Below are 138,402 nucleotides of genomic sequence, written 5' to 3'. Positions count from 1 at the left end.
GAGGACATATGATCATTTCTCTGTGGCCCCTTCCTGTCTGTCTCAGTGTTTATCCCACGGCACAGATACACAGATTAGAACACAAACCCAGCATTACTCAGAGGAGAAAAAAAAACTTTAAACACCTGACGGTCCAGCCCACATCTCCAGGTATTTCATTTAAGTGTTCCTAAGACTTTGTGGAGTGTTTGTAGAGCATTTAGTTCGGAGGCAACAGGCCTACATACTTTAAGTCTATGCTCTACATGCAACCTGTATTTTTTTTTTTTTTTTTTTAGAAATACCACTGTTTTCCTTTCTCAGGTGAGAAATGTAAAAGCACCTGATCTCAAACAGCTTTTGCTTGCTACCCACTCAAAGTTTACACCTCAACACACATCAACGCACTGAGTGAGTTATGATGCTTGGACACGCCTGTAAGACAGACAGACAGACCAGGAAAGAGGGAGCGGGTGTGTGTGTGTGTGTGTGTGTGTGTGTGTGTGTGTGTGTGTGTGTGTGTGTGTGTGTGTGTGTGTGTGTGTGTGTGTGTGTGTGTGTGTTCATGTAAGAAATTCACATGAGAAAACCTGGGCCCTGAGAAGGGGGAAGAAGATCTACAAGTGGTGGGGTGGAGGGTGTGATGGGGAATAGGAAAAAGGGGGAGGTGGTGGAGGAGGGTGGACGTGAGTGAGTGAGTGAGTAAGTGAGTGAGTGAGTGAATGAGTGAGTGAGGACTTGAAGGAGGGTAGGAGAGGATGAAGGGAGGAAGGAAGGGGGGGGGGTTGTTTCCTGTTGCCGTTTCTGCCAGCCCACATAGCCCGAGAAAGAAAGAGAGAAAAAGAATATCTGGGCGGACTGCAGGCCACATGACATTCTCTGTGAGTCCCTCGCTTTTCCTCCACGCCGAGTGATGTGCTCCCTCCCTCCCTTCCCGTTCCCTCCCCCTTCTCCCTCCCTTCCCCTGCCCTTCAAAGCTTTGACATGTCATCTCCCACCACAAAAACAGAGGTGGGAAGACTCGCTGGCGCTACTGCTGCCTCAGGGTGTCTGGCACTAAAGCTGCCTGCAAATACAGCAGGGAGAGGAGGAGGAGGAGGAGGAGGAGGAGGAGGAGAAGGAGGAGGACAGGAAGACAGAATGGGTGAGGGAAAGAGGAAGGAGATAAGGACAGAAAAGTCAAAATAGAGAGACACGGTGAGAAGCAGTATAAATTAAACAGGACTTGTAAAGCCGTGGGCATCAAGGTGTGTGTGTGTGTGTGTGTGTGTGTGTGTGTGTGTGTGTGTGTGTGTGTGTGTGTGTGTGTGTGTGTGTGTGTGTGTGTGTGTGTGTGTGTGTGTGTGTGTGTGTGTGTGTGTGTGTGTAGAGGAGCTGTTATTAAGGTGGAGAGGAGTCCGGTCTTCTTTAAAGTGACACAGTTGTAACCACACTGTCTGCTCCTCTTGCCTCTGTCTCACACACAGCAGCCGCTGAATGACGTTTATGAAGAGGGACTGAGAGGAAAAATCTCAAACTATAGGGGGGGGGGCTCTGGGATTCAGAGTCGGGACACAGTTCTAGTTGTGTGGCCTCTCCCAACATCAGAGCCACAAAAACACAATGATACCCATAAAGGCAGAACAAATTGGATGAATTGTACGAAGCCTAATGTAAAATGTACGTAAACCACAAACCCCTAATTTAATGTATCGTCTCTTATTCTACTGGAATCTCCTGCAGGACGCTGTAGTATTTTCTGCATGTAAATACACACCACGGACAGCCGTTTCATGTGAATAAATGGTTCCAGCCCAACATTTTGCTGCATGGATACCACAAAATGTGTAGATTGATTTAAGGAGCAATTATGCACTTGGCTTTTGGACCTCTGAGGCTTTAGGAATGAATTGGTGATTGGCTCTTCGACAAAGTAAGCACATCTCACCAAGCTAGGCCTCACCATTGGCTGAGAGTGTCAACAAAAGCCACAAGAGCCCGGCAAACAGGAACATCTTTAACGGGAGTCAGTTACGCACCTCTGGGGGACCAGCGGGTTCTGACCTACGAACCAATAGATGAGCACTGCGATGAGGATAAGGATAACAAGCGATAAAGAGATCCGATAATTAGATCACAGATGGAAATAAAAAGATTAATGTCTGTACAATAGCGATAACCTGCAGATAGCTTATGTAGCTTAACACAACTGATCCAACAGAGAAGGGCTGATCTCTCAGCTGAACTAAAAGAGCAATTTAATAAACTCAATTTATGAAGTTAATCAAAAGAACTCAGTGCCAGAACAGTAGCTGAGGACATGAATCTAATTTACTATACATGTCATTATTTAACACTGACTGACAAACCCTCACAGACATTGTGATTTACTTCACAACCTACAGTCGGCTGCTGCAACTCAGGCCTGTCAAAGCAAGTCTACCTGCACCCTGCCCTTGTTTGAGGAAGCAGCCACCTGACATCACCCCTAAAAGATGTTATAAGACATCCGCACAGCCTCCCAGTGTCTGAGAGCGTGGGCAGGGATGTGATCTACGCACAGCACGGCAATGCTGCGGCATATCGTGTCGAGAGGAACATGAAAAGTATATGTGCCGTGCTCCTCTCTCGGTCCACAAGGTCAATGCTCTCAACTCAGTCTGTGTCAGAGACAGAATCAGCAGCCTGAAGCCCCCAGTCTGCCCAGTCTGCATGCAACAGCAGACAGTGGTATTTCATTTTCAGAGAGCCTTGAAAAACTTTGGAGAAACCACACAAAAGTGCCACAGGGAACCAAACGGGAAAAACAACTCAGAAAACAAGAGACTTTGGAGGCATCCAGTCTCACTGCCACCATGAAAACCCCTGTAATGCATTCTGATTTATATTTATTTATATGGTCTCCATGTCACGTCAACTGTGGTCGCACTAATGCGGCCTTTAATGCACAATTTGTGAGCTATCCTGGTGTTTAAAGTGTTAATGTGAAAAAAAATTGTGTAATCTTATTGAATATGAGACAATAAGTAAATAGCAGTATGATGAATATTTGAAGCTTTGTACGTTCAAAGTACAAATGCTTCAAATGTCTTCTTGATTTATGTTAAAAAAAATTACTGATTTTACAGATTTTATTTTACTGATAAGCAAGCGCCTTACTTATTAGCAAGGGCTTCACCAATTCAAATGTGTGTAACATAAGAACACAACTTGTTTTTTGCTGCTGTAAAAATATTGCTGTCCCTTTAATTATGTTTTCAAGTCACAGTAAAGAAATGAAGCATAAAAAAAATCAAAGACATCATAATCTGTGGCATGTTTCCCCTTCTTAAGGCAGTACATGACCATTGTGTTGTTTCTGGATATGTCAGCCAGTATACATATTTATAAGGAGGACTGAAGTCTGCCTACAATATCTTCACTGAAGTGGAAACAAGTTTCAGTCCAGGGTTTGACTCAGGATTTCATTTCTTTGACACTAGCGCCGCCTGCTGGATGAGATGCACCCTGTCAATAATAGTAAAAATAAAAGACGATATAATCACGCAATTGACACAAAAATAAAAGACAGTAAGGATCACGTGAGGTGGTGAAAAGTTAAGCAACAAATGTTTACAGAGAATAGTGAGATTTAAGTCATCATTTAAAGTTATAACTGTCAATTTATAATATCAACATAATAGAGAAACTAATATTTCAAACCCCTCTTCTGCTCAAAAACATGTTTAACATGAGAATTCTCATAAACATCCTCCATCAGACACACCAGATGTTCATATTTAAGTAACTTTAAACATGTCTGGAGGAGATCTTGAATCAAACACTTACATGACAATATATTTACATACCCTAAGTGGCCTTTCTTTACTTTTGTTCGATTCCAAAAAAGCCTACTTAGTCCTTTGAATGGACTCGTTTGTCAGTGTTAAGATCTTAAGATGAGAGGAGGATAGCAGGTCTAACAGTGAGCCTTAGAGTTACTGTGTCAGTCTGAAGGGTGATGATATCAGACGTCTAGCCTGAACTCACCTCTATGGAGCGTCTGTGGGGCCCGACTCATCTGATAACACAGGATCTGTCAACAGGAGATTAAAGGCCCTCAGCTCTCAGCAAAAACGCTTCCTAACAAGGTTAGTGGAGTAGCGCCACCTACTGTCATTTATCGATCTGCGTTTAATGAATGAGGAGTTTCATCAGTTTTATTATTATCTTACTATTTCATAACACAAGACAATTATGTACAACAGTTCTGCTCCTGTCTTTGCAGCATTCTGCTTTTTCCTCCAAATCAAGCCTGTAAATGGATGGATGGATGGATGGATGGATGGATGGATGGATGGATGGATGGATGGATGGATGGGTGTTTCAGATGATAATTCACAACTAAATCTCATTATCAGTGCCCTTTAAAGAGTTCATACTGGACCCATGTGAGCGTCACACGTCCTTTAAACATGGAGCCATGCTGGAAGACACACACACACATTTGTCAGGTGAGATGCATCAGACATCAGACTCAACACCGACGATGAGACACGCAGATCCTCACTGCTACCCGTCCCACACCACTACCCTGCATCACACGGAGCTGCTGTGTCATTACGGCGAGCTCTTTGTGAGCGAACCATTTCATATGCAGATGCTGAGGCTCTGATTTCTTTTGATTTAGCACTCCACGTTTGCTGTGGGTTAGACTGTGTGCATATAATGGTTGTTCAGGTGTAATTGCCCTTCAGACCTAATTGTCCTGGGCTTTTCTTGCTTTTAGAAGCACCTGTGCACTCATCAAAGCATTTGATGTGTGTCAGCTTTGTTTCTAGAGGGCGTCCTTACAGCACACTGATTGTCAAGTAATTACCTCTCCAGACATTTCTATATCCAGAATGTTAAGAGGAGAGGGGGTCACCTTTCCATGAAGCGGAGCATTTTAATGGCTGAGTAAGTTAAGATAATGAAAAGGTTTAAAAACAGTGTAATTATCATATGAGATGGAAATAATTGACCCTACTGACGCATTGAGTAATAAAAAAGTTGAGCAAATATTCATTTAAAAATAAAGAAATGTTCGTTTTTAATAATGTCACAATATTTTACATCAGGTTGCATAAAATATTTCACTGCATTTTGGAGGTTAACCACCTTTTTTTTCATCAATCTTTGACGTCTGACCATCACTGTTAATAACATTCAGTATTTTCATTTAGCAAACGCTTAACCAAAGGTCAAAGGTCACATTCATTTTGCCCCACATAATTAGACCATAAATAACAGGTAATCCAACAAATCAACTAACTACTTATCTAACTAATTAACGATTAAAGTACAAACTTCAAAGTGCACATACTCGTATTTGTATTTGCACAGCAGTGCTCCGACACCTGACCTGCCTGCACATCCCTCCCATCACCCTCGGCGATATCAAAGATGCGCGCGCACATCAGAGAATATTTTTAAAGCAGTGGTAAAACAGATGTCTAATAAAAATGACATAAATAAAGATGAAAGGTGACCTTCTCTAATGTAAATAGTTAAAGTTTAATTTTGTTGAACATGTGGCGTCACTCTTATGGTTTGATGCTGCTTGTAAAACCGTGGACAAAATTTTGGATGAAAAGATCTAAAAATAGGATGATGGAATAAATTTAGTTCAGTGAAAGCAACTAAATCTTAGGTTTGTCTGCTATTTAATGTGAATGGAGGCAAATTATTTCATAGTTAAGGTGAAAAAGAAGGCTGACAATGTATAATATAAAATTCATTTTCAAATGCAAGTGCATAACAGTGTCTGGTGGGGAGGGGTCTAAACAGGTATAAATGCTCCCTGTAAACGGTGGGCACAGACACGGTAACACCGGACCTCAGCGGCACAGTATTATCAGCATTTTGGGCTTTTTTTTAAATAAATACAAGTTTGAGTGGAAAGACACGGAAAAAAATTACCTTGTGAGCAAAATACGGATTCCTGGAAGATGCAACTTGCTGTTGTGATTTTTTGTGCTTTGGTGCAAACCTATCTGGCTCTGTCCTCTGTTGGGGTGGAGGAGAGTGGGTTTCCTCTGGACTGGCAGGTCAGCTCCTGTGATCTATTTTTTTCAGCTGAAGTAACACTATATTATTATTATTATTATTATTATTATTATTATAATTTCAAGATGTTTAATGGGTTTTTTCTTAACAGAAAATTGCAAAAACAAAAAACTAAGCTATGAAAGAAATCTATAACAGATAAATTCACAAACTAATAGAACAGAAATAAAGGAGTAAAATGAAGTTTACAAACAAGAGTGCACAGGCTGAATTGCATTTCACAGAAATCTACTACTTTATACAGCCACCTTAATGCTTTGGATTTGCAGCAGCTTTCATCTTGACTATAATGAATATCAGGGTATTAACTGCTTTGTGATGTGACGAAAACGGACAATATTTATATAAAAAAAAACTACATGTACATATTGAATTCATTTCATTCAGTTAATTCTTTCTTCTCAGGACGAGTCATTGGAGCTGGGTCCAACACACCCGATGGCCAGTCTGATGAAAAAATCTAAAGCCCTACGCTTCTATGGACTCATGGGAAAACGCTCAGGTGCTCTGAAGTGATCCCTGCCTACGAAGCTTTTACCTCAGCTCTTAAATGTTTTTGCTTTAGCAATCACAATGCTGTATATGTCTGTATTTTAAAACTGAAAGTTTCATCGCACCTACACCTATCTACAAAAATACTACTAAAATGTTTTTAATCCCTCAGGTTATACAGGTAAGAAACCCTTTCAAGTAAACAGAAGTAAGTAGTGACTTTAACAAAATCTCTTACTCCAAATTACTCCTAAAAATACATATTGCTAATTTCAGTTGTTTGTATCACTGCATCATTACTATTTCATAAATCTGAAATGGCGTCTGTATTTGTAGGGAATAAAGGCGAGGCGTTTGTGGGCCTAATGGGAAGAAGCATCTCAAGCAACGGTAAGCAAAACATCCAAGAAAACAAACTCATTTCAAAATATCAAGGCAGCTTTACTGATATTCAAAATATCACCTGCAAATACACATTCAACAAAACTACATTTTAAAAAATACAAAGACAGTCCCATTAAATGTTGACTTCTAGTACTCCATGTACGTTACAGAACATTTAACCAGGATCATTCCGTCTGCAACCAACTCGATCAATGTTTCAGAGAAACCACCCAAACAAGGTACGACTATCAGTAGAAAAACCTGAGGTTGTTTTAATTTCATGTGCATTCTTACAGTGGCAGTCAATATTTATTTTCAGCAAATCAAAAATAGTTTCATCTGTTTTGTAGATGCATCAAAGGAATGGATCCAGATTCGGTATTGATGGAGCAAGAGAAAAGTACATGATTTATACTATTTCACATCAACCAAAGGCCTGACCATTCATCACTCAACATATCCTCTGTTGTGGCTTTTAATTAATGATTATTGTATTGTATACGGCGTCTTCATAATGCACGTTTCTTGAATAAAATTAAAATAACAGATGGAAAATGCTGGCAAAAAAAGGTGTGTTTTTTGCATGATAAAAGTAAACCTTTCATGTCACCCACCACACTGAACCATTAAAATGCACACAACATTTTAAATGCTTTGCAGAAAAAGATGGTTTTAAAACAGATTCTCAGCTGATAATTGTCTGACAGGGTCAACAATCACTGGACGTGGAACACATGACATTTCATATATAAACAAAAGAGAAATGTAAAGTAAAAAAACATTCTGCATAAAAAGATGTGAGAACAAACACTATTCTTTGACAGTCTGAAGGTCTAGGCTACTTGTGGCTAAATGAGGCTGGAGGTGAGTTCGTTCAGTAGCCTGAGGGTCTTGGTGCTCATGTGCCTTTGGGAGGGGTCCATTTCAGTGAGGTGGGGTCGATGGTTTTGTTGCTGTTGCCTCGCTTGATCTCCTTGGCTTTCCATTCATCAATCAAGTCCTGGAAGTGAGGAAAAGGTAACAAGCATTTAAATGTTAACGTATCCTTTAAACAAAAGTACAGTACACAGGTCAAAGTGACGGCGGCTTACCTGCCGCTTTAACACCAAGTGTTTTCCTTTCCAGTATTTCAGCATCTGCAGGGACTGCAGGGTGCTCACAATGTCTACCGGGTTGACAGCAGTTTCCTGGCTGATTTCTGAGCACCAAGCAAAACACACAACAGCCAGTGTTTAGTGTATACATCAGTGCCCTTATGGTTCAATCTTTACATGCGTTAATGTTTTCCCACCACCAAGTCTCCAGCCTGCTTGACTTCTGTCATCTCACTCACCTTTGATGGAGATCTCCTTGCCTTGGAAATTGTACATGTATCGGAGTAACACTTCCTTCCAGTAGCTACGGTAACTGATGAGGCCCAGGTCAGACAGAGGCCTCTCTGGCGAGCCCACCTTCTCCTCCACTTTGGACAGCAGGTAGCCTCAACAAATAACAAACAGTCAGCAAGAACAGTAAAAAAGTAACTGCATTAAAAAAAAAATCTGTTTTTGATCTGTCAAAACAAATTGGAAAACATGTCTTCATTGAATCTTATTTTGGAGATTTGCTACTTAACAGCATCAACTGAAGGATCATTTAGCACAAGAAAACAGGACAGAATAAAAGTGAAACTCATCAGTTCAAAAACTAAAAGGCAAATTGAGCCTTTTCAATTGACTTAAGTAGTTAATGAAGTTAATGAAGTATTCTACCTCTGAGATTAATCCTGCCATCTCATTTTAAACTCTAAACAAAATGAGTCAGAACTTCATACATACTGAAGTCAATGAGCATTTTGCCGAAGCCTTGCCTCATGTACTGTGGCATCGTGAGGATACAGGAAACATTGTAGTTGAGGAAGGAATTCTTCTCCTTAACAAAAAAAACAAACAAAAAAATCAGCAATGATCAGAATATATAATTCTCATACACATAGACCCAACCCTGATCCTGTTTTTCCATTTACCTTGGAGAAGTACCCCACTAAATGACAACCGGTGTTGTCGGCCTCAGTCATGACATAGAAGAGGAAAGGCTCCACGTCGTAGTACAGGGTTTTATGGTCCAAGAAGAGTTTGGCGAGTAAACACAAGTTCTGGCAGTAGATCTGCAGATAACACAGGAAACATCTTAATATTACAATCAATTTAAAGATTGTCAAAGAGTAAACAACGTAGCAATTCTAAGTGTGGCTCTGCCTGCCTTATTCTTTTTGCCGTCCACTTCAAACACAGATATCGCTCCCTTTCTATACACCTCGTCTCCTGGTGGATGCTTCCACACACACTTGGCCTGAGAAGACACACACACAGTATGAACACTATATTAAATTCATACAATTTGAGAACATAATGCATCACTCCATGAAAAAGCCAAGCTGAAATTCAGAATTAGTAAATTAAGTAGAACCCACCCTATATATGTGAGCCAAAATTCGTATTAAACAAATTACAAAGCACGATTAGTAAAGAGACATTTTTCATAAATAATCTGAGAAATATTCTCACAATTAAAAGTCCGTAAGTTCATCGCAATTTCTTCAATTTAACAAATTTCTTCAAACAAGAGTCTAAACCCAGACTCGTCTTTTATTGCCACAGATCAGAGAAAAACACCACATTCTTGATCTGATTAGCAGGAAGCCTAAAAATGGTTATTCAAAAAAATGACATCAATGATTTATCGACAATAGAAATCTAACAAGGGTTACTTTAATTTAATTTTAGTTAGTATAATATTAAAACTATTAAAATTTTAGTTAGTACACAGTACTATTGAAACTCTTGGGCCTGAAAATTAATGGCTTATAATACCACAGACTCTCACCATATGTCGTCTGAGAATGGTCTGGCTCTTCATGTACTTGAGGCAGAATTCGCAGACGTAGAGGCGGCCCAGACGTGCATATTCCTCCGGATAGGGCGAGTGGTACCACGTGTCAAGCTCGTAACGGCCAAACAGGATCGTTTTAATCATGTTGCTGCCCTCAGTGATCTGACCCTGGATGCGGAGCTTCTCCTGCAGAAAGAAACACAAGGTCTTAGCAGCTCGTCTCAGCATCAACTTGTGTTATCAGCCTGCAAATACTCCTGTAGTAACATGTGAAAAACTGGGTCTCAATTGGTTGTAGATGATAATTTCCCCCATGTGGTTTGACCCAATGTGGCTACAGAAAACATCAGAAGTTTAATACTTGTAAAAAGTAACTTACCAAATTGTATCATTAAGCTCCAAATATATATTTCCTTCACATAAAAGTATGTGATCAATACATAATTTCAACAAAATAATGTTTTTAAAGTTTATATTGATAGACACTATCAAGTTATTGTCCAGTTCTGGTTCTCTGTTGATAGAAAGAGGGAGAGTAAGGAGGAGAGGTGGACTCAACTTTGTCCAAAATAACTTTTCATAAATCCTTTAAATTCTGTTCTACAACATCGCTGAACTCAACTGCACACACATCTTGTTTACCACGCCTGTAGTCGGCACTCATCTGTAGAGTGATGTGAATTAGAACACTAGGAGGTGGAACAATGGTGGAAAACGTTAAGAATTTATTGTATGATCTGGAATTAAGAATTCTTTTTATATACAAAACTACATTAGTGCAAGTGTGACACTGACAGCTAACAGTCATTACCAGATCTTCAGATGCACGAGCCTGGGCTTTCCTGAAGAGCTCCAGGTCGTAATCACTCGTAATGTTCTCCAGCAGAGGCTCTCTGGTGTTGCCATGTGTCTGTCGATGCTCCTACAGAAAGAGAAACTGATATGAGGAATATTTTCAAAGCTGCAACAAACATCACAGGTTGCTTGTCAACAAATGAACAACTGCAGGTTGTGGAGGCAGTAATGTACCATGTGCTTTTCTTTCTGTTCCTTCTGAAGGCCAGCGTTCCGCCCCTTCCTCATCTCAGCCACCTGCTCTTTGTATTTGCTCTGTTTCGATGTTGGTGTCTGAAATTTGAATTAGGAATTGTATTCAATAGAAATAAGAGATCCATACGATACCAGCTACAATTGTAAATGGTATACATTGTGACCAAATGAAACAAAGCAAATACCTGATGACGAGTTGCGTGGCGTGAGTTACTTTCTTCTTGCGCCTTCACCTCTTCCTCTTGTTTCTCACGGCTGATAGCTTTAACCTACATAGAAAATTTATTATTTGCTATCATACCTAATGACGGATCATCAACTGAAATATAAAAACATTTACAATGCTGTTTTTGACAGTCACCTTGCATTCATCAGCAGAAAGATTGTGGTAAAGAGGGCAACCAGAAACAGCAAAATGCCGTTCATGTTTTCCTGTGAGGTGACCTGGACAAATTCAGAAAAAGAAATGGATTTATCTCATCACAAAAACTGAATGTAATAGTACACAATGGCAGTGACAAAAATTTAACTCTGTGTGTTGCAAGAAATGAGGATTCCTTGTACCGTGTATAGAAATTTCAAAGCGTTAGGAGATTTACCAAGCGAATTGCATCCTGGTGTAGGACATTTCATGTTAAAGTTGTAGGTCTCGTGACAACGACGGCGTTTAGGTCGATGGGAAAGGTCCTTATCAGAGTCTCTGTTGGTTTGATCTTTGGCCTGACTCTCATCATGAGAGGCATTTGGGCTTGATATATCCAGCTCAGATTCAGAAGAGGGAGCATTTCCTGTCGGTGTCAATGGTGGTGATTCATCGTGATCTGCAGTACGCTTCAAATCCGGAGTATCTACAAAAGGGACAGGTGTCAAACACCACATCAACCAAACCGCTAAAACTAGACAAACTAAGTGTTTATTATATATCCTTTACATTACATGTTGACTCACCCTGAGAACTTTGACTAAGGCGAGTAGAGGCTCTGGTGAGACGCTGTCTCTTGGTAATGTTGCCATCGCTTTCTGAACTATTGGTCTGTTCCCTCTCAGCAGAGGAGTCCGAGTCTTCGGTTCCATCTGAACCACTCCCAGCCATGTGTCTCTGTCAGGGGGGGAAATCATTATGAGAATCCTGCATGAATCACACAGCCATGGGACAACATTTCACAAGGTGACAAGTAGTTATATTGAGCATCATTCAGAATGAAAAACTGGACATGGCTTACAAAGCATATGCAGTAAGGTATGTGTGACAATACCGGTTAATTTTGGTTTAATAATTTGATAAATTCAGGACAATGGGATACAAAACAAGAGCTATTAACTGGATTAATAACCTGTAGTAAAATAAGGGTCTGCAGAGATGACAGATTGAGATTAGCTGGTGTGGTAGCTGCTGCAAAACGAGAATAGCGGTCACGGTTATTGTATGTAACAACGGTTTGATGAGAACTTGGTAGTTTTCATCTCATCAAATGGTATAATATTTGCAAGGCAATGCAGTAGCTACAATGCAAAGCAGCTAGCCTGGCTATCTTTTCGACAGCCAATTATTATTATTGTTAGCTTGGCGTGTCACATTAGCTAACCTAACCTGTCAGTCTGTGGCTAATCGGCTGCTACACCAAAGTGCGCTTGCAATTAACATAATTCAAAATAAAATTAGATGCCTTGAGTTTTCTACCTAAACCTATAACCAAATTATCTAAAATTATCCACACGTAAGATCCTATAGTAAATTCGGCCTTGCTTGGATTTACTATAAGCATCACTTTTTTATAATAATAACAAGTATTAACATTACATTCATTTAGCTAGCAGCTCGTTACCACCCACTCAGGTTTTGTTCACTTATATTTCACGCGGATGTTTAAAAAAGCATGAATGAAGACTAATGAGGCAGAAAATAAATGTTACCATTATCGCTGTTAAGTAAGAATGCCGTATGGACAATACAGTCCACGTTTTGACGTGCTAATTTGTCAAATCAGTGAATGGCATATGGTGGAGCATTCCCCCCAGTGTGGAAGCCATCGGTGCTAACGAGGCTAACGCTACCACTGCCCTCTTGTGCGACCTACAATTGTTCTTACCTGTCGTCGTCGAGGCATTTTCACTTTGATTAGTATTACTTCCCGTGAATTCCTTGTCACACACAAAAACGTTTTCCAAAATTTTAGATCAAAATGTGATAGAAAACTGTTAGTTGATCTTTTTTTCTAGCTGAAGTAGCAGAGCGCCTCCAGGATCTCGCGCCACATTCCCCGCACAGACCGGGCAGAGAATTGCATTTCCGGTGGCATCAGCAATAAAGTGAGCGCAACTCACCAGCAGGGGGCGACAGAAGCTCAGCACTAAAACCGTTTTGATGTATACGTTCAATTAATATTAAAAGTACATATTAATGATACATTTACTTTACATATTACATTAATAAATTTACATATCACATTAATATATTTACATATCACATTAATATATTTACATATTACAGTACATTACTTTAATATCTCATTTTCTTACCTCAGAAGAAACTCAGGTCCACACAAATTTGTCATTTGGCCTTTCTCACAAATCTTTGTGGTAGGTACTCTTGAAATTGAGACCCACAAAAAAAAAAAGAAGAAGTAACAGATGACTGTTTCACTGAAAAAAAGATAATTAATTGATACAATATGTAGCTTCAAAAAATGAACAACATTTGATAGTTTTCATTATTTGATTCCATGGCTTGTACTGGTTTTCTTATTCACCCCTCACCTCTCAGTCGGGGGTGGATGAAGTTTTGGAGAACCCAGAAAATACATTTGTTTTCCCGAGAGTTCCACAGACAACTATATACGGCAGGACAAGGGGCTGTAGCAGACAAATCTCCCAGCAGCTGATACCATCTGCTCTATATATAGCATCCAGGGCCTGGTCACAGCATTACAGCACAGAGCCCAAACGACGGCACATGTGGTTTACCCTCTGGTAGTTAAAGAAGTCTCAAGTTTTCTGCAGGAGTCAACATGAACAAGCCCAAAATTATCAGACCTGAGGAAAGGTAAGTAAATTCCTGTATACTTTTCATCCCAATCCTTTCAGTTATTTCAGGTGTTTCACGTTTGAAGACAAATGAATGACAACGAAAATTTCTATGTGTCTTAAAAGCCAACCAGCACACGCATTATGGTTTGACAGAAAGAAATATGTCACCATAAACTTTGTGGTTCAGAAACCAAAAGACGTCCAGGTGGATATCCAGCCAGACAAAATGATTTTATGGTGAGTTTAGACATAAGAGGTATTTTCTTTTTGTCTCTATTATTGAAACCTCCTGCTCTGTACATCGGTCTTGTTTTACACCCGTAATGACTCTGGGGTATGTGGAAAGCCTAATTTGTAGTTCTTAAGGTCTGATGAGATAATCTGTCTGGACTATACAATATTGCACATTGTTTATAGTTTCAAATGATTATTTGCCTTGATGATTCTGTCCTACCCTTATAACAGCTGCAAAAACATCACAGATGACGTGTTCTACAATGAGCTGCACTTTTTTGACAAAGTTCAGATCCATGTGAGCTTCCAATTTTTTCCAATTTTAACAAGCACAATTTAATGTTTTTATAATATCTTTTAAATATTGCATAATAAACACTGCAGGTTTATTCCTCTAACTCCTTAAAAGGACTCCAGAGAGAGAGTATATGAACGTACCGTTAATGTCTTGCTGAGGAAGGTGAAGTCCGACTATGCATGGCCTCGTCTGCAGAGGGATGAAGCTAAGGTAAGTGTGTATGTATGTGTACACATTTTCAGCAATGGAAAAACACACCTAAAAATAATATAATATCATCATGTTGACATCCTGCACCTTGAAAAGCGTTTGCATGTGGATGCTGCATCCCATCTCATCTTTACTTTTCCAAATAGATGTAATGAATGAATGAATAGTGGAGTCATGATGTTTCTCTATTTTTTGTAGCCCAGCTGGATTGCGGTGGACTTTGATAACTGGAGAGACTGGGAGAATGAAGAAGACGAGGGAAAGGAAGAGTATGACAGATATGTGGATGTGAGTACACACATTGTGTTTTATAATGAGGTCAGCTATTCTGATCACATTGAATGACTTGCAAGATTGAGTGTAATTTGTTAACTTTGCAATACGTATTCTCATTATTTCTCTGAGAACTTGGATTCAGGCCTGTGTCTGTGCACTTGGCTTTCCTTTTTCAGATGATCCAAGAAATGGCTGCCAGTAATAAAGGAGAAGCACCAGATATGGGTGATCTAAGTGATGTAAGAGCAGATTTTGGCTACTCTTAAAAAAGCAAACAACAAAACCATGTAATTATTTTTGAACATTTGATTACTGAAAGTGATCTATTTCTGTTTGTCTTTCTTTCTTCACATACAGTCTGACTAATCACTCTGTCCTGTGGTTGTGGCGTAAATAAATGATTGCTGAGAAAATGACGAAGACAACCCTGTGTTTGCTGAAGTGTGTGATCTATACTGATGATAATGTCGAATATATTATTTCAATTTACTTGATATTTTCTATGGGTTTACTTATTGACACTGTATACTGATATTTTTTGTTGATTTTAATAAAAATATTTTAACACTTTTGTTTGAAATTTTGTGAATAGGTGTTTTGTGTTTTGAGGTTACATGCTTTCATCAGAAAATGAACATTATAATGGATCAAGGTAGTTAGTGAAAGATAAATTGGCTGTTTATTCTGGTAATTCCAGAAGATAGCAGTAAATCAGCATTAGTGACACCAGCTTCATTCAGTATTTTTATTTTTGGACAGCTCAGTAAATACACTAACAGTAGACACTCAGAATATTAAACACAATATAATAAAAATAAAAACTAAATATTAAAATATTTTTAAAATGTCGAATGCAAACAGTAGATTCCCTTGAAGTAAACTTGTAAAACCAACTACCACCAGTTTTATTGTGTTTTTGTGTTGAATGATTAATTATATTTCAATCTATTTGAATATAAGAGGGTTGCATAACAGCATGTGTAGATCTGTATAACATTTACTGGAAGGTTTTTAACCAGTCGTGATTGTTCTACACACGTATGGTGGTTTATATCAGAATACCTCTGTCTTTTATTTAAGTTGTGGTATAAAGTCCATCTATTTTATTTACTTTTAATCAGACCGATTATGTCTTCTACTTGCAAAAATGTTTTTTTTTAAAAAAATATCTCGAAATATTTCAATGGATCAGTGTCAGTTTTCTCAGGTAGCTCAGCTAATTGATAAAAGCGCTTTAATGTTGTTTTTCTTCTGGGAATGCTGAAACAAACTGTACTATTAAAGTACAGTAATAATCGACATTACCTAGTTTGGACTGCGTGGCTTGCCGTAGTATGTGACGTCAGTGTTCACCGGTGCTGTACTAGCGTTTGGGGTTATTCCTCTGTTTTACCTCTGAAAACACTCCAGAATGGCTTTCCAGTGCCAGCGAGACTGCTATATGAAAGAGGTATGAGACCTTTTGAAGGCAGCTTGTTACAGCCGAGCAGAACATGGTCGTCTCCGGATGAATTTATTCGTCTGGTAGCTCACGGTACTCGCATTGCTAGCTAGTAAACCACGTTACTGCTGTTAGGTAACGTGACTTGATGCACACTGGACCTAACGCTAGGTAGAAACGGATTTTGCTGCTTCAGTGCAGAAGCCGAGTAGCCATCGGTGTAAACCTAGCTAGAATCTCATCTTAATGTTCCCAATCCTTTGTCTAAAATTTAACTCTCAAAGGTAATTGACGCGATTCACTGTGTTCCCTTTAGTTGGTCACGTCAGTGGTGTCCTGCTGCCCGGCTGAGCTCACGCAGGAAGTCAACGGGAAGAAAGAAACCCTCAAGGGCTTCAACATTAAGCTTCAAGATACCATCTTATTTCCCGAAGGAGGCGGTCAGGTAAGATGATGTTTAGAAATATATTTCCATGAGTATGCACATTAATCCAGTGCACTTTGCAGTTCTGTGTGTCATTACTGTCATACTGTCTTTTCCTCATGTTGTGTTCTCCTTCAGCCTGATGACCATGGGCTGCTTGGAGATGTCCCGGTTTTGAGGGTGATCCGTCAGGGAGCTGACGCCTTACACTTTGTGAGTTCGCCTCTGCAAGAAGGTCAGGAGGTGACCGTGAAGCTGGACTGGGACAGGAGGTTTGACCACATGCAGCAACACTCAGGTGAGTAACACTGAGCTAACGGGGTTATAGACTGCTGAAGGAAACTCCTCAGTTAGATTGAACAATGGCTGCATGACTGTGATTTTAATTTTGTCCTTTATCTTCTTCCTGACTTAGGTCAACATTTGATCTCAGCTTTGGCAGAAAAATTCTTTGGATACAAGACCACATCATGGTATATCACCGCTGCAGAATCCTTACCCTGTATGTATTAAGTGTGTATGTTTACCCCTCTTCTGTGTTTTTATTCTAAGGGAAATGGGCCGTCAGAGAAGCAACATTGAACTGGACACAACCTCTGTGAAGCCTGCTCAGCTCCAGATGCTGGAGGAAGCTGTCAATGAAAAGATCAGAGCCCACGTGCCTGTAACTGTTGAGCTGCTCTCCATAGAGGATGTGGATAAGGTGCATGTACTGACAGTTATTGATGCTAAACTATTCTTTTATTAAAATATTAATTTTACTTGATTGTTGATTCATAAATCTTTTCACCTGGTTAGAGATTTCACATGTACAGCATGTCACATTAGAGGTGTGTGTGTGTGTGTGTGTGTGTGTGTGTGTGTGTGTGTGTGTGTGTGTGTGTGTGTAAACCAGGTGAGGAGTCGAGGGCTGCCAGAGGATCATGCAGGGCCCATTCGAGTCGTTACTATTGAGGGAATAGATGTGGATATGTGCTGTGGAACCCACGTGTCTAACCTCAGTGACTTGCAGGTTTAATTTCACACATACAAGCAGACACACAACACCGTTACTGAGAAAATTGTTACAAATTTGTACAACTGTGAAGTGAACAGGACACATGTTTTGATGTGATGCCGACAGATTAAAGACTTCTGAAGTCATGAATGTGTCCCGGCACAATTTCTTTACACATATTTGTAGGATTAATTGTACCTCAAGTGATTATAATAAATGGGTGCTTTTGTACTTCCTTTCTCATACGATGATTTTTAGGTAATAAAGCTACTGAGAACAGAGAAAGGAAAGAAGAACAAAACCAACCTCATCTTTTTGGTAGGAAACAGGGTGTTGAAGTACGCTCAGAAAAGCTACAACACAGAGAGATCTCTGGTGTCTCTCCTGCAGTAAGTTTGAATCATTAAAATGTCAATAATTAATGTTTAGTTAATTCCCAAAATTTGAAGTGAGGAAAGTGTTTTCATTGTCTGACAGAACTGGACCTGATCAACACGCTGAGGCTGTGGAGAAGCTGCTGAAGTCTGTGAAGCTCCTACAGAAAGTAAGAGCATTTCATCGGTGATGCCCACTGACTGTGCTGTTTTGAGAACTACTGTATATGAATCAATTTCGACATGCACTGCATTAGACATTACATTTGCTGCTGGAGAACTCGCCCCATAATTTCTAATTGTCACAAATATCTTGGGCAGACTAACCTGAACCTGCTACGAGAAATGGCCTCACTCATCGCTCAGAATTTTAAGAACAACCCCCAAAGTGGCAACTTTTTTAGCCTCCACAAGTAAGCCTCTTAATTTCAGCAGGTACAGCATTGTACAACCTCTGTAGCATCAAATATTAACCCACAGACGTCACAAGAACAATGTTTAAAAGGCAAGAATTAATGTGTTTTACACAAAGAATATGATGTTTCTTTCATCCAACAGGAAGGATGGTGACAATGAGTTCATGAATATCCTCGCTAGTGAATTAAACACGGAGGTACGTCTAACCAGGCTGCTTCATTGGCTTTAGCAGGTAGCTGTTGGTGAAACCGTTTTATCTGCATTTAGAAAACTTTGGTTTTCCTGACTGTTGGAGAGGAGAAGGGACCTGGTTTGTTTTTACTGACTGGACCCAGTGGACCAGTGGCTGAACTGGGACCACAGTAAGACTCCACCGCCACATTTATCCTCTTCTGTACAACTCTTAATATGTATATTTGATATGTATATTTCCCTTGCTCCCCAGGGTGTTGGAGCTTCTCAAAGGAAAGGGTGCTGGGAAAAACGGACGTTTTCAAGGCAAAGCCAGCAGCCTGTCACGACGAGGGGAGGCAGAGGCTTTGCTGCAGCAGCACTGCAAACGTCTCACCTCAGGGGAGGAATGAACACAGCAATGGTTTATTTCATTTTATATCGTGGGAAACTACAGTTAATTGATCCTGTGGTATGTGGTCAAGAACTCATGCCAAGAAATCAATAATTGGAAATGTATATAGTATTGACTTCTGTTCAACACGTCATGTACATACAATTTATTTTCTGTACTGTAATTAATTCAGCATGACTTCTGGACTTTTTTTGTGGAGACAAAGTGAGTTTTCTGTCACCTGAGCACTTTAATCAGTCCCATTAAAAAAAAAAGATACTTTTAAAGGACCTGCTGTTCATATCTTCACTTTTTTTCCCCATTAAACAGGCAAACACTCATTAATCAATGTTCAACATATTTAATATATTTAAAAGATCTGTTATTTAATATACAAAAAAAAAAGCTGACACGGTTAACAGCTGACAATTTCTGCTGAGTGACCAGAAAAATAGAAACCCTTGTACACTGTAATACAATAAAGCACAGTAGTCCTGTAATACATACTAACTGGAATTAAATTCCCTCAAATACACCAAGTGAAAACATTAAAAACCTGTCAAAAGCTCCCATTTCTTCACACTATCACCAACATTTGAAGAATACAACACTTGTGTTGGATTGTATTAACATGTACAGGGAAGTCTATTTATCTGGGTGTCAAAGGCAGTGGTTTAGAAGCAAATCTATTGCTCAAGTCTGTTGCAGTGTAGCCAAAGTGTTCGTGGTAAAATATGATCATATAGTGCAAATATGCGAGCACCCCTTCCCATTTAATTAGACGTCTGTAGCATAAGAAGCAGGAAGATTATTCAGATTTACTGGCAGTCGTGCACAGTTCGTGTGATCTCGTGGCCATTTTAAGATCTTTTGTTGCGCTTCTTCCATAGTAGTTATTGTAGTGGCCTCACGATCTTCATTGAGATGTAGTTCTGGAAAAAGCAAAAGAATAAAGTAACTGCTTCTAGTCTGGACAAGAGTATATAAAACACAGCCTCAGGATTTGATGTCACCAAGCTCTCCTATGAGGGAAAGGAAGGAAACTTCAGAGTACCTGGAAGCAGCATGTGCTCATCTCTACCCCTTTGAATTCCTTTTTACTAGTAGATAATTTCAGAAAGACAGATACTCCCACATTGTACTTACTGGTAGTGAGTACAGCAGAATGGCGAGGAAGAGAATCACTATGGTGAGGATGATCAGTGTGATGAAGATACACCTGAATCTTCGCCACACAATGAACTTCATGGTCTTGCATGGATTGGTGAACCAAAAGAACGATGTTTCTGGGCGACTGATAAAAGGAAATCACGTGTTGAACTACACACAAATTCATTCACTGTCATTTTGTCAATTGGCAGAATATAAAAAAGGGACTGTTTCACATTCATACTTGGGAGGGTCTAGTTTTGGGTTCATGTTTGGCTCGTCTCTGCCTTTTCCAGCAGGTCTCTCATCTGCATTTGCTTCGCTTATAATCTCAAGTGTCATTTCCACTTTTCCCTGAAAACGCAAGACAGATTTAAAAAGCAAAACAACATTGAAATATTGAAGACCAGACACTTCAAAATAAGCATGTTATGTCTGCCGATCAGGTCCCTGCTTTCACTGATGTGTCAGCAAAATTATGCAAAAGCTACTAAGTAGATTTCCATGAAATGTGAAGATGAGTCCTACTTTTTAACACAAAATGGGGAGTTTAACTCTTTTCTCAATTTTTCAGTAAATAAATATCTTGATGGGGGGAAAAAAAACTCAAAAAACTGGCAATTGTTGCTCCAAAATAGACAGGATGACATTCAAAGTTAATTTACTCTAAATATGCAGACCAGCAAAGAAATATGTCGGGGACTTGCAGACTGTTTTGTGAGTCATTCTTTTTAAACTGGAAATGAGAAGTCGTCATAAAAGCTCCTACAGATTTAAGTCAACGTTCTTATTTAACTCATTTATTTCTAGCTATACTTTCAATCACACTTACACCAAGAACCTTCTCTCCATCCTTTTCAATGGAGCAGGGCCACCAGCCTCTGACTGAATGCTGAGCAAACAGAGACTTGGTGTTATCAGTCTTGTTCGGAGCTCCCATTTCAAAATCATCCATCATCTTTAAAGAGCACTTCTCCGGGGTCTTGGCTGGAGGAACAAGATTACACAAATCCAGCTCCAGTGTGCCTGAGACCAGAAAGTTAGAACGGTCAAGTTTTAGAATTGTGGTTTCCGGGTAAACCAACATCTCAAATCAGATTATATTGTGTTTCATTTGGAGATGAAACTTCGAATGGACGATTCAAAACAACAATGTACCAAAATCAAATAATTTAAATGTGATATGTAATGTATGAATCTGGTTGATAATGTTTGTAATTAGAGAGATGTTGTTGATTCAGGGGACGGGAATTTTACAAGCAAATGGCTTCTACCCTTTTTTTCTTTTCAGATGTTGTTGTCGATGTTCCAAAACTGATGAAAGTGAAGTCTGCTGTAATAACATGTCTGGAAAGGAAAAAACTGACTAAAAAAAAAAAAAAAAAAAACTTCTCACCAAGATAATCATCCAAGGAAAATTTGTCATTATCCCATATCTGAGCAATGAACTTGGGAGGAATCCTGAACTCTGTCTTGTCAAGACTCCAAAAGCGCTCCTGTTGAAAAAGAACAAATGTTATAGAGGTATATGTTTAACAAGCAGGCCTTACTGTGTTCCATCTCTACTGTATTAAAATGAATGATTGGGTCAGACAAGCCTCACCTTCATGGACACAAGACAGAGTTGTTCAGCAGGTAGGAAGTCGAATTCGAAGACAAGCCTCCAGTTAAAGTTGCCGTCTCCATCCAGAGACCTGTAGTGAACGTCAGTCTTCTGCTTGTCCTCCTCCATTCCTGGCATCCAGCTAGAGAGAGGAAGCACAAGGGGTGAGCGTTCATCAGTAACCCCTCTTACACAGTTTTTAGAGAGAGTTACAGAAATCAATGTGAATCAGTCAAAAAAGAGGATTTTACAAATGGCTGCCAATGACAGATAATCTCGTTTCAAGGATTCATAAAGTTGATTTAACCTCACCTTAATTTTAATTAGAAACAACATTCTGGAGCAAATCAAGGGCAAAAATTGAATAAAAATGTGTTCAAATCAAACAGCATCTATAAAATTCAAAGACCGTAAAATCTAATTTTGAAAATTTGTGAGCCATACCCTTTGACGTAGATGTCACTCATGCTTTCTCCTGTGATGCTGGTCTCATCTAAAGTCACTTCTGTAGTGTTCCAGATGATGGCGCGCAGGAAATACCTGAACACACACACACACACACACACACACTTAGTTTAATCTCAAGAGTATCTGATGTAACACAGGGGATGAAACTGCTCTGCACTTACTTCTTCGGCTTGCGTGGTGTGATATCAAAAGGAGGTCCAGGGATGCCAATCGACTTGGGGAACACGTCCACCCACATTTGAAGGCTTCCCTAAAATTAACAAACCACAGATGTTTTCCCAGAATAACTGCATCAGGGAAGATGTACATGTTAAATGTGAGATGTGGCATCTGACCTGAGACAGATTCGGTTGGAAGGTGCTGTAAAGGGTCCTGGTCTCCACGTGTTCAGGGACAAGCCCCTGTTTTCTGAGCACATGCAGACAGATTCGTTCTGAGGGCGGACCCAAGTGCTGATGAATTTCCTTACCGGTCTCTGAAAGGATAATATATATCGTCTCAATAGATCAGTTAAATAACACATGGCAGCAACTCTGATGTTTCATATCATTACAGCAACTACACTCCAGTGCAACACTGAAAAGTGCAGCCGTATGTTTTAATGTTTTACAGCAGTTGATGACTGCTGTGATGTATAGGTACGATAAGAAAAGTCAGCGTCAGTTCTCCAAGGGTGGTAATGTCAGTCGGCTGGTCCAGCACTTTGGTTCAGACAGAAATGTGATTGTACAATCAAAATATAAAATCTAGCTGGATTTCAGAGTTGGATTATGTCAACCTCATTGCCACTGCTGCCTTAGAAATTATTGACATTACCAAATTCAGCCAGTGTGTATTCTTTGCCATTGAAGGTAAGCGATGCACCGTTGTCTTCAGACCTGGGTTTGGACAAGCCTTTCATACGAGCCAGGTTCTCCAGAATCTGAGATGGCTTTAGTTGGTCCCGCCACTGGTTGATACCAGAGCTAAGATGCCGAGAGAGAGACATCAAAGAATCATCTCACTCAAATATCTACCATTTTCATAAATAAAATTAATTTTCCACAAGACCGTCCATGCCAAATTTTCCCTACATGCAGTAAGTTTGAGGGTGACCACAGTAGGAGTTATATCGGGACAGGAAGCGGTTCTCCAGGTCAATCACTGTCTCGCCGACCTTCTCATCACTGCTCAGGAGATCATAGTCAAAGACAGAGATCTTGAGATCCTTATCTTGGGGCAGGAAGCACGTCATCTCAAACATTCTTAAAAAGAAGAAAAAAAATGAAAGTGAGAATTACAAGATGGTAAGGTCCCTTTTATGATCAGATTTGTCCATTCATAGTGTTTACCTTCCAAACACAGGGTTGGTGGTGTTGGGCAAGTAATCATCTCTGTTATCTATCGTCTTCCTTCCTAGTGATATCTTTATGTATGGATCACACTGAGCAGGAGAGAAAACAGAAGTTGAAGCAGAAGATGCTGACTGGACCAGCCTGTACTGAAAAGTGTCTCACTCTGCCGTTGTTGTCTTTGGGCTGCAGGTCTATGGCGCGGACCACATAAATCCTGACTAAACACTCCTGAGGTCCACTATCTGGCAGCTCCCTGAACTGACGAGGAGGAGGAGCGACACCCGGATCGTCTGGAAGAGGGTACACCTTAAACGAACCCTGCAGACACAAATCAAGACTGGAATGTCATCCAGGGAACTGGTTCATTTTACAGCTTATTGAGTAGATTCTGCTCCTGTTACATTATAATATTCTTTAACAAAGCATTATTCATTTTTAACAGTTCTGAATGATGTCAAATTACCTTCAACTCCCCAACCATAGTGGGGTCTTCATCACCGTTCTCATTTTTGCCTCGTTGCAGTTTGAAAGTATTGCAGAAATCAGTCAGCCCTTTGAATTCTGGGACATTCTCCAGCTCACCGTCGTACACCTGAGAACAAACAACACACTGTAAGGCGTGACTTTTACTTCTGGTGAAAGCAAATTTAAAACAAGCTTACTTTGAGGGTGTCGTATCCTTTTTTGAGATAGGGGCCACATTTCTGCTGGTCTCCAATTGAAGCGTAGAATTTACTCCACCAATCAACAGTCTCTTTTTCCTAAACATTGAAATGCACCATTTTTATCATCATGCATATGGTTCTCTGCATTTGGAGGTTTCTTAGTCTTATTTATTTAATTTGCTCTCACCTTCTCTGCTTGCTTTGGAGAGAAAGGATGCAAGTGTAAAAAAGAAGATGAGGATCAGTACACTGACAGCAGCAACAAAAATGCAAACATACATCAGGAGAACTGGCAAGATGGTAAATGACGACGAACAGGCAATTGAAAAAGAAGTCTTAGCAGCAATTTGAGGACTGACAGTGAACCTAAAACCAAGGGCGTAACAAAGGGAAATTCAAAAAAAATGTTCTACTGAATTAAATCCCAGGGTTTGAGGCACTTTCATGGTTAATAGATAGATAGATACTTTATTAATCCCGGAGGAAATTGCATATGTGCTTACCGGTGCCGTAGGGTAGATGTTTTAAATATTCAGTCTTAATATTAGTAATAATAAATCAGGAGGTTCATAAATTCTCTTGAAACATAGTACTGATTACCAAATGATTTATTTTTTTGGTCTGGAAATTGAGATTTAAAAAAAAAAAATCCTTATAAAAACAATTTTCAGACAATGCTAAATTTAGATAAGAGAGTTTTGGGGCTTATTTCTTTTCTTACCTTGAGTTAAATAAGAAAATGTGTTTCATTCACATCTGTACACTGAATATGAAGCTACAGCCAGCAGATGGTTAGCTTAGTTTTAACCCATACGAAAGCCCTAAAGCAATAGTTATGTCTCCTTCAAAATGTGCATGACTGTATTTTCATACAGAAATAAACTCACAAACATCTTAACTACTAAACATGTTTGTTTTTCTTTGCTTCTACCCTTTGGTTTTTATACACATTTAAAAATGAATGCAGAACAGTTAAGTTGATGATCTTTAAAAAGCTGTTAGATGCGTTCCCCTCTAAATGCTGGCCTAACTAGCTGCTTGCAGTAACGTTATATTCATTGTGGATACAGAATGACATATTCTCAGTTAACTCTTGGCGAGAAATAAAATAAGCATGCACCAGCCAAAACATTTAGAATTTTGATGCCATCCTGGGGGGGCCTTAACATTTTCCATTTATATGTTACACCCCTGTGGTGAAAAAACAGAATGATTAAATGTGTTCATTAATTTAGAGGCAATTAAAATAAGTACGAATGTGGTTATTGTGACAATTTCAACGTAGATTAATTGCAGTGTAAAATTATTAAGAGACCTTTGTCAAGCACTGCATTGTGGAGTAAGTGATCTCAGCCTTACGGTCTCATTGGTGCCCAGGCTTGTGAATTAGAAAGCTACAATACAAGCGAGTAACCATACATACAAAATGGGAGGTAGGGGAAGCCAGTTTGTTGACAGCAGTTGACATGCTGTACATGAACTGTAAGCCAGAGTAATAAAGTTTGTCAAATTTGACTCGAGTGTCAAATTGTGCACTTCTTAGTGACAAGAGGCGACTTCACGCGTGTTTGATAAAGCCATGAAGGACACGAATGATAAATCACACACATGTCCAATGGTAGAGCTCACCTGTGCCTCTAACAGGGGTCTGGATTCTTCCATATTAATGGCGACATATTTGGAAGGTGAAGCCATCATCAGAGCCACTGTAAGTGAGGACAACATTAGAACAAGGATCTTTGTCTCTAGCCAAGTTGTGTAAGCACATTGTTACTTTTGCTTCCTTACTTTTGGAAGACATGGCTCCCTCTGCGGTGATGACATACGGGTCACATCTAAACTCCTCCAGACTGGTGATAGTGCACTGGCCAACCACAGGTTTCCTCCCAAATGGACGGTGGTCAATCACCTTGAGCACAATTGGAGGCGTGTACATCTCATCCTTTGGGAGGAGCTGGATGAAGGGTGTGAAGCAGCAGTACAATGAATATACAGTCGTACACAGTAGAAATACAACAGCTTGTAAATATATTTTCGTTGTTCTACAAGTCACACCCCCCCTCTATCTCAGCCCCCCCCCAGCTTGCTCTTACCACTTTGATGAAGAGGACAGAGCTGGGGAAGTTAGGGCTCTTCTTCATGTTCTTGATGACGGCTGATTCCATCCTCTGGCCCCCACACTCCACCACGAGGCTGGGTGAAGACACTGACGCCAGCTGGTACGGCTTCATGTTCCTCAAGCCCCATGCAAGAATCTGTAAACACACACACACACACACACACACACACACACACACACACACACACACACACACACACACACACACACACACAAAGTCATTTTCCTATTTGTGTTAGTTCAGATCAACAGTCTCAAAGGTTGTGTGTTACCTCCACAGCGGTAAGCTGCACCACAGGCCGGATGCCCTGAGGAACCATGTAGAGGTTCTCTGATCTCTTTGGGGGAACCAGGGGGAGATCGGTCTCACCCGACTACAGACAGAAGGAAGTATTGATTATGCTTACATTTACATGATTTGTAAATCTGTGAGATTGTGATGTATGTAATGGAGCATATTCTCCATCACTTTCATGACAAACCTTGTCATTAAGGATGAGTTCAGCAGCCACGAGTGTTTCCCCTGCCTTGTGACCTTTCTGTATGATGGGATGCCACAGCAGTTTGGGAGTCTGATCTATGCCTGGGTTCAACTTCACCATCGGCACACAGACGCTGCGGCCCAGCAGCTCATCCTTTCCCTGGACAGAAGATGAGATCAAAGTCATGACTTCATTTCCATTTTTACGCTAATTCATGGTTTTAAAAAGAAATACATGTTCATCAGAAGTATTCCACTAGTACATGTGTTATAAGGTGCTACTTAGTTACTGATGTAAATCTGTCATAACCTACCACTTGGTCGTGGTCGTAGAACTCCAACACAACATCAGGAGGAAGCTGAGCAATGTTCTGTGGGTCTCCATAAATCTCCACGTCATTGAAAATAAGAGTTTGGTCCCAGGTTGGGTTCAGCGTTGCTCGCAGCTTCTCAGTTGTCTTACTTACATGTAGGAAGGACACATGTGCATATGGGTCTGTGAAAGAAAAATGCATGTTCATGTTTTTAAATGATTTTCATGCACATTTCATTTGAGATCTAACATTTGAAATGCAAACGGCACTAGAATCTAAATGTCTAATTAGGGTTTCGACAAGTGGAATCGTACCAGAGAAGCTATCTTTGTCCATAGATGTCAAGTTCCGTGCTTGATAGATGTAGACTCGGAGATGATACAGATATGACCCTGGGGAAAAATCATTCTGTACTATAGATGTACGTATATATCTTCATAAACATGATGTGGGTGATGATTTTTGTGAGTCACTACATGCACTATATTGCTCACTGTCATAAGAGCAGAACACTGTTGGAGTGTTTGCACCAAACATCTTAGTGGTGTCAGCCTTGGAGCCTTTCTCGTTGGCGTCAGTATCAACCCCCTGCAAAGGAAGACACAGCAGACACCTTCAAGCTGTCAAACTGTCAATGCAGCTCACACTTCCAAATTGAACTGGAACCAAGGCAGTCAGAGACTGCAACATCCCACGACACCCCTAAATTCAAAATTTTACCTTGACCAACTAGTGCTAGTGCTTTGATCTATGACCTACTGTCATAGATCAAAGCACTAGCTTTGCTCTATGGTCTTGCTCACACTGGCCTTCTCACTCGTCTTTCCATCTTATCCGGTTCCTGAGTCTACAAAAGTTGAAATTTGACGTTGACCTAGTTTTCTAAAGGTCAAGGTCATTATCATCCCCTTTTGGCCGTAATTTGTTTTTGTTTCATCTTTCTATCTGCAACGGTTGAGAAGATATTTGGTGGACTAAAGAACGGACGAACGGATGAACACACAAACACTGAATACATCATTACAATACATCAAACATTACAATACATCACCACTTTGAAGCAGGATGTAAACCACAGCACTGCTGATGTGTTGAACACACAAGTAAATATTGACCGTGTTTTAGTGACTCATCGAGCTCAGATCCGCTTTCATGCCTTTCCTTTCTCTCCTACTTGCATGGACAGTCCCCATATAAGCAACAGTAAATTATCTATTTGAAACCTGACACCCGTTATGTTTTTCAAAAATGCATTCAATAAGAAAGGTGATAGAGATTTGCTATAAAGATAACCAGTATATAAAACAGTTTTTTTCTTCTATATTAAAAAGTTGGGTGTTTCAGCAGTAGGGTTCCCTGGGATATCGATTAATTTTTGGATCCTCGAGTGGCCAATCAAGTTACTGTACTTTTATTTTTGGCAACCTTACAACAGCTTAATTTTTTTCGCAACGGAAGGTTGGCACATCAGTGTAACATCAATGTTGTAAGGTCTCTTATTTTTTTACTCACTAGTGCCCCCTCTAGCTGGAAGATGGCAGATGCCCCCATCCGGTCCTCCGGTGCCATCTTTCGCCTCCAGCGCCTCCTACGAAACGTGTCTGATGAACGCTCCTTCCTGTGGAACTTCCAACCAATCAGGGAAGAAAATTCCCAGCCTTCGGGGTCACCTCTGTCCTGCCTCTGTGAGGAACAATTAAAATCAGTCTTAATGATTAGGAATGAATAGATTAAAGTGAATGTACCACAGTGTATAGAGTAGTAGTGTCCTATTGCCCTGTGCTGACCTCAGTAGCCCCTCCTGCAGGGAGTGCAGCTCTCTTGCGAGGTCGAACCAGCCTCCTCCTGCGGTGGACATGGTACACCTTCTCTGTAGGAACCCAGGACCGAGGCTTGTCATCGGGGGGAATAGTGACCCCATACTCCCAGCCTGTAGGGTTTGAGACACAAACACACACTAGCAATTTTCTTTTGTTTCATGAGGATTTAAATGTTGCCACATACATTTTTATCAATACTACTACAAGCATGAGCGAGTCAGTGCACTGTCTACAAGGCGCAGCTTGGATCACGTGAGGTAAACGCCTGCACCTTGATCATCCACAGCTCTGTTGTCATCCACATTCCACTCGTCTTCCCACATCCAACCTGGAGGACACTCAAACTCCGCAGGGTTTCGGCTCTTCTCTCCATTCTGCGCAACATACAGTATACAGATTAGATTATAGACTAGACTTCAATTATAAGTCTCTGGAGACAATCAGAGTAGAACAAAGACTGTCATATTTAGAGCCAACATGCTGTTCTCACCACATCGGTGAAGGGCTCAGAGGCACCCTTCCACTCTCCCCCAGGGAAGCGAGCCTCGTTTTGGAACACCTCATCCATGAATTCTGTGTGTCCAGCGTCCGCCTCTGTTAACAGACTGAAAAACAGCATCAACTGTTTATTATTTGAGCCTGGAAAAAGAAAACCCCAAAAAAACATACTGGATTTAGTGTAGAGGGAGAACTTGTTTAAATCACAACTATGTTGGAAGTCTGTCATAGTTGTTGTAAAGTAGAAATGAAGTATTTCTACTTCTTTTTTTTAAACTTTCAATTAAAAAAAATTTTTTTTAGATTTTGTCGTTATTATAAATGTAGCTGATTTTTCCCCATTCAATTTAGGGATCCTCCATAATCATACTCACGCTTTCTCTGGGTCAATAAACCATTCTCCTTCCCACTCCCATCCTCTGGGTGGCATAAAATATTCTTTTTTCAGCTTCAACTTCCCAGTAACGTCAGAGAATTTGTGTCGTCCCACCAGTCCTGTGGTTCCCCATTTCCCAAACACCTGGGCCTGATTCTCATACTGTAATTCAAAAAACAAAGCTTGAAGTTTCAGATACTGACCTTTTAATGAAAATACTATTTTTATCTAAGTTGTATGAGATGTTTTACCAGTTCGGCAAACACACTGAAGGTTCCCTCGGAGAAGGAGTTGAACTTCTTCTCGTGAGCAGACAGACCCAGCCACATGTTGAGTCGAACCTGAACTGGCACCTTCAGACCTTTGTTCTTGTCCATGGGGTACTGAGAGGACGGCAGGTCGGGAAAACACATTAACACACTATGAATTAATCCTTAACGTTCATGATGGGGTGTGTACCTTCAAAAAGATGGTCTGAGTCTTTCCACACTGTTGCCCACAGGCTTGCTCGCTGTATGTGGAGTAGAGGACTTGGTTAGCGGGGATACGACCGTAAGCCACCCTCTTCTCACCACGCAGCATCCAGACGATCACATCCGGCAGGCTGTTTTGAGGCTGGACACAGTGACAGTCAAAGCATGTGAGGAAATACAGGACTATAGATAGGAAGTACCAATATATTGTCTGTTTATTCAATGCTTCTTGTTTTTTTGAGCATTATTGCCTAATTTCCAGGTCAGGTTTCACTAAGGGGACTGAACTTCAGTCTCAGAGACAGACGAGTTCAGAGACTTCTTATCTCCGTACCTCTTCAGCCAACACTTTGAGTTTGTCAGCCCAGGCCTCAATATCCGGCAGGGTGTCACGGATCTCCCTGGCCTCCTCTCTCATTCTTCTGGCTCCGTCCTTGATGTTGGTCAAAGAGTTGTCTCGTAGCTTTTTCAGTTGGATGTCCAGAGACGTCAGGTTGGCTCGACCTTCCAGCTCAGGCATTGGGAAGCTGGAGAGTGAAGACAAAAAGAATTTACATGTCAGTTTATCCAAGTCTCTGTGGTTCATCTAAACTTTTATTTAAGTCAAAAGACACACAATGCTTTCTTCTTTGGAGACAACATTTATTTACCTTTCCAGGTCTTCAATTAGTTGAGTGAGCAATTTTAGCCACACTTCTGCCAGCTGGTTGTCAGAGACCTTTGCCAAGATGCCCGTTTTAAATGCCTCCAGGTTGGATTGCTGCACAGCATCACAATACAAGTAAATAATTTGTTCCTGCATTAACCTTTTTAGGCTGAATGTTTTTCTTGACACATGTACAGTAATGCCAAAAAGAGCTATAAAGCCTTGAGGCAATAAATAGTCCAATTCTGATCTGTCAAAGGTGTTTGATGAGTACAGAGAATAATGCAGCATTACCAGGCGGTGTGTGATATAGAGGATGATGTTGGCAGTGTCCATGCGATGGCTGATGTCCTCCCAGAATGAAGTAACCACCACCACTGGCTTAGTTCCCGCCCATGGCAAGTAATAGTAGTGGTTTCCTGAAAGTTTTAAAAACATTAAAAGTCTTTCCAACAAGAAAGGGAGCAGTGATCAATGAGAACATAAGAGCAGCTACATAACTGACCATCAAAAACAGCACAACTATACTGTGTGGTGGAGGCCAGCGGTTTGCAGGTGGTGTCCAATTTGTTGCCGTAGTTACCGATGCTGACCTCAAACTGGATTGGCTCTCCTGGGTCCTGAATCATGGAGGCGCTATGGAAGACAGCACACAGACAGAACTTCCTCCTCCTTTGGTACTTCTAAAAAAGTGAGAGAGGGAGAAGAGGAGGAAATACTTCAAATCTGTGTGAAAATGAACTCAACTTATCAGGTATCGAGACTCATAATACCTGTGCCACCAGGATGTCATCACTGGGGATGCTTTCTACCATTTTGTCAGCTTTCTCTTCCAGCTTAGTGCTCAGCTCGACCAGAACCCTTCCTCTGTACGCCACTCCTTCCCCCTGGACAGGCATTGGTGTGAAATGTGGAGAAGTCAATGGAGGTGATTCCCAAGTTCAGACAAAAATGATCAAAACTGCAGCTGACTGATCGACCACCACCTTTCCAAAGTTGAGATCCTCATAGGGGTCGGGTAAGCCAGTGAACTCTCTAGGGCTGCCATACAGGTTGACATAGCAGGGTCCGAAGACGGGCAGGAAACCCACTTCAGCCTGTCCCGTGTTAGCTGTAGACAGATGGAACTAGACTCAGTATCTTTATGATTAGACTCGCGCTAAGCTAAGCAAAGCTTCAGTGTTAGTGGGCGTGTGATGCTGCTTTTGAAGCAGTGATGGGCGGATGGCGGTGGGCAACAGTGAATGTTTGGTAAGCGAGTGAAAGGCACAACACACAAACAGCAAACGTTCAAGTCCTAATTCTATTATCACAACAATGACAGCATAGCTTTATTAGCTATGTGCGCAAGGACCGAGACTTCATGAGCAAATTAGGGTGCACAACATGCTTAATGCTTTCAACTCATGCAACACGGGGCCAAAAAAGAAAAAAAAAAAAAGCACAGATGAACCTTCAAATGATGTCATTTCCTCATTTCCTGCATGTTCCTCTATTCCAGGAGAAAAGGGAAAATTCATATACCGTTAAGAAAGCATACAAACAGGTGAACAGTGGTCTTCAACTGCAAAATGTATTACTTCCACACAGTAATGAAGAAGAGATTTGTTGAATGCAATCATCTCCTGAACTTAGGTAGTAAAGTAAAATAGTACCAAAGCTAATACCTTCTATCTCTCCACCAGAGGAGGCGATCTTGGCCAGGTTCAGGTATGTGGTGCCTATAGCATCATTTCCTGTTACACGATCCCTGCAATCATGAATACACAAAACAGTTCATCTCACTCTGCACACACAGTGTGATTAACTGTTGAATAACATGCAAACATCACATTGTGAAGGAACCGATATGCACTGCTTTTTCACCACATCTTTAGGAAGAGAAAAACATCTTTTACTACCACGTCTGCTGGCTATCAGATAATGCCCCGTTTTCAACACCTTCTGAGCGGCGCATAGTTTTTCTAGTTTCCTCTTACAGCCACTTCCCTTCAGGCTTCCTGGACTTCCAGACTTTTAATTCTCTCAAAAATACCCAGTAAGGAAAATCAGCTGAGTGTGTGCCAACAGGATCCTATGCTGCTGAGGGGAAGGGAGGGGCCTTCACAGGCTGAGTCATAATCTCATGCGGTTGGTGATGGAGCATGGAAACACACACACACTTCTCTGTCAACCCCAGGCAACAGAGAGTCAAATATTTTCCCAAAGGGATTGTATTGTAGCCTGGTATTTCCGACATTAAATATTAATCTAAAATACAAATAAAATGGCAATCTTACCAATCAAAGACAGTCAGTTTGATCCGTTCACACATGGAGGGGAACTACAGAAGATAGAAAGTGGTGAAAAAGTTTGACAAAAAACGGACACATTTGCTCTTTTTATGCTCCAACAATCCCCTTACCTTTACTTGGAGGTTGAGAAGTTGGTTCCACTCTGGGTTTGCATTCTTCTCAATGATCTGAGTACATATCTATGTAGAAGAAAACCCACCACCTTAGCATTTCTTCTGTCACACAGTATTGTTCCATACAGAATGCTAACGTTTAACCCTCAAGCATGAGAAATGACCAGGAAACCTTTTTGCCAGCGAATCGTGCTTCTAGAAAAGGATCCACCAGGTTCTTCTTGTTTTCTTCTCCACCAAAAATCTCTTTCATGGTCTGGACAAACGCGTCATCCACTAAAATGAGAAAATATTAGAACAAATCAGCGAATATATATACGACAACATGTTCTGCTTTTACAAGTCGTGACCACAATAAAAAGACTTTAGCTGTGCATTACATCATTGGACCTATAATAGTTCCATGTCCAACCTGAATGATATGACTCCTTATTCATGAAAACCTAGAATCTAGAATCACATTGACAGCCATCCAAGAAAACACCCATCCCCATCATCTCCAAAAAAATTAATGAAAATCCTTTCATAGTACTGATGAAACCTCCTTGTGTTGCAAATTTTTTTGTATTCTGTATGCATTAAATTTGGATTGTTAGACATGTAATACAACCCCCCCTCTTACTCTGGGGAACGTCCTCAGCTCTGAACACCTTCAGTGACAGAGTGGCCCATCTCAGAGTCACGCCAGCTGGCAGCAGCAGATTACTCTCTATGTCGTCTTGATCGTCGTTTGGCTCCCTCTTCTCCACCTACGGGATGTCAGAGAGAAATTCCAGAGCTCAGAATGAACGAGGGGCACCGCCGCCACATTAATGGAAAGAGAATCAAGCAACATCAGTGACGGTCATCTTGGAGGTGTCAGACTTACCGGAGGCTCATCTCCAGTCCCAACGACAAAGAGGCTGACTTTGAGATAGCCTTTAGCCCCGGAGCTGGAGTCATCGGGGTCATTCAACAGGAGCCACTTCCTCAGGACACAGTGGGCTGAAATGAGATATGCATACAACAAAGTGACAAAACTCAACAGAATTATTGATGATAGAAACAATCTGCTAATTTCCTCTCAAAGCCATTGTAAATACAGACAAGAAATGCCAGTAATTTTAAAAGTATTTAGATCTTTTTAGTCTTATTCTAAGATAAATAAATGATTATGCAACTTGAATTCTACTTGCACAGATCTTTTATAGTCTACCAGGAAGGCCACATTCTATGATTCACTTTTTTCTTCCTATCCTTGGTATTTTACAATCACTTTTTAATATAAGCCTAGGGTTAAAGTCACCAAACACACAATTAAAAACAGTTAAAATAATCTAGTCACATTCTGCACTGACCAAACAGAAGCATCCTTTGAGAAAATACAAATGACACTCAAATTTGTGGTTTTTGAGAAGCTCACCTGGTTCATCATAAACATAACCAATGTCCAGCTGTCAGAGAGAGAAGATCAGCCAAAGTCATCAACACTTTGAATCCACTCTTACACATGATATTCAAAACAATGTGAAAACTGAATGAAACCAGATACCTTGAATTCTCCCATGAGACTATCAGCCCTGAGTGAATAGGAGTTATACACCTGCAATAGAGAAAATAATAATAATTCAGCTTGTCTATTCATACAAACTGACAATATATTAAACTTTGAGTTTTCAAAATCACATGTGTGTACAGACCCGGAAGCTGATGTGGTTATCAAACAGATCTGATGGCAGCATGTGGACATTGTAGAAAAACATCTATAAAAAAATTAATTCAAAAAAAAGAAAACAGAGAGACCATTGATTTTAGACATTCAAACACAAGCTTGTAGTTTTGGTTTGGCTCATCTGTAACAAATCTGTGTCATCTACTGCTAAGAGAAATCACCTCATCGAAAAACGGGTTGTTTCCCCTCTTGATCCTCGTCCTGTGGGTCTGCCCACACACACTAACCTTCACCACCGGTTTGACATTGTTGCCAGACAGTTGTCGGGCCTCAATGATCCGGACACGAATCTGAAAGACACAACCTTACAGTCTCAGAATGACAGCATCTGATTCTGTCCCAACGACATTTTATATAACTGTAAATGTGTGATTTATAAATACAAGACCTGAGAAATTGTGGGAACCAGAAATTTATCTCAACTTTAAATCGAAGAAGAGGTGAAAATGAATTCTTTTGCCGTACAGTTTGAGCTGCATTTTCCTGTAGTTCTTTTCAGGAGCAAGAAAACTAACAAAAATTACAAAACATTACCATAGCTGTGATTAAAATAGAAAAGGGCCAACAGTTTTTTTTCTTTTCAATAAAAGGAAAGGAGATCACGCTTCCTTCTGATGTTCTTATCTCCAGCCAAAAGCAGCCTCAGGTTATAGTGCAAATAACAGTGCAAACAGCAATTCATGCTCCAATTTCTACACACACTAACAAATATGTGAACTAAAAGCAGACTGCACCGGTTTCAGCACTGCAGCTTCATTTTTTGACAAACAAAAATACACCAGTAGAATAAAAACAATACGGTTAGCAGCTTTAAGTTCTTGGGAGTTAGATGACAAACATTATGGGTCTAGCTTTGCATTGGTCCTTTTAATTCATTGTGCAACACTTCAGCAGAGATAATACTAAACTGACTTGGAAATCTTGAGGTTTGTTGACCAGCCGGTGGCGGTTCTGTGCCCTAGCCACCTGACGGCGGAGGTTACCAGCCTGACCGGTGGTTAATGGGGCCCCTGAGACACCAGTCTGGCCCCCGGCTGGTAGAGGTCCATCACCTTCTACACCACCATCTAATCAGCAGACACAGAGATGAAGCATGTGACGACTCTCTAACCTTTACTGCATCATTTGAATGAAATACACATACCAGCATCCACTGTGGAGTCTCCCGATTGAGGGTCGTTGGGGTTGGGTATGGCGTTGGCTGGAGGATCATAGCCAATCACAAGATTGATTGTAGCCTGGAATTAAATAGTTGGTTGGTCTATTATTCTATATTCAAAAGGAGGACTGTTTTTCCTTTCTTTTTTCCCCCCATTAATCCATAAAGAATTAAACTCACTCCAATATTCTGTCCACTTTCATTGACCAAAGGGACATTTCTGGAAGGCAGTGATCTCACTTGGCCAGAGGAAAGTTCTCTCAAAGAGATTTTGGTTGACCCAAGAAATCTGTTCAGAAAAAGAAAATAGTAGACGAGCACTGATTACACAAATAGATTTGTATCCACCGTCAAAATTTTTCTAGGCTCATGTGACTTGGGAGAATCTTCTTGTTGACACATCAGCACCAAAGTCCTGATCTAAATTAGACAAAAGTCTGGCTGCCGACATTTCACTAATCAAGTTACAGGCCACAGAGAAATGAAACGCTTTATGTATGCTCAATGAGGTCACATTCACAAAATGGGTATATACAAGGTCACCACCCAGAGCCAACAAACCCTTCCTTTACAGACAAACAAACGCACCCAATGGACTAGCCTACAGTCAAAACCACACAGACGCTACCAGCGTGGGATTCACTGTGTTTAGCTTGTCTGCAGCATCCTGCAAAGACAAATCAATCAATTGTATTTGTTTTCATCAGAAGGTCTTTAAAAAAAAGGCAATTATGAACAACGTTGGCTACTATCTTTCAGGCATTCCAATTAGAAAATGTAACCTTAAAAAATTAATGAGACAAGGTGAAATGGCAAAACTTCAATAGAACCACCAGGATTATGGGATGTTAATGTAAAAAAAATAAATAAAAATGAAGTAAACATTCAAAATTTTAATGATTGAACAGAACAAATTTGTAAGATTAAATCCAATTGCCTTCAAAGATACAGATGAAGGTGAACTAGAGTTGTTGAGAGATGTTTAGGCTTGAAATGTAAAAAAACACATTCCTCTGATAATTTCTTGGATACTTCAAGGACAGTATTAAAAAAAACTGACCATGAATTCTTTATACAAGTAGACTTTTTATCTTCAGCAGTTCACAATGTTGCATGCCAGGTTACTTATGACACTGTTAAGGCTCATGGCTTGTGTTTGTTTATGCTCAAGAACTACAGGTATATCAGCAACAATATATTCAACACATTAATATTCCCCAAGATGAAAAAGGCAAAAACAAAATAAAACATAGCCATCTCTAGCAGTCTGGATGTTTGTAACCTTTACCACCGTTCCCATTTTATTAGTCACGTCTATCCAAAAGTAATGCAGTCCTGCAAAAAATACCACCCTGCTGCAAGGACCAATGATGCAACATTATATTAGCAGATGGTTTATCACAACAGTCATGTAAATTCATGTAACAACACGTCTTAAAATGCAACTCAACAGCAACACAAACTAAATCGCCCAAAATGATGAAAACCTGATCATTAACAATTTATTGCACAGCTGTATTAAAGTGAATCAGCTTTATCTAGGTGGACTTGGAAAAACTGACAGCTGAGTGTGTGTTTGCCTACATCATCCTTGTACTGATTCCAGAGTAACAACATGAATGTAGTACATCGTGTAAATTGTACCATTCTTTGGGTTGGAATGAGTCACATTATTCTGGCACCATTCCTGAAAAAAGAATTTTCCCAAGACACAAACTCTCAGCAGGCAATAGCTGCATCCAATTGAAGCCAGTTTTTAACGCATCAGTGCTAATTACTTATAATAATGCATTTAACTCTTCGTTATCAACATTTGACTTTGACATAGGAAAAAGTTAAATATACGTACTTCAGTTTAAAGATATATACATTACATGTCATTGATCAAAAACATCAAGGACAACGCAAACAAAATAATCCAAAGATCTCTATAAAGAATGCAAGATTTCATCATGAGACTTAATCGTACATTAATTTTTCATCACATGATGACGTTCCAGCAACTCACAGCTGCATATCAGGTTGCAGAAACTTTGAACTCCCTGCATGAAAAGTTGGACAGTTTTAATGGGAGGAGAGAGGATGGAGAGTTATTGTTTGGCAGCTCTCGGTGCTCTACACCAGGAAGGAGGCTGACACCGGATTTCTCCAGGGAGTCAGTGACGATATGAACCTGGTATGTAACCTCAGCCTGACTGGGGGACCAGCAGCTCTGATCTGTAGTTTTCCCAGGGGCCTGTCAGAGATACTGTAAACATGAATTGGCTTCAGGTAGGATGTGAGTCACTCTCCTATAAAACATGACTGATAGAATATTTCCTTGAGTGATTTTCCCCAAGAAATTAAACCACTTTGGATAGTAGAGCACAGACATACCTGGACCCTTTATATTTCCACTTGGGGATCACTAAAAATATTATATTCTGGTATGTTCAAAAAAAATAAAGGACAGCACGGTATTGAAATCTGGTCATTTCCCCATTGTTGCCCACGTTAGCACACAGACTACATACATGGCGAGTTACAGGAAAACATCCTGGTTCACCCGATTTAATCTCCACATCCACACAATCATCTGCAGACACAACTAAAATGTGTGTGGAATTATTATTGGATGCAGAAACAGTTTTCTTAACTGGAACAGATGTTCAGGTCTTGTGGAACATAGACTGCAATGTTTCGTGCCCTGAGACACTAATAAGTTTATCTTCATGGACTTTCCACATTCCCTGATGGGATGAAGTCCTGCTGATCCGAGCCAAATTGAATCACCTATCTTAGAAGGATAAGGAAGGATTTTCATCACAAAAGCAAAAAAGTGTTCTTGGCTAAGTTTCAGTTTCAAAGTTAACACCCTCCACTTATGATTAATATCTCTCACAGATCTGCGGAATAAGAACGATGATATAGCTGGTCTCAGATCCGTTACTGGGATGTGAAAACCAGACTTTGCACTTGCTTGATTATTGTTGCTTTCAGTACTGCAGGCATATAAAATCCAGAGTTATTTAATAAACAAGGTTAGTGAAAGCAGGTGAAATTTTAGGACAGAGCCCACTGATGTCTGGAATGTGATGAGACAGTAAATAAAACAATAAGGCTAAGATGTAGTTTGGCCACCAATATCCTGTTAAGTATTTTGTTTTCAGATTTTACAGCTTTATTCCAGCATTTTGCCATTGATATGCTGCATTTTGGTAATGATAATACTGAACTGGTCATTTTTTTGTAAAGTTATTGATATCAAAATCCAAGCCATGTCTTAGAAGGCTTCATTGTATTCTGCCATTTAATTACTATTTAATTAAACACATTAAGTAGTGTGATAAAACCGAGGCATGTAAATAAATAAAAAGCAAATGACACCTGGTTTTTACTCATGAACTGGTTTTACAAGTCGAGCTACTTTTGAGAACAGACTATTAAGTTTTGAGCAAAGCTCGTGTCATTTTCGAGCCAGGTCTCTGACGAGTCTCCAATAATTAGTTGGATGGACTTCAGATATTCATAAACTATACAAATTAGTTCCAAACGGAGATAAATAAACCAGACAAAAAAAGCATACTGTCCATTTATTCAGTTCCTTTGTCCTCCACTCATGCTTTTTATAAATACATATACTATGTGGCAATAAGTCTAAATAGGTTTACTTGCTTAAATGTACATGTTAACCTGGCATGACGTTCAGCCATGTTTACGCAGAAATATCAGCATGTAGAAATGTCCTTGAAATAAATTAGTGTGACTTTTATGGCTAATTTTTTCACCTTTCACTTGAATGAAGTCTTTTTTTTTTTTTTACACAAATGTAGTCCCACTTCTTGAGAGAAGAATGTGGATTTGTTTTTTTGGTTTGTTTTTTGCCACGTCTGCCAGAGGGTGAAATGTCAACCAGATGAATGTTTCATTTGTCCTGGTTCATCACTAAATTCCTGCGTCCATTCAATCAAAAAGCTCGACTTGATGTTTAGTGCATATTAATGAATGCATAGTGTTAATTATCAAATGCTGTTATGCTAAAAGAAATGTTTGTCTTGCAAATTAGTGAATGCAGTATGCTAATACTGTACACCTAGATTACACAGTAAAATTAACATGGCAGCATTTTAGCACTTTAGCATGTTGACATTGGTATTCAGCATAGAGGAGAGCTGGGTTTAACGCGTCAGAGCGCTGATAGCATTACAGACGGGTAACTAAAGCCTCATCGAAAACGCCTTTCATCCTTTTAAATTATTTTTTAGATATATATCTTCTTTAACTCTCCATGTCTGTGTTGGTTCTTCCCTTTCCTCCCACCTGGACAAACACACAACTTGGAAGAATTGGTCACACACACAAATTGTCTGTAGGTGTGTGAGTGTGTGTTTGTTCTACGCGTGGCCCCGCGATGAGCTGTCGTCCTATACAAGGTGTGCCCCGCCTTTTGCCTGTATAGCCGGCTGGGATTTGCCCCAGCAACAACTGAGATTGATAAGGCTGATAAACGGAAATTAGCAGGAAAATGGATTAATCTCAATGAACACAGCTAGAAAATCTTAGTTGGCATTTCTCAAAAATGTGTGTGAGGATGTGAAATATTAACTCATGAAACTCACTGTAATTCAATTGTCAGATTATATTATAAAGACTGTGCTACCATTTGCACACTGGAGCCTCATTTTACAGTTTTTTCAATCTTTTCAAAACTTTAGTTAATTCAGTCGACACCGGTTCCTGTTTTGTTCCCTCTGCAGTTGCCACAACGACAAGGATTATGACAACAGCAGCTGGAAAACCGGGAATTCCTTCTCTGCTGCCACTACGTACACTTCAGGGAGTATGTCAGTGGAAAACTTTACTCAGTTAAACATGCTGGAAACACACATGGAAAAGCTCCTCCCCCAGCAGTGACTGTCCTATGCTGGAGGGGGTATGAACTAAAAAATGGTAAACCAAAAAAAAACAAACTATATCAGATATGATGTGATGGACATGAAGTTAAATCAAAGATATTCTTTATATGGTGGATCTGAGTTCAGTAATTAGACATGTTCTGGACACATTCTTGGTGGTTGGTGCAGATTGGTCCCATATGTGACTCCGACTGTATTTAGAAAGAACCTAACTTTAGCCGTAGTAAAGAAAATCATTTTGTACGACTGGCTCCTCTCCTCACATGACCGAGGCATGTTAATGCAGACTTTTCCTGTGACTACAATTTAACTTGCCAATAAACTGCCAAGTGAGGTATTCGTCTTTACGGATTGCTGCACAAAATTCCAGACAGAGAGAGAAAACAAACAGCGATTCATCCATCCTCTGTTGCCCAATGAGGAGCAGTCATCCCACACAATCCAACAAGCCTCAACATGGCAAGCAGGGTGTGAGTGGGAAGAGGCATTCAGCTAAAACTCAACCACTAGACTGCTGCACAACCATCTGACTCACTTTGCTTGCATATAACTGCACCAGAGTTGATAATAATATGTATCTGAACACATGGGTGGTGGACTTTGGCATGTTCAAATAATTATCTTACAGCCAAGGTGCATTAAAGAATCCCCAGAATGTTCTAGCTCCATGATAACTTGTATCAGACTGCCTATATTGTGTTGAGTAACTGATCATATTCATACTGGAAAAGATGCATTAACTTCTGCTGGCTAACACGCTATTCCCCACCTCAGTTAAAGGTGGTTATATAATTGTTTGGATTTGTCAGGATGATGACACAAAAACCGAAGAATAATTTTCCATCAAACGTGGCAGGACAAGACTTGGACCGGATTCGACTTCACTTAATTTTAGTAAGAATTTAGATAAAAAGGGGAGGGGTGTCTGCTTGAATTTAGAAATGACATGTTCTCTATTCACTCCCATACTAGTAGAGAACGTCTGCTTTGCATAATGATTCAATAACATGAGGTACACATTACTGATCTGTTAAACAAAACATAAAGCTGGGGATGATAAACACTTACTTATCTTTCCCAATAGTTTCATAGTCTTTCACAATCACATCGATGTAGGAGCTGGAGTCCAACGGGGTGCCGTTCAGATCAAACTCAAGCACCTGTAAGACAAGATGAGGGATCCACAGCACATTCAATCAGGTACTTCAGCTCCTACAATGTCAGGAAGAAGCAACATTGAACAAATCTGAGAGCAGAGTCTTTGAAATGTTGATTAGCCAACTCAGCTAACATGATGCAAAACATAATAAACACAATTAGTTCCTTTACATCAGTTAGTGTGTATCATGTGATGGCTTTCACCCTATATACACCCCATGTGAAGGATGGCACCGGAACATATAATTACCAGTAATCTGTTATGCCTGCTTTCCTTAGCAGATATGAACTATCCTGTGTGTGTGTGTGTGTGTGTGTGTGTGTGTGTGTGTGTGTGTGTGTGTGTGTGTGTGTGTGTGTGTGTGTGTGTGTGTGTGTGTGTGTGTGTGTGTTTACCTCATTCCACTCAGGATTCAACTCACTGTCAATCGATTTTGTTTTCTTCTTCTCATCTGAAAGTAAAATTGTGTTGTGAATATTTTGTGACTCTTTCACACCAGTCAGCTCTTCCGTGAAATGAAAAAAAAAAACTGTATTCACAGTACATCTTAAAGGAAATGACACACACAGGTCAACCAGCCAAAGAATTCACCTAAACTGTCTTTATCCGCTGCTGAATTGGTATGTTTATCTAAACTGGTACCGTTCTGCATGATTGTGGTGAAGAAAAGTGTTGGTTTGAGCAGGATAAAACTTCTCAGTTTGCAGGAACAAAGAAAGAAAAGAGTGTCTCACCTGAGGCTGGTCATTAGGATGACAACAGCTGACAGCAACTAAAGCTGATGGCCACAATCACCTCAAGGATCTATTCTATTATTTCCTGAATATCTAAATAATCCACAGCCTCAAGGCTTACTTATATGCAATTTATATATTCGCTAAACCCTGAAAAATCCACTTGAGCACACTATCATACAAGTTCAAGCATGATTCATTTCCACATCCTTAAGGTAGAAATGCTGTGACATGTTAGGATAATCTCTAGAGGTGCAATCCATATTATGATAATCAAGATTTTAGACATATAGTATTAGAATGGGGACAATTAAAACTATTTTTAATCCACACATAGGCTATAGGAAAGACTTTGACATGGGATAACAAATGCCATATTAAAATGCCAAAATTAAAAAAAAAAAAAAAAATCTATTCTACTATGCCAGAGTGACGTCAAACTAGGCTGGAATGATAAAAACAGTTACAGTAAACATATCATTTATCTTAAAAGAGACATTACAGATCATTTTCTTGTGGATTAAATGTAGTTAACACTTTGAAATTAACACTTTGAAAGATTAACTTTACCTTTAAAAATGACAGATGCAATTGGATCCGGACTCCCAACTTTCTTTTTAGGCAGACCTTTAGCCGATTCCACAACAACCCGCAACATGGTTACAAAAGTCACAAAAACCAATTAAGACTAAACCGGTTAAATGCAAGAAAAAAGCCTAACAGGACTGCCGTGCCTTGGCATCCTCACTGCCCCATTAATGACGCTCACAGGGCAGGGCTGAGGAACTATATTTCCCAGTCCCATAGTGAAGGAGAAGGGGGGAGATGAGGGCGGGTCACGGGTGTATAATTACCCCGAGTGGACGGCAGTGCGCTGCTGCCGCCACCGTGTGAGTACCGCTGAGTGGAAATGTCGGAGAGAGGAGGAAAAATACATTATTGATGTGATTATTGTAGTTTTATGAAATTCATTAAAAATAACCAGCAGCAGCTTGAACGAATAAAGATAAGGTCGGGATGTTTCATATCTATTAACTTGTGATCATGTTGTTTTGGCTCCATCTAGTGGTGCGTCTTGGTAATGACAGGTAAGTTAATAGAGGCAAAGCACTGCTATTGCTGCTTCACTCACATGGAACAGATGAGACAACTTGACCACTTAAATCCTGCTTAAAACTGTGCATCTGATTGATTGACTGAACATAATCAATATCATGTGGTGGTTGAACCAATCCATGAGGAGGCAGATTACAGTCAGTGCTGATGGGGACACTGATGGTGTAAATTGTTGTATGCTCATGTCCCCTTAGAAACTTGTAGCTGTGCCGATTTTGTTACTGATTAATTTCAGATAATCTTTAAAAGTTAATGTAGAACAACAAACTGGCTGACTTTCAGAGGACAGACTGCCCAATTACAATTTTAAATGAACTCATTTACTTCATTGCTTCACTTCCCTTCTTGCTCTGTAGGAGTGACCACATGTCAGAGTTATTATTGAAACTTGTACTGAACCAAGTTTATTTAATGTTATTTGTTGTTCAATTATTCAGATCAATGACACAGAATACAGGTAAAATACACTCAGAATTTATAAAATAAAAGAAACATACAGAGGTAGAGAAAGTATTAGCGGTGGCCTGATCTGTGAAAGTAATCAAGGAGTTCACACTTTATTCTCTGTATATTGACAGCGTTGTCTTCTAAAGCAGTATTTTGGCATTAAAATCATATATGAAATGAATGAAATAGATATCTGAGCTAGCTACTGTTGTGTAAAGTCTGTAATATTAGCATAGGTGGATATTCCCTGAAGATCAGGCCCCACTGGAGCTGTATGTAGTGTCCTCATTAAACTTAGCAGGAGGCTGCTCCGGATAGCTCACGCTCACTGAAGTGCTAAGAAAAAGTGCTGACAGCTACCTAAGAATGATTAAACAGAGTTAGAAGACTATGCTGTAAGGCTTGAATGACAGATTATTCTATTTTTAATTTCTCTGTTTTCATAGTTTTTCATTCTGCAGCATCATGACATTAGTTCATTATTTCTCCACGGTCCTTATTTAATTGAGACCAAACTGCCTGTCTTGACATTAGCAGACCTTAACTCCCCTGGCTCCTCCAGACTTTTTCTTTTAATGATTAATCCATGGAGTTTCTGGACTTACAGCTCTACTACCCCCAACAAACCTGCAGTTATTTTAGAAACTTGTCTCCTCTTGGTGATATGTTGACTTTCCTCCCTCTCAGAGAGGTCAAACACTTGAGATGAATTGCTCATTGATCTGTGGAAGCAGGCATTCCTCGCCTGTCCGGATACAAGACACTTTGTTTGAGCCAATCGGGTTTGCCTGAAAAGACAGAGGAGAAGCTACGGAAACGAATCTCCTGCAGGTTTGGACTCAGTGATGTGAGGTTCACAGCTTGGCCTCAGCGAATGTGGAATGAACCCGCTGCATTTTTGTTTGTCACCAGGACTCCGGGATTTGTGCTGGACGATATGGATGAAATCTAGAATACAAAGAACCGTATTTGGCTTCTGAAAAGTTTGTTAAGCTCAGCATGATGAAAACTTCAAGACACAAAAAAAATCCTTGGGCTCTGTATGACGCAGAAGTACCACCCAGCAGGCTTTGGTGAGTTTTCTTGTTCTTCTTAATTTAACATTATTATATATGACTGGTCACTATTGAATTAATATGTGAATGCGTTACAAGTAATATGTAGGGTGTACCTCATTATAATCCTTTACAAGATTCATCATAAATGTAATGCATGAGGTGGCAAACAACATCATTAAAATAAATTTATGCAGGAGTAATGATGTTTACTTACATGTTGTCCTGTCAAATCTAACCCCGTCAAATAAAAAAAGTAATGATTCAAACCAAATGATCAGCTGGTTTTCATCATCATCATTCCAGCCTTCATCCATCACTCACACGTTCAGCCTTGAAAGAAGTTCCAGCAAAACTTTATTACTTAACAACTGCTTTCATCAAAAAGACATTTACACACGTATTCAACAGCTAACACAGTTCAATCGCTTCATTATGCTATGGTCCCATTAGCTTTGGTTGACTTTGTGGGATGAGTATGACGGACAGGATCATTCTTGCTTGTGTTGATAAACCTGGAAACGCGCTCACAGTGTTTCTTTTTGCTGCAGCTTTAAGTCTCCCTTGGCAACAGGTCCACACAGAGGCTGCAGGTGGTGAGAAGATTTTGGTCTTTTAAATGAATCTCCCCAAACCTGTTCAAACCATTCCCTCAACCACTTATTTACCATTCAAAACATATTGAAAGCACCTATCAAGACCCGTCAATCAGTTTACATATTTCCCTATTATACAAAACAAGTCTTATATCATTCAAGGTTTCATATGCTGGCACTTTGGATCAGTGTGTTGTTCAAGAACTGCCACTTGGGAGTGCTGCTTTCATTCTCACAATGAATGATGGGATTAATCCTAATCCTTTGACTCATGTTAGAGTAACAAATTAAAAATGCTACAGAACATTCTAGTGGCTGCTCCAAATCCACTGGAATCCTAATTTCACCAAACCTTGATAAGTTAGGGTGAATCTAGTGGACCCTGAAATCAGCAAAAAGTTAGATGGAAGACCTGGCATTAGAGATTGTCTCTATCACTTGTCAATCATCTGCACAAATTATTTCCTTTTCTTTCAAATGATCAATACATTCCTTTTGCAGTGATCAAACATGTGGGGTCAGTCCTGCAGAGAGACTGAGTCCCAAACACCTGAGGCTGCTGCGTGATGCGTTCACTGGTGCTGCAGAACAGATGCACGACAAAAGACTGAGCATGAGAAATGGAAAAAACAGAGGAGGGGAGGAAAAGCTCGGTATGAATTTGCAGGAGTTTCAGGAGGTTCTGAGGTCTGTTATCGGTCCAGATATTGAGGACACATGGGTTGAGAGATTTTTCGATGAGGTGAGGAGGCATAAACCTTAAATAAAGACATGTATTGTAAATTATTACAAAATGATTCCATTTTTTTTAGGATTGACGACATAAACCATTAGTGTTTTCACTGCTTTATATCCAGGTAGACGTGACTTGTACCGGCCAGGTGACTCTGCAGCAGTTATGCTCGTACCTGCTGTTGGAGTACACCGACAGAGAACGTGCCTCCATCCCAAGAGCAGCTCTCCAGGACTCCCAGCCGCTGATCAGACACTGTCCTCACAACAAAGTAGGTCCAAACAGAAAGGGCACATCCTTGTGGGATGCTTCAGAGATAAAACGTTTACTCTGATTGGCCTAATGGCTTCAGCAAAGACAGCTTATGTCACCTTGTCCAGGGACTGCAGAGGGCAGGAAGCTGGTAGATAAAACTCAAAAGAACCCACAGAAAAATGTTGCTGTTATTTTGACAAATAAATCTAATAAATAAATCTTTTTTTTTTTTTTTAAAGTAAAACTTTCATAACTTTCAACTTTCATGCTGGTTCTCTTCAGCGAGAGGCGACGGTGCGCGTGGTTGCTGTCTGCCATCCTCCTCCACTCCGCTATGTTAGTGTCAGTAAAGGGGGTCAGATCACTGTCTGGAACAGCAGCCTACACGTCTGTAAAAGTCTAGGGGTGAGTGACAGACATCATCATGCTGCTTTTACATCCTGCTGAAACACACACACACACACACACACACACACACACACACACACACACACACACACACACACACACACACACACACACACACACACATATACACACATATACACATCCTTCTGTATATTTTTTTATTCCTTGTTGCAGCTCGCTGGAGACCCAACACAAGAAGTGGCCAATACCAGGAGATTCAGAGGCTGGACCACTGATGCTGTCTGCATGGGCAATGTCCATAAGGTTGTCATAGCGACTGACTGCAGGGATTTGCACTTTGTCAATGTCTCTACAACCAATGTGTCTGAGGATATCCACCTATTTGGTATACTTGACACATCTGGCCACAAATATATTGAATTATTGTGTAATATCAAATTATTCAAATGTCAAATCTTTGTCTCATTATTCCTGCCAGGCTTCCGTAGTGTCCCAACCGCTCTTTGTTACTGGTATGACGTTCAGGTAGGACAACTCATTCCTTGAAATGTTCTTTTCAACTGGACAAATTCAATCTGAATTCACTACATTTATTACTCCTTCATTCAAGAATCCAAGGCGACCCTCCCTGCTTCTACTGGGAGATGAAAAAGGAGGAATTCACCTCTTGTGGTTTCTGAGTCCGACTCAAGGTCTTTTCAAGAACCAGAAAGAGAACGGCCTGCAGAGGATCTTTTTCCCGGTAAACTTCTCCGTCTCAACCTTGTCTACATTCAAGTGTCAACATGTGAGCAGATATTGTTTTCCATCGTGTCAACAGGACCTCCGTGAACACAGCAAAACGGTCTCCTACCGTCACATCCCCGACGTCCACCAGGAGCCCATCAACAGGGTGAAGTTTGAGCCTGGCGCCAACACCATCATGACCTCATCAGAAAGTGACAAAACCTCTGTGGTCTTTATGAACGCCACGCTGAAGCAAGAGCCTTATATCTGGAAATTTAAGCAGGTAAGTACTGTATTTCTGCCTGATTTCATGTTAAATAAATGGTTATTATAGAGTTTTATATTCTAATTTTATAAATATAATTATGTTTCATAATTTTTGTTCTCCGCGGTGCACTGGCGCCGTGCCCGGAGTGTCTCCCGCCTCATGCCCTATGCCAGCAGAGAACGGCTCCAGCTCCCCGTGACCCGCTATGGCGGATGAAGCGGCAGAAAATGAATGAATGAATGCATGAATTTTTTTTTCTTAGGTTGTCTAATAATGTTATCATTTTATATTGTGTTGTTTTTTTGAGGATTAATATCAATTATATTTTTCATTAAAATAAGGTTTTTAGACATTTATTCCTTCACAAATTATGGTAATAGAATATAATAAAGAAGAACAGGCAGAGATTTGATTTTCCTCCAGTTCTGTTGTGGATGGAGGTCAGACAGATCCGTCTGGGTCACGGTGCTCCGGTTGGAGTGACGCTGACCTCAGAGCTTCAAGGTTTGGAAATCACACTCCCCATTCAGATCTGTCTGCATGCAGAAAAAGTGTGAATGTGATTATGTGCCAAAAGCTACGCAGCATAACTTATCCAGAAGACCAAACGTGAGACGCGAGTCGAGCTGCTTTCACTAAAGTCGACTCCCACTCAGGGTGCAGAGATAGACAGTGCCTCAGCGTGTGTGAAAAAGAAATGCCGCTGCAGCACAAAAAGTGGGTGGTGATGCTTCCTGTTATTCACAATGTTGGGGGTTTTTTTTGTTTTTTTTCCATGAGTAGTCTAATTTTACTCTCCAATTAACTGTCTGGATATTTATTTTTCATTGCGCCATTAAACACGAGCTCACCAGAGAGTTCACGTCTAGCCAGGGTGATATTCACCATGTTTCTGTCTAATTCCAGGGGGCTAAATGTTTTGACTACGATGCATCTCTGCAGCTGATGGTCACAGGAGGTTGTGACCGAGCAGTCAGACTCTGGACTCGATTTGTGACCACACGCCCTGTGGCTGTCCTGCTGGGTCACAGAAGCAGTGTTCTGGATGTTTCCATCTATCAACCTGCTGAGCAGATCTTCAGCTACTCCAGAGATGCCGTGAGTCATTAAGGGAATAAAGTAAATCCGATTAACTTAATGTAATTTACTGTTTCACAGAAATGAAAATATTGTTACCTTCTAGCTAGCTGAATGTCGTCACTTTTTCAGGAACTGAGGATTTGGGACATTTCAAGCCAGCACTGTCTGAAAAACATCCCTCTCACCTTCCCCTGCCAGCAGCCTAGTCGAATCCCTGAACATGGAAACTTCCCTTTCCTGTTGCTAAGCCCTCCTTTGTCTGAACGTGCTCATTTAGTGGTGGGATGCAAAGATTATCTGGCTCTGCTTCACCTAGCTGAAGCTGGAAGTGGGGATGGGTGGCTAATGGAGGAAAGAAGGGGACCCAGGCCACACATTCAAAGTGGCCCAGGTCTTTCCTGTGCCTTGTATAACCCCACCCTCAGAAAGGTGGTGACTTGTCACACTGACTCATCCGTGTCCGTGTGGGACGTAGAGACAGGAAAGAGGAGGTTGAAGATCTTTAACGCCCACGGAGGAGAAGATCTCACCTGCATGGCTCTGGACTCGTCCCACAGACGGCTGATCACAGGGGCTCCAAACGGAACTGTTAAGGTTCAGTTTGAATGTGACTTAAATATTCATTTCTCATATATGTGATACCATAAAGAGTTTTGTGTTATCATGAAGAACTTCTTACACTGACCTACCCCCAGCAGGTGTGGAACTTACTAAATGGCCTCAACTTGCATAAAATGGAGCCTGTCACTAACTCTGAGGTCACCGGGTTGATCTGTCTCCCTGGAAACCAGCTGCTGGCTGTGGGGTGGAGCCGGCGGATTGCTCAGTACAACATTGCAGCTGCCAAGGTAAAAATTGAGGGTACTGTACTTACATGGGATTTCTCAGTGAGTAACTTAACACCAGGGTGAACATTAGTGAGCCTCTGGCTCCTCTGAATGAAGACTTCAGTCCTCTGAAACAAGTTCACACCGTTGCTGACGGAACCACGAGGCAGACATGTCCCAGGGTCTCAGACAACTTTTGAACAGCAACAAAGTTGACATGTGAGCAAAATTACATTTTTATAGAGAGAACAGATTACAACAGATTATAATCTGGTGCTGTAGGTGTTTTTTTTCTGATTATAGTAGAATTAACTTGTGTAATTCTTTTTGTTTGATACCACAAAATTGTACTTCAATTCAAACTGCTTAACTTTATTTTTAACTGTTTTTTTTTTTTTTTTCAAGCAAACAAGTAAACACTAAAATGAAATTGATGTGCTGTATATAGGACACACAGTAGTTTCACAGTAGAACGCATCCTGTAACACATCATCTGGTATTTCATGACGGTCTATTCATGATTTCAGAAAACAGAAACAAAAAATTATAGTTTTTTTTAAAAATCTTGTGACTCACAGGTGTTTCTGAAAAGTGTAACACACACCCAGTCACACGTGACACATTCAGAGTGCTAGTGCTCCCTCACAATTCTTTTGCCAGATGTTAATGAATCCCACACAAACAGCTGTCACCATAGTTACCAATCTGGTAGAGACTTAAAATAAAGCTGTACTAGTGTCATAAAGCAGACATTATTTAGCTAAATTATTACAGAAATCTATAATACAATTTTACAGAATATATAAAAATTATATCCACCCCTACATTTGTAGTTCACAACATGTATCTTCTTCTTTTCCTTTCGGCTTTTCCCTTCAGGGGTCGCCACAGCGAATCAATTTCCTCCATCTAGCCCTGTCCTTTGAATCCTCTTCTCTCACACCAACTACCTTCATGTCTTCCCTCATTACATCCATAAACCTCCTCTTTGGTCTTCCTCTAGGCCTCCTGCCTGGCAGTTCAAAACTCAGCATCCTTCTACCAATATATTCACTATCTCTCCTCTGGACATGTCCAAACCATCTCAGTCTGGCCTCTCTGACTTTATCTCCAAGACCTCTAACATGTGCTGTCCCTCTGATGTTCACATTCCTGATCCTATCCTTCCTGGTCACTCCCAGAGAGAACCTCAGCATCTTCATCTCTGCTACCTCCAGCTCTGTCTCCTGTCTTTTCTTCAGTGACACTGTCTCTAGACCAAACAACATCGCTGGTCTCACCACAGTTTTGTACACCTTTCCCTTCATTTTAGCTGAAACTCTTCTATCACACATCACACCTGACACTTTCCTCCACCCGTTCCATCCTGCCTGGACACGCTTCTTCACCTCTTTTCCACACTCTCCATTGCTCTGGACTGTTGAGCCTAAGTACTTAAAATCCTCCACCTTCTTGATCTCTTCTCCCTCTAACCTCACTATTCCACTTGGGTCCCTCTCATTCACACACATGTACTCTGTCTTACTGCGGCTAACCTTCATTCCTCTCCTTTCCAGGACAAACCTCCACCTCTCTAGCTTCTCCTCCACCTGTTCCCTGCTCTCACTGCAGATCACAATGTCATCTGCAAACATCATCGTCCATGGAGATTCCTGTCTAACCTCGTCTGTCAGCCTGTCCATCACCATGGCAAACAAGAAGGGGCTCAGAGCTGATCCCTGATGCAGTCCCACCTCCACCTTGAACTCCTCTGTCACACCTACAGCACACCTCACCACTGTCTTACAGTCCTCATACATGTCCTGCACCGCTCTAACATACTTCTCCAGACTTCCTCATACAATACCACAGTTCCTCTCTGGGCACCCTGTCATAAGCTTTCTCCAGATCTACAAAAACACAATGCAGCTCCCTCTGGCCTTCTCTGTACTTCTCTATCAACATCCTCAAAGCAAATACTGCATCTGTAGTACTCTTTTTTGGCATGAAACCATACTGCTGCTCACAAATGTTCACTTCTGCCCTTAGTCTAGCTTCCACTACTCTCTCCCATAACTTCATTGTATGGCTCATCAGCTTTATTCCTCTGTAGTTGCCACAACTCTGCACATCTCCCTTGTTCTTAAAAATGGGCACCAGCACACTTCTCCTCCATTCCTCGGGCATCTTCTCACTATCTAAGATCCTGTTGAACAACCCAGTCAGAAACTCTACCGCCACCTCTCCTAGACACTTCCATACCTCTACAGGTATATCATCAGGACCGACTGCCTTTCCACTCTTCATCCTCTTCAATGCCCTCCTCACTTCATCCTGACTAATCTTTGCTACATCCTGGTCCACAACAGTGACCTCTTCTAGTCTTTGTTCCCTCTCATTTTCTACGTTCATCAACTCTTCAAAGTACTCTTTCCATCTTCCCATCACACTACTGGCACCTGTCAATAGACTTCCATCCCTATCCTTAATCACCCTAACCTGCTGCACGTCCTTCCCATCTCTATCTCTCTGTCTTGCCAACCGATATAGATCAGTCTCTCCCTCCTTACTGTCCAACCTAGCATACAAGTCATCATAAGCTTCTTGTTTGGCCTTTGCTACCTCTACCTTCACCTTACGCTGCATCTCCCTGTACTCCTGTCTACTCTCCTCAGTCCTCTCAGTGTCCCACTTCCTCTTGGCTAACCTCTTTCTCTGTATACACTCCTGTACCTCCTCATTCCACCACCAAGTCTCTTTATCTACTTTCCTTCCAGATGACACACCAAGTACTCTCCTACCTGTCTCCCTGATCACATTAGCTGTAGATGTCCAGTCATCTGGAAGCACCTCCTGACCACCCAGAGCCTGTCTTAACTCCTTCCTAAAAGTCATGCAACACTCTTCCTTTTTCAGCTTCCACCATTTCGTCTTCTGCTCTGCCTTTGCCCTCTTCATCTTCCTCACCACCAGAGTCATCCTACACACCACCATCCTATGCTGTTTGGCTACACTCTCACCTACCACTACTTTGCAGTCACTGATCTCTTTCAGGTTACACCGTCTACACAAGATGTAGTCTACCTGTGTGCTCCTACCGCCACTCTTATAGGTCACTCTATGTTCCTGCCTCTTCTGGAAGAAAGTATTCACTACAGCCATTTCCATCCTTTTTGCAAAGTCAACTACCATCTGTCCTTCTGCGTTCCTCTCCTGGATACCAAACCTGCCCATCACCTCCTCATCACCTCTGTTTCCTGCACCAACATGTCCATTGAAGTCTGCTCCAATGACAACTCTCTCACTTCTAGGCATGCTCTGCATCACTTCATCAAGGTCCGACCAGAATTTCTCCTTCTCCTCCAGCTCACATCCTACCTGTGGAGCATACCCGCTAACAACATTGAACATCACACCTTCTATTTCTAGCTTCAGACTCATCACTCTATCTGACACTCTTTTTACCTCCAGGACATTCCTAACAAACTCCTCCTTCAAGATAACTCCTACTCCATTTCTCTTCCCATCTACACCATGATAGAACAACTTGAACCCTGCTCCTAAAGTTCGAGCCTTGCTACCTTTCCACCTGGTCTCCTGGACACACAGTATGTCTACCTTCCTCCTCTGCATCATGTCAACCAACTCTCTACCTTTTCCTGTCATAGTTCCAACATTCAACGTCCCTACTCTCAGTCCTATACTCTTGGTGTTCCTCTTCTCTTTCTTCGTGCGAACGCACTTTCCTCCTCTCCTTCTTCGACCAACAGTAATCCAATTTCCACCGGCGCCCTGTAGGTCAACAGCGCCGATGGCGGTCGTTGTTAACCCGGGCCTCGACCGATCCGGTATGGAAGTCATAGGTTTGATTCGCATCTTTGATTTGGCAAAAGTTTTACGCCGGATGCCCTTCCTGACGCAACCCTCTGTATTTATCCGGGCTTGGGACCGGCACAATAAGACACTGGCTTGTGTCCTCTTGTGGCTACATTAGTTCACAACATGTATGCTTCAACTAATCAAGATGAAGTGTTGCCGGTGCCAGTGGTGAGATCAGAGGATTCTGTGCCGTACAAAACATCTCATCTATTCCTAAGTATAAATCCACGGTACCAGACTTTCAGTATTTTAAAAGTGACTACAACATTGCAGCCCAGAGGTGAAAATATATCTATAAACCAGAGAAGGAAATAGAGATGCAACCCACAAATCAGGGCAGTGCTAGCGTCATCCACTAGGTCTTGGCTTGGGGACCAGAGGGTGACCAGTTCAAGACCAGCAAGCACTGAAAAAGGATGGAGTGAGAACTGGTAGTTGGAGAGCTGCCAGTTCACCTCCTGAGCAACCCCTTGAGCAAGACACCGACCCCCACAAGTTGCTCATTTTGGCGCTATGTGGCTACCCTCCGCTCTACCACTCTACCATTATGCTCTCCCAGTTTGCATGCCTACAGGCCCTTTGTGTGTGTGTGTGTGTGTGTGTGTGTGTGTGTGTGTGTGTGTGTGTGTGTGTGTGTGTGTGTGTGTGTGTGTGTGTGTGTGTGTGTGTGTGTGTGTGTGTGTGTGTGTGTGTGTGTGTGTGAGGAAATGATATGCAATGAGTTCCATAAGAAGCAACAGGCTGATGCACAGTGTGGTGCCTGAAAACAAAAATAAAAGAACTCAGGCTTTTTTTTTTTTTAAAGGCGTGTTTCAGAAAAATGATTTTTTCTTAATTCTTACATAAAACAACTTGCTTAAATATTTACATCTGTGTTTATGCTGCATATTAAGGATTTGAACATAAGAGCAGACATGACATGGAAATCCAGCGGTGTCCACGGAGCAGACATTCTGGCTGTAAGTCAGTGCACTGCTCTAGAGGTCATCGCCACGGCGAGTTACGATGGAGAGGTCGTCATCTGGAGGCTGGAGACCAAAGGACCAGCGCTCCGCCTGCAGGGACCGGCACACAGAGGGTGAGGTGACTAAAGCTTCAATGTGGAAATCAACTAAAAGTCATGCATTTGCACAAGCTGTTTAACTAAATGATAACATGCACTCAGTCATCTTCACCCATTATTGTGATATTAAAGACACAGTTCATTTGTTGTCATGATCAAACTGATTATGGAAAGAAAGCATCCTGAAACACCAAGATGGAAGCCCTTTATGTAAAGGTAGCAACAAAAAATTAAAAAGTAAAAAAATGCGTCCACAGGCATATTTAAGTACAAGTACGAATGGTTTTACTTTATTTGAGCTTTGAGTATAATATAATGCAAAGTTATGATCGCCCACTGCTTTCAAATGTATATGCTTCACAAAAAGTGTCTAGTTGTCAATAGACTCATCTCATAAGTAATGAATTCATGGTGATGCTTCTCACTCATATTTAAGATTCTGCATCCATCTTTCCCGTGTAGGGAGGTATTTTTACACTGATGTATTAATATATCATTTTATTGAAGGATCTGAGTACTTCTTTTTAAACAATCGTGGTGATTTATTTAATTATGAAACATTAATCCTTAATGGTCCTTAATGGCTATTACTTGTTTTTTTCTTGTACCTATGTACATCTAGAGTGGAGTCCCCAGTTGACTCCCTGCTGTTCCTGCAAAGCCGAGCCACCGATAGAAAGATGAGAAACAGAGGTGTCCTGGTCTCGTCGCAGGGCGGCTGCCTTTGCTTTTGGAGCATCACTGGAGACGTGCACACTTACGGTGAGTTGGATGGGAAGGGCAAAGGTGGGTGCAGATGGCATTCAGAAGAATTAGCATGTAGTTTAAAGTGGGAAGTAGATGCAGCAAACTGAATGTGTACATGTAGTTGACATGCAGCCATCAGCTTTACTAAAACCCCCCTACCCCAACAACACACACACACACCCCACTCCCAATAAGATGGATTTGCATACAGACAGAATTAGACTGAACTGTCGACTTGGCCTAGCGAATGCACCATTCCTGGCAGCCCACAACTATGTCTCTTTCCAGATCCCATCTGTGTTTAGTGGCAGGGCATTCATGCACTGTGACCACTGTATGTGCTCAAGCATGCATGAGCATTTATGTGTGTGTTTGTGTGCATAAGTCTGACTTAAAGAGTGATATAACAGGGGTGTGTGTGATGTAACAGAATGCATTAAAGGGTAGCAATTTGTCTCAGAAGTACCATTGTCATAAGTCAGGACTGTACTTGCACAGAGTCTGACTGCGAATAGATTTTCTTGCATGTCTTTGAATGAAACAGTTGTTCTACATGGAACACAAAACCTAAAGGAGGCTGTTGTTAAAAAGAGAATAAACCTACAGCAGATTATATTTCTTTATGTTTGGGAAACTGAATCACTCAATTTTGTTCCCCCAGGCCAGTTTTATGCTCCAGAGCAGCCAGGTGAGCGTGTGCTGAGCCTGAGTTCAGATCAGTCTAGAAACACCATCCTGGTCTCTGGAGACACAACAGGTTTGCTTCAGATGTGGGACATCCGTCACTTTGCACTGGAAATACAACACAAGGTGAGACAAAACATATGTTTTATACTGTATGTGGTGTGTATTTACAGTACATACCATAAAACTATGATGCTTCTTTTCTATACAGCCAGTTTATGAACGGCCTCCTCTATTGAAGTTCTGGAAGGTAAGTGAGAGAGCCCTGGTGAGCCTGGACGTCATTGAAGTGGCCGAAGGATTGTTCATCTTCACAGCCTCTGCTGATGAAATAGCATCACTGTGGACCAAAGACGGAGATCAAGTTGGTTCTTTTGGCCAGGAAGTGATGTGGAACATCTCTGAGCCAGCAACTTACCGAAGGTGAGGTGCATTAACTTGCCTGTTTTGCTCAGGAGCATATATAAACAAAATCATCCATAGAATGAGCTGGACATTAAATTTGTGATACAAAATAAATGTTTATCAAAATGTTTCTTGGTGCAATTTTTCTCCTGTAAACTTGAGCTGAAAAAAATTAATAATCAGCCAGTGGAAACACGTCTCTCTACATAACGACTCAGTTTGGCGTGAACTCTTCCGAGGTTGGAGCACTGGCGGTCATAAATGCTAAAAATAACCATGCACTTGCTGCTTGGGAAAGACGCTGGATTATTCAGGCCATAATTTCAAGAAGATGTGTAAACATGGCTGCCTTTTTGAGATTATAACTCCAACTTCTGCCAACATATAGTAGTAGAGTGCCTGGAACTTGTTCAAATGAGTGATGATATCGACAGCGAGCCCGGAATTCTTTGTGGCAAATTAAATTTAGACAATTTCACTATATCAAACTAGTTGTTTCCAGGAATGTTTGAGTCTTTAATAGCAGCTTTACTTTGGTTAAAGGTCATAAACTCCATCTTGGCTCTTCGTTGTATCCTTAACTGTATCTCTGTCAGTGCTCGTAGAATTCAGAAGACACATGTATACATTACGCACATTATGTACATTAAATACTTAATGTTATATGATCTCTTAATAAAACTGTAAAAACATGGAATATTGTTTAAATAGCATTTGGAATAGCGTTTAAAATTATGGGTTTTCCGGGGTCAGCCAGCCTCAGGCTGCAGCTCCTGTCACTCCTGTAGCTCCAATGAAATGGCTTTTAGCTGCTTTCATTATGTGGCTCTCGGGCAGCTGTCATCACTTTCCATCTTCCAGATAGCAGAAATAACCTAATGGATGGATCACTAGACAAATTGTTAGAGTCCATCATACCTCAGAGTTTGCAATAGCTTTGCAGATTTTTCTGTAGAATCCCCATCAGGACAAAATTTTTTAAAAGTGTTTTATGATCAAATCAGATCCCATCAAAACTGATGACCTGATGTAGGATCGATGTCACAAACCACATGCCCTTCAAATGCTGAATCAAAACAAGTTTTAATTTGTTAAATACAGACACACAAAAATAGCAGAAAGGTGTTTTTGTGGTTTCAATCTAATCAGCACTGGAAAAACACAGATATGGGACCAGGACTGATCTACTTTCTATATTGTCTATCCAATATAAACAGCAGTCTCAGTTTACCAAAAGTGAAATCCTGTCTGACGTCCATAGAAAGACAGAAAAGAAACTGACAGACGACTCGAGGCAGAGAGCTGAGAGTGACAACACGGAGCTCAGCGACCTCAAAACATCAGTTTCTGGTCCCACCAGTAGGAATCAGACGTTACAGGAAGACTTCCCATCAGAAGGTAACCTTTGAAACACGCAGGTGATCTATCTACCTGTCCCATCTGTCACATGTGGCTGCTCACCATTAATATCCTTTGCAGTAGCTTCCAACTTTAGTCAGCATGAGGATGTTGTAAACACTCTCACACACACACTCTCTCTCCCTCCTTCCATGAATGATACGATCCCTCCATCATTTTCCTGTCTCCCTGTGTTATTATCTATGCGAGGACAAACAGTGGTTAAGTGTGTCAGGAGGAGACGTCTGTCTGATGACATAAGTTCTCACTTTTTCATACTGGCTCGATAAATAGCTGGTCTTCTTTTAGTGCTTAATTATTGCAATAACAAATAATCAATATTTTACATTACGCTTCTGTTTGAAAACATTTAAGGCATGTAAACAAGAACCTGCCACACATGTTGGAAACATTCAGAGTCCTGAAACTGACTCTGTTGAATGTTTTAAATACTTGAGGTTGTGGATGGGTATCAGCTTCACCTTTAAAACCCATGTGGGAGGACTATCAAACTGATTTCCAAACTCTGTTCACACTGAATTTGGCATGAGAATGACCTTCAGAGACTCTATGTTGAGTTCTCTTCATAAATTTTTTTGCAGATATGTTATATTTGTCTGTAAATTCTCTGTCTTACATTTAATTGCATGTGCTCCTTTTCTGCGACCCTGCACAGGATAAATGGCTGAATAAAACAGATGGACGAGATATCCCTTAATAAAAACATCCAGATCTCAACGAGGTTACTTGTTTCAATGAATGACTGAACTAAAACTGAGGATTTACCCAACATCCTCTGGGTGGAGAATTCAAGTTCAAGAAGTACATGAAGACACCACCATGTTTAGACATCATATATAAACCTATAACCGTTTTGATTTTTCTGCTCTGAATGCTCGGCTGCAAATACTGTACATGCTGAGCATAAAATGAGAGGATGGAAATCACTCAGGTTGTTCATACACTAAACATGAGATGCAGTCAGCAATTAGTTAGTGTAGCACAAAGCTAGGCTCTGTTCAAAATCCAAGACGTCTGTGGTGCCGTCGCTGAGATGAAGCATCTTGGAGCATTTGGACAGAACCAAACCAGATGTTTCTCTCTTTTTTCAGTCTTTATTCTAAGCTAAGGGTATTCCCTAAAATGGGAAATGATGCTTCGGTTTATAGCTATGCCTGTTCCCCTCTGAGTAGTGAAACAGAAATAAACTTATAATTATCGAATCAGCAGATTAGAATTTACAGGACATTCGGATCAACACCTGAACTACCTCACTTGTTTATCCAAACACAGCCCTCTCTGTGCTGCCTGTTATACATCTGCTGGAAAGTTGGACATGAAAACCTAATTTCCTGTTTTGTTTTATTCTCTATCTATATAGTCACAAGTGAACACGGAATTATAAATTCCACCAATGTTTTGTGCTGTCAAAGGATTTCTTGTTAAGTGAGAACATCTTCAACCAGTGGATGTTTTCTTTATCGTGATGTGGAATAAAAATGACATTCCTCACTGTGTTGTCCCTGATCGTTTAAATGTGGAATTTTCTTTCCCCTTTTCCCCTTGTTTTTGGAAATACATTTTGGACAGAACTCAGACATTGAATATGGAAAAATCATTCAGTGGCGAAAAATGTGAAACATTGAATCTGCTTGTGTGAAATCTGGCATTTTTTTTACAGCAGGAATTTGGGTCAAAACAACAATAAAAGCATCTCTATTTGTGTTCATAGTATAGGATGTAGTGTAATAGTGTGTGTGCGTGTGCGTGTGTGTGTGTGTGTCTTAAAACAGAAGCCTCTACAATCTGGCTTCCTTTCCTTTCACTAATTGCCAGCATCAGACTTCTTTCAGTCTGTTTTCTCTTCATGGAGGATAAAACAACTCCCAGACATCAATGAATAATTTTACCAGATTTCCACACACAGACACAGACGCACACACCCAAAGAGACGACAGATGTTCCAAAATACCACAGCAACAACAGCGCAGACACAGGCGGGGAAATGCTCGGTGAGATCTTCATTGCTTCAGAATAAAGCTGCTTAAGGCTTTCAGACCAACAAGCCGCACTGGTAATTTATGTTTTCAGAGAAACATAGAGTTAAGAAATAGTGGCCTTCGAATGAGGGGAGGCGTTATTTCTCCCTCTGTGTTTCCCCATCTCAAGTTGTGCAAGAGCTTGTTTTGTTTTTTTTCAGCGTTGCCTTTCCTGAACTCGCGTCTCTCTGTAGATCAGCCAGGCAGGGAGAAAGTGAGGGTTTCATGTGTGGGAACTGCAGGACGGACGAAAGCACAGTTGGGAATTCTTGCCTGGAGGGAAAAAGAATGATGGTCTGTGGTAAAATGAGGCGGAGAAGGAGAGCAGCAAAGAGGTTCAAAGCAAGGATGACAAGAATGCTGGGATGGGAGGAGAGGAGGAGATTTAATGAGATGAAGGAGGAGTGAAAATGGACTTCATGAGGTGGAGACTGGAAGATGACAGAAAGAAGGGATTCTTGTTTCTGTGTATGTCAAGGCAAGTCAGAGACACTCTGACACACACACACCTGCACATCCACAAACTTACTATCAGCCTTCTTCCTCTGGCTTCACTGTCTGTCGGTTTTCTCCACCTTACATTCAATCACTCTCCACCTAATAACCTGTTATTTGATGATTGTGCACTTACCTGCACCTACACATTCACAGTGCACTCCCAATCACACACACTCCCCCCTCCCTCTCTCTCTCTTTCACACACACACACACACACACACACACACGCTCATAGACAGCCACTCTGGTGCACTCGTCCTCAGAGCAGCAGGTCCATGGAAGCAGCCAAACTGTCAGTGACTGCAAACACATCAGCTTAGCTTTCTCTTCAGCTGCTGCCAAGAAAGGAGGAGGAGGAGGAGGAGGAGATGTGAAGCTGGAAGGAAGAGACTGAAACATACAGATAGAGAGGGAAGAGAGAGAGAGAGAGAGAGAGACTTGGACCAGCGTCCCACCTCTCCCTGGCTGGCTGTGTGAGACTGGAGGCAGACAAGTGATGCCCCATAATCTGCAGAGCAGCAGTGGAACAAGAGTTTCTTCGGTGTCAGTGCTTCATTTTCTTCATCGATGATGAGGAGAGACAGACTCTTCTTAGTTGGGACCCTCATGGCTGTGTTCTCTGCTGACCTCTACTTCATCCTCCTGCCCAAGCTGCAGAGCATGAGACAAAGATCTCACCATGTGTGCTCGTGCGCTGCTAACAACTTGACCCTCCAGAGGAATGGGGCTCTTGGCACGCCGCTGCTCTCCAGTTGGACTTCTTTGCTGCCTCAGGATGGAAACGCATCCGAACCTGCTGAAGGCAGCTCAAAGTTGGAGAGGCTGTTTGCTCACCCTCTGTACAACATCCAGACTCCGGCGTTGGGGCCGGAGGAGAGGCTGCTGCAGGCGGTGCAGCTGATGGAGTACTACAGGAAGAAGGTGTCACGCTGGGAAAGGTCAGATTCATCCTAACCTATTTTTCTAGACTTTAGAAAAACGTGACTTACATGTCCATCCTTTCTACAAAGCACATTTGATGATTTTTTTTTTACAGTGGTTAAAGAGTAGCTCAATGTGGCTTTTGAAAGAGTTACTCAACGTTATTGTGAAATAAGTTGACTTTGGCTGAAAGAGCCTGCTGTGACAGTGCGTGTCGGGACCCGACTGTGGTCAAGGGGCAGGGTCACCGACATTGCAGCCGAACCCACAGCAGACATAGGCAAACAAACATCCATGCATCCAGACAGACGTCAGAACGTGTAGGCAAATGTGACAGCTGTAAAAAGGCTAAATGTTGAGTGGGATTGTCGCAGAAAAACCCTCACAAAAATGTCATTCTAAGGGCTCACATCTGGAACGCTGTCTTGAAGGTAAACAAGGATTTAAAGCTGCTAAAGCTCATCTTAATCTGCGAGACTGTCTGCCTATCTCCGTACTTCCCACTGAGATAGACTTTGGACTCTTACCGTGGAAAATATGAAGACAAAAAAAGCAGTTCCTTTCTCTCTCAACTTTCTTTTGAATAAAAATAACAACAGTATTGTTTAGAACTTGCAATAACATCCCAAGAGTTCAACAAACACGTTTAAGAAAATGTTGTGACTTGGGATGCACCCATGAACATATATTTAATGCGAGTCACTAGTGGTTCATTGTGGTGGCACTTCATCCAGCCCATGATGAAGTTTGTTTGGACTGAGGGATGATCGTCCCACTCACTGTGGTTAGCTCTGGTGATTTGATTCCCGTACAGACTTATTTGTCTTGCCTCATATTGTTCTTGCTCATGTTGTAGGTTTAGCAGTAAAAAAGAGGAGAAAAGTGGAAATTCACTTTGAAATAAGAAAGAAATGAAATATCATAAGATAATTAAGGAAAAATGGACTACAAGGGGGAAAAAAAAATCATCAACCAGAAAGGAAAGCCGTGGTACGAAGTACTGCAGCAAGTCTGTGGTCTTTTCAAAATAAAATGCAGTCCATTACCATTGTTCTTTATTTAACGTGGCATCAGGAATATTTGAGGTTTGCCAATCTTTGGCTTTTCACTCTTCAGGCATATAAAACTCTACAGCGAGGCGGCGGCCTTGTCGAACATGACTGTGAATGAGCACGAGGTGACCTTTGACCCTGACGCCAGCTGGTTGAAGTTCCACCTGGGAATAAACCGCTTTTCTCTCTACTCCCGTGACGACCCAGCTATCCAACAACTCCTTGAGGAGATGCAAAGCATGACGGTCGTCAGCGCAGGTGATGGATGGACCGATGGGATTTAAAAGCATCTCAGTGCCAATGAAACGTAACCGCTTCTTGTTTGTGTTTCATTATGTGCTGACATTCATTTGTCTCTTACAGATTACACTCAAGATGAGAAGGCCCTGAAAGGAGCGTGTGATTGTACCCAAGGTGCTTCTTCGTCTGTTTATCTTTTGGTGTTCTTTTATATTTCATGTACAGCATCAGTGCTGTACATAAAATATAAAAAACATTTCACCCTGTGGCACAGCATGGTTTTTCTTTTTCCAATTCACCTCCAAAACTATGATTTATTTGTCTACAAGTAAGAGGCTTACTTGCAGAAAAACAAAAGAAAAAGGAGGCGTTTGTTTGCTTTCAGAGGCACAGATCATGACTAAATGTTTGATGTCTGCGTGCTATAAAGGCCAGTGTTTTCAGATTCTACACACATGTTCTCCTGCAGTACAGAAGAGCAGCGCACAAGCCAAGTCACCATTGTATGCAATGATAACTGAAAAGGCTTTTATAGATGTTTTACTGTAGCAGGAAACTAGCAGGCTTGGAGTATGGAAGAATGATTCTGATGACTGCAAATGCTGCATAAAAATTGCCTTACGAGCTCATTTAGACTGAAAAAAGAGTTCAATATCTTGGTTCTTCTTGGTTTTATATTTTACTTACTTACTCACCATCGCAGTGAAGTGGCTGACCACACGCAGTCATTCACAAAGCACAAATGCAAGAAAAACAATCCATCCTACCAGTTTAACTATGACCTCAAAAAGAACTTTCTCATCATTTCACCAACCAAAGAGCTACAGTGTTCTTTGGCTACAAGGATTGTTTATGTCGGTTTGGTTCTCTTTTCATCCACCTCCAGAGAAAAAAACGGACTGACCGTATACCTTTATGTGATTATTCATAACGCTGGAGTTTCACAAAGCATAGCAGGGGAGGTGTGTGTGCCGTGGAGGCTGCTCCTGCGATACAATACAGACAGAGACAGGAACCCACATCTGATAATAGAGCAGAGCACAAGCTGTGTGACCAACCCCCCAATTATTTTATCACAGGGAACAGGCAGAACTAGAAAATATTCCGGCTTGAACCGGCCTCTGGAGCAGTTACTAAAAACAAACAGCGACTGAAATATCTGATGCCCGGTGTTGACTTTTCTCCAACCAAACAGTTGACATAAGGTAAAGGGGGGGTCAGTTTGTACATAATAATATGCAAATGTGCAATATTCTGGCTGAAGCTGGTTGATCTAATCTAATGCATCAGACATTCCCTGACAAAGACACCTGTGTATTTCTGTTTCCATGTCTAGTTGTGAAACCGAGTGGACATCACCTGAAACTGGCACTGAAAATGCAAAACTTGGCCAAAGCCATGTTCAAACCAATGAGGTGAGCAAATCAAGCATGGGTTTGTTTTTCACCTTCTTTCTTCATTTTAATGTAAATGTTATAACATAGAGTTAGTGTCTATAAATGTCTATAAAGGTTACACTCCGTTGTTTTACAGTACTGTAAAGCATCTCTAGTGTGTGTGTGTGTGTGTGTGTGTGTGTGTGTGTGTGTGTGTGTGTGTGTGTGTGTGTGTGTGTGTGTGTGTGTGTGTGTGTGTGTGTGTGTGTGTGTGTGTGTGTGTGTCAGGCAGGAGAGGGATGAAGAGACTCCGGAGGATTTCTTCTACTTTGTGGATTTGCAGAGACACAATGCAGAGATTGCAGCCTTTCACCTGGACAGGTGAGACCCACTCCCTCACACTGCTGGTTAATGTTTCATACTTTCATACATCTGTCTCTTTTGTTGTTGTTTATGCTTTGTGTTTTTTCTACAAGATATCTTGAGTTGAGGAAGAATTGGGGACGTTTTGGGATGGATGTTAAAGTTGCATCATGAGCTTGGATCTGTTTAATTAAATTACATTTTTTGAAAGGGCAGCATGTCTTGGATGACTGCACAATAACAGATATAAAAGGCATAAAAGTTATATCTAGAGCTGATTTTTATTGAAAATCATATTTATGCTGATAAATCGTAAAAGTCAGATCAATGATTATTGGCAGTGGAGAGCGTCATATAATTTTCTATATAACTATCATCTTGGTATCATTTTGTATTTTTAACAAATCTCTATCTGCAAGCATGTGGCAGCAGTGCCTGTGGGTAATTGCAGTTTTTGTTGCCATGTCTAACTTTATTCCTATAACTTATGGCGCTGGTGCACACAGAAGCCAGTCTGTAACAGATGCAGGGTGGGCAGAGGCTGTTGGTTTTGGACCATCTTTGCATCAGTATGTTAGAACTGTCATTATTAGCATGTTAACACATGCTACACAAATGGATGTAAATAATATTAAATATCATAATTTAAAACTACATCCATTATCCACCCAGCAGAAACAAATGTTGCACCATGTCTGACCCAGGATTTCCACATCGGCTAATCACAGTAAACCGGAATGTGGACACACACACACACACACACACACACACACACACACACACACACACACACACACACACACACACACACGCACACAATCTTTTTTGTAATTGTACATTAGATGAGCTGAGGCGATTCTCTCTCCTTCTCAGCTGGACAGTATCATCTAGAAGTCACTGACAATGACGAGTCAGCACTTCACCACACAAAACACAGCATAACAGGAGTGCTGCATCAGCAGTTCTAATCCCACACAGGTGTTTTTATACTGAGATCCATCTGATCATATTTAAAACATTCTGTTACTAAATCATATCTCTACTATGTATGAATTTGAAATTCTGTCACAATTTTGTTATCCATAATAATAACAATAATAATAATAATAATAATATTCATACATCATCGCAGTGATTTGAGGAAAAGTCTCTCAGCTTCACTGATTGGTGTTTTGAGTCCTCATTGAAATATAGCTTCCAGGTAAACATAACCTTTTGATAGACTGTCTGGATTGTACAGAGTGGCAACAGTAGATACATGCAATTAGATTTAGTTTTAGAATAGTAATTAACTGTGGGCTGCGGTGAGAGACGGATGAAAATCTGAGGTATCACATTTCATTAACGTTGGAATTACGTGAGCATGCCTGGTCTGTAAACTCAGTCATGAAGCACAGATGTCTGAAGTTTTTTTTTTTTATCCAACTCTCAGGATCCTGGACTTCCGAAGGGTCCCGCCGGTGGCAGGTAGGCTGATTAACGTCTCAGGAGAAGTCCTCCAGGTCACCCACAACGAAGACCTCCGAGCAGTCTTCTTCACTTCACCAGGTGAGACTGAACTGATGTGTGTGTGTGTGTGTGTGTGTGTGTGTGTGTGTGTGGTTCAAAAATACCAGGAATAATATAAGGTAAAGGTCAGGGTTGTTGGTGTGTTCACTTCCCCGGTGAATTGTCTGGCAGACCGCCCTGCCTCCAGTGTGCCAAAAACACACCATCCTGGTCATGTTACCTCTACTGTTGCATTCTTTCAGTTCATTTTCTCTCCAGTCTCCATATCTTTTCATAGAAGAATGTTGAATAGAAACAAAAAGTTGACACTTGGGAACCTCTGCTTAAATCTATTCTGTTTTTCTGTAAAAAGTCAGTTTTAAGACTTGAGATAACAACCAAATTTGCAATAGAGAAAAGGATTCCTCAACCTGATTAGTGAGTTCTTAAATCCCAGGAGTGTGTGTGACATAGTGTTTCTCAGTGAGCTGAAGAGCTGCTGGAAGGGGGGGGGGTGCTAATGAGTACCCAGAGGAAGCAGAGACAATCCAACACAATGCAGGAAACTCTTTTTTAATTCTATTTCTCTACTCCCTAAAGCCAACAACACGTGTTTCTTCGCCAAGTGCTTGTACGTATGTAAGACGGAGTATGCCGTGTGTGGGAGGCCCGACCTCCTGGAGGGGTCGATGTCAGCCTACCTGCCCAGCCTCAGCATCGCCCCCCGCATCTCCATTCCCAACCCTTGGATACGCTCCTACACCTTCGCTGGACGACAAGAGTAAGACCTCAACCAAGCGGTTGAAAATGGATGCACGGATGGATGGATGGATGGATGGATGGATGCATGGATGGATGATACTGAAACACTAAATGAATATGATATTAGTATAAATAAAACAAATTTTAACAAATATTGTGAGTAAACAGTTGCAGGGACATAGAGGAGTAATGCCGTTTGTCTTTGTGACCTTTTTCCAAGATGGGAAATGAATCCCTTCTTCTGTGACTCCATCAAGCAGCTGTATCCCTACAACTCAGGCAACAGGCTCCTGAACATCATAGACATGTCCATCTTTGACTTCCTCATAAGTATTTCATGCTGCTACTTTTTACCATTCTATTTCACTCAGTTCAAGCACTTCAGAAATGATCTTTCTGCCGTTGTTTTAAAATGTGGCTTTACATTGCAGACAACATGGACAGACACCACTATGAGATTTTTACTAAATTCGGGGATGAAGGATTCCCACTCCACTTGGACAATGCCAGAGGGTGAGACCAAAATGTCAAAGAACACTTATGTTATGTTATTTATGCTTTTATTGGTTTCATCTATTTACATCTTGTGCTCAGGTTTGGGAAACACTCAAAAGATGAGATGTCCATCCTGGCCCCACTATCCCAGTGTTGCATGTGAGTGGAACGCTGTAGTTTTTGGATTTACGTTAGCCATCTAGTCTTATTTTTCATTTTCCTCTCAGTATAAAGAGCTCCACACTGATGCGACTCCAGATCCTGGCCCGACCGGAGTATAGACTCAGTGATGTAATGAGAGAGTCACTGCAGGGAGACATTCTACAACCGATCCTCACAGACCCCCACCTCTTAGCGCTGGACCGCAGGTTGCTGAAGGTCCTCCGGGTGGTGCAGCGGTGCATCAGGAGGTTAGGCAAGGACGAGGTGATCACCAAGGACTTTATCAAATCTTCAGCGAGACCCATCACAGAGATGAAAGAGGTTAGGTAACTGAGGATGAAAGGGCCGACGTTCCTCCTCGTAGGAAGCAGTACAACTTCACGATGAAGTCACCCTGTGAGCAAACCGGGCTCAGGTGGTTTCGATTTAGGGAACAAGCCATAAAAGGAAAAGGTTGTAAAATCTTCAAGGAGCTTGTCAGAGGAAGGATCTCTTTGCGGGGGTTCAGAACATGAATCGCTGATGGCTTCAGATCCCAGCTTTACAGATTTAGTCATAAATTCTTTCAGGGGTGCATTTTATGACAGTGCATTCACCTCTCATGTGAGAGACTACAGAGTTGAAGAACTTAAATTTAAACCTTCAAATTAAATGATTTTACCTAGGAGAGCTGGGAGAGTGAAGCAAAAGCCCCAGTGAACAATTCAGTGAGGAATGAAGCCATTGTTCAGAGGTAAGAACTGTGATGCACTGGATCAGTTATTTATGAGAGCTACACTCTTAAATATTAGGATTATGTAAGGAAAGATTTGAATATGATGTAATGATTTCAAAATAAAGCTTCATTTAATATTTTGCAGGTTTTGATTAGTCGTCACCTCCTAGTAACGGAAGTTTACTGGCTTGTGTGCTGCCTGTGAAACAGTCATTTAGTTCACCCCACCCATTTTTCCAGACTGATCCTTCTGTGTCATCAGATTGTTTGAACAACTTTACAACTCCACCATTGACTACAACAGGCCAAGGCACAGATAGTTAACCTGGACCAAGTCAGGTTGTGTCTTCCACAGTGAACAGGTCGGCACTTCAGCCTTTATTTGTTCTTACTTGACAGACCTGATATGTTCCAGCCAAGTATGTGATGTAACACAAGTTTCTAAGAAAAACTTTTGTTTGAGACTTGTGCCAGAAGAAGTCAGACATCAGTTTGAAAAAGCAGGGAGGCTGACAAGGAGAAGGAGTGAAATATTCTAACAACTGTCAAATCTTTATAAATAGATAAGGATGGTGAGATGATAGTAGAAGGAATCCTGAGTGTCTGGAGCACACAAAACCAAACAAAATAAATAGTGGAATAACATGTGTTATTGTTCAGGTGAACAATGTTCTAATCTTCACAATTTAACTACAAATGGTAAAGATCCCAAACATTAAAGATTTAAAGAGATCAAGCTTTGTAGATGTTTCTAAACCTGATCACATTAGTACCTTGATATACGACCTAATCGACATACACTCGAGATACTAGTCATGTTTCAGGACACCACCGTTTGTTGGCGGATGGCTATCACATCAACTAAGATCAGATTTCGTAATCTATCACAGAGTAAAGACTACCGTGGATGTTGCTGTGACTTTTGTATCTTTCTCCACACTTTGTTATTGTTTACATAATATGTATATTTAATCATATGCAGGTAATGTATGCATGTCAATTGGTTCATAAAAAAAAGTTTTATAATTTAGAAAGATTTGGGGCTTTTTTTAAAAGGCTGGAATAGATTAAAATGATTTTACTTATTTTTAAAAGAGGATATGTTGTCTGATTTACGAGTTGTTTGGCTTACAAACTCAGTTATGGAACGAATTAAACTTATCTTGAGATACTACTTTTCAGAACTGTGACACGTCTCCCCCTCGTGGACAGATGTCATATTACATCTACTGTCAGAGCCTCCTGACACCATTTTTACCCCAAGTGATATCTTCCAATTTAAAAAAAAATAAACCTGTTAAAAGTTCAACAAACATTTTAACAACATTACAAAAGTGTGAGACCTGAGGCAGAGTTGAATCTTTTTTACCTTTTTATTGCTTAAACTGCCATCTGGAACAATCTATACCAAAAGGTTAAACATTTTTGCACATACAGGAGGTCAAACTGAATACAGGATAGAATAGAAAAAGAATGGTCCTCTGTTTGCCTGCAGCTCTCTGCACTGCAGGCCTAACAAACTCACTGAAGGTTGGGCTAGTAGGAGTGACTACTACTATAAGCCCAGGTTAGGTAAGCTAAGGCAAACCGGGACAATTGCAGTGTGGTTAAAAACACTTTGGACTATGACGCCGCTATTTACATTAAAACAATATTTTGACAAAGGTGAGTCAAAACTCTCGACCCTAACAGAGCGATTTCCTGCCGATGAGGATAAACAGGTTGTGTTGTCAATGGACATAAATCCACATGTAACCAAATCCACGGTGACCTCCGAGTCAGCTGGGAGGGGAAGATGAAAATGAATGATTTAACAGTTAAGAAAAATACACTCATGTCCACAAACAAAACTGTCCTCACTAGCCTGACTACCCTGCAATCACCACCAAAATGAAATCTTTTTGGATGTATGAACACACAAGTCCATGTTAAGCATGTGCTCTGAATGAGAAATGACATGACAGTGTCGTTACGGGTAACAGTGAGGCAGGAATGAAGAGTTAAGCCTATAATCCAAAAGTCAACATTGTGTGATTTGGTAAAGATCTAAAAAAAAAAAAGGAGATTTTATGCCATCTACATAGTCATAAAGCAGTTAAGCTAGGGCGTAACAAATCAAATATTTGACAATGACTGATTAATTCTTGCTTCTGCTGCTGCTTTTTAATACACACTTCCATTCATACATATCACCGGATGCCTAAAAACATCATGCCAAGTAAGCATAGAGAACAGATCACAAGCTACTCTGATGAAAAGACAGCCACCTTTCAATAGGCAATAAGCAATGACACTAGCTTTCAAGACAGATCTGCTCACTGCCTGTCAGCTCACCAATGACGCTTTCTTACATTAATACTTCAGATGTCCCAAAATCAGTGAACCACCCTTCAAAACTTCACTTCAACAAACCCGCAATGACCTCATTTGATCCATTGTGAAAAGATTTAACCCATAACACAACACGATTACATACTGTTTAGTCAGTTGACAAGAAGAAGCAATTATTTACTTTGTGGCACTGGACACCTAAAATAGAATTTATGGAAAAATAAGTGTTTACAAAAGACAGTTGAATGTATTTTTTTTTAGATCACAATCACTCCAAACCAAAAGTTTATTATTCAATGATGATAATAGAACTATGATCATTTTAACTATACTATTAGTACATTTGATTACAAACCATAGCAGAAGAGTGACCAAGTCATTTGGTATATATTAAAAATTGAATACTGAAATACACTTAATACTCTTGTGTTTTTTTCCTTTCTTTTTTCCTCAGTGGTCAAGGCAGTTTTTAATGGTCATTTTACTGATTGAAAGGGAGTACGGATGATAACTACCTTCTGTTTGAAGCTCCAAATAGTCAGGGAACAGAACTGCATCTCCACAGTTATGCATCTTTGCATCATGATAGTTTGGCACTAGCCTGGTAGCTGCACAATAAAATAAGAACCTTAATTTGTACAAGCTCTTTCAAAATAAGCAACACAGACTGATAATAGTCTAATCAAAAATTAACCCAAAAGAGCAAAATGGAGCACAACCATTGTACAGCTGAGATCTAAAAACATCTGACAATATTTGTTACAATCATCTTCCTGCAGTCTACAGGTGCTAGATTCTTCTCTACGTTGTGTTTTAAATCAGGCTAAGTGACATCCAAAAGGAAACTAACAGGTAAGCAGCAGTCCTCCATTCACTTCAATATACAACAGAAATCGGTTACAAATTCACCAAAAGCGCCATGTAAAGGTTGATTGTCCTGTCTTATCAGTCTGAGACCCGACTGTCTTTAAGATCTCATCACAATCCTGCTCTGTGTTTAAGTTTAAAAAGAACGTGTAACCAGCAAATACATTTTAATCATAGGTAACGTGGAATAACTGTGCCTACAAGGTAGCGTACAGCAGCTGGTACAAGCGCTGGTGAATGGCTGAAAAGTCAACTCTGTGTGACAGGTGGTAACAACAAAATGATTTGTGTGTGTGTGTGTGTGTGTGTGTGTGTGTGTGTGTGTGTGTGTGTGTGTGTGTGTGTGTGTGTGCGTGCGTGCGTGTGTGTAACAGAAACAGGAGTAAAGCCAAAAGAAAGAAGAAGGATGTGACAAAAAGCAAGTTGCATTGGTGGACCCTGGGTCTAAAAGGAGAAAAAGAGGGACAGGGAGCAGGAGGGGGGTTGGGGGGGACAGAGCCCCTTCAGACAGACAGCGAGACAAAGCTGTTGTACTGTTGGATGTTGCGTTTAAGGATGTCTGAACAGGGACCAAGGACGCGCTCGAAACGAGGCCGGTCCAGCTTGACACACTTCAGAGGGCCACGGGCGACCACGGTGGCGGCACGTGGACGGTTCATGAGCAGAGCGATCTCACCTGGAGAAAACACACACACACACTCATTTTAAAACTTCAAAAAACATCTATCTCAGTTACATTCAAACAGATGTGTATGAAACCATAGACATAGATTGTAAATAAACAAACTTGATTCTACATCAGCCCCCTTCATGATAGCATCATATATAAACATGTGTATAAAAGCACAAACTAAATAGCAAGACGATAGTCAAACAGACAAAGTACATGTTCAGAGCATTCACTTAGAAAAATCTCATTCCATTTATCAATGCAAGAATTATTTCATTAAAATCACAAATTACAGAAAAATTTTGAGAAGGAGGAAAAATCCCGCTTCATCTTGTGTTTTGTGCAACTAGTTCATTCATTATTTTTAATCTTATGACAATGATGCTGCTGCTTTAGTTCTTACCAAAGTAGTCCGATGGTCCTAACCTCCCCACTTCCACAAACTCCTCGTTCTCTGAGCGACGCTGCAACACGGCTGCAGAACCCTAGAAAACACACAAGAATGAAATGACATCAAGCAGCCTCATATTTAGTCAACACTTAGCTTACGCAGGAAGAAACAGCTATCATCTGCATAGAAATGCACTTTAAAAAGAAAAGACTACAATTTATTTCTAATTATAGTTCTTTACTGACATAAAGTTAATAGATAATTACTCAGCTACTTAGTGTGGCTAAAACAAATAAATGGAAATTCTTTTTTACTGTTATGTATTATCAATTAATTGCATAGAGTAAGCAAGCAAATAATCAGATGAGAAGCTGGAATCAACATTTACCATTTCTGTTATCAAAAATTTAAACTAATTTATTTTCTGATCAAAGAATCGATCATCGTCTCAGCTCATGTTTACGGCGAGGACACACTTTTAAAATCCCCACAAGTCTGTTTTCCTAGTTGTGTAAATAACAAATTAGAAATGGTGACAAGCAGATTCAACACCTCAAACTGTGTGATAATTTAATGTTTTCTGTGAGTGTATGAATGTGTGTGTAAGAGAAGGTTGGTATAAACCTCTAAGATGATGAAGAATTCATCTCCAGGCTCTCCCTGCACCACAATCCTCTGTCCATCCTCAAACTGGACGGGCTCCAGTGCGTCAGCAACTGTGAGACGCTCCCATTTGTCAAGAGATTCTGAGGACAAATACAGAAATTATGAAGAATGTGAAAAAAACAAAACTTTGCGTTATTTACACTGTATTTTGTGTTTAGGTGAATACACTGTCAGGTTATTTTGATTTCAGTACCAATGGCATGGAACACATCTGTCTTCTTCTGTTTAGAAGCTTTGTGATCAGCTATCTAAATTTTAAAAAATTTAAAAAAAACCCCAAAATAAAACATAACTAGAACTCACCTAAAATTGACACTTTCCTAAGGAATTCCTCGTACATCTTCCTCTTTCTCAAAGTACTTCCCTAAAGGAAAAAAAACATGTCAGTGGATTTTTTTTTACAACATCAAAATATAAATAACCAAACAGATATACAGTACATACAGAATATACACGCACACTATTGAGAAGGCCTTCTTTGTATTACAGATAAATAGATAGACTGATACTGTCTCTCACCATGAGTATTCTCCTGTAGCTGTCTCTATCAATGCCCCACAACTTGACGTTGGTCTTGGCTCTAACTGTGGCTGCTCTTGGGGTTCCGTATATCAGGGCCAACTCTCCAAAGCTGCCACCTTCTCCAATACTGGTGACCCATTCATTGTTCACATACACCTGTCAAATCAAGAGGGGGCAAAGGCCCAAATGTGTTCAACAGCAAATATCTTCCATCCTGGGAAAAACATACTGTTGATAACAGTTTAACAGAGCTATCTAAGATTAAGGTCAAGCATCAGAAACTCACATCCATCTCCCCTTGGTCGATTACATAGAAATTGTCACCTTCATCACCTGGGTGCACAAGACATTAGCATTAGCATCACACAAAGACGTGCTCTCATTTTGGATAAATGCTGAACTAAAGGTGGAATTCTACCCTGCAGAATGACTGTTTCTCCTGCGATGTAGGTAACTGGAAACATTGCATCAAATATGTCGCTGGAAATAAACAGATTTGTGAATTAGTGAGTTGAACAACAGTTACATGATAGTCCAAATTTTATTCATGAAGGTATTTCAATAGAAAACACAGTTTAAGGAACAGTACCTCCTCTCATTGTCATCCAGATGTGAGAAAAGGACATTCTTTTCAATAGCTTTGGCCAAGGCTGCCATCGTCTTGTAGTCTTTTGGGATGACCTTTAAGAACATGTTAAATATGATGACATTTCCACTCACAGCAAACATTTTCAGATTGACAGTGTCTGACGAATGATATAGATCTAAGTGTTGCAACACTTCTCTGGTGCTTCTCAACTGCTGGCCTACCTTCCTGACATATGAGGCTGCATCCTCCTCTGTGTAGACTTCTGCGCTGAAGGCTCCTCTCCGCCGGCGACCCTTAACCACAGGGTTCATGGGTGGAGACACCTCCTCATCGCGTGAATCCGAACGAGAACTGCTGGCCTTCTGCTGGTTCTGGATCTGCTTGGCCTCCTCCTGGAAGGAAAGGAGACACATACTCAGCCAAGAAGGATTGTGCTGCTGCAGGTAAATTAAGGATCATTTACAGGACTCAGTACTTTCTGTGTAATGAAGAGTCTGTAAACATATGCAAGTGGATAAAAGATAACATGCAATACAGGAAACAAATTACATACACACAAGTGATTACACACAATAGCGACCAGAACATGTCTGATGTTCCTCTTATCCGGTGTTTTTGCAGCCAGCTGATCAGTTGGTCATCCCAGAATCTACAACTACATACATAAAACTACTTCCTGCAAAGTTTTTCAAATTTATCTTTTCAGTTTTGAGATTATTGTTTAAGCAGCATCTATGATGAGCTCTGGAAGAAGAGTAAATCAGTCGTCCTTTGATTATAGATGTAACTAGTAAATTAATGTCTCTCACTCTAGGCAACATATCTGTATAATCTGCCCTAAAAACCTTTAAAAACAAGTCAGTGCAATTTTTATTAATTACATAAGATTTAATTTCAACTAACTTATTCATTTTTACTGATATGTAATGAAGAAAATTTAATGAATTCTTAAAGTCCAGAAAACTGAAAGCACATGAACTCTGAAAGCCCAACAGCTCATCCTGAGAATGAGTACCCTTAAAAATAATACAATAATAATGTAGCACTGTATTCAGTGTGGTGTATGCATTACAAAAAAAAACAATAAGAAATTTTTAAAAAATCTTACAGCTTTGCATGTTATGATGGCAAATATTAGTTGGTTTACAAGACAGTAACATAATAACACAAAAATTAAATTTTAAGCTTTCAACAAGGGTAACGTATTCAAATGCACAAACCTTCTCCAGCCTCTCAAAGTATTCCCTGAGGAAGGCCATGGGCCGGTCTGGCCTGGAGGTGCAAAGCTGGACAATGCAGTCCTTCAGCAGCTGCTGAATGTTGTGTTTCTGCACATACTGTTCACACTCTCTCAGGCTGCGCTCCTCCTCGCTGCTCGTACTTCCAGATGCCATGACGACAACCGCAACCCTGCTCTGTGACCTCTAACCTTTGTACTAGGGAAAAGTGGAGAGCAGTGGGGAAAAGGAGCATCATTTCAGATCACTAGCCAGAGCACAACAAGAGACTTGGGATATCCGTGTATGGTGATGAGACACAGAGATGGAATACAAGAGAATGTGCAAAATAATAGAAGTGAGAACACACTAAAAGGTGGTGTGTTGCTTTGGCACTGTAGAGCCTGAGTTCTTCTATGTGTCAAGGCTAAAAAACTGGTCATATGATGTGAGCTGACCACATACAGCAGATTAGCACAGGCACGCTGTTTGTTCTGGGTTTATTTACTCAAAGCAATATAAGTTTTCCACAAGCTTGAATGAAGCCCTCTATCAACAGGAGACAGTCTGACAGAATGCCTCACTTTCAAGTAGTGGAGAATTAATCAATCCCTTGTGAAACGAACCACAACCATAAAAGCAAATGCTCTTGCTTGGAGTGTTCAACATTAAGCTAAACAGCCCAGCACATCCCCAGATCATATGATCAGCCTCTGTGCTCCTTCAGACAGCTTTGAGCTCAATGTAGCTTTGCAGGCTAAAACAGGAAAGCCTTGTTGTGACTAGTATGTGCATTTTAGATACGTGAATGGTTGAACATATCTCAAAAAAGCCCCTCATCATATCCCTCTATGTGCATCATGCATGTCTATCATTATAATATAATTTGTGTCCTCTTTAAACTCAGCAGGCTTCAGAGAGATTACTAACCACATTACCAAAGATGAGGCTGGCAGATAAATACACTCAGTCTGGAAACTTGGAAGGCTTACTTTAAGCTGTATCTATCACAAGGCTAAGTTATTAATTATACTGTTTTTGGACCAAATGATATGAAAACCATAGAATTCTACAAGACCGTAATTACTTCAGTCAAGGATGATATGTTGTCACCCGTGACTGTGAGTTTGCTGGTTAGTTAGCAGAATAAACAAAAGCTACAGAATGGATTTCCACCAAACTTGGAGGATCTTGGGTCAGAACACATCCCATTAAACTTTGTTGCTCAATGAAGCTGCATTTGTTTCAATTTCTCCAACATTGAAGGAGCATTTCACATAGTCTTTTTCTTTGCAGGGATTACAGTATAAATGGATGGGGGGGGGAATTCAGCATGTCCAAGGGCATGCTATCCATTGATGCAATTTTGTGTGTATCCAAATTATATACCAAACCCATCAGGCTTAAATGACTGGATGTTAAAATCCAGTAAACTTCAATAGTACTTAATGGTTATGATCTTGACTTTGGATAAGGCGTCATTGAATTACAAAGGACTAGTAGGCCTTACCCAAGGTTTATGCACTCGGTCTAATCGTTCTATTAGTAAATGTTTTGTTGTTGTACAAGATGACGGTGGCGAGAGGAACACAATTAACATGTTATTTCTCTAACTCGGGCCTTGAGCTGCAGCACCACGTCCCCTGGCTTGTAAGAGCGGGCTGTACATTAAATTAAGGAAAAAACAATGCGATACGTAAATGACCTTGCTGAATAAGTGACCATGCTTGACGATGTATAATGGTAATAATGCATGTAATAGTCAACCAACCGAGCCAGTGTTGTTTTATGTAGCCAGTGTGAAGCAAATGCCCTGACTGTAAAACCGTGTAGGTCAGGAAGGCTTCATGGAGAGACTGGCGGTTGCAGTCGATAAATATACAGCATGCAGACTAAAACTATCTGTACTAAATAATGAGCCGTAAACGTGAAGTGCAAACGAATAATACACGTGTCGGTTCTACTTCACGATATTTTTGGCTTAGGTTACTGTGTAAAGCTAGCTGGCTAGCTCCGTGCAAAGGCAAAGCTCTCCTCCTATGACGCCATCTTGAGTTGTAGCATAAACAAACGAGAGACGAAGAAAACAATTTTCACCCATCCAGAGGTCACACACCTATGAACCCAAAAAACGAAAATACTCACAAGAAAACGTAAATTGCTGCCGAGCCCTTGGTTAGCGACTCGGGGTGGATGATATTTCACGAGAGGTACCGTTACCAGATCCTCCTCGCTTCGATTTTTTTTCCTCCTAGCTCTGGACCGCTGCCCCACCGGATACGGCTGTTAGCCAATCAGCGACCACCGCTGACGTCAATCCTTTTCGCTCTGACATGTGAGCCCGTAACCCCTGGCAACCTTAAAGGAGACGATACGGAACCCGTGACGTCAAAGAAATACAGTACGTACTTAAGAAATAGAGAAAAAAAAGTTGTGGTTTTTACATCCGATCAAAATTAGCCTGATAACGTCCTGAATTGTCTTTTTTTTAATTTTTGATAAAGCCGAAATACGAGGCTAAATATCTTGTCCAGAGTTCAAAAATAAAATAAATAAAATCGCAGCTAAACTTAGAAACAGAAAAAAAAGTTCAATTTCAGTCTTTTATAGGCAGAAATACAAAATTAATGTATAAAAAATTATCTTTATCTTACATTGTGAATTTGTGTGCATTTAGATAATTTATTTGAGTATAGATGCATCACTGGGTAAAAATACAAGTACAACAATCCGTGTATTTAAAATACTGTATTATTTACATAAAACAGAGTTGCCCCCTGCAAATTGTCCTTGACCCGTTAAAAGTTCAAGCACTCATTAAGTTTAACAAGGTACACGTGAGTCTTCTATTATTATGTATAACAATTGTAATTTATGAATTTAACAAGCATTATTTTCAAGTTATCCTCTTTGGTTATGTTAAAACACAGCATTGAATATCCTGTGCTGATAATATATGTATGTAGCTTTTTATGGAAAAAATATTTATGTGTAATGTAATGGGCCAAAAGACACGTCAGTAAATACAAGGATCAAACTAACAGCAGTTTGCGAAATGTACCGAATGCTTCCGGTTTTGCCCCAGTCTAAAGGTCACCCGAGAAGATACACACGTTTCACAATGCAGTTTCATATTTATCATATAATTCTGTATTTTAGGATTATAAATGCTTTTGCATTTTAGAGGTAAGTATTTCAGTATTTATTGTTTGATTTGGGTTTAAATAATGTATGCTACATAATCATACACCATAAACCATCATAAACCATCGGACGGATATTAAAAAAAAACGCTCGGCCGTCTTTTATCCAATGAAATCACCAAAACAAATCCTCGTGACAAGACAGCAAATCTAATTGGCTAATCGATTATTTTTCACCCAAACAGGCAGCTCTTGTGTGAATCGACATCTATGAGAACCAATGAAGTAAAAGATGTAGACAGCTCGACCAATGAAAACACGAGTACGGGAATTTGACATATCACAATTAGCCAATCACCATGCGCCTCAGAGTGACGCATCCTCCCATCAGCTGTTTTTGTTTTGCTTGTGTGGCTGTCGAAAGTTATTAACGTAATAACAACAGTGTAGAGTCAGTGAAACGGGCCGTTTAGGGAGCGTAATCGTTAATCTTTTATTCTGCTTACCTTCAGGACAGATCCCCCGGTGCGCGATGTGTGCCATCTTGGCCGGACATTCCTCTCCCCGAAGACTGTGAGCGTGGCGCTTGCAGTCGGGGAACAGAGGAGGAGGGGAAGCGGTTCCTGCGGGGGGATCGACCCGAGCCCGAAGGCCTGCGACCTCGGTCATCTCGAGAAAAGCGAATTCACGACTGAGATGGAGCCCCAGGACGCGCCGGACGGCCCCGAGGCGCAGCGAGGCTTCATCTGCGCCTCGTTCAACCAGGACACCACGTAAGCGACCCACGGGCTCAGCCCAGCCTGAAGTCAGTCGCCTTGGTGCACCTGGTTGTTGCATAATGTTGTCAGTCGCATTTCGGTTCTTTTGTGTAACCTATTTTGACATCAGCTGTAAAGTCTGTTTGTGCGTCCAAATGAAAATACTGGCACATTAAATTCTACCTTTGTGAGTCCCTGAAACCGAGATTATTATGCTTATTACATATTAATCTACAAAACTCAACCCTAAAAATGACTTAAGATTGCGGTTTCATGTGTGTCCCCTCTTTTTTTTTCTTTTCTTTATCAATAACATAAGATATCAATTTGTTCAAATATGTTTTTTTCCCCCTGTGGTTATACCAGAATTATTGGAAGTTGTTGAGGAGTAAGTTACTACTCAAGTAGCAGTGTATGTGAACTACTGGATTATGAACGGGTGAAGTACAACATAGAAAATCCTGCAGACTCCAGAACAGATGTTCCCTCACGTAAACATCTCCTTTGTCTATAATTATAAGACAAGCCAGGTGTAGAAACAGCCCACCTGGGCTTCTTATCTGTCTCTCATGATAAGACAAGCTTGTTTGGGTGCAATCAACAAATTTTTTGGTAAACTGTGTTATGTCTTTATTTGTCTGAACAAGATAAGATACCAAACACCTCATCAGATGTGTCAAGACTGTATCTGACCTGAGAATTACCTCCTACCAGTTATGACTATGCAATGCGGATGTTATAATAGCTGCATTGCTAATGTTGGTATCATGGTGATCATTCAGTCAATCATTAAACCACTAACAGATCATCTATTTCTTTGAGTTCATATTCCATTTTAATGTGTCTGTCTATATGGATAATCCCATTAAACCCTTAGCTGTAAGAACAATTGAATTTAACCAATTACTGACCCGTCCAAAACACTGTACCATAAAATAGAACCAAGGCAGAATGATAGACATTTATTAGATCATGTTCAACAGTAATTACTTTGTAATCACAGAATACACAGATTATAATCACAAAATTTTCCAATATATTTAGATCAAAAACTTTGTGAAAGTGGGGAGTGTAGCTTGAGGACATAGCAGTACTTCAGTAAATACAAGTTGAACTGGGTCCATATGACCAAATGTAAAGCATTGCCATGTAAAGGACAGGCCATTTGAAGAAAAATACAGAATCAGAATGCATGCAAAAATTGGATGAAACTAAAAAGTAGACAGTTCGACCACATGATATAAATTATTAAGAAATGTCAGTGGCTGAAATTAAGTTGCATGCTAATTTTTTTGACATAGTGTTGATTATTCAAAAAAGGAGTTAATTTAGGTACTTTTTTAGTTATTTTAATTGCTGGAAAATCAGACATTGAAAATGTATATTTTTGTTCCAAAAACATGAATGCAGCTGCATAAAATGGATAATACTGTTGAGATGTCTGTGTGATGTTGTTGTAGGTCTCTGTCAGTGGGCACCAAAACTGGCTACCGGCTCTTCTCAGCCACTGCTGTGGACAAACTAGACCGCATTCATGAGGGAGGTAATAAAAGAGACACTTAGTTTTACTCACTGCTGTGCTATATGACATCACTTGTTAGACTCGCTACACTACCTCATACATAAAAGTTTAGTGTTGCATTCAGTCAGTATGCTTTGAAACACAAGCATCCCCTCCTTTAGGGACATTAGTGCAGTAATAGAGGTTCACTTTGGTTGTGCAATAACTCAGACACAACCTCAACAGTATGGGCAGCATGTCAATAAAAACAGGATCAAAGATTTGAATGTCATCAAGTCTTATAAGGATGATCCTTTTGTGCTCAATCATGACACTCTCTCCTGTAATCAATGAACCTCTTCACTGGTGAATTGATCCAATCAGCTGTTTTCAACATTATAAAACTTTCACAGTTGTTTGATGCCCCTATTCTAACTCTATTGAGTTGTGTTGCTGAATATCAAACTGGATTAGGAAATTTACACACACACACATTGACATAAGGGTGGTATTTCTGCTCAATAAATGGAATGCTTAATTTTCTAATCCTCAAGAAGAACAACGGAAGAAAGTAGAGCACTGGGATGTTCCTTGTGTGGGGCCGACAGTTTTAAAAGCCCAAATTCTCTCTGTAAATATTTTAAATAATATGTAGAAAAGTGAGATGTAGTTGAGATGAAGATTGTGTGTTTTCCTCTCAGGATGTAATGCACTTGGTCTGGTGTTGAACCTTCCATTGCAATCTTGACCCATTCTTGTATCTTTCCCAGTAGAGTGTCCAGATGTCTATATAGTCGAGCGGCTTTTCTCTAGCAGTCTGGTGGTGGTGGTCAGTCTCTCCATGCCGCGGCGAATGAACGTCTATCATTTCAAGAAAGGCACAGAGATTTGCAACTACAGCTACTCCAACAACATCCTCTCCGTCCGACTTAACAGACAGGTAAGGATAGGAAAGGGATTCTTGTGTCCACCACTAATTATCAACTTCTGGTTTGCCTATTTTTGAGATTTGATCTCTCCTTCTGCCACTGTATCAGCGCCTGGTGGTGTGCCTGGAGGAGTCCATCTACATCCACAATATCAAAGACATGAAGCTACTCAAGACCTTGCTCAACACACCCACCAACCCGTCAGGTACAACCGGGCTGTTTCGCATTTACAGTGTTCTACAATATGATTTGAACTTTGTTACGCCAAAATCACTTTTAGGTCATAATGTCAGTTTAATAGTAGTTTAAATTTGAAAAAATCAGCCACTTGATCAAAAGAACAGAAAAAAAAATTGTGTCTTTTTTATTTTGTATTTGACAGACTAAGAATCTGTTCTGTTTTCCTTTAGAATGTGTACAACATGCCTTTAAATCTACTTGACAGTGTGCACAGTATGAATGCAAATTATTCATGTATTTGAAAAATAGCGACATACAGTCTGTGATGAGATGTTCATGTTTCCATACATCTTTTTCATTGGCTTCATTTTAATAATAGTTTACATAGGATGATTATCATCATCATCGTTATTATTTTTGTGGAGCCTGTTTGGTTTGTTTTTGGTATTTTTGATATTTTGGTATGTTTTTGGATGAAACCTATTCTTATAACCCCTCCTCCTCATTGCGCTTGTGATGGATGATAAAAATAAGACATAAAATGACTCTTTGTACTCTCTCGTAGGTCTCTGTGCTCTTTCTGTCAACCACAGCAACTCCTACCTAGCCTACCCTGGCAGTACCACCATTGGAGAGATCACTGTCTATGATGCCAACAACCTGGTAGGACTACAGAAAACTATTAACATTGCTGCAAAGGAACAAATGCAGTTGTTCTTGTGTGTGTGTGTGTGTGTGTGTGTGTGTGTGTGTGTGTGTGTGTGTGTGTGTGTGTGTGTGTGTGTGTGTGTGTGTGTGTGTGTGTGTGTGAGTGTGTGTGTGTGTGTGTGTGTGTGTGTGTGTGTGTGTGAGGAAATGATATGCAAAGAGATGCACAAGAAGCAACAGGCTGATGCACAGTGTGGTGTCTGAAAAGAAAGACAAAAGAACTCTCTGGCTTTTTTTTTTTTTAAAGGCCTGTTTCAGCACAAAATAGGAAAAATTATGTTTTCTTACATAAAACAACATGCTTAAATATTTACATCTGTGTCTATGCTGCACATTAAGGATTTAAACGTAAGATCAGACATGACATGTAAACCATTAGGAACCTCTTGTTTGCCACTTCAGAGCACTCTGACGTTGATCCAAGCCCATGACAGCCCCCTGGCAGCCCTCACCTTCAATGCATCCGGCACCAAACTGGCCAGCGCCTCAGAGAAGGTGAGAACTGGATTCCTGTTATTTGTTAAGTTCATTTGTTTATTAATTCTTCATCATTGACCGCCTCTATTTTACCACTTTTCCTATAAAGGGGACCGTTATCAGAGTCTTTACCATTCCCGAAGGACAGAAGCTGTTTGAATTCCGCCGAGGGATGAAGAGGTTAGACGTCACACTTTTCATGTATGTCAGTGGAGTTTTAACAAAATTTTGACAGACAGTGGAGAAAACGATTGTTGGAGCTGGTTAATGCTATAAGTTAGACAAAAGACTTGCAGCAGGAGGATGAATGATGCAGATGACCTGTCACTCAACAGTATTTTGAGTAAGATGACAAGATGTTAAATGACAGTGGACAAAAAATGACAAAAGCATACATTTGGGCTAATAATTTCAAAAGCATCAGTTTTCTTCCTCTGAAATATTTTTGTATTTATTGTTGACAAAAATATTTAAATGCTTTAACTTTTTTGTCCATTCTACACCCTTTTCCTTCTGTGTTTGTCAGATACGTCAGTATCAGCTCCCTGTCCTTCAGCGCAGACACCCAGTTCCTATGTGCCTCCAGCAACACTGAGACGGTCCATATCTTTAAACTGGAGCAGCACTGCCCCAGGTAAACACACAGACACCACTGCTGGTCTTAATCCAGCTGTGATGACTTTACGAAGTAGAACTTTCAAAAACAACTCGGCCCATTGAAGTTTGGAGGACCGGCTGGTGATGGTTGTCTGAAGCAAAAACCTGTCCATAGCAAAGATAATACAGTTGCTCATACATGCAGTTTGTGTGATTGAAGGCAGCAATCTGCTTTGTGTAGATCAAATCCATAACTATAAGGGCACTCAGTCTAATATATACCATTGCCAAGTCTCAACAGTTCCTTTTAAATAGGTTAAACCAAAAATAAAGCCCATCAAGGTATGTGCACCCTCAAACTAGTTGTCTTCAACTTAATCAACTTTGTTATGCTAAAGAAAGTCAGGAGCCTCCAACATTTAAATGGATCTTTCATGATAGACGCCCAACCTTTCTGAAATGCGTCATGAACATCCAACTGACACAGTGTGCTGATAGAACTTACATGTGTTATAAATGTGGTACTACTGCATGTTTCACCTTGATTAAAAAAAGAATCATTGTTTTTCTTAAAAAAAAACATTTCAAAATTGTTTTTAACAGTATTTTTAAAAAATAACTTTAAATATTTTTCTATAGAAGGCCCAAACTATGGACCATTCATTTTGTTACTTAAATGTATTAAGGAGGTCCACTGTCCTCATGCATGATAGGACAAAGAACGATCTGGCCATGTTCCTGTGAAATTCAGTCATGTATCTTAGTGTGTAATAAATCCAGATGAATGATTTCCCCCATCTTATTTCCAAGCAGTCAAGAGGAGGAGTCTCCTACATGGTCGGCATATGTGGGCAAAATGTTTACAGCCGCATCCACCTACCTGCCTGCCCAGGTGTCCGACATGATGCATCAGGACAGAGCCTTTGCCACAGTGCGACTCAATATGTTTGGCCTGAAGAACATCTGCGCCCTGGCTACGTAAGAAGAGAGAAAGACGAGAGAGAGATGGGTTGCTGCGATGAGGGTGACTTTATTTTTAGGCTTTGTTTAATCTTGCTTTTTCTTTTTTTGTCAGGATTCAGAAGCTCCCTCGCCTGCTGGTGGCGTCCTCAGACGGGTATTTCTACATTTATAATGTGGATCCACAGGATGGAGGCGAGTGCATCCTGGCTCATAAACACAGGTGTGTGTGTGTCTTGATGGGTTGCATGTAAACACTGTACTGTCACTTAAATGCAATAATTTGGCTATGCACCTCCAAATTCACTGTATTTGAATTGTTTATAGTGAGATGGGGAGAGATTTGTGTGTTTATAAAAATAAAGGGATTTTAAACTATTTTAAATTAATATTTAAAGAACATATGTTTTTCCTGTGATACAAAGAAAAAAAGAAAATCAAAAAATATGATTTTTCCCTCTCCATTAAAAACTTGAATACAGTGCTGATAGAAAAAGACACTGACAATGTGCAAACGCCTTTGTAATGACAATATCTGTGCAGCCTGCATGTACAAGTTTTAGATCTGTATTTGTATTGCTTGTTTTTCTTACTTGTTATTATTTTAAACTTGGTATTGAAAAGGTCCTTATGTCCAACACCAAGTACTGAGAGTATTTTATTAAAAATACAATATTTTATAGTGTTATTGAGGGGTGGGAGATGGTCTGCTTGTTTAAATAATGTACACTTTATTAATATTTTCCTTTTCCTTCAATAAATAACTCTTTTATATCAAAAACGCTTTTATTGCTTTATCATCATCTTGCATATTACACCTTTCAAGTGTAACTTGACTCAATACTTGCTGCTGTTTTAAAATTGCTGAGCCTTCTGTCGTCTCTGGTCATGCAGGCTATTTGACTCAAGTGAAGAGCAGGTGGAAGGGAGTGATGAGGATAAACTGGACAATGTCGCTCCCCAGCCAGCCAGCCAATCATACGCCGCTACTGTGGCTCTTCCTTCAACCCCACCCTCCTCCACCACTCTCATGGGTACGGTGTTCTGAGTCATAAAGTCTTGTAAGACTCGACGATATTCAGCACCGGCATTCTTATTGGCTGTCATGCAGAGGCTGGATGTGCACCTGTGGTGATGTTTTAAATATGACAGTTATGCAAATCATCATCACCAATATACAAATCTCCAATAAAATGTATGAGGCAGACATTACTTGCTGTTCAATTTTTTGCTTTGTATTATAATTGTTTTTTTATCTGGTAAAATAAACTAATTATAATATTTTCAAATTGAAAGTCAGTCAACCTTAAATTACATGAATTTTTTATGAGTCGACCTCAAAAATCCTTTCAGCAACATCAGCACAAAGATGCAATGAGGAGTAAGAGGCTACATAAACCTTAATTTCTTTCTTCCTTGTATTCCCAGGTTACTCTGAGGATGGGGGAGCACAGAAGGGTGAGATCATCCCAGAACATGAGTTTGCAGAGGGTCCCATCTGTCTGGATGATGAGAATGAGTTCCCCCCAGTCGGCAGCCACAGTAACTGACCAAATCCCCTGACGAAACATCCGGTCCCTGAGTAACAGTCAGGCAAGGTGGACAATAACAGTTCCTAGTTTTAGACATTGTTGCCCCACCCCCCACCCCCTTTCCATATGTACCCCTGCTGGCCTAGGGTCAAGTCTTGCCAGAATGTTACTTACTGGTGTTTCTGTATTCTGTGTCCCTCTCATTTTTTGTAAGTAATAAAAAAAGCACCAAAAATGTGGAAAATCCACTCATCATAAAAACACATTCAAACACAGAACATGCCTGTCTCGTGTCCCACTGTCGGCTCCCATTTTACCAGTGTTAAATATTTTCCTTAAATGCTGACTGTGCAGAGTAGCAAGCCCTTACAGTGACATTATTGTTGCACAGTGTTGTTATGTGACATGTGTTTGGTCCAGCAGTGTCAGCAACACTGAATATGCCTTGGTAGTAAAAGTGGGCCAGATTCACAGAAATGCTCATTTGCACAAAAATGAAAAATGCTAACTCGTCACCTCACTATACAAAAATAAACAAACCAAGTGCAATCACACAATAAAAAAATAAAATTAGAGAAGATCTTGTCTTTTTTAGGTCAGTTTTCCAGCATTTTGTATTTCAAACTGAAGGGCTTTCATGTCAACCAGGCCTCAGTACTCTAGGAGTTGACATTAAAATACACCTCAGCAAAGAGGAGCTGTAGTTCATTCAAGAAGTTAAATATATTCTTAGCTTGATATGCTATTTAAATCATGATAAATGTAATATGTATTACTGTATGTGTCTGGCAGATGCAGCTGCCATTACTAAATCTGGTACTAAAAGATGTGGCTAAAAACCTGTGACTTGACATTTGTAACTGGATAATCTGAAACAGTTGGCTCTGTGGGTGAAGCGGTCACCAGCTGCATCTGAAAGCCTGGACGACACACACCGGGTGAAATGTTTTTTATTTACTACGAGACAGTATGTTAACGTTTTACTTCTATGTACTGAGTTTAAATTTTGCTTAATATTTTAAAAAATGTATGAAACAAATGTATAGATTTAGCAATGCATAAAATACATACTGAAAATTTTTACTGCCTGTGTATATTGTGTAACATATATTGTGTATGTATATATATATATATATAGTGTATATATATATATATGTGTATGTATATGGGTGCGCATGCATGTGTGTATATATTCATATACTGTATATACAGTATATACAGTATATGTATACTGTATACATATAATTACTGATATAATGCTAATAACATGGCGAGACCATATAATTTGCCAGAGGGTGGCGCTGTTAGGGCATTCCGATGATGTGTTCAGCTGCTTGACACTGGACACCAGAGACTCATTAAAGAGGAGAAGTGATTCTGCATGTGTATTTCATTTATTGTAACAATGAAATCACATATTAATTCTCATATATCCACCAAAATAAAAATGAAGTTTCCATCATATCACAGGACACTGAAATTGTTCCTAAAACATACTTTTTATAAGCTGAACAAATAGACAGACCTCAGAAAAACCAACTGGCCTAAGTTAAGCCACCTGCACCCTCCTGCTATCTCTCTGCTTGTTTGCACATCCCCTGCTGCATCTGGACACCCCCCCAACAACACACTCTACAAACAGCTGAGCACATCTAACCGAGGTCGTTTCTGTTTGCTTGCATCGGTGTGATTCTCTTTCAGCCTGTGTGGCAGCGGCAAACAGCATGTTCTGGGTTACAGCAGGGCACAGCTGACGTATCTGTGCTGTAGTCTGCTACAGATACAGATGTGTCCGTCGCAATATCCCATAATAATTCCTCCCTTTTTTGGGAGATCCTCTCCATCGCTGCCTGGTAGTCAGGCGATTCAACATCCAGAGGTGTTTCCTCTGCCTTGTCGTGCTGTAGGTCAAATATCAGGGGTGGATCATGGAACTCCTGCCTCCCTGTTGCACCTCCACAGGCTTTAGCTGAACCTGCAAGGGAGTGAAGACGTGCTCTTGTCTCTTTCACATGTTTACATGTTCAAATATTCCTATAAATAGAGATAAGTAAATCAAAAAACCAAATGTCCATCTTTAGTACCCAACAAAGCACGAGTAGAATTCCACTGAATTTTGAGCAGAAGTCAATTCCAGCAATTTTGGACAAAAAGGAGATGGAACTTGCACCGTCAGATATGCAAGGACTGACACTGGAATTTTTTTGCTCCTTTGGGTGTTCACAGAAGGAGTATTTACAGAATATCCCTCTGCATTATATGTGTTGGAGAAAATAATGTAATTTTTCACTGTTGTTTAATATTGCAGTACATATATATTTCCTTTTTTTCCAAAGTTGTATTTAGAGTTATATTACCAAATTGTGTTGTATGTTATAATCTATAGCCAATAACCTTTTGTACCACGACTGTGGTAAAAGTCCTAGTGAGTTACAAACCACTTCAATCTTTTAACAGCAAAATATTTCACATCAATTGGAACAGGCAAGCTGTGATATCCTCAACAAATGCTTTTCGTTATTTAGGCTTCTCTTTTTATCTGTGACAAGCAGTTTAGCTAGTTTACCTGTCAAATAGTAAGCTTTGTGGTTCCCCATTCGAACTGCCTGCAAGTCACCAAACTGTCCAGCAGCACCACTGTTAGGATGACCAAGAAACTGGAAAATAGAGGAAAAGAGTATCTGCAACCCCTGCTGACGCTCACACAGTGACAAAAAAGAGAAAGCCTTTCTTAAGCAAAAGTAAGACAACAGAAATTATTACCTCATGACCACTTTGTTCACCATGCAAGAGGATATCTGTAGCATCGATGCCATCATAGCGTCTGTCTGCAGGAGGAGTCACATTTGCCAGTGACAGAAGGGTTGGGAAGATGTCCATACCACTGCAAGAAGGGATGGTATTAATGATAAACTTGGATTTGCATGATTGAAAGAGAGGAAGAAAAGACATAAAATTCTATCCAACACTTAATTCTATGCAGGTCAGACGTACAGCAGCTCGAGTAGTCGCGGAAGCAAAAACTCGGGTCTGGGAGGAGTTTGGGGTGGCCATGGAGGAGGACTATAGGTCAGTCTCGAAGAAATTCTGGCAAACCATTCGTCGCCTCAGGAGGGGAAAGCGGTGCACAGCCAACACTGTTTACAGTAGAGGCGAAGTGCTGCTGACCTCGACTGAGGATATTGTCTGGCAGTGGAAAGAATACTTCGAGGATCTCCTCAATCCCGCTACCATGTCTTACACAGAGGAAGCAGAGCCTGAGGTCTCAGAGATGGACTCGTTCATCACCCAAGCTGAAGTCACAGAGATGGTTGCCAAACTCCTTGTTGGCAAAGCACCAGAGGTGAATGAGATTCGCAATGTGCAAGGACTGTCATGGCTGACACGTCTCTGTGATATCGCATGGCAGTCGGAGACGGTACCTCTGAGATTGGCAGACCAGGGTGGTGGTCCCTCTTTTCAAAAAGGGGAATGGAAGGTATGTTCCAACCTAAGGGGGATCACATTCCTCAGCCTTCCGGGGAAAGTCTATTTCAGGGTACTGGAGAGGAGTATTAGACCTATAGTCGAACCTCAGATTCAGGAGGAACAACCAGAAAAGGGCGGTGTACCCTTTTTGGGTCGGTGGAGAGCCTTGCCCCAAGTGGAGGAGTTTAAGTATCTTGGGGTCTTGTTCACGAGTGAAGGAACCATGGAACGTGAGATTGACAGACGGATCGGTGCAGCTTCCGCAGTGATATGGTCGCTGTATAGGTCTGTCGTGGTGAAGAAGGAGCTGAGTTGTAAGACAAGGCTCTCGATTTACCGGTCAATCTACCTACTCTCACCTAACGTCATGAGCTTTGGGTCATGACCGAAAGGACAAGATCCCGGATACAAGCGGCTGAAATGAGTTTCCTCCGTAGAGTGGCTGGGCGAACCCTTAGAGATAGGGTGAGGAGCTCAGTGACCAGGGAGGAGCTCAGAGTAGAGCCGTTGTTCCTCCACCAGCTGAGGTGGCTCGGGCATCTGTTTCGGATGCCTCCTGGACGCCTCCCTGGAGAGGTGTTCTGGGCATGTCCTACCAGGAGGAGAACTCAGGGAAGACCTAGGACATGCTGGAGGGACTATGTCTCTCAGCTGGCCTGAGACTGATGTCCCCATGACCTGGCCCCGGATAAGCGGTTGAAGGTGGATGGATGGATTTAATTCTATTCAACCAAGGCCATGCTAGCAAGGTCTATGGCTATACATTGAGTTGCATGCTCAATTCAGCCAACTACAAAGTTAAATAATGTATATATTCATATGTAAAGCTAGCCTTTGTTACAAAATCACAGACTCACCACAATTACAATGTTAATACTGTAAATCTATTTAAGGGTGAACTATAAAAAGCGCAGCTGACGCCAATTTCATTATTTTTTTTGCTGGGTTTTTTGTCATAAACCATAGTTCCAGGCAATCTGATTCTTTGACCTGTTAAGAGCATTCAATAAAAAGTCACAGTGTGACTAATATGATTATAATTCACTTTTAAAGAGGCATAAATCACCAGAATTCATTGCAATCATCTTACTGTTTGGTGAAACATTTCACTAAAAATAACAATTCCTACTCATGGCACTAAGAGAAATGTTAGAGGATCGTTATACAGTAATCCACATTCTGGAGAACATAAAAGGAAGTACAGTACATTTTCTTTTGTTAGTTGTTGAAATATTTCATCGGATAAAATAAAAAAATAACAATTAAGATTCCTCTAGACAACATACACATGCAATTCTCAAGATAATCATGCCACCAGTTGTCATGCTTGTTCTACACAAGCAAAAAAAGACTAACAGTTATTGTCGGTGATATTTTAATCTGGACTGAATGACCAACTTGACTGAATGAACTCCAGAGCACATAATCCTCTTGAATGCTTCCCTGCATGTATGAACTAGCACTATACCACAGCCAACAGGGATTGATCATTCCATATTTACACAAACGTAGAGCTGTGTATTTTGAAGACCTGAAGATCCTGATCTGACCTGAGCAAGGCAGAGCTAGTGGTGTTTGCAGGGATCCTTCCGGGCCAATAAGCCACTGTTGGGACCCTGTGGCCCCCCTCCCACGTGGTCTGCTTAGCTGAGCCTCCTCCTAGCACACATGGAAAACACATGTACATGTACATCAGCTCAAGCATTTGTCATATCATAAAAGCAAGGATGGAACATGTTAGTAATTTCTCAGAGAGGACGTTTTTATACCTCTGCTGGTCTGCCACTTTCCACTGAAAGGTCCCATACTTCCTGCATACTGGCACTTCTGTTCCCAAGGACCGTTGTCACCTAAATGCAGTTTGCACACACACACACACACACACACACACACACACACACACACACACACACACACACACACACACACACACACATACACACACACACACACACACACACACACACACACACACACACACACCATCAAGGAATATCTGAATGACAAGTACACTGACACAACAGTAAGGGGGAACATGTGATCCATCTCATTGATTTACCTGTGAACCAGATAAGAGTGTTTTTGTCTGTGTCATCAGAAGCACTCTTTATTGCCCCCACCAGGCTGTCCATCTCTCGCAGAGTGGCAGGATACACTTGGCCTCCGTATGGAGGAGAGCCCAGGGCAGGGGCCAAGGGGACGTGCATGTGAGCTAGCGCTATGTAGAGGAGATAAGGCTGTCCTCGATCTCTAAAGGAGATACATCACACAGCTTCAACTGACAAACACCTTGGTGACAATTAACGTCTGTCAAATATTTGAATAACGTCAGTAGATAATTTGTATAGCAAATATTTGATCAAGTTGGGTGGCTTAGATACACAACACAAACATCTTAAAACCTGTATACTTTCTGTTCCAGTAAAAAGGATCTTAAACAAAGCACAGAGACCTTTACATAGCTCCTATATTATATATATCCAAGCAGTGCAGTTGCAGTTTCTCAGAAGTGTGCATTAGGTTTTAATGCATTTTTAAGATATGTTCCATATCAGCTACATACTGCAAAGTAAAGAATCACAAAGGCATGACCATTGTACAATTTTGCGGTCAAAATGTCTTCAAAAACTTCTGTTATTAACAAATCAGAATGAAAAACAGAATCCAAATGAGGTGATCCGAGGTTAGGTGAGGTAACCCCTCTCAGAAATCATATTGAACAGATCTATCCTGTTATACAGTATATCATCAGTCATCATTATCATCCAACGGGAAGCTCACAATTACAGGTATATTTACTAATCTGTTTAAAATGCATGAGTCTCTCAATACTGCACTTAACACACATACAGTATATAATACATAAAATACAGTGTGGAGACAACACATACTGTATGTCCACACTGATCCCAGCCAATCAAAACCTAAATGATCAATTTTTCAGACTTGTATTTCAAAATGGTTGGTATTTAACAGCCGGTTTTCTCATATCACTATTATCCATATCCATCACTATCATGTAGATCCTAATAATTCTTTGTGAACACAATTTTCAGTCTACGAAACATTCTATGAAAGAGGTGTTTTATTGAAATTAAAATAAAATACTGTTGCGTGTTATAATCTAATGTTTTTGGCATCAACAGATATAAACTTCCATAAAAACCCACAACTGTTCCAAAAGCATGAAAACCATGTGACATGAACCTTCGTAGGAGACACACAGCTGATTTGTGGTTAAAACTCTGCTTGGTAGACAGCATCACTTCCTTTTTTCCTTGCTGTTGATCACATGCATGTCTAAAGCAGTAAAACCAAACTGATGACAGGGCCCCAAGATTCAAACCCCTTAATTTAGATTCGAATTGCTGTAACAACATTACAATTCTAAACAATATTCATCTTATAAGCTTCATCCTGTTGCAGAGCTCCATGACATTGTAAAATTACTTACATTTTCACTAAATTGTTTGAATTGCTCTTTTAGGGGAAAATGAATCATCCTAAAACTATTTTGTAGGTTTTTCTACACTTTAAAATAAATTTAAGTGGACTGGAAGTAAATGTCATGTGTAATGAATGATAATAATATCATATAAATACAGTTCTTATTTGTGTAAAGCAGTAAAACATACGTATGACCAAGTGTGACCTAGTTTACCTAGCACATAGCACATGCTGCTATGTGCATTTGTGTTGCAAGAACAATACTAACATGACATTGTGTAGTCCTGTTTGGTGGTCAATTAGAAAGAGCTACAACTGTAGAGTGAAAAGGCACAGGATGGAAATTTACACAGCTGGATGGGTTGGAGAATTTTCACATTTTGAAAGAATACTAAATCATTTGAAGCATCAACACTTATCTTGAGCTCCACCTTATTTTTCTGATTCCATGATATAAAAAAACCTTATTTCATATGAACTTCTTCTTCATCTTCAGAGTACTGCCGCAGCGGGTCACGGGGAGCCGGAGCCTATCTGGGGGCATAGGGCGTGAGGCAGGGGACACTCCGGGCATGACGCCAGTGCACTGCGGAGCCACACACAAAGACATACAACCATGCACACACACACACACACTCATTCCTACGGGCAATTTCGGTATGGCCAATCAACCTGAAGCACATGCTTTTGGAGGTGGGAGGAAGACGGAGAACCCGGAGAGAACCCATGCAGCCAGCATGCGAAATCCGCACAGAGCGGGACTCGAACCCGGGTCCGCCGTGTCGTGAGGCGGCAGCGCTTTCTCTTGCTCGCTGTGTGTGTGAAGATCGATCTGATCTTCAACCTGATTCCCACCTTATGTTCCCCCAGAGGCCGGCAGAAACATACCAGAAACAAACCAGAAACATACCAGAAACATACCGAACATACAAGTCCCAGGCCCGCACTTTGACTTCCACAGTGCTTTTGTGCTGCCATTATTGGGTAACCAATTACTTTAGCAATAGGTGACAACAGTGCACAGAGGCTTTTTTGATATTTTTACCACTTATGTTTGAATGAGTATATCATTTTCAGACCATCAAACATGTTACTGTTATTCTGTAGTTTGGACGAGGGATCATTTTTTACCCTCATACACACACATCTATGGGGAGACACCACCTCCTCACTACATGTTGTGACACAAAGAGACATGAAACTGTATAAAAGTGTAGACTAATATGAAAGTCTTCTTGCAATATCTTTTATTTGCATCAAGCAAATAAAAGACTGACTTTCAAAGAGAAAAAATAAACCACAGCATGTTTTGTTTCCACCCTGCCTTTCTAAAACTTGTAGCTGTCTGGGTTCGTGTTAGAGGATTGAAACAAAAACACAACACAACATTGACAATGCAAACACAATTAGACATGTGAGATGCATTATCTCAGGATCAGTAGGAGCTATGTTCACACCCTTGTTAACTATTTAATGGAAGTGTTATTGCATTGCAGAGGCTTGTCAGCATCTAAAACAACTCCAACCAAAACACATCTATAATGTGTATAGATCTACAATGATGCTTACTTTAGACTGTTGAGGAAGACAGACAAAACAGAAAAAGTTAAATGTAATCCATTGTGCTGTATCATTTTTTTTAGATGTCAACACCTTTGTATGTATTTATTGTACTGTCTGCTGTTTTGTACCTTGCATTGCGTATGATCTCTGTTGCAGCGGATTTGTATTGTTCTGTTAGCGTCCACAAATTAAGCGGCTGTTCCACAATGGTATCGTTTTTAATCAGCGGAAGGCCCGGTTTTGAATAACAGCCTCCTTGTGGACTCCTCTTCAGTCTGGAGCGTGAGAACAATAGAATGGGCATGTTAGAAAATTACACAAAGCTATAAAGTGGTCATGGGGTACAGCTGTGGATATTTGAACATGACCAGGAAGAAAGAAATTGATCCACTGAACTTCCTGCTCAGCAAGTTGGATAACCATTTAACAGTTTACATTTTCAATGAGATAAACAGGTTCAGCTTCTATTATACATACAGTGTGTGTTAATTTGCCTTTCTTGGCTATCATTAAATAGAAAAAATAATAAGTAATGCATCTTCATTTAAAAAATCAGACGATGGACTAATAGTAGAACATGTTGTACTGCAGCCATAAATAGGAGCGTGGAGCCACACCTAATCACACTGGGTGTTGATGAATCACAGGGAGGGCACCGCGGCAAGTTGAACCCAGGCATGTCTGTACAGCCCATGTCATTGCTGTAAGGGATGCCCAGGAAGTAATCAAAACCTTCCAAAAAGAAACATGTGCAAATGTTCATAAAAACAACTGCAAACAACACAAACAAATAAGAATTAACAGAAAATGGATGGATGGAGTTCAGCAATCTTACATTTAGCTTTTAGTTTTAGCTAAGTGAGTCTAATCCGACCTAAGTCCCTACAATGGCTTACATGCATTTTCTTTGCATTGGCTGTACAGTCCCAGTGATGTGTGTCACTGCATATGTGTATGAATGGCTTGAAACTTCAAATAAGGTCTTTAAGGTGAAGAAGAAATATAAAAAGAATATTTTGATTTGTCATCTGCTTTTCCCCATGTCTGCTATGTAAATAAATTTTCTGTTGGTTTTGCTTGTTCACGTGCTTTCTTATTTTGGACTTTGCTACATGAATTTATCATTTGAACTCTTTTATCAGTAAATTATTGTGTTGCAAATGGGTCAGTCCATCTCTCCTTCCTGTGCTGTCCTTTGTGCTGCATTTGGTTCTTATTTTTGAACTGCCAGTGAGAGGTAAGTTGTGATCGGGAAGTGAATGTTGAGTCAGCAGTAGGTAAAAAAAGTCTTTAGCAAATATGTTGTTTCATGAGACACAGCTGCAGGGACTTGTGTCATACTGAGTCTGATACCTGTGACGCTGAATTGTTGCCTCACATTCTCCCTGTGGATAGAATGATCTTGAAAAACTGGATACCACAACACGGAACTGAGTATATATACTTTGGGTTAAGGAAGTTAACAATCTTTCATATCCTTAAACTGTTACATTTACATTTCAGCAATTCTCTAAGTGAAAGTAACTGCAACCTTTGAACATTTTTTTTAAAATTTTGGATAATAAACATCAGCTAAATGCTCTTTGTACTTCTTGATATCTCATGTTCTGTAGCTTAATAGCTGGTGGCTGTCGTTTACTACATTCTGATAGGGCGGTCTAAGGTACTAGCTGACGAAGTAATCTCTAATGTCGTTCAAACGGGTTTTTTTGTAATGTCGACAGAAGTTTTTATGCTGAAAAGACGAGTGACGTTCAAAATTCATTGGGTATTACTAGCTGATCTGAGGCAGTTGTGTGGAATTGGGTTCTTTGGACAAACGTCACACTTCCACTTACCTCTTTTCGTTGGACCATAAGGTCCATTGTGACCAAGATGCCATTTCCCGATCATGGCAGTGTAATAACCCGCCCTCTGTAGTAGCTGGGGCAAGGTGACTTCAGACAGAGGCAGACCGGCCACAGAGCCCACTCCAAAGTTATGAATCACCCCATTTCTGAGGCCGTAACGTCCGGTCAGGATGGCAGCACGAGAGGGAGAACAGGTCGAGGCAGGAGAGTGGAAGTCTGAAAATCTGAAAATAAGTTTGACATGTTGCTTTGCTAACCTTATTCCTAACTTTTCTACAGTCACTTCTTACAAGCCCTCAAGACAATTTCCCAGTTTATATAATTCACATCAGACTTTAATGATAAGAGATGTAATTTACTGATGCAAAGCAGATATATTCAACTTGTATACCTTAGACCTTGCCCTGCCATTAGGTTGAGGTGAGGTGTGTTATTTGATTTTCTCTCAGGCTGGTTGGTATCCAGGTCACCCCACCCTATGTCATCTGCCAATATAATGATAAAATTGGGCTTCTCATCAGACTTATCACCACTGACTCCATGTCGTAACGTCGTCATGAAAAGCAGAACACACATCAGTATCCCAGACAGAGGGAACAAGGTGATACCCTCAGCCATTGTTGGTCCAAATCTGCAAATTTAAACACATTGAAGGTAAAACTTTGTTACTGAATCAAGAGCAGCACGGTATACCAGCGATACACAATGCAATGCAAGGCTCAATCACTTTGTTGGTAATTAATTGCATCTTAACAGCAGACATGTGACTAATCTATTCAGACAATTACTTCGTACACACTGCATGTTTAAATGTCTGAATGACCCCTGTGAGCAGGCAAACACTGAACAGAAAATCTTTAATCAAGGATTATAGGAAATACCTCAAATGCAAACAGGGTCAGAGTGGGTTATGTAAACTAAGTGATAGTGATAAAATTAGACTCTGGTTGGTGTTCCAGTGTGATCTCATGACTGGTTCAAAGTTGTTCACATTTCTTGCATATTACATCAGACTCTATAATATTATCATCCTAATATCTTGATAAATTAAATCGATTTTCTGACAGCGTATTTGACTGACAGTTAAATATGTGTAAATGAAGATCGTCACTCATCATAAATGACGTGAAACCTGTTTTTTGAGAACTCTCCACACTTGGGGATGTGCGGGACTCGACACTCCGGTTTAGGGAGAAAACTGGCTGGAACCAGATCGCGTCTGGGGACCGTCCTAACCTAACCCCCCCGATCCTTTGTGGGTGGGGGGGGTGGGGGGGGTTAAGGAGGACTTCCCAGTGTATTTGGATCAGCTTTCATGCGTTTCAAAGTCTGCGCGTTCCTGAGTCTGTGTAAGCGAAACCATGTCCGTAGAGTTCCGTCCCGTTCGGGCGCAGCGGCTCAGCAGGCGTGACTGACGCCGGCAGCCGACGGGCTTCCGCGGGAGAGTCCGTGTGAGCGGGAGCCGCGCGCGGACGACACGGGCGGCTGACATGCGTGAGGTTTCATCCTAAGCGAGCACGTTTGCGTTGGTGCGCCCCGTCTATTCACGGTAAGAGGTGTTATTAAGCGTGCTTTAAATGAAATGCATGGCGACATAGAGTTGGTTATAAGTAGAGTACTTACAGAGCGTGTGAGCCGTTTATAAAATCACCCGTTTGAAAAGTCAGAGTTCACTGAACTCGAGTGTTGCCCAAAGGAGACTTTGGCGTCAGCCTCGTGGGGAAGGACTTTTCTATCTACTGGCTTAAAATTACTACCTCCAAACCCTATAAAATATAAATAAATAAATAAAAACTATTATTATTATTATTATTATTATTATTATTATTATTAAGCATTTAACATGACGCTTCATTTCCAGTTTGTGACACAGAATCCACTGAAATCAATTTAACTGGAAGTACTTGTTAAACAGAATAGACTGACTACAGATCCTTTCTATAGCCAAATGTTAAGGCATATATGAAGGGTTTCTGGCTTGATTATTGAAAGAAAAATTAAGAATTTAAGTGGAGAACTGAACTCTCCACTTCAGTCTTGTGCAGGCGGGATAGAATTGGTTTCCGAACAAGTTGCAGTATCACAAATCTTGCTCAACTCTAATGTAGACGCTAGACGGCACAAGCCAGTGTCTTATTGTGCAGGTCCTAGAGAGGTGGAGGTTTGTCCTGGAAAGGAGAGGAATGAAGGTTAGCCGCAGTAAGACAGAGTACATGTGTGTGAATGAGAGGATAAATACAGAGGGTTGTGTCAGGAAGAGCATCCGATGTAAAACTTTTGCCAAATCAAACGTGCAAATCAATACCGGATCTGTCTAGGCTTGGGTTAACAATGACTGCCATCGGTGCTGTTCACCTACAGGGTGCCGGTGGAAATTGGATTACTGTTGGTCGAAGAAGGAGACGAGGAAAATGTGATCGTTGGATGACATAGTGATCTGTAGTGAGAGCAGGGAACAGGTGGAGGAGAAGCTAGAGAGGTGGAGGTTTGTCCTGGAAAGGAGAGGAATGAAGGTTAGCCGCAGTAAGACAGAGTACATGTGTGTGAATGAGAGGGACCCAAGTGGAAGAGTGAGGTTAGAGGGAGAAGAGATCAAGAAGGTGGAGGATTTTAAGTGCTTAGGGTCAACAGTCCAGAGCAATGGAGAGTGTGGAAAAGAGGTGAAGAAGCGTGTACAGGCAGGATGGAACGGATGGAGAAAAGTGTCAAGTGTGATGTGTGATAGAAGAGTGTCAGCTAAAATGAAAGGAAAGGTGTACAAAACTGTGGTGAGACCAGTGATGTTGTTTGGTCTAGAGACAGTGTCACTGAGGAAAAGACAGGAGACAGCTGGAGGTAGCAGAGATGAAGATGCTGAGGTTCTCTCTGGGAGTGACCAGGAAGGATAGGATCAGGAATGAGTACATCAGAGGGACAGCACATGTTAGAGGTTTTGGAGATAAAGTCAGAGAGGCCAGACTGAGATGGTTTGGACATGTCCAGAGGAGCGACAGAGAATATATTGGTAGAAGGAGTTTTGAACTGCCAGGCAGGTTTATGGATGTAGTGAAAGAGGACATGAAGGTAGTGGCGGATGCGGATACATACAAGAGGATGCAGTAGACAGGGTTAGATGGAGCCAACTGATTCGCTGCGGCGACTCCTGAAGGGAAAAGCCAAAAGGAGAACAAGAAGACAAATCTTGCTCAACTCTAAACAGATCTTCAGTAAGCACATAACAATGATATATTTATTGTTGTCTGTGCCGTATAAGCTTGGTCCTTTTGGTTTTTGTATTTAGCCGAAACATGATTTTGGTAATATTTTGATCGACTGTTAAATCGACAGTTGTGAGTAATGTGACAATGTGATTACAGCAGTTTGGACCTTTTTAAAAGAAAACTAAAATGGTTTAAACATTCATCAGTTTTTGGCTTCTCCTTAACTTTTTTAGCAACACTGATGTTTATTCAGGGTAAATGTTAAATTTTATATAATGACATCACATACTGTATTATAAGCCTTGCACTGGTATAGAAGAAGAAGAATGACATTTATTGATCCTCCATAGGGATATTTTTTTATGTTAATACATAGTCACTACTTTCGTAGTAGAACATTTCTAATCATCTGTTGTAATGTCGTAACAAGTAATAGTAGATCTGTGTGGTATTTTGGCATTTTTTAACACTTGAAACACTCGTATCATGTAGAGCAGGCACCAATGGTGAATCGCTGGATTAGATTGTGTTTGATGAATCAACACATTAGGGAACAAAACACAACACCCAACACAGGGGTGCCAGCTGTTGCTGCATTATGTTTACTAAGTAAAATAAGCTCAACCTGTTATTACTGCAATAATTATCTGTTTAACTTGTTTGAACTGTGTCTGTACTTGTAAAAACATTTTATGTGTGAGATGATGAAAAGTTAAGACCATCTTATAACTGTTGCATCGACATGCGCAACAAAAAGGCTGATTTTATTTGTAGGTACTTACACAAACATTGTTCTTCCTCATGTCAGTCAAACAGTCAAAATTGTTTTTAACCAGAAAATAACATTTCTGGTTATTTTTCCATACATTGATATTGTCATTTCTCTTTATAAGGTATGGTACAGTGTGGTGCAGGAACGACGAGGTTCTTGGGGCCCAATGTCTACTCAGAGGCCCCTGATGGAGGCTGGGGATGGATTGTGGCCATGGCCTTCTTCTTGGTGGAGGTTTTCACGTATGGCACCATCAAAACTTTTGGCATCTTCCTCCAAGACCTGATGAGTGAGTTTGGGGAGACCAACAATCGTGTTTCCTGGATTGTTTCCATCTCTGTGTTTGTCATGACCTTTAATGGTGAGTACAGACAATGAGGTTAGCAGGTCTCCACTCTGCAGAAATAAAACAACACACACTATAAATTTATACAGTCTTGGGACTGTTTCATGTTCTACACTAAACAACATTCATCCTCCACATACCTTCAGCTCCTCTCTCGGCTGTGATGACCAAGCGCTTGGGGTTCCAACTTGTTGTCATGACCGGAGGACTTCTTATTTCCACGGGAACCATTGCCACCAGCTTTTCCACTTCCATCAATCAAATGTACATCACCTATGGATTAGTTGCAGGTATGGATTCCTAATTTGTCTCTGACTTGGTTTTTATCAGTGTAGATAAATTGTGGTCTAAACTGTCCTCTTTTCCACAGGTCTGGGCTACTGTCTGACCTTCCTGCCCACTGTAACCATTCTTTCTCAGTACTTCACCCGTCGCCGCTCTCTGGTGGTCTCTGTGGCTTCCATTGGAGAGTCCCTGTCCATATTTGCATCTGCACCAGGTGATTGTCCCAAAGGCTTTTCATGCATGAAGATGCAGGTTTACAACTGTGAGAATATGGTTTCAAACTGTGCCAAAGAAAATAATTTGTTTGAAATTCTCGAGATTTCCTTTTTTTTTGCTGACACAATTCTGACCTTATACTGTTAGTCAGTTTAGACAGATTAAAAGATGCTTTGCTCTCTGAAGTAATTTACAAAATACAGCACATAAATATTCAAAAAAAGAAACTGCTGAATTCACGTTTACTACCTTCGTCTGGCCTGAAGGTAGTTTTATTGCAACTAAAAATTACCATGATCATTGGTATACTGTATCACCAAACACTTATTTTTGGGATTTTAGTCAATGAAACGTGATTTTAAAGTGACTCAAAAGGTTGGTCATATCTTCACGGCATACATACCCCAAATGATGCATTTGGGGTATGAAAAATTGAAGAATTCGTTCAGGTTGTCTGCCCACTTCCGCCTGGTCACTTGGGACCAGAAGTGGGCAGATAACCTGAACGAATTTTTCAATAGATTCGATCAGGCATCCACCCCCTCCCACAGCCCAGCCCTCCACGCTGTAGCCCCCTCTCCACCTGCCCCTGCCCCTCTCCAACACCACCACATCCCCTTCCCCTCCCCCTCTACAACAATCAGCTCACGGCCACTCCAGTTCTCTTACCAGCCTGCCATCGGGTTGGGTGACGCCATCATTTTCCTTCAGCATCGAGCACTGTCTCACCTGGAAAGGCCTGGGAGCCTTGTGAGGATCATGTTTTTTGATTTCTCCAGTGCTTTTAATACTATAAACCGGCACTGTTGAGGGACAAACTGGAGATCACCAGGTTTGACCACCACCTCACGGACTGGATATTGAACTATTTGACCAATCGCCTGCAGTTCGTGAGGACCCGGGACTGTGTGTCGAACACTGTTGTCTGCAGCACGGGGGTACCACAGGGAACGGTCCTGGCTCCGTTCCTGTTCACTCTCTACACTGCAGACTTCTCCCACATCTCCCCCATATGTCACCTGCAGAAGTTCTCTGATGAGTCTGCAATCGTCGGCCTCATCACCGATGGGGACGACAGAGAGTACAGAGAACTGACCCAGGACTTTGTGGACTGGTGCCAGTGGAACCGTCTCCAGATCAATGCGGATAAAACCAAGGAGCTGGTGGTGGATTTCCTTAGGCGATCACTCTGCCCGGTTACAACGGTGAATATCCAGGGTACGGACATTGAGGTGGTGTCCTCATACAAGTACCTGGGTTTTCACCTGAACAATAAACTGGACTGGAGTACAAACACTCACTCCCTCTACAAAAATGTTCAGAGCAAACTCTATCTGCTCAGGAGGCTGAGGTCGTTTGGATTGCGGGGGCCACTCCTAAAGACTTTTTATGACACCGTAGTAGCCTCAGCTATTTTTCATGGGGTGGTCTGCTGGGGCAGCAGCATCACTGCGGCCGACAGGAAGAGACTGGATAGGCTCATTAGGAGGGCAGGTTCTGTCCTAGGATGCTCCCTGGACTCAGTGGAGGTGGCGGTGGAGAGGAGGATGACAGCCAAACTGTCTTCGATGATGAAGAACAACTCCCACCCTCTGCAGGGCACACTAAGATCACTGGAGAGCTCCTTCAGCGATAGGTTGCTTCACCCAAGATGCGTGAAGGAACGCTATCGCAGGTCCTTCCAGCCCATGGCTGTCAGAGTCTACAACCAGCAATCCTCCCAGCAGACCACTCAAAGAACTCACAGAACTCAAAGAACAAAACATTGTAATTCTGGATGAACAATATAATCTTCAGCCTGCAGTGTATATTTTTGATGTGTAAATATAACTGTAAATTTCTGATAATAGGATATATGTTAATATGTTTACAATATGTGAATATGTAAATTTCATATGTTGCAAATGTTAATATGTTTGTATATTATTTAAGTATTTATGTATGACCCCCCCCCTCCGCCACGATCGCACAAATTTCCCCACTGTGAGACAATAAAGGTTTATTATTACCATTATTATTATTATTATTATTATTATTATTATTATCGATGCAATTTCCTCCGGGATTAATAAAGTATATCTATCTATCTATCTATCTCTTATGTTCATATTTTGAGTTTGTCTTTAAAAAAAGTTTTTGTGTTTATACATGTGATTAAAAAGTGTTGGAACTTTTTTAAACTAGAATTTTAGTAGAGGAATCATAGGTCTTTGAAGGTCTTTAACTATTTGTTTGTCTTAAGGACCAGTGGTTGTTGAGACGTAGCTTTCAATCTTTTCAGTAGAAATGTTAACAATAATAGAAAGTAGAACCTCACTGGTCTCAGATCTTACTCACCATACTCAATACTACAGTTTAACTTTTACTGATTAACACATGTGTAATTTGTCCCCTCTCCCCCCACAGCATTTTCCGCATTGAAAAACGTTATTGGCTGGCGACACACCATGGCTGTGATAGGAGCTCTACAAAGTACCATCATCATCTGTGGTGCCCTCCTTCGTCCAATCATTATCAAACCCACAGAGATCCAGAAGACAGAGACAGACGGATCGAGTCCAAAGGAAATGGAGCTCCTTTCTTCACAACAGAATGTTGATAGCACCAACACAAATGACTCTCTGACAATCAATACCTCTAATGGAGAAAAGTCCACTGAGCTGCCCAGAGACACTGGAGACTCTGTCCAGTCTCTCGAGGTTACTGACAAGCCAGAGACAGTGGTTTTCTTGGATGAAAAAGTAATATCAGGGTCAGACCAAACGTCCGTGGAAAACAGTATGAATGAAATGGTATCGTCTGAAACTGAGGAGCTACAGAACAAAGATCCAAGAAAACAAATGATAAAAGATGGGGAAATAGAATCAAGTGGTAACGGTCTATTTGCCAAGATCTCAAAACTTCTGGATTTCTCCATCCTGAGAGAGCAGAGCTTCATTTTTTATTCTATGTTCGGACTATTTGTCACGTTTGGCTTCTTTGCCCCTCAGTTGTACATCATAGAGCTGAGCGTGAGTCGAGGTGTAGAGCGGGATCACGCCACCTACATGCTCTCCACTATGGCCGTGGCTGAAATCTTTGGCAGATTCGCCATTGGGTGGATCCTGATACGGAAGCGGCTGATAAAGAGGAAGCTGCACGTGCTTCTCGTTTGCGTCATTGCGATGACTCTGGATCTAGTGGGGTTTACTTTAGTGACAGAGTTCTACGGCCTCGCTGTGTTTTGTGCTTTGTATGGTTTCTTTATGGGAACCTTAGCACCCACCCACATCCCCATGCTGGCAGAGGATGATGTAGTGGGCATAGAGAAGATGTCCTCAGCTGCTGGTGTCTATGTGTTCATACAGAGCTTTGCAGGCTTGGCTGGACCCCCACTTGGAGGTAAGGGTGATCATGTATTGGACAGTAGTAAACTATTTACTATTGATTTTATTCAAAACTAATCCTATCAAAAAGCATGATTTACAGTTCTTAAGGTAAAGATATTTGTACAGTAAAGTCAGTGGTAAAATCAGTTGTTCAAAAAAGGAGCATCTTGAGCTTTCAGGACTGTGATTCAAAAGTTAAAATCAGTTTAAAGTAAACTGAAAGTGATTTGTAAAGAATGGTCCACTAATACTTCTTCTAATCCTCCTCTGGCAGGTGTTCTGGTCGATTTGACTCAGAACTATGGATCGGCCTTCTACTCCTGTGCGGCTGGACTGGCACTCAGCGCAGTGTTCCTGGGTCTGGTTAGACCTGCCAAGAGAGGATTACTCTGCAAGAGAAAGACCCCCAAAAAATTCCAAGACATACATAAAGGACAAGAGGACTGTGAGAACCAATGCTGTGTATGAAACAGGAGGAGGAGCCGACAGTCCTCAGGATGGCTGTGAAGTGAAATGACGACAACCTGATCCACAACAGCTGGAGGCCAGAGCAGACGTCGAGAAAGTCACGAGCTTGGCTTGAACTGATAAGAATGAGATAAGCCCACTAAAAGGATCTAGCCATTGCAGGGTAAAGAGTTCTCTGAAGACCACTGCTGGCAAATGCTGTAGCAATATGAATACAATAATGTGATGGATCAATAACACGATCTATCACTAGGAATTATAGATCTGGGGTCTGGGAGAACTTTAAAGCTGCATTAACACTACAGCACATTACTCCACATCATTGATTGACTCAACAACTGTGCCTGACGTTAACATGAGTGATCCATGTCTAGTAGAGTTACCTCAGTTTTTGTTATCACATGAACAAGATTTTTAACACTGATACTTGACAAAAGAATGTATTAATTTAAATAAAATTATTGAAGCTGCTGATGAGCAATACCCGGAATAACTGGAGAAATGGACAGATACAAGAACAATATTTTGACAATTTTCTATAATGCCTTTTATAGAAAATTTAAGATGCTCAGGAACTGATTTATCTGATTAAAGGTGTGTTTTTAATTAAACAGTTACCAATTACTTGACATATTAGAGAAACTATTTTTGTATAAAAAATGTGTTCAATCAAAATAAAACAGTGTGGTTCGGTCCTCCTAAGCAAGTTTGTTTTTTTATTCATCCTGTCATGATAAAAATACATTATATACATACTGTATATTACTGCTTTCATTTAGATAAAGAAATTGAATGTTAAAAGGTTCTTACTGGAAAAGGTGTGCTTAACACAAGTCAATTTACACCTGACAGTCCAAGTTTGTGTGAAAAATATTACAACACAGGAGATCATTTTACATGCTTTACATGAATGGATATTCTGTTCTGAGTAAAATGGTTAATCTTTGTCTTTTTCCAGTATGTTCAGGCACCGACAGAGCCACAGTCTGGATGTCTCAAAGGCTTCAGTGGGTTTAGGATAGTGCAGCACAGACTGACAGGAAGAGGCCACATCTGATCCGGTTGTTTGACTCTGTTCTGCCTCCATCCAGTAGAGTAAGGCCTGGTGAACACAGATAAGCATTTGCTTAAAGCAAAAACACCAAAAAACAATACATAGATATGTCTAGTTGTTTTGGTGCAATTAATGAACTGATACTTTCCTACACCTTTAAAAAAATATGTAAGAGCAGCTTCTTTTCAATGGCTTTAACCTACCTTTATTACATCTACCTTTAGCTACATCTTGTGGGTTAGTTTGAAAAAAATAAATCTAATGGAAAACAATGCAAATTCCAATAAAAAAAAGTTGATATACTGTACTTACTGAATATATAGATTCAATACACTTTATAATTATTATAGATATTAAAATGAGAATAGAATGTAATAATTAAATTCTAACAGAATTTATACCTTATATCTTTCGGCTATTTTGAAGTTGATGGCAACCTGTATCTTACGAAGGCAGATAGGGCAGAAATCCAGTGGCCTGCGATCAGACTCGTCCAGGTGGTTTGAGCCCTGCATCACACAGTTTAACCACTGGCAATGCTTGATTCCAAACATATGGCCAATCTCATGAGTCATTGTCTGGAAAGGAAACATGTACCATCAGGATTTTCTGTAAACAAATAGACATTGACAAATTATGGGAACACATGGAAACCTTGCAGGACCGAAGCAAAAGACTGCTGGTGATGGGGGGAGTGTAATATCCATCAAACACAGAGTAGTCCCCCTGCTTTGGTTTAAGACATTTCTTCAGCCTCCCAGCATAGCTACTGCTGTAGAAGTTGTCATCATATCTGGCAAAACTGAAAACACCCATTCCTGTAAGCACAGTTAAGAAATAACAGCGATGACATAGGAATTTTAGAGAAATCAGTTTAGCTCCATCTAGAGGCAGATCTATCACATTGCATCATCATAGACTGCTGATAATACTGAGATAATCTTTACAGATTATTTTTCTCTCGATAAAATAATTGTTTTTGGGATTTACAGTAATTTGAGGTGCAGTGGAGTATCACCCTGAAGTGTGGAATCATCCGTCCACAATTGAAAATTTAGTTTTCCTAGTTAAAGTTTTGTGGCAAAATCTTACCCATGCTAAGAGATGCCTGTCCAAAGACAAAGTTCCAGGAATCTTTGGGGTAGAGGTCAATCATTGTGATTCCAATAACACAAAAAGCATCTTCTGGGATCCTGTGATGGAGGAATCTCAGCAGGTCCCCTGAAAGTTAGGGGTGAAAAATCAAAAAAGCCTTATTATGCAAATCCACATGGAGATCACTAATTTCTACCCATTTTTGTATTTCTTAACTCTCCATTCCATCATAATTATGGTACAAAGAACTAAAGTCACAAGACTTTCACACCTACCAGTGAGAATCTGAAGGTTGTGAGAGTTACTGTTAACCCTGAAAGAGCATCCAGTTTCAGCTACAGTAACAGCTGGCAGTAACTTGACAGTGAGCCCATAGAAGAAGACTTGACAGTATTCTCTGAGCCATTCCACATACTGGTCTGTCATGGGCCCCACCTCCCCAAAGGAACCTGGTGTCAGTCAAATATGTGACATGCTGATCAGAGTTTAAAAAAAACAAACAAAAAAACCCAAACCAGTACAACATTCCTTATCAGCCCACAATGGAGTTTGACTGTAGTCAATGGATGAAACCGCTCGAGGGTTACATAGTATTGTAAAGAAAAATAAAAACTTAAAATACAAATAATTTCTTGATAAATTGCCATTTTCTCAATAATGTGTCAATAATTTGGAATAATGTGAGAGAATCTCGTGACATTAGACACACATATGCTCACCAATGGTTTGAATATATAAAATATTGTTCTTTGAATTGGGGATTTTGCGGTTAGGATCCCTGTAAAAGCTCTCAAAGTCTTGAGACTTCTCAGGGTGAGCAGCGATCCAGTCGGAGTCAGAGTGTAACGTGATGAGTTGAAAAAGAGAATCCGGTTGCCCTGCATTGAATCCTTCCTCCAGAAGTTGCCTTTCTTCTTTTGTGTACTTCTTATAAAGTTTGGTCAAGTCCTTGCAACTACCGACCAAGGCCACTTGTAGCGTCTGCACAGAATGCTGAATCACTTTCATCTGCAGGAGAGGTACAGCATCAGCACAGTCACAGACAAAGCAAAGGCAAAATTTGCATTTCTTTGCTATCTATGGGGATCATTTTCTATTGATTAAGGCTTTGATCTATGGCAGTAGGTCAGAGCACTAACTTTGATCTTTGACCTATGCAAGTAGGTCCGGGTAAAATTTTGAATTCAGGGGTTCGCGAGATGCTGCAGTCTGTGACTGCATTGTTATATCTCGCGAATGGGATGTACTGTATTGTCAGTGTTTGTTCGTTCGTCCACCAAATATCTTCACAACCGCTGCACATAGAAAGATGAAACAAAAAACACATTACTCTGGCCACAAAGGGGATGAAAATGAGAGGATGACCTTGAGAAAACTACATCGAGGTCAAATTTCAACTTTTGTACACTCAGGAACTAGATAAGATAGAAAGACAGGGAGAAGGCCAGTGTGAGTAAGACCATAGATCAAAGCTTTGATCTACCTGTGCTTTGATTAAAATGTTTGTAAAGTTTTGAATTCAGGGGTGTCACGGGATGTGGCAGTCTCTGACTGCCTTGGTTCTAGTTTGATTTTGGAGTAGTGTACTGCTGCTGAAATCTACTACCCAATTTCATGCCTCTAAAATGATTTATTTAAGTGATGAATTTATTTAATTTAATACCTTGGTATGTCTAGTTCAGCTGCAAATAACTAGTTTTTCTTTAAATTTAGTTTCTAAGGGAACAAATACTTTTTCATGCAGGCCCAGTAGATAATAGATTACATAGACTTTTTGGTTTGAGAAACTCTTGTTTATTGTACGGGTTGCATTTGTTTTATGTTAAGTTTATTTTGAACTAATGACACAATTTTCATTGCAGTATTGTATGTCGACTCAAAAAAATTAAACGAATGTCCCCTTGAAATGCTTTTTGTCATTGTTGTATACAGAAGATTAGTATAAAATGTTGGTGTTATCACATACACAATAACATAATGTGACCATAGCAGTGGGATAAACAAAGGTAATTCGTACACCGTACAACACATTTCATATTTGCTGCAGGTATTTCAGGTATTTTTTAAAATAATAATAATAATTAAAAATATCAAAATTTTGCGTCAAACGAATTAGCTACTCGGTCGTATGACATTAATGTAGAGAACTATCTCACCATTATGTCAGCTTGGAGTCGTTTCCGCATTGTGCAATGACGTCAGGTAAACAGAGGGGCGGAGCTCTTAACTTCACGCGACAGCGGCGACAAGTGAGGAAGACATGTCAGTGTCTACTTAACGACTACGGCGTAACGGCTATCCTTCCTCCGACTAGTTTGAAGTTTTAACTATTAACTTTACTCGTAGAGTGTCTCGCGCTTGACCGGAGTCACGTGTCAGCAACAGTTAACCACAGTCAGCGACAGGCGGTTGGAATACGAACGGCGGAAGAACTTTCAGTTAGCGTAGTACAGCGTTACTTAGCTTTAAGTAGTGAGCTTGACAAGAACGTTGCTGAGAAGCAGCTAGCAGACTAGCTTGTTCTGTTTGCTGTCATGCCGGGACTTCCTCGAGATTTCACTGCATGAACGAGAACACCCGGTGGTTAGCTTGTTAGCAGTTACTCCGCCGACGCATAGGCAGGGCGGGGAGGACTCGGAGCAGCGACCGAACAGGTCCGAACCGGCCCGCAGCTGTTGGTGCTTTCCTTCGGAGATCCGAGCCTCAGCCGTCTGGAGATCGTTCCCTTAGTCATCCTAGACTTGGTGGTTTGGCTGGAGGAGACCTAAAACTCCCGAGTTTCCGCGTAATGGCCGCAGAGCTGTGACACAGCCAGCTTTAAAGATAACATCTCAGTCCGACTCACAAGGAGTGTTCACCTCTGTTTGCCAGAAGAGAATCAAGAGGACGGACATGCTGACTGACAGCAGGTAATGACAACAACCGTTTCACACACCCGTGTCCTCGATGCAGGCCGATCGTACGTAGGTACATGTCATCCAGCATTCTAGTTGAATCGTATAACACATTATCCACATCTTAAGACAATATTTTCAAGCCATTGAGTCTAAACAGCTGTAATATCCACAGGATTTATTAGTTTTTTTAAACGGACGTAATGCTCTGTATTAGTCAGTGTCTTCTCTTTAGTAGGAGTGCTATCTCTACCATGCCTGAGTAGTGTAGCTATTTTTGGTTCCTCTTGAAGTTCCTCCTGTCTCATAGTGGGCTCACCTTCACCAAGTCTGTCTCTCACATCATTTGTGTCACTTTATCGTTTACTTTTAATTTCACTTTACTTTCCTCTGGACTCGTAATACCCCGTCTTCCTTTTTTGGGTTTACACAGGAAACGCTATCGTAGCTGTGACAGTGATGAGGACCAACAGCTGATTCCTCAGGCCAAGAGGTCAGGAGGGGGTCCCAGCCTGCTTGTGTCCGATGTGGACTCAGAGGTGAGATACTGTATGATTGGATTAACCTCTGAACCATTGGAATGACATTTACATCTGATTTTGTGATTAAATATTGTATTGGAGTAAGACTAAACCCTCTGGGCCGGCGCAGCAAGAAGGGTTCTGGGTTCGATACCTTTCTGTGTGGACTTTGTACGTCATCCCCGTGTCTCCAGGTTCTCTGGCTTCCTTGGTCACACAAAAACACGCAGCTCACGTGAACTGGTCACACCAAAATTTTATGTTAGATTGAGTAGTTATTTGGCGTTTGTGTGGCCCCATGATGAGCTGGCGTCTTATCTGGGGTGTACCCTGCCTTTAACCTGTAGACAGCTGGGATAGGCTCCAGCAGACCTGTGACCTGCAATCCGGATCAGCGGTTGCAGAAGATGATGGATGGATAAATCCTCTGCATTTGTTTTGTATTGTGGAGTTCATTGACATTTATAGATAAAGCAGTGTGGTATCATGTAGCCTGCATCATTTCATTTGGTTGTGCAATGCATTTGTAATGCACCACTTTCAGAAAAGCTGAGAATGATGTCATTTAAGTATTGCGTACATCTATGAAAGTAAACGCCATAACCCATCTGGTTTGTATTTGCAGTCTTCCAGCAGCGACAACAGTAACGGGATCAGCAGTCCAGACAGAGCAATAGTGGTCAGCGCCAGGCCGTGCATACATAGCCTGAACAACCGCATCACCCAGCACTCCCTCAGCCCGAAGCCTGATGACTCTCCTTGCTCCTTGCAGCATGGTTTCCATGGTGACTGCAGCAGTGTGTCCTACGACTACATCAACAGAGTCCTGAGGGAAGCACATTTCAATAGTCTGCAGACTAGAGGACGTCCAGGCTCAACATGACCATAACCTCTGATCCCTCTCCTGACCTTTTGTCCCTCGCCCATCAGTGCTGGCAGGGTGGCTCCTCCACGAAAAAGCCTCAAGTGCTACATGGGTCAGGGGGAAAGGGATGATGTGTGGGGAGGTTTACAGATACTGGGCACAAAGGCTCATTCCCCACCTCACCATGTACCATTTGTCCAGACCATAAGCACATCCATCTTTCCATGGCCCTACCACTGTGGTTTTCTGTGCTGTATTGATGTGTTTGTGTGCGCATGCATACGCACTTTGTGCACTTTATAAAGAGTTCTCATTCTCTTTACATGTGTGCGTTGATGTGTGGACATTGTCATTGGTGCTAATCACAAGAAATGTGTGATGATCCAAAGTGCTCACAAAACTAAATAAAGCTAAGCACTTTACTCAGTAACTCCTCAGTCTGTTCACTCATGACTGGGTAGTCGGTTCGATGTTTGTAGAGAGGGAGTTTGTTGTGACCCATTCACAGATGAAGTTTATGTAGGCTAATTTATTCATTCCTGGGGAGCTTTATTAAAACAATCCAGTAACATGTTTTATGCCTTATTTTGTAATTTGCAGTTACTTTCACTGTTTAAATGAATCTAATGTTTGGTGTGGCAGGTCAGTGGGTTCAAGGCAGTGGAAGAGATTACTCATGAGCCACTCAAATAAAATCCAACCTCGAATTAGACGCTGGTTAATTATAGAGTTGGGAGAACAGCCATGGTGTGGAGCTCAGCAGAATCCTTCAAACAGAAAAGGCCTCAAGAAAGCTCTTGAATGTGTTTCCTTTTAATACATCTGCCATACTTTTTTTTTAATGGTTGAATGACCAACACACTGTTGCAAATAAAATGAGATGTTAAAATGATTCATATTTTATGTAACTTCCCAAATCATTCTACATTGAAATAAAGGATTACTGCAAATAATGGCTGCAACAAGTCATTCAGACCATATTTTAAATAATTTCAAGACTTGTTTATATAGTGTTAAGTATTTTGTTCTCACACAAAATAATTACCATCTGTGCATGTTCTTTGTATTGCATATCACATATTGATCATTCTGAATAACACTGATTGCAAATGTTTTATCACATCATTCCACTCATACATGCACACAATATGACGACAAATTCTTCCATTGGTTCTTCTAACATGCATACAGCCACTGTTATATCTTTTAATCAATGCAGGATGAACATAATAAATAGTTTATAAACTAACATTAGCTCAGTACCAAAAATTTGGAAGACATCTCATATGTAGTTTTATGAGTCCTCAAGAAGAGGGATAGTAGTGCAAATTACAACTGTATGGATTCTACTCGCAGAAGTTTCCTGGACTCAGATACTTGCAGCCACTCTACTGAGCTGAATATTTTAGATTCAACAGAGGACACTGGTACCAAGATAACATTTCAGTACATCAGGCAACCCAGAGATTTTAGTGCATATTGTAGACATGCACAAGTTGTTTCAGCTAAATGAACGAAATCCTGAGACAAAAGCAATTGTGAATAATGATCTGTAATTCAACATCCATTCTGGGGAAATACTACGGCAAAGCAGCAGCAGTCCGGCCCTCACTTAATATAGTTGAAGGGTTTCTTGTACTGAGGACTCAACTCATCCATATTTCAGTTAAATATCCTAAAATTTCTAATAAGCAAAAATGGTACGGAGGCACCGTACAGATTACAACATAAATCCCTTAGTGTGAATTATCTGTATGTGGTAATAATTGTACAGATTTGAGCTAAGTTTATAAAATTAAAAACATTTCTGAAACGATGGCATCATTGGTTGAACTAACAGTCCCAGTGGTAAAACATTGGTCAAAAGTTGACAAATGAGAAGGCTGATACTTGTTGGCTGCTTTCAGATGAAACTGAATTGCAAACAGAAGAAGTTTCGTCATTGGTTTCACTGATGCCGATATTTTTATGCACAACCAGATTCACCTTTAAACTTTTGTCCATCAAATCTGATTCTTTATGACAAAGGGGCCTCCCCTTAGTAACCAGCTCCATACCGCTGAACAGGGACAGTCTGCTGGAACAGGACTGATCCTGCTGGGGCTCATCTGGGGAGGAGGAGCACTTCTCTGTTTTAAGCTTTTGTTCTTCAGCATCTGATTCAGCCTCAGCAGTCAAGCTCTGGTCCAGCTGGTTTTGCACCAACTCTTTCTGAATAGGAGAGTGTTCGTCTTCACTGCAGTTATTTGTCAGCTCTCCAGTGGAGTCTCCCTGGGCCAGGGCCAGACTGAAAGAGGATGATGGGTGAGACTGTAGTTGTACTGGTAAGACGTCTGGTTTACAACAGTTGATGTTGGTATCGTCATTAGAGTGAGATGATAGTAAAAGTCCTGAGTATGTAGAAGTGGGAAGCTGATTATTTGATATCCGATGGCTGTTGTTTGCTGCATCCTGACATGGAGTGTGTGGAGATCCACCCATCAGAGCTTCAAACTGCCTCAGGATCTGATGAGGGGAAAACAACAACAACAACAACAATAACATTTGTCTGGTTCTGTCCAGCCAGTCTTATACTATATATTCTCCTTACCTTGGTGGCTTTGTTTGCCACTGGTCCTGGAGCTCCTTCACCCAGCTGCAGGAGCCTTCTTTGTGTTGCTCCAAACATTTGTTCCAGAGATAGAAGATCAGAGGTCAGGAGACATGACAGAGCACACAGTGCCCGCTGACAGATTGGAGGTAAACAAAGATATGTATATTAGATAAGTACCTTCAATAAAACCTGGATCCATAATATAGCTTAACTATTTTCACCATCTTAGCAGTGTTTGAGGGATCTTGAAGTTTCCTTGAGAGCAGCTCCAGCACAACCTCGCAGTTGAGAATGGAGCATCTGGCAGATCAAACAAGACAGGAATCAGGCAACATCACTCCAAACAAATATAATAAATTATATTTTAAAAAAACCTAATGAAATGCAGAAGGCTGTATTCTCATTCTGATTCTAACTGAAATTACTCTTTGATGAAGTGTTGGCTCTCTTCTCTGGACAGAAAAACCTTAGATCCTTCTGTAAGTCTGCTGATGAGCGCCATCTCCTGGCCACAGTCCCCCAAATGCAGAGCTTCCACCCTGGACACCACACAGTTTATGTCATAAAGTTTATGAGAATGAAATGAGGGTGATGTTTGGGAGTTAAAGTGGGACTTATTTTAAGCAAACACTGCCGCTAACCGTTCTGACAGGTCTCCACTGCTCTCTCGACTGGCCCCAGATTGGCTCCCGGCTGACTTGCTGTTTGCTGCAATATCCTGAGAGGAGTTGTGAGAGGAGCTGTTACTGCTGTCTGTCTCTTCCCAGCCACCTCCAACTTGTCCTGGGCACCGCGTGGTCAAAGCTGTGGTGGAAACAGTAATTCCAAGTATCAAAATGAAAAGTTTTCATAATCAAATGTGAGTCAGCCTTGAAAAATTGAAGTGGTTAACATTTTACAAACTGTAATTGGGTGTTAAAAATCCAAATCTATATCTCCATCATGCCAACAATGCTTTACCTTTTGGTCTAGAAGCAGACATGTTATAGGCACATGCAGGCATGGCCACCTCTATGGGTGCAGATGGTGCAACTACAGCCCGGTAGTTGTTTTCATGGAGACGGATTCCCTGGTGTTCAGTTGGGGGAAGGACAGCACTGGCCACTACTTCTGCAGCTTTCTGGATCTTATTCAGCAGTGAGTCATTGGCTGCTGAAAGGAACAGGTAAAGACAAAAGTACAGGTAAATGTATACAGTATGGACGGATTAGTGTTAGTTTGCAGATGTGTAGCTCTAACCTGCCCCTTGCTTTCCAGGGTTGTATCCAAAGCCCTGCAATCCTGATCTGCGGCAGATCCCTGAGCCCATACCTGGATAAAGACACACAGAATATCTACATAAAAACGCACAAATATTTATTGAGCTATTAGACACATATGCTTTGTTTGATATATCAGACAAAATAAAAATCATCGTCAGAATAAATTTTGACATTTCTCATTTAAGTTTTGATATTTATTGCATTCCATTTCTATAACCCTATTGCTGTATGACATTTGCAGGAATTTATCCAATTCCAGCCTGTTATTACTCACCCATTGATGGTGGGGGCACATTTAGAGGATAGATGCTGCTTTTGGCAGAAATTGTATCTGTGAAAAGCAACCTTGCCACTTCCTGCAAATATAAAAATACAAAATTTGATCTTTCAGGGATAAAATGATTGATTTGACACTTTATTAGAATGAGTGTCTCACCTGTGCTGTGTTTCTCACTTTCTGATACAATGCTGTGCCATGGATAGGATCAGGAGGACCACTATAAACTTCAAGAGAAAAACATCCAACAAGTGAATATTCAGCTGACAGATTTGTGACAGAGATTTTAATAGAGCTAAATTCAAGATGTGTAACCTGATGCTTGCTGGATGAAGGTGGAGTTCCTTCGAAGTTCGGTGAGGAACTGATTTGAGCCATGACCACAAAGATGGACAAAAATCTTCAGCACCTGAAATGCCAGAGGCATTTTCAGAACTCTGAATCATTCTCAAACATGGTTGGAAGGTCATTCAACACACAGTTTTGTTCAACAGACAGAAGTTACAATTTAATTTATTCTCACCTTGAGTTTGACATGACAGGATTCCACCAGCAGCCTTTCCAGAAGGTATTCCAGTAAACACTGACCATATCCTGTTGACTCATGGGAGATTTCTACAGTGTGACAATTATGAAGGTCCATACAGAGTGTGACAGACTTGGTATGTCTGATCCGACAGTCATTTATCTCTGGCTACAAAATACCAATGACGTCACATTAATAACACAGTAGAACACATCATATTAATGGATTTCAGCACTTTTTCTTGTTCAGATTCATACGGAATATTTAACAAACTCCAAATGTAAAGCAAATTTCAATCCTTTTTACAATTCCCAGATAAAACTTTTAAAAAAAAACAAGCAGCTCTAGGCAAAATCAGTTTCCTGCAACGTGTCGTGTTTGTTATCTTCAAAAGTTTTAAATGGCGCTGAAAAACAACAGAAGTTCTTTAGAAGGATACTTTCAATCTCCTGGAAAAGATAACCAGGACAGGGGTTTTCATCATCTGCTGTAGCCTTCATCAAAGTAGGAACCTGAAGACGATGGAGAACGTGAGAAAAGAATAATGTGATATTCCACAATTCAATTAACTACAGCAGAATCCGTACATTTTAGTTTGAAAAGCAGTGATATAGATATTAACACCCCAACACTATAGTGTAATACGTTAATACTGACCAAATATATAGATAAACAGATGTTAGACAGATTTAAATATGCTTTCAAGTGAACAGAAAGGTAGCATGAATACATTTACCCAATGTGTTTCTTTTTTAAATTAGCTTCCACACAGCTAGCAAGCTAATTGCCTGACAGCTTCAAACAGAGACGCAAAAGTGCATCATGCTCGTCACGTTCCAATTAGCTGATAATGGCTTCGATAATTGCTGATAACTGGAAATAACACTTACTTTCTGAAGGAAAGCTAAACGTTCCATGAATGTTGCCATGATTTAGCAATCCTGGCTGCGAGTTAGTCATTTTCCTCCTTCTGTGTTGGTAGAGGGAGAAGGCGGGGCTCAAGGTGACAGCTACCCAATCATGGGACACCTTCTAAGAATACGAGAGTCTATTGGTGGTCTGGTAGGGGAAATACAACGAATGAAAATCAGGAATACTAAACCAGCATTTTGACTGACATAAAGATGAGCGCATAAGAAGACTGTATTTCCACGGAACGTTTCCTTGCTGAGAGGTTGTCCGGTGTGGTGCTGTCCACGGATTACAAAACTATTAATTCTGATGTTTGATGTATGGATCGTTTACATGTTTCTTAAAATTGTTTTATTGAACCGTGTACGAGCGGTCGGGTTTGGATTTATCGGTTAATTCCTACCGTGCTCATCAGATGACTTAAGAACCAGGAGGACTGAAGAACAGAAATGTCCTTGCCAAATGTCTGGACTCGAACTCGAGAGAAATTAAGACTTTTCCCAGAAATCTTTTCACAGTGTGCAGAAGAGGTAAGCGGATAAAGTGGAATTGTTGTTTACACGAATAGTTGTCATTGAATTTAATTCCGAGTGGCTGTTAGTGCTATTTAAAATTACTTGACCGGACCAGTTCACCCTAGAGCTTCACGATTTCTGATGCAGATTGAATGATAAGAATTAAATGAATCATTGGATCATCAGAAGTCGTGACATGCATGATTTTAGTTTGGGATTAATAAGATATTATCCATCGATCGATCGTCATTCTGCAAAGAGAGTAGTTAGTAGTGGCTGTCCAACCCAACCCAATACAGTTTAGGTTGTAGAGTTCACTTACAGGTGTTGTATTAGACTTTTTTTCCAGATTGCAAAACATTTACTTTGCTGCATTCATCTGCTGTAAACTGCTGTTTCAGGCTGCAGTGTATGGGAAATGTGTGGGGGCCACAACAACAGGACAGGTGGAGCTGAAGAAGGATTTGTGTGCCAAGGAATTTGAAGCACTGAAGACCTGCTTCACTAATGCAGTGAGGGACAATATCAGTAACCCTCCTATTGTTTTAATGCAGTGATCACTGTTCTGATATGTCATGTAATTACAGGCGAAGAAAAGAGCCAAATGAATGGAAACCATACTGGATTTGTGGAAGGACCAGCCTCAGTTGTTCTGAGCTATTGGAGAAGACATGAAGGTCAAAGAATCTTTCTGTGACACTGGATACATGCAGTATTTTATGTCATTGATAACATGGAACTTTTACTTGATTTTGTAAATCAGTTGAACATGTGTTGCTGTTTTTTCAAGCATTGTTAAAACTGATGCAAATGAAAAATGCAGAGATAAATAAAACAGGTTTTTTTTTCAAATGTGTGAACACAAAACAACAGACATGGACGTCAGAGATTTTTTTTTAATTCATTGTATCAGAAAAATGCACAGGAATACAAAGCATATAGAAAACTAGCCTTTGGTACAAAGTAAAGCAGCATGTGTCAAAATGCTAACGGGAGAAATATTTGGAAATATTTAAAGAACTACGGTACAAAGAAATGTAGTCCGTATTTCTTTCTAATGTGCGAAAACATTACACATTATCATAATTACTGTTATACAGTAAAAATAAAACTGAAAAACTTCTAAATACTACAGCATATTGATTGGAAGGCACTGAAAAGTTGCTACAGATGGAATGTTGAGTAACGGTGTCATGGATGGAGACTGATTCATTGTCCAGTTTACCAGTAAGGCAACACCGTATTCCTCACACCCCCATTCGGTCACTTTCATTTGAAAGTATAGTGAAGCAGTTCTTAACAAGGTGACGATACACACATAACGTGTGTTACATGTAGGTTTAAAATATCCTTTAACATCGATCAGACATATTTACAATATTTACAGGTCAGAGTAACAAAAAAAGTGACAGAACGTTTAACAGAAAATCAGCACAGATACCATCCTAAAGCGAGGAAGACTCCACGTATCCAGAGGATTACAGAGGAGCGAAGGTGACTCAGTTAGAGCAAATATATTCAGACAGATCATATTGTATTTGCATAGGTGTGTATATATGTATATAATATATATAGAGGAATTGATATTTATTCACCCCCCCTCCCCCCCCAAAAAAGACATTTCAAAAATAAATTAATATTTACATATTTTGCACCTCAATATTCAGGCTTTGGGTAACTTCTAGAGTCCACAGAGATGGAGCGTACTTGTTTTGGTCCATAATATTCCTGCAGTACAGACAAAGTGATATCAGTCCACAGCATGAGAAGCTTCCTGTCGGTCTATAATGTGCTGCTGTCCAATGATTGGTTGTCTGATGTGCATCACGGGGTCTCCTCTTCCTCTGAGACCAACTTAATCTGCCGTGAGTGCACCACCGCCCCAGCCATTAGCCGTTCCTCCAGGGCCACATGCAGGTCTGGGCCTCCCAGCTCCAGCAGAGGCTCCAGCCCCGGTACACCAATGGCCTCCTCCCGAGGCCCTCCGGCCTCTCCGTGTCCCAGTTCCCTGCGCCTCCGCCTTAGATCCACGTCTCCCTGGTCTCTGCTCTTCTCCTGGGAGCCCTCGGGGGGAGCCTTCACTTTGACAGCCTTGTCTTGTGCACCTTCTCCAGGGTCTGCCTGAGCAGCAACGTTCTCTTTGAGGTCTCGTCCTCCGTTCTTCAAAGCCTCACCAGCTTCTATCTCGGGCCCCTGTGCAGCTCGCTCCAACTGGGCTAGCCTCTCACGCGCTTCCTCAGCATTTTCCTCATTCCTCACCCTCTCAATTTTCTTGTCTGCTTTCTGGATATCCAGCTGAAGTCTCTCTTCTGGCGCGTATTTCTCCTGTACTGCTCTCTCTTTCTCCAGTTTCTCTCTTTTCTCCCTTTCCACTTCCACCATTGCCTGAACTTCTTTCTCTATCCTCTCTTTCTCGGATCGCTCCCTCTCTAGCTCCTGTTTTCTGGCCAATATTTCCTTTTTCTCCCTCTCTAATTTCTCTTTTTCTAACCATTCTTTCTCAAACTTTTCTTTCTCCGCTCGTTCCAATTCCTGCTGTATCTCCTTCTCAAGCTGGTCTATCTCCATTCTTGCCTGAATCTCTTTCTCCAACTGCTCTTTCTTAAGGCTTTCAATTTTTGCCTTTTCCTCATCAAGGTTTCTTTCTTTATCTGCAAGTTTAGCTGCCAGATCATGATGAGGTGCAGGTTGAAGGTCATCAGGGTGTTTCTTTTCCAGTGGTACTCCCCTTGCCCCATGCTCAACCCTGATTTCGGACTCTCCTTCTGCTGCTACGAAACCATCCTTGTGAGGTGCTGGAACAACGACTTCAGGCGCCCTAACCGCAGCATCTTTCTTCCCAATCTGACCTTGATTCTGAACAGCGACATGATGCTCAGCCATTCCGCCCTGTGGAGCCACAACCACCTCATTGTCCTGGTTTGCGTCAGATGCCACGCCGGAGTCCTTCAGCTTTACTGCCACACCTTCCATCACCTCCAAATGTTCCTGGAGGCCCTTCTCTGCCTCACCATCAGCAGCAGCCCCTTTAAATAACAAATGCCATATATTTTTCTTCATCTGACCACTGAGGTTAAAGTGTGTAAAACTGTGTAAAACTAAAAATGTGCATACGCACCAGCGGGTTGTTTCTGGTGGATTTCCTTGTGTTGCTCTTCTATGACAGCCAGTAGCTTCTCCTGCTGGTCGAGAAGTCTCTTCTGTTGCTCTTGCTGCTCCTTGATCACCTGCAGCAGCACAGCGTGGTCGAGCTGGCCTTCTACATAACAGAGACATCAAAATTAAACCGTGTTCCAATATGCCTCCGAGCATTTATTCCGATCCAGGTCGTCTTAACATAAACCGGGATGGGCAGTAATGGGTAGAGCTCTGTAGACATACAATATACATTCTATGTTAGCGGGGCAAATTGAGTGGGTGGGTGCAAAGTATAGCAGCACATTATTTAGTTAGCTACGCCTATCGTTGAGTGAATGACAGTGACAGACTGAAGTCAAGAGAAAAGGCAAGAGGGAATTCATACCTGCAACCAGCTTTTTTATCACTGTGATAGGAGTCCGGGAGAAGAAGAAAGAAAAACAGGGGTAAAAACAGAGAAGGAGTGAGAGAGCAAAAAGTCAACAGAATAAGAAAGTCAACAAAAAACAAAAATGGTTGCGTAGTTTATCAAAAACAGGTCAAATATGCAGCAGAACGAACCATCAAAAATAAGCAAAGTGAGAAAGAACAGAACAGTGATTCACTTACAGGAGATTAAATAAAAATCAAACACACTGAGATGGAGAAGAGAGGCGGGGCTTAAACAACAGCGTTCTACTCATTCTATTTTACTTAATTGGAGATTGCTGTGATTAGTTGATCTGGACAAACTGTTTACCACTTGGCAATTGTTTTTATGACATCACATCCAATCAACTGTAGATATTCAAAAGTTAAAAAAAAAACCCCACCACTACTAAAAGGACACATCGGTAGGGCAAACGACCGAAAACTAGACCCCTGAATATTTATACTCCACTTACCATCCAACTTCTCGTCTGCTGTATCTTTGCTGTCTGCAGCTAGAAGCTCTTCTGCAGCGGGATGATGCTCTCCATCAGGAAGTGGAACTGAACATGAGTAAATATCACAAAATCAGTGTTGCATTTCCCTGGAGCTCGAGGTCGAGCTGTCCCAAACTGTCCGCAGTTATACAAGAACAGCAACAAATACTCACGTTTCCCCCCAGCATCTGGAGCATTATCCACTTGTGCCAGTGCAGCTGCTTTCTCTTTGACAGAATCTTTCACAGGATCGAGCATCTCAATTTTCTTCAGTGGAGGAATGTCCTGCTTCTTGTCTGCATTTGCGTTCGCCTTCTCCAGTACCTCATTGGACAGGACTTCTCCCCCACCCAAATCCACTTCCTCTTTTCTCACAACAGCCTCTACAGGCTTCAGTTTGTCCTCAACCTTGTCGTCTTGATTGTTCTCGATCTCCACAACGTGACCTTGCATTTCATCTCTTTTTGGTTCCGCCTCTGCTCCTGCAGCAGGTTGTATCTTATCCTCCTGCAGCTCAGCATCATTCTTTTTCTGGTCGACCTTCACCTCGTCATGAGGGATGGGCGGTTCATGGCGATGGGCCTCCCCCTCTGGTACGGCTACGCCTGAGTAAATAGTAGCAAACTGATGAATAAAGAACCAGTTTAGCTGCCAGCACCAGTTCTGGTTCAGCTCACTTACCAGCACCAGGGCGGTCCAACTGTGCCTCCTCTTCCTTCTTCTTATCAGGTAATTCTACTGGCCCTTTGATCTGGGGGGGTTCAGCCTTTTCTACACGTTCGACCAACTCCACAACTGGAGGGTGGGGCTTTTCCATCTCCGCTAGCTTCTCGTTCTGAGGATTATCTACATGCAGAGGAAAAATATAACTCATTAGATCACAGATCCTTCCAGATCGAGTAAAAACATCTTTATGAAATAAATTGATACAACCATAAAAACTAAGTTTTTATAAAAACTACATTTTTCACAGTTGTTTAGTACTGCTAACGGTGAACTTTTAATTCACCTTTATGTGAAAAATATGAGATGAATTACTGACTAAATTAAGAAATCATAAATTAGACACTTCAATGATCCCTCTAGTTTCTCTTGTCCTAGAAAAGAGTTGAATGACTGGATCACAATTTAACAACAGCCTTGATATGTACTCCTTATTTTATATGCATCTGAATTTATTACACACATAACTGTATGAAATAAAATAAATGAACGCCACAGCATCTCACACTAATATGTACCGATGGAGCCGAAACAACCTGGTAATACATGGAGACACTAGATGGCAGCAAACGCTGCCGTTGGCAACATTGACACAATTAGCACAGGTTGAAGAAATGATGAAGGGAGAGGTGAATGAATTAAAGCTGAAAGTGACAATAATTCAGAGCTCAGCTCGTATTATTATATAGACGAAAGGTTGACCTGGAATGACTGAAGACTGACTGCTCAAGTTTGAGGTCAGACAAAGAGAAATAACATTAAAACAAATTTGGACCCTGGAAAACGTAACTAATCTTTCATCCTAAAACTGGCATTGACTCAAAGGGCTGCTCTCCGTCTCATCTCCACTTCTTTCATCTGTACCCATCTATCCTCCCCCAACACACACTACACTTTTTGGTTCATACATCTGAAGCACGCAGGCATTTTATAGCTGCCACAGGAGATATGGGGGGAGATGGGGTTGTAGACAATGTATTTTTTGGGGAGGGGGGGGGTGGCAGGGGAAATGAACAGAGGTAGAGGGATGCAGAAATTACTCGAGTTTGAAGGGCATCACTTTCGCTCCATCAATGTCAAGCAATCAGCGACGCTCTCAGATATTATCGAGAGGTTATCTCCTCATCCTGGCCGTGTGTCTGACTCGCCGTCTGTCTTCCATCTTTTCTTTTCACAGAAATGGAAGAAACCTGATTTTTCTGTGGCCTCGTGCTTCCGTTTTAATCTCACTGGCCCTTCGACATAGTCCCGTATTCTCTTTACGTTGCTGTTTTATGGCGCTGCAGTACGCGTCTTTGACAATAAAAAAAGAAATAAACATGTCTCCTGTGAAGCCGGAGCGTTTTTGCATAAAATAATTACATGTAGCACTGTTGTCCACTCTCAGACGCTGCAGACAAGCTTGGCTCCGGCCCGTTGAGGTAAATGTTTCCATGGATCATTAGTCAACCACTTTAATCTTCAATCACATGCGTAAGTAATTGCAAGCCATTAGTGCATGTCATGATCTTTACCGTGCAGTTCAGGGAGATCTGGCAGCAGCAGATTGTTCTTTTCATGTAGTTGAGGAGAATCTCGGCCCTTACTGACTGAAATAGAGAGGGTGGTAAAGGTGCTGATCAGCAGGATGCCCAGACCTACACAGAGCACGAGCTGCAGGGTGGAGACAAACACAGGAAGACCAACAGGTTAGAAACTGATGAAACCATTTTCACAGAACAAATGACAAGAATCGTTCTGAGTTTGTCACCTGAGCGATGATCCCGTTCTTGTGGATCTTTCTGTAGATCAGGGCGGGACATATGAAGCAGATGAGGCTGCCCATGGTGGCACCAGTCAGACCCAAAATGGTTTCCACTGAAAGGAGAAGGAACAAATTATCCTGCGATGCTGTGGAGCTGTGATTGTTAGCCAGAAGGACTTTACCCCATGGGGTACTTCTGTCATTGTCAAAGTGGCCGTAGTGAATGAAAGATCTCACCAGAACAACCTAAACAAAGACACTCAACGGTATACAAAAGACATTCTCAGTTTTTTTTAAATGTTACGTAGCATTCACGTAAAAGTCAAGTGAAATTAACAGATTTGGTAGCTGTTACGTATTCATACAGACATTAATGAACTCACTAGATGAAAAAAGATACCAGAAAAAAAAAAGATGCAGGTATGAAGGGAGGTGGAGATGGACCATTGGGAACATTTTTCTAGATCTTCGCTCTTTATCACAAACCACATTGTCCCCCTCAAATTTAGTGTCCATTGTCCCCGAGGTCCTTACCTCCCCTCTCTGCTCAAACGATTAGTCTGATTAGACACACAAAGAAGCCAAATCCCCTTCTCTCTTTGTGTGTGTGTGTGTGTGTGTGTGTGTGTGTGTGTGTGTGTGTGTGTGTGTGTGTGTGTGTGTCAGATCACCTCATCAAAAGTTCATCTAACATCCACAATATAAAAGTATGCATAAAAAACAAACTCCTGCTAATCCATTTGAGATCTTTGAGAGGTGGATAGTCAGACTGGAAAACCTGAGAAAGCCAGTGATAGAGTGAATACCTGGATTTGTAGTTGTGTGTGTGTGTGTGTGTGAGAGAGAGTGAGAGAGAGAGCCTGTGAAAATAATAGCCCTATCTTCCCTTCTGCCGTCTAAGAGGAGATAAAAGTTAGGGTCCTGATTTAAGGACTGTGTTATAGTGTGACTGTCACTGACTCATAAAGTCACATTCACACACATCGTAAAGCTCCCCAGTTTACTCCACCCACATAAAGGAACACATGCACCTTCAAAACTTCCAGTCAGCAAGCTGCATGCACACGCACACGCACACACACACGCACACACACACACACACACACACACACTAGTTCCATACCGTTGGGTATGAGAATGCCTCCCAGCATTGTGCCAAACACAATGCAGAGGGTGATCGCCTTGAAGCGCAGAGGAGGCATGTATCCCCCGGCAGCAAACGTCCCATCCTTCTGCTGTCAGAAAGAGCCATTAAGAGAAAACATTATACTATGTAAAAAAAAAAAAAAAAAGTTAAGATTTATAATTGGATTATGAAGAATTTGTCATAGCTAGCATTGTAGATCAATTAATTCCTGTTGGCAATGTTCTGTGCTATTTTTGTCTTTTTACTATAAAACAACCTTTATGTGCTGATTAGGGTTACCTATGACGCATTTGTTGACATTACTATATGGTATTCTAAGATTTTTTACCTTCGGCACATTACCCATTAAATTTACAGGCTGTATATATAACAGCGAATGCCTGGTGTTCAGGTTCCTGTAATGTCAGGATTAAAAGAAGATTAATCTGATCGATTTATTCTCGGTTCTGATTGTGGCAAACTAGCTTTTCGTGACTTGGACAGCAATAATAGGTCAACAAATACAAATTCCTAACACACAGATTTAATAGTTGGTTGTATTAGTTTGATTAATATTCATGGGGGTTTTTTTAATTGGATGTTCAGTTCCAGATTTATATATTAGGATTAAATTTGTTTGATTAAGTTTAAATATCATGCAATTTCTTATTAAACCTAAAACTGTTATTTTCTAGAGTAGTTAAGTTCTTCCATGGGGTTGGGTGCTGGGGCAGCAGCATTGGATGAGTAACTGACTATTGGTACATTCCTGCTACAAACAATAATGATAAAATCGATCATATAAAATCTACTATTCGTCACCTCCTGGTCTGTAACAGATAAAACGTTTCTCAGCGTAGTTCCACCGCAGATGTTTTCAGGAAGCTCAGCTTGTATGATGCAACAAGTGTTGCCTCAGTTTTATAATGGGAATGCCAGTTCCACAATAATAAAGCAGCAAATTCAAAACCCAAACATTCTCCACTGGACGGGATCAACCCCAGTGTTTGCCTGCTGCCCGGAAACATGCATCTCATCTCCTTTTGTAAACTCAAGACATGTTTTTCCCTTCGGCTTTAGAGCTAGAAATGATTTGCCAAAAGCAGCTAGTTAGTCTAGAAGCGTTCGAGCTCACCTGCTGCTCAAAAAGCATGGTGTTGATGGCCTGGCGGCACGGCAGGATCATCATGGGGAATCCGACGGCGACGGACATCATAAAGCCCACGCGGATCATCTCCGTCACCAGGTTGGATGGGAAGTTCATCAGCACGTTCCCTTCGATGTTGTCTGTGAAACTGACGTAGCCGAAGAAACCCACCTGTAGAGACGTGGAGAGCAGTGACACCAATCTACCAGTTACTGAATGTGTGTGTGTGTGTAAATGAAGGATGTGTGCTCAGAGTGTGTTTCCACTCACAGTGATGTAGAAGATGGTGACCACTTTGAGGGCGGCGGTGAAAATGGAGTTGACGCGTTTGACGGACGGCTCGTCCAGGATGTCGTAGGTCGGCAGCACCTGTCTGTGACACACAAGCAGCACGACGATACAATCTGCTCGCTGCGCAATACACACACACACACACACAACCACATGCGCGCTGCTGCATTCACGTGCTGCTTGAACAGACACACAACTCGTCCCGTGGAGCGCGGTACTCCAGGTGAAGCGGTCCGTGGACGTTACATGAATCAACAGAGATGTTTTCTTTATGCAAACCGTGTTGTAGATTTATTTAATGAGCGGCCATATGGAGGCCCATTTGTGCCGCGCAGTAATCGAATGATGCATCTTTCTCCTCGTGTCCTTGTCAGGATCCACCTCAGACGAGTGATTTATCTCTGCTTGTTTAGCTCATTAAAGTTTAAACACTGTAAGACAGTCATCAGTAACACATCAAATTTAGATTTATACTGCCTGCAAAGCCGCGGTCAGATTTGTTCCTCGTTATTCGTGCCAATTCGCTAATGTAGATTTTCACATCATCTGCATTTGTTTGTTAATGAATGCAGTTCGATGCCGACTTCAGCAAAAACGTGTCCCGAGACAATCGCTTTAAAAGGCGAACAAGCCATCATAAGTAACCAGAGAGAGAGAGAATACCTTAGTAAGAACGCAGAATAACTACTAACTCAATCATTAATCAATACATCTGTTTTGAGATCTATCAATCGATTATTACGTCCAAAAACGGGCCGGTCATGATTTAGATGCTTGTAAATCCAGGCGTGAAACACTTCAACTTGCAAAGTTGTGTGTCTGTAAGTACACAAGCACATGAATGCAGGTTTTTTCAGCATGTGGATGTGAGGCGATATTGATTATTTCTTGATTTATGATTGTAAATATTATAATAGACATCTATTTTTAAACAGCAGTAATTGGAAACAGCGGTGATGTGTTTAGAAGGTGTTTTATAAGGAGTTCAGAGTCTACGTTCAGTGTGTGTGTGTGTGTGTGTGTAATTAGAGTGGGTGACTGTAGCAGAGACTAGCAGTGGTTGAACCTGAGACTGTGTCATATTGTGTCCTGTGCTATAAGAGGGTGAGGCAGAGTGTGGAGAGGACCTTCGGCACATTACCCATTAAATTTACAGGCTTTATATATAACAGCGAATGCCTGGTGGATTTTAGAGCATTATAAACTTTCCTGACAGAGTCTTTGTGCTCGCCTCCTCTCTTTCTCTCCCACCTGTGTGTACGTATGTGAACGTATAACCAGAGAGAAGGAGAGAGAGAGAAAGAAACCATGACTTTATCTGGTTTTTCGTCTCTTTCACACACTCTGGTTTCATGAGCTTAGCTCTTGTCCCGCGGTGCTTTTTCTTATTGCTTGTTTAATCTACAAACCAGTAAATCTCATAGCCAAGGTTAAATAAAACGGTATATTGTAAGTGGGGAGCAAAAGCACCTAATGGTCACTCAATAGCCTCGACTCAGAGGCTAATGTGTTTTTGCTTTAACGCTGCCCTTAAATGGAGGAAATATGACGGACAAGGTCTTCAAAGGGAACACGGGGGGAGCATGTGTGTGTGTGTGTGTGTGTTGGGTGGGCTTGAGCATGTGCTGTAGATAATATCATTAGCATGGGGTTGAAAGCACGCATCACAGAGGGTCATTTTCGCTCTACGTTTTCTTTATGCCCCTAACTGCCCGCCACGCAGCCAAAAACAACAGGGCCAGCTCCCATCCCATCATAATGGCGATGTTAAGTAATGTTTTAACTGAAAGTAAACATATTTCACGAATGTAATAAAAATCCGATGTGCTGAGGGCTGTTTAATCAGTCTGTGAATACATCAGTGTGTCCGTAGCGTGGCGGCGGTCCAGTGTGTTGATTAGTGGTTTGGCTGAAGCTGCCTGCCACCTAAAGGGGGGGCTCGCCTCGCTCAGCCTGACCACAGGCCAAGAAATCGTCCTGCCAAATATCACTCAGCACCGCTAGTAGGAACACAAGCATAAACATACACACAAGCGCGCACTGTCTTCGTCTTCCGCCGTGTGTGTGTGTGCACTTCGATTCCTAATGAACGCGCCCGCCGTACCATAAAGTTCTGTTGGCTTTGTGCGATTACATTAATTAAAGTCTTGTTTCAGTCTCAGGGCTACAGTCACCCGGTCCCGCCACTTACCTCACTCCCCTCTCACACAAACAAACCCATACAGTAACAACCACCCGAACATCTGGCTCCCAGTGACCTCACCAAACCCTCCCAGCATTCATCCCAGTCACTGTTCCAAGTCAAAAGATAAGACCTTCACTCACTGAAGCCCAGAGCAAGCAGAAAAAGCCAAGATGAAGACAAAAGAAAAGTGACGACAGAGCATGTAGATGAGTGAAAGTAGTGGCGGTACGGGCGCTCAGAGAAGCTGGGATTAAGCAAAATGCAGTAGAGTGGTGTGAATTCTGCAACGATTGTGGGGAAAGAGGGAGGAAGAAAAATAATCTTGACTTCTATACATTCAGTTTTTTGCCAGTTTCAAATTTGAAAAGTTGATTGGAATAAAAGAAAGTCAAGATGACAATCTAAGGGAGCTTCTTTCCAGCAAAATGTTTGCTGTCGAGTTCTATTTCAAATAAGGAAAGCTGCAGGGCGGACGAAAAGCAGTTTTAGATTCAGGTTATTTCTGGTTGGGACCTAAAGAGGAAACAAAAGACTGCAAGAAGCGCATTAGCTGAAACATGCAGCCTCCCTTTGCAAATAAAAATCCTCCTTGAAAAGTCAATTTAGCTGATTTTCACATGTAGCAGTGAAAGATTTATTTCATTTCAGGAGTGACAAAGCCCACAGCATGATTTTAGGATTACCATTATGTGCAGTGTGATCTGGAGTCTTCCTGCACAATGTTTTCAATACGTGGGCCCGTGCGAGTGGGGGGGGGGGAAGGGGGTACTTACGACTGACAGGCGCAGGCCATGCCACAGATGGGGAGACAGCGAAACACACCCTCCAAGCGTACGACATTGACCTGCCCTAGCCACCAGCCGCTGAGCAGCCCATGTTTGAATGAGGACACCACCATCTGAGGGGAAGGAGGTGGGAGGGAAGGGGGGGGTTACGGCACAAACCAAATTAAAAGTGGGGGTGGGAGTAGAAGGGGGCCGCACCCATGCCGACGTATCACAGATAATGAAATTGATGATAAGGAGAGAAAAAAAACAACAGAAAATTCAGAGAAGAAAACAACCTGAAGACAAGACGAGACGCCCCCTACTGAACTAAAACCTGTCACGGCTGACAAAAATTGAGAAATGAAGGTGATTTTTGGTGAATAAAAGTAAAAAAACCATAAAAGTGATGCAAAATAAAAAGGATTCCCTGGACAAAAAAAACAGAACAACACAGCACAGGTTTTCGATCAGCATTAGCGTTCTTCCTCTTGCTCTTCTGGTTACCTGATAAAGTCCCCCAAGAATAGAAGAGCGCTGCATAACCCTCCAGCCTCCCACACTGACACCCACACTGCCCCCCGGTGGGCGGGCAGAACGGATGAAACGTCACATACCTTAGAATGAACTCTTCCTCCTTATTACTACTGCCACCAAACACACACACACACGAGCGCAAAAGGCTCAGACCAAAACCCAAATGTGAAGGTGTGAATCTGGGATGGATGAGAGCGGGGCAGGAGGTTCAGGTAAGTAGAAGCGGGGGGGGGGGGGGCTGAGGAGCATAAAAGCTGCAGGAGAAACATGAGGCTTCCACACCCGAACCCCGCCGCTGCCCCTGTTGGTGTTATTTCTAGGGATGGTTTCTGAGGGTTTACTTACGGGTGACAGCAGAAGGTTGTGGCGATAATGGGCAGACACTGAATGATGCCCTTCAAGCGCCACAGGTGAGCCCGTTCTACCCAGGAGCCTGAGATTATGCCGTAGCGTAGAGACGACAACACTATCTACAGCGCCGGCGACAGAAGGAGCGGGTGGGACGGAGAGGGAAAAAAAAGTGGAACAAAAAGACGTGGTGCAATGGAAAGAAAGGAAGGGGGTGAAAGAGGGAGGAAAGGAGGGAAGATACATCACTGTTAGAGGGTTTAGGGGTCTGGACTGGGCCGGGCCTGGATCTGAAGCCAGACACACACACCACTCCAAGGCTCAGGTTAACGTCATGCTATAAAACGACAAGTCACATCACGCAAAGAGGCAGTAAACAGCAGTGAGGAGTCTGTGGAGGCAACGCTACAGGTTAGTAAAAACACACAGACACACACACACACATGGTGTGTGAATTTCTCAGCATAAGTGAATCACACAAGGCAGAAAACTGAGCTGGGTGATCACAGGAGTCGGATTCGGTGCTGCTTAGTGTTGACCTGAAACAGCAGACCGGTTGTAGAATGTGTGTGTGTGTGTGTGTGTGTGTGAGTGTGTGTGTGTGTGTGTGTGTGTGTTTGTGTCCCTTTGAGTAACTGTCAATACTCAGAACCACATTTTAAATATTTTGCTCGAAGCAAAAAAACCGTAAACCAAAAATATTTTGTTGATCTATGACTTTGCCAAACAACGCCTCAGGACGTCATTGGTCACTGAGGTGGACAAGCCATTGTAAGACATTTTATGATATATTTAATTGATTAAAGATATTTCACAATAATTGATATTAAAAAATAATAAAATATCAGCCACAGTTTGCACTGTGGATATTCTGTCGCCTCGGAGGCACGACACCAAGGTTGCGGTAACAACAATTGATGAAAGACGCATCTTTCACCCTGCGGGCAGAAAAAACAGACAAAAACAAACTAGTTCTTTGTTTTAATAACAGCTGAAATGCAGCCAGAAGAGCCACATGATCCAATCACCTCAAAGACACCAGCAGAACATTACCAAATCAAAGGGATGGAGCAGCAGGAGAAACTAAAGAGTCGACTTGTGGAACTCCTGAACAGTTTATATTCATATTTTCCTGTCTTCCTGAAGGAATCGTGACCAAATTACCACTGACATCAGTTATGACATCAGAGGAGCTGAGGTGATACCGAATGAACGGAATGTTTTCTGCCTTGTGTGATTTTAGTGTAATTTACTCCTCAAAAAAAGAGGAGCAATACGATAACATGTTAATAAAGAACTTACAATTTTATAAAAAAGATAAATGAGAAACAATAAGTTAGATTTAAACAAAACAACATTTAAGCAATTGATATTATGAGAACCAAATAACTTTCCTTACATTGAAATATAGATCAAGTCAATACGTTTTAGCAGGCTGAAAATGTATTGCTGTTCACACCCTGGTTGACAAACTCAACAGTTTTACCTAATTAACATGTAATATGTAGAGTATTATTCTTGGAACAGGGTAACTATAAATGATGCCCTTTATACGACAAACAGCAGCATCGCTGACGTTCTGTTCTGCTGGAGTCTATTCAGATGTACTGAGCTGGGCTCACCGTGAACATGAAGAGGGTGTAGAACATGAGAGCCATAGCAGAAAAGGACTGGATGGAGGACATCATGTTCCTCTGCAGACTCAGAGGGAGGACGATGAACACAGACACAGCGATCAGCAGCAGCACGCGGAAGCTGAAGGTAACCTTCAGAGAACAAATACAGCCGCTTGTTAAGGACTCTTTGGTTGCTTAGAAGTAACACATTGGAGATAAAGATGAAGACTCGAATATGAAGAATTCTGATCACGAACCTCTAAACCCAAAAGCTGAGCAAAGATATTCGAGCCCAGATCAGCGATCACAACGTAGAAGGCGATACAGGTCCCCAGCATCAAGCCGATCATACTGCAGAGACGGGGAAGGAAAATTACCGTCAGGGTCTATGGTTGTGGAGATAAATCCATTTCATTCTTTATTTATGGAAATTCAAGTGATAATAAACACAAACACAGAATAATGTGTGGGGGGGACAAAAACAAGGCTTGCCTCGTCTCCACCAGGGTTTTTCCTGTTTTACCATAAGCATGGAAGGCTGCAGAGATGGGAAGAACAAGCAGATTAACAGGTGGGAGCGTCCGTATTTCCTGTGTGTGTACATAACCTTATAGCAAAACTTAAACTTGGTTAGAGTCTCACGTCTCATCGTTATCACTGGTTACCAAAGCAATACTTCACTCATACATGTTTTCACTTCTACTGCTGTTTCAAGAAAAGAGTAACACCATGACAAAATCCTTCCAGTGGAAAATCTGACATTTATTAATTACTAAGATTTTTTTTATTATTTAGACCCACCTAATCCTGCATAGGTCCTTCTTTTAGTGTTGCTCGCAGTGAGTACCAGGAACATACAAGACTTGTGGGTCATCCAGGAGCAGAAGAACAAAAGTAGTGTTCCCAGTACTATCCCACACTGGAAGATGACAGACGGACACTTAATACACTCACAGGAAAAACCGGCAAAATTTATATTTCTTTTGATACGTGTGCAAACTCAACAGGCACAAAAAGGCAGCTTCCTGATCAAACAGGGACGGTGAATTTTATCAATGAATGAAGTCGTGCAGGATGCCGTTGTTTGATACTAATTGTTCGATTGCCTGGAACATCTGGAACACGTTTTACATTCAGAAAGCAAAAATGAAGCACGATTAGTTTATCTCAATAGAGTCATGGAATATTTAACCATCAATCTCTGACGTTCTATGTTATTCTGTCATACTCTCCAGTGCAAATAAACAACAGTGTGAACGTATTAAAAAAATAGATTACCTATTAATTTACCGCTTGCAATCATGAAATTATATTTTAACCATATGGGTGATCGATAACGACTGAGAAATATCAATATCAGGCTTATTTAGTGGAAATGGTTAAAAACAAAAAACAAAAAAAAGGTTAATGCATTCACACAGCAGATGGAGATGCGACTGGGCAGTAGTTTCATGTTTCTGTATCAGGTTATCTACTTCGTTTAAAAATTTAAGACATGTCCTATAAAACATTTTGCTAATGTAATAGGCCAATCAAAGTTAAATAAAATACAAATACATGGATACCTCATAATGCTCTACAACTAATAATAACTTGGATAATAATACAGACCTGGGAGACCAATATATATGTATGGTGGAGGCAGGAGCTCTCAGTGTTTTCTAGCTACTGATGTTTCTGTTGTTGTCAGCATTACAGACACACAACCACATTTTACAAAATATACGACTGAACCATTTCCTCTCCCATTCCAGTCAATATAACGGGTCAGTGTTTGTGGAGATCTTCTGTCGGCACCTGTGCAGTCGGCACCTGTGCAGTCGGCACCTGTGCAGTCGGCACCTGTGCAGTCGGCACCTGTGCAGTCGGCACCTGTGCAGTCGGCACCTGTGCAGTCGGCACCTGTGCAGTCGGCACCTGTGCAGTCGGCACCTGTGCAGTCGGCACCTGTGCAGTCGGCACCTGTGCAGTCGGCACCTGTGCAGTCGGCACCTGTGCAGTCGGCACCTGTGCAGTCGGCACCTGTGCAGTCGGCACCTGTGCAGTCGGCACCTGTGCAGTCGGCACCTGTGCAGTCGGCACCTGTGCAGTCGGCACCTGTGCAGTCGGCACCTGTGCAGTCGGCACCTGTGCAGTCGGCACCTGTGCAGTCGGCACCTGTGCCGCTGACCCACCTGTTTGAAGCAGAAGGGCATGGTGAGCACGCTGACCCCCACGATGCTGTTGACCACGTTCATGATCAGACCCCAGTTTGAAGCCGTCATTGTGAGCCGTTTGACGACAGGCTCTCCTTCTTCTGTAAGAAAATGTCAAACGCCACCGGGACGGCAGCTCATCGAAGGAAATCGATGGGGCAGAACTGCTCCAAAAGCGGGGATCAAAAATTCCGGGGGTGTTTTTCCTGACTCCTCCGTCGGTAAGTGACGTGGCGCTCTGTTAAAACACAAAGACCGCTGAGATTGAGGCTTCACTCTACGGGCTGCCGTCTTCAGACACACTTTCGTCTCACGAATCACAAATGCGATTAAAGGTAAGATTCAAAGGAAAGAAGCGTAAAAATTAATCGAAAATAAAACCCGAGCTATTGTATCGTAGTAATTGTATTCGCTCACCTCTCTTAGGGACTACTGCGCCCGACGCCTTACTGCCTTATTTACGTCATCCTCGGTAATTTTCTAGTAATAAACGCGCATTAATTTTTATAAACTCAGTCTTTGCGTGTGGGGGAATAAAGGTTAACGGTATCTCCTTTTAAGTGATAAAGTGGAAGCCTTTTAGCGACGCGTTTCCAGGAAGTGGGTGTTGTAGTAGAAGAGGTGAAGCAAGACAACACAGACTGACGGCTGCATGCCTGTTGAAATGGAGACGCGTCCCCTAGTGGTCACATGCGGTAATGACTGGTGCGCTTCGAGGCGCTTAGCCTGACCTATGTCCTTATAACGTCATCATGATTATATGTCCAGGGATGTTGGTGGACATAAAGATCCATCCATCCATCCATCCATCCATCCATCCATCCGTCTATCCATCATCCATCCATTCATCCATCTGGCAAATTAGACATAGTGAATGTGGCTAATTACAAATAGTGTCTTCACCACAACTTTATATAACCATGACAAATTTTTGTGACTTTTGATATTCTGACCTTTTAAAATTTTTATTTTCTATGATTTCTATGAAAATATATTTTTTAAAAGCAGATCGGACCAACCTGAGCACAAACACTTGTATTGTGTTGATGGCTATCATTAACTAATGTATGTTGTGAGGAGGGCAACATTTATATTTATTTAAGAGTAATATTAATTAAATTAAAATGCTTTGGAACCATCAATTTTTTTTATTTTTTTGTGCAACTTGTCTTAAATAAGATCTTAGATTTTTGTTTTCATATTTCAATCCTGATTCTTGCACTGATAAAAAGATGTTAGACTGAGTAGCAGTGCAGCAGCTGCACCAGCTGCTATGCAGCACCTTTCTGTGACATTGTGAGTTAGAAAAGAAAATCAAGGAGAAAAAAAAATCCTTAAACGGATCTACTGCCAAATAATGGTGGTTGTTAAAATTCAAATTGAAGATTTGACTGGGCTGCAGCGGATTAAAGCTAGGGCTACAGGTTCAGCAACACCCTTCATTTTATTTATGGTGTTTTTCTTCCTTTTAAATTATGCTTTCTGAACCTCTGCTGCATCAGACAAAGAGAGGAATACTGTACATTTCACTATACTATATCTTCCTGACAGCTATGGATAAATGTTGCTGTTCAGAATCTGTCTGTCAGAAGCAGTTTTAAAATATTATCATGTGCTTATAAAATACATTTAATAGTTAAAGGTTAAACCAGTGGCTCTAATGCTTCAACTTTTGACTTTTTACAAATACATTGTCTACTTTAGCGCCTCTGTCACATGTCAGATGTCTGAATTGCTGTCAGCCCCAGCAAAGACTAATATCCTGTCATGAACTTTCATTTAAGTAGTTTAATTTAAATATTACTGCTTCAGGCTTAAAACAGGCAAAAGAATGACTAGTTTGCAAAAAGCAGGGGGAGAAAAGAAATACAAATGTAGGTAGCTACCAAAATACTCATCATAAAACTTCTTAGGTTTATCTTGTGAACATTTAAAGTGGACCTGAGGCTGGAATCTATTGGACAACATGACTTTATAATGAGTTATATTAAGCAAACTGTTGCTGACATGTTGATGCATCATCTTAAAACATTTACACATCACATTTATTTGCAGTAATAAATCTTTCTTGATTAATTTTTTGGCATAATTTGGAATGAAGGGCTTTAAGCTACAAATACTTTCATTGTTTTCTTTTAAAACCGTAATAACAATATCAAAAACATGCACGGATCCTGTTTTTCCAGATGCCTCAGATTCCCTCCAGGAAAGGGAAGCAGGCAGCAGAGGGATGTGAGGCCTTCAGGTGTGAGTGGGAGAAATAATGACTAAACCAGAGCAAGTCGGCCGTGGATGACATCAGAGAAAATAGCCCAAGCACCTGAAATGTAGCTGGCAGGAGCCGGGTTTATTTCTGTCAGGCAAAGCTTCTGCCTGCTGCCCCCTCTGATAGATGACTATTGTGTTGTTTGACCAGGAAAGAGAAGAAGGGGTGAGGAGCTACGAAGGGGGGGGTGTTGGCCTGAGAGTTTTCCCCCAGCCATGTGAGCTTTTCCCTGGGGATGACAGATTTTCAGAAGCAGGGATGTGATGAAGCTTTGAATGGCGGACGGGGAAGTTTTGGATTGTAGACGTGTCTAAATGTGTGTTGTGGGTGTGCAACAAAGTCCTGTCAGAAAAAAAAAGTTGTAAATTCTTTCCACATCCTCTCTGAAGATGCACATTTAGAAACTTAAATGTTATCAATTGAATATAAAGCACCTATTCATCTCTGGCTTTTATAAATCCAACATAAATAAAGTTGATTGTTGTTGTGTGTGCGTGGGTTCGAGAGCACATGTGTGCGATCAGAGAGGTTAAAACAGGAAAACTCTGGCCATTGTGCGCCAGTGACCCCTCAAAATCAATGTGACAGACCGGTTGATTGGCTGGAGGGTCCTGTCTCTCCGCACCTAATCCCTCAAGGTAGACCCTCGACCAGGCCTTCTGCGTTAATAAGTGTGTGAGTGTGTGTGTATCTGTGCTTGTATGTATGTCTTTCTACACCTAATCCCTCAAGATAGACCAAAGGCCAAGGGATGGGGTATTAGTGCAGTTACAGGGGGTCAGGCCTGTGTGTAAGACAGAGAGAAAGTATGAGGGAGCTTGAGTGTGAGCACTACTCCACAGTAGTCCAATTAGACTGCAGAGTACTGATGTAATTCTGTGGAACGCAGTCATGTGTGGAGGTAGTAGTGGGTTTGAGGGTGGGTAAAGGGGGCCGAATTTTAGGGCAGATTTCGACGGATAACCCAGTCGGAGCGAAATTAGATGCAGGCATCTGGATTTGACCCCCAGGCCCTCAGCGTGACCCCA

At 41.1% G+C, this 138,402-nt stretch overlaps 14 protein-coding genes and 1 long non-coding RNA gene across 30 annotated transcripts in view; 7 read left to right on the top strand and 8 right to left on the bottom strand.

The window, feature by feature from the left end:
• The window catches only part of LOC137588583 (uncharacterized), an 11,261-nt gene extending 7,315 nt beyond the window's left edge, over positions 1–3,946 (bottom strand). For 2 of the 3 annotated variants that reach the window (XR_011034068.1, XR_011034069.1), the window contains exons 1-2: positions 3,807–3,946; positions 3,370–3,465 (exon numbers count right to left, since the gene is read on the bottom strand). This is a non-coding gene — a long non-coding RNA (uncharacterized lncRNA). The remainder of the gene's footprint in view (positions 1–3,369; positions 3,466–3,806) is intronic. The other variant, XR_011034070.1, reaches the window with a different exon arrangement.
• Positions 3,947–6,957: 3,011 nt separating this feature from the next.
• On the bottom strand, positions 6,958–13,101 carry kat7b (K(lysine) acetyltransferase 7b). Its single transcript, XM_068305733.1, has 14 exons — positions 12,933–13,101; positions 11,791–11,941; positions 11,442–11,690; positions 11,204–11,286; positions 11,028–11,111; positions 10,822–10,920; positions 10,604–10,714; positions 9,787–9,978; positions 9,163–9,252; positions 8,927–9,067; positions 8,739–8,832; positions 8,255–8,401; positions 8,013–8,119; positions 6,958–7,921 (listed from the first exon to the last, which is right to left on the bottom strand). Exons 1-14 carry the CDS (start codon positions 12,948–12,950, stop codon positions 7,820–7,822), a joined length of 1,668 nt encoding a protein of 555 aa, XP_068161834.1. The 5' UTR covers positions 12,951–13,101; the 3' UTR covers positions 6,958–7,819.
• A 646-nt stretch (positions 13,102–13,747) lies between these two features.
• LOC137588928 (alanyl-tRNA editing protein Aarsd1-like) lies at positions 13,748–19,364 on the top strand. Its single transcript, XM_068306268.1, has 17 exons — positions 13,748–13,885; positions 13,993–14,106; positions 14,335–14,401; positions 14,513–14,611; positions 14,810–14,899; positions 15,064–15,126; positions 16,645–16,773; positions 16,891–17,050; positions 17,168–17,225; positions 17,305–17,455; positions 17,648–17,764; positions 18,008–18,138; positions 18,227–18,293; positions 18,445–18,536; positions 18,682–18,736; positions 18,808–18,902; positions 18,986–19,364. The coding sequence occupies exons 1-17, from the start codon at positions 13,851–13,853 to the stop codon at positions 19,122–19,124; spliced, it is 1,662 nt and encodes a 553-aa protein (XP_068162369.1). The 5' UTR covers positions 13,748–13,850; the 3' UTR covers positions 19,125–19,364.
• An 86-nt stretch (positions 19,365–19,450) lies between these two features.
• Positions 19,451–43,895, bottom strand: LOC137588927 (myoferlin-like). Of its 4 annotated transcripts, XM_068306263.1 has the most exons (54): positions 43,687–43,895; positions 42,778–42,833; positions 42,292–42,383; positions 36,509–36,617; positions 36,314–36,407; positions 36,082–36,236; positions 35,331–35,459; positions 35,138–35,200; positions 34,990–35,040; positions 34,861–34,891; positions 34,327–34,442; positions 34,081–34,207; positions 33,631–33,734; positions 33,456–33,524; positions 33,331–33,374; positions 32,719–32,801; positions 32,505–32,543; positions 32,038–32,162; positions 31,825–31,938; positions 31,557–31,734; positions 31,346–31,470; positions 31,056–31,165; positions 30,740–30,932; positions 30,392–30,547; positions 30,184–30,315; positions 29,931–30,094; positions 29,549–29,663; positions 29,330–29,432; positions 29,026–29,168; positions 28,751–28,921; positions 27,733–27,826; positions 27,553–27,630; positions 27,239–27,420; positions 26,926–27,084; positions 26,716–26,817; positions 26,418–26,579; positions 26,113–26,278; positions 25,954–26,030; positions 24,512–24,523; positions 24,322–24,420; positions 24,123–24,251; positions 23,822–23,977; positions 23,657–23,748; positions 23,399–23,569; positions 23,142–23,290; positions 22,661–22,800; positions 22,487–22,575; positions 22,302–22,397; positions 21,858–21,999; positions 21,651–21,750; positions 21,087–21,280; positions 20,499–20,608; positions 20,252–20,399; positions 19,451–20,037 (listed from the first exon to the last, which is right to left on the bottom strand). In XM_068306263.1, exons 1-54 carry the CDS (start codon positions 43,772–43,774, stop codon positions 19,999–20,001), a joined length of 6,165 nt encoding a protein of 2,054 aa, XP_068162364.1. In that variant the 5' UTR covers positions 43,775–43,895; the 3' UTR covers positions 19,451–19,998. The 4 variants fall into 4 exon arrangements, with proteins under 4 accessions (XP_068162364.1, XP_068162366.1, XP_068162367.1 ...); XM_068306265.1 differs by lacking the exon at positions 24,512–24,523; XM_068306266.1 differs by lacking the exon at positions 32,505–32,543.
• Positions 43,896–45,687: 1,792 nt separating this feature from the next.
• Positions 45,688–57,424, top strand: LOC137588633 (cilia- and flagella-associated protein 337). Its single transcript, XM_068305799.1, has 15 exons — positions 45,688–45,752; positions 46,832–47,072; positions 47,188–47,334; positions 47,601–47,723; positions 47,901–48,072; positions 48,166–48,212; positions 48,298–48,429; positions 48,508–48,696; positions 49,588–49,779; positions 49,891–50,355; positions 50,460–50,609; positions 55,340–55,524; positions 56,132–56,271; positions 56,918–57,066; positions 57,152–57,424. Exons 2-15 carry the CDS (start codon positions 46,923–46,925, stop codon positions 57,365–57,367), a joined length of 2,457 nt encoding a protein of 818 aa, XP_068161900.1. The 5' UTR covers positions 45,688–45,752; positions 46,832–46,922; the 3' UTR covers positions 57,368–57,424.
• Positions 57,425–60,990: 3,566 nt separating this feature from the next.
• Positions 60,991–68,994, top strand: fam20a (FAM20A golgi associated secretory pathway pseudokinase). Its single transcript, XM_068304874.1, has 11 exons — positions 60,991–62,218; positions 63,318–63,511; positions 63,617–63,667; positions 64,830–64,908; positions 65,158–65,250; positions 66,665–66,780; positions 67,321–67,501; positions 67,703–67,812; positions 67,914–67,995; positions 68,077–68,136; positions 68,205–68,994. Exons 1-11 carry the CDS (start codon positions 61,848–61,850, stop codon positions 68,467–68,469), a joined length of 1,602 nt encoding a protein of 533 aa, XP_068160975.1. The 5' UTR covers positions 60,991–61,847; the 3' UTR covers positions 68,470–68,994.
• Positions 68,995–70,208: 1,214 nt separating this feature from the next.
• LOC137588091 (cAMP-dependent protein kinase type I-alpha regulatory subunit) lies at positions 70,209–78,412 on the bottom strand. Its single transcript, XM_068304875.1, has 11 exons — positions 78,253–78,412; positions 76,111–76,326; positions 75,112–75,282; positions 74,891–74,982; positions 74,720–74,781; positions 74,588–74,634; positions 74,299–74,457; positions 74,083–74,143; positions 73,738–73,859; positions 73,126–73,207; positions 70,209–72,728 (listed from the first exon to the last, which is right to left on the bottom strand). The coding sequence occupies exons 2-11, from the start codon at positions 76,282–76,284 to the stop codon at positions 72,556–72,558; spliced, it is 1,143 nt and encodes a 380-aa protein (XP_068160976.1). The 5' UTR covers positions 76,285–76,326; positions 78,253–78,412; the 3' UTR covers positions 70,209–72,555.
• Positions 78,413–79,609: 1,197 nt separating this feature from the next.
• LOC137588614 (WD repeat domain phosphoinositide-interacting protein 1-like) lies at positions 79,610–87,975 on the top strand. Of its 4 annotated transcripts, XM_068305775.1 has the most exons (13): positions 79,610–79,682; positions 79,763–80,023; positions 81,469–81,551; positions 82,280–82,449; positions 82,547–82,643; positions 83,184–83,281; positions 83,729–83,821; positions 83,913–83,983; positions 84,330–84,437; positions 85,211–85,378; positions 85,476–85,583; positions 86,255–86,394; positions 86,789–87,975. In XM_068305775.1, exons 2-13 carry the CDS (start codon positions 79,947–79,949, stop codon positions 86,908–86,910), a joined length of 1,335 nt encoding a protein of 444 aa, XP_068161876.1. In that variant the 5' UTR covers positions 79,610–79,682; positions 79,763–79,946; the 3' UTR covers positions 86,911–87,975. The 4 variants fall into 4 exon arrangements, with proteins under 4 accessions (XP_068161876.1, XP_068161878.1, XP_068161877.1 ...); XM_068305777.1 differs by having other exon boundaries at positions 79,628–80,023; positions 82,283–82,449; XM_068305776.1 differs by having other exon boundaries at positions 79,629–80,023; positions 85,214–85,378.
• A 155-nt stretch (positions 87,976–88,130) lies between these two features.
• arsg (arylsulfatase G) lies at positions 88,131–98,916 on the bottom strand. The gene is made up of 11 exons (XM_068305774.1): positions 98,844–98,916; positions 97,612–97,851; positions 97,209–97,444; positions 95,988–96,102; positions 95,499–95,645; positions 92,420–92,610; positions 92,130–92,210; positions 91,911–92,019; positions 89,656–89,776; positions 89,459–89,549; positions 88,131–88,867 (listed from the first exon to the last, which is right to left on the bottom strand). The coding sequence occupies exons 2-11, from the start codon at positions 97,836–97,838 to the stop codon at positions 88,590–88,592; spliced, it is 1,596 nt and encodes a 531-aa protein (XP_068161875.1). The 5' UTR covers positions 97,839–97,851; positions 98,844–98,916; the 3' UTR covers positions 88,131–88,589.
• Positions 96,535–105,931, top strand: LOC137588612 (monocarboxylate transporter 7). 4 transcript variants are annotated; one of them, XM_068305771.1, is made up of 6 exons: positions 96,535–96,607; positions 101,314–101,553; positions 101,685–101,828; positions 101,909–102,037; positions 104,446–105,420; positions 105,682–105,931. In XM_068305771.1, exons 2-6 carry the CDS (start codon positions 101,316–101,318, stop codon positions 105,873–105,875), a joined length of 1,680 nt encoding a protein of 559 aa, XP_068161872.1. In that variant the 5' UTR covers positions 96,535–96,607; positions 101,314–101,315; the 3' UTR covers positions 105,876–105,931. The 4 variants fall into 4 exon arrangements, with proteins under 4 accessions (XP_068161872.1, XP_068161873.1, XP_068161871.1 ...); XM_068305772.1 differs by lacking the exon at positions 96,535–96,607 and adding an exon at positions 97,741–97,821; XM_068305770.1 differs by lacking the exon at positions 96,535–96,607 and adding an exon at positions 98,570–98,769.
• A 674-nt stretch (positions 105,932–106,605) lies between these two features.
• LOC137588616 (archaemetzincin-2) lies at positions 106,606–110,310 on the bottom strand. The gene is made up of 7 exons (XM_068305779.1): positions 110,181–110,310; positions 108,744–109,032; positions 108,300–108,473; positions 108,022–108,150; positions 107,584–107,747; positions 107,331–107,507; positions 106,606–106,977 (listed from the first exon to the last, which is right to left on the bottom strand). Exons 1-7 carry the CDS (start codon positions 110,208–110,210, stop codon positions 106,813–106,815), a joined length of 1,128 nt encoding a protein of 375 aa, XP_068161880.1. The 5' UTR covers positions 110,211–110,310; the 3' UTR covers positions 106,606–106,812.
• Positions 110,311–110,800: 490 nt separating this feature from the next.
• On the top strand, positions 110,801–113,257 carry si:dkey-21c1.1 (uncharacterized protein LOC100150256 homolog). The gene is made up of 3 exons (XM_068305780.1): positions 110,801–110,933; positions 111,352–111,457; positions 112,065–113,257. The coding sequence occupies exons 1-3, from the start codon at positions 110,917–110,919 to the stop codon at positions 112,320–112,322; spliced, it is 381 nt and encodes a 126-aa protein (XP_068161881.1). The 5' UTR covers positions 110,801–110,916; the 3' UTR covers positions 112,323–113,257.
• Positions 113,258–113,393: 136 nt separating this feature from the next.
• tepsin (TEPSIN adaptor related protein complex 4 accessory protein) lies at positions 113,394–117,951 on the bottom strand. Of its 2 annotated transcripts, none has more exons than XM_068305767.1 (13): positions 117,853–117,951; positions 117,402–117,474; positions 116,960–117,051; positions 116,752–116,845; positions 116,596–116,663; positions 116,434–116,515; positions 116,137–116,208; positions 115,858–116,049; positions 115,539–115,701; positions 115,323–115,436; positions 115,119–115,197; positions 114,895–115,029; positions 113,394–114,809 (listed from the first exon to the last, which is right to left on the bottom strand). In XM_068305767.1, the coding sequence occupies exons 1-13, from the start codon at positions 117,889–117,891 to the stop codon at positions 114,165–114,167; spliced, it is 1,848 nt and encodes a 615-aa protein (XP_068161868.1). In that variant the 5' UTR covers positions 117,892–117,951; the 3' UTR covers positions 113,394–114,164. The 2 variants fall into 2 exon arrangements, with proteins under 2 accessions (XP_068161868.1, XP_068161870.1); XM_068305769.1 differs by having other exon boundaries at positions 115,858–116,046.
• Positions 117,952–118,123: 172 nt separating this feature from the next.
• On the top strand, positions 118,124–119,981 carry ndufaf8 (NADH:ubiquinone oxidoreductase complex assembly factor 8). Its single transcript, XM_068305146.1, has 3 exons — positions 118,124–118,404; positions 118,791–118,901; positions 118,977–119,981. Exons 1-3 carry the CDS (start codon positions 118,324–118,326, stop codon positions 118,995–118,997), a joined length of 213 nt encoding a protein of 70 aa, XP_068161247.1. The 5' UTR covers positions 118,124–118,323; the 3' UTR covers positions 118,998–119,981.
• A 28-nt stretch (positions 119,982–120,009) lies between these two features.
• On the bottom strand, positions 120,010–135,709 carry slc38a10 (solute carrier family 38 member 10). 4 transcript variants are annotated; one of them, XM_068305142.1, is made up of 18 exons: positions 135,526–135,709; positions 135,088–135,346; positions 133,715–133,832; positions 133,406–133,451; positions 133,171–133,264; positions 132,920–133,063; positions 131,295–131,419; positions 127,443–127,545; positions 127,161–127,343; positions 126,023–126,134; positions 124,906–125,012; positions 124,670–124,808; positions 123,114–123,278; positions 122,606–123,037; positions 122,412–122,498; positions 121,913–121,933; positions 121,508–121,648; positions 120,010–121,415 (listed from the first exon to the last, which is right to left on the bottom strand). In XM_068305142.1, the coding sequence occupies exons 2-18, from the start codon at positions 135,175–135,177 to the stop codon at positions 120,214–120,216; spliced, it is 3,309 nt and encodes a 1,102-aa protein (XP_068161243.1). In that variant the 5' UTR covers positions 135,178–135,346; positions 135,526–135,709; the 3' UTR covers positions 120,010–120,213. The 4 variants fall into 4 exon arrangements, with proteins under 4 accessions (XP_068161243.1, XP_068161242.1, XP_068161245.1 ...); XM_068305141.1 differs by lacking the exon at positions 131,295–131,419 and adding an exon at positions 130,422–130,546; XM_068305144.1 differs by lacking the exon at positions 131,295–131,419 and adding an exon at positions 130,422–130,546 and having other exon boundaries at positions 126,023–126,131.
• Positions 135,710–138,402: the final 2,693 nt, after the last annotated feature.

The sequence above is a fragment of the Antennarius striatus genome, chromosome 21 (genome assembly GCF_040054535.1).
Source record: "Antennarius striatus isolate MH-2024 chromosome 21, ASM4005453v1, whole genome shotgun sequence".
Taxonomy (NCBI): domain Eukaryota; kingdom Metazoa; phylum Chordata; class Actinopteri; order Lophiiformes; family Antennariidae; genus Antennarius; species Antennarius striatus.
The sequence above is the reverse complement of the archived record's forward strand: the minus strand, read 5'-3'. Positions and strand labels throughout refer to the sequence as shown.

Coding starts and splice junctions, on each gene's coding strand:
- kat7b (XM_068305733.1), bottom strand. Junction 10,921..11,027: donor GCCACGCAACTCGTCATCAG/GTATTTGCTTTG, acceptor TTCAAATTTCAG/ACACCAACATCGAAACAGAG. Junction 8,120..8,254: donor CAAGGAGATCTCCATCAAAG/GTGAGTGAGATG, acceptor CTTGGTGCTCAG/AAATCAGCCAGGAAACTGCT.
- LOC137588928 (XM_068306268.1), top strand. CDS start 13,851: ATGAACAAGCCCAAAATTATCAGACCTGAGGAAAG. Junction 16,774..16,890: donor TTCCCGAAGGAGGCGGTCAG/GTAAGATGATGT, acceptor GTTCTCCTTCAG/CCTGATGACCATGGGCTGCT. Junction 18,537..18,681: donor AACTTTTTTAGCCTCCACAA/GTAAGCCTCTTA, acceptor TTCATCCAACAG/GAAGGATGGTGACAATGAGT.
- LOC137588927 (XM_068306263.1), bottom strand. CDS start 43,774: ATGTTGCGGGTTGTTGTGGAATCGGCTAAAGGTCTGCCTAAAAAGAAA. Junction 34,892..34,989: donor GTCTCATGGGAGAATTCAAG/GTATCTGGTTTC, acceptor TCTCTCTGACAG/CTGGACATTGGTTATGTTTA. Junction 32,544..32,718: donor CTCTGGTGGAGAGATAGAAG/GTATTAGCTTTG, acceptor CTCCTGGAATAG/AGGAACATGCAGGAAATGAG.
- LOC137588633 (XM_068305799.1), top strand. CDS start 46,923: ATGCACGACAAAAGACTGAGCATGAGAAATGGAAAAAACAGAGGAGGG. Junction 48,697..49,587: donor ATATCTGGAAATTTAAGCAG/GTAAGTACTGTA, acceptor GTCTAATTCCAG/GGGGCTAAATGTTTTGACTA. Junction 55,525..56,131: donor CAGGGACCGGCACACAGAGG/GTGAGGTGACTA, acceptor ATGTACATCTAG/AGTGGAGTCCCCAGTTGACT.
- fam20a (XM_068304874.1), top strand. CDS start 61,848: ATGATGAGGAGAGACAGACTCTTCTTAGTTGGGACCCTCATGGCTGTG. Junction 67,502..67,702: donor ACCTTCGCTGGACGACAAGA/GTAAGACCTCAA, acceptor CCTTTTTCCAAG/ATGGGAAATGAATCCCTTCT. Junction 67,813..67,913: donor CATCTTTGACTTCCTCATAA/GTATTTCATGCT, acceptor TTTACATTGCAG/ACAACATGGACAGACACCAC.
- LOC137588091 (XM_068304875.1), bottom strand. CDS start 76,284: ATGGCATCTGGAAGTACGAGCAGCGAGGAGGAGCGCAGCCTGAGAGAG. Junction 74,635..74,719: donor AGAAACAGTCATTCTGCAGG/GTAGAATTCCAC, acceptor TTGTGCACCCAG/GTGATGAAGGTGACAATTTC. Junction 72,729..73,125: donor AGGACCATCGGACTACTTTG/GTAAGAACTAAA, acceptor TGTTTTCTCCAG/GTGAGATCGCTCTGCTCATG.
- LOC137588614 (XM_068305775.1), top strand. CDS start 79,947: ATGGAGCCCCAGGACGCGCCGGACGGCCCCGAGGCGCAGCGAGGCTTC. Junction 83,822..83,912: donor TGGCCAGCGCCTCAGAGAAG/GTGAGAACTGGA, acceptor TTTCCTATAAAG/GGGACCGTTATCAGAGTCTT. Junction 85,584..86,254: donor ATCCTGGCTCATAAACACAG/GTGTGTGTGTGT, acceptor CTGGTCATGCAG/GCTATTTGACTCAAGTGAAG.
- arsg (XM_068305774.1), bottom strand. CDS start 97,838: ATGGCTGAGGGTATCACCTTGTTCCCTCTGTCTGGGATACTGATGTGT. Junction 92,611..95,498: donor GAGATCATACGCAATGCAAG/GTACAAAACAGC, acceptor TATCTCCTTTAG/AGATCGAGGACAGCCTTATC. Junction 92,211..92,419: donor CACTCTTATCTGGTTCACAG/GTAAATCAATGA, acceptor AACTGCATTTAG/GTGACAACGGTCCTTGGGAA.
- LOC137588612 (XM_068305771.1), top strand. CDS start 101,316: ATGGTACAGTGTGGTGCAGGAACGACGAGGTTCTTGGGGCCCAATGTC. Junction 101,554..101,684: donor GTTTGTCATGACCTTTAATG/GTGAGTACAGAC, acceptor ACATACCTTCAG/CTCCTCTCTCGGCTGTGATG. Junction 102,038..104,445: donor CATATTTGCATCTGCACCAG/GTGATTGTCCCA, acceptor CTCCCCCCACAG/CATTTTCCGCATTGAAAAAC.
- LOC137588616 (XM_068305779.1), bottom strand. CDS start 110,210: ATGCGGAAACGACTCCAAGCTGACATAATG. Junction 107,508..107,583: donor TTTTGCTTCGGTCCTGCAAG/GTTTCCATGTGT, acceptor TTTCCTTTCCAG/ACAATGACTCATGAGATTGG. Junction 106,978..107,330: donor AAATAGCCGAAAGATATAAG/GTATAAATTCTG, acceptor TGTGTTCACCAG/GCCTTACTCTACTGGATGGA.
- si:dkey-21c1.1 (XM_068305780.1), top strand. Junction 111,458..112,064: donor TGTCCGATGTGGACTCAGAG/GTGAGATACTGT, acceptor TTGTATTTGCAG/TCTTCCAGCAGCGACAACAG.
- tepsin (XM_068305767.1), bottom strand. CDS start 117,891: ATGGCAACATTCATGGAACGTTTAGCTTTCCTTCAGAAA. Junction 115,198..115,322: donor AGCCAACACTTCATCAAAGA/GTAATTTCAGTT, acceptor TTGATCTGCCAG/ATGCTCCATTCTCAACTGCG. Junction 114,810..114,894: donor TGGCAAACAAAGCCACCAAG/GTAAGGAGAATA, acceptor TCCCCTCATCAG/ATCCTGAGGCAGTTTGAAGC.
- ndufaf8 (XM_068305146.1), top strand. CDS start 118,324: ATGTCCTTGCCAAATGTCTGGACTCGAACTCGAGAGAAATTAAGACTT. Junction 118,405..118,790: donor TTTCACAGTGTGCAGAAGAG/GTAAGCGGATAA, acceptor CTGCTGTTTCAG/GCTGCAGTGTATGGGAAATG. Junction 118,902..118,976: donor AGACCTGCTTCACTAATGCA/GTGAGGGACAAT, acceptor ATGTAATTACAG/GCGAAGAAAAGAGCCAAATG.
- slc38a10 (XM_068305142.1), bottom strand. CDS start 135,177: ATGACGGCTTCAAACTGGGGTCTGATCATGAACGTGGTCAACAGCATC. Junction 133,064..133,170: donor CTCAGCTTTTGGGTTTAGAG/GTTCGTGATCAG, acceptor TGTTCTCTGAAG/GTTACCTTCAGCTTCCGCGT. Junction 126,135..127,160: donor CCATGCTTTTTGAGCAGCAG/GTGAGCTCGAAC, acceptor TCTTTCTGACAG/CAGAAGGATGGGACGTTTGC.